General features: G+C 38.1%; 3 protein-coding genes and 1 long non-coding RNA gene across 4 annotated transcripts; 2 read left to right on the top strand and 2 right to left on the bottom strand.

Annotated features, from left to right (window-relative positions):
• Positions 1-379: 379 nt before the first annotated feature.
• On the bottom strand, positions 380-6,066 carry cdkn2c (cyclin-dependent kinase inhibitor 2C (p18, inhibits CDK4)). The gene is made up of 2 exons (XM_053236544.1): positions 4,413-6,066; positions 380-2,235 (listed from the first exon to the last, which is right to left on the bottom strand). Exons 1-2 carry the CDS (start codon positions 4,542-4,544, stop codon positions 1,861-1,863), a joined length of 507 nt encoding a protein of 168 aa, XP_053092519.1. The 5' UTR covers positions 4,545-6,066; the 3' UTR covers positions 380-1,860.
• Positions 6,067-10,291: 4,225 nt separating this feature from the next.
• Positions 10,292-83,201, top strand: faf1 (Fas (TNFRSF6) associated factor 1). Its single transcript, XM_026914895.3, has 19 exons — positions 10,292-10,654; positions 11,753-11,821; positions 20,043-20,089; positions 25,381-25,616; positions 29,446-29,537; positions 29,799-29,890; positions 42,091-42,196; positions 48,251-48,337; positions 53,268-53,363; positions 56,408-56,531; positions 56,632-56,695; positions 57,819-57,900; positions 61,738-61,892; positions 64,847-64,983; positions 66,310-66,398; positions 70,328-70,408; positions 70,501-70,578; positions 74,184-74,399; positions 81,202-83,201. The coding sequence occupies exons 1-19, from the start codon at positions 10,598-10,600 to the stop codon at positions 81,283-81,285; spliced, it is 1,992 nt and encodes a 663-aa protein (XP_026770696.1). The 5' UTR covers positions 10,292-10,597; the 3' UTR covers positions 81,286-83,201.
• Positions 83,202-87,650: 4,449 nt separating this feature from the next.
• LOC117597850 (uncharacterized) lies at positions 87,651-92,291 on the bottom strand. Its single transcript, XR_004578615.2, has 3 exons — positions 92,149-92,291; positions 89,454-89,550; positions 87,651-88,407 (listed from the first exon to the last, which is right to left on the bottom strand). It is a non-coding gene; the product is annotated as an uncharacterized LOC117597850 (long non-coding RNA).
• dmrta2 (DMRT-like family A2) lies at positions 92,246-95,396 on the top strand. The gene is made up of 2 exons (XM_026924698.3): positions 92,246-93,533; positions 93,742-95,396. The coding sequence occupies exons 1-2, from the start codon at positions 93,083-93,085 to the stop codon at positions 94,587-94,589; spliced, it is 1,299 nt and encodes a 432-aa protein (XP_026780499.1). The 5' UTR covers positions 92,246-93,082; the 3' UTR covers positions 94,590-95,396.
• The last annotated feature ends 26,500 nt before the right edge of the window (positions 95,397-121,896 follow it).

Here is a 121,896-nt window from a genome sequence, read left to right as displayed (position 1 = left end):
CATAACATGACACATCACAGAAAAATCCAGAACATGATATTGAACTTTCCTGGATAAATAAATAACCCTGTTTCTGAGTTCTTATCGTAGACCATAAGCCGTGTGAAGCCAGGTAAGATGTAGCACACATAACCTATACCAAATCATCACCAACTTCAAGATGGATATTCATGATACTATAAATAATCACACCAATACACGTTTAAAACGACCGTTTTATTTCTTCATATAATTAAATGATACAACAATTAGTGACGTTCAAGTAGGCTTAATCCAATTTAATATATGGCATTTTGACTAATACTATGTTGGGAATCAGATGAGTTAAATAAGACAAACTGAAATACACTGAGTCTAAACACAAGCTAAGCCAGGGATGCTGTTTTTTTCCTTTTTTTTTTGGAAATCGTGTATCGACTGTCTTTGGTTTCTTCTGAGAAAATACAATGTCTTGTTTTGCAACAGCAACAACAACAACAAAAAAACACATTCGTTCACAGTTACAGTTTTACAAGTATCAAAAAAATGCATTATTTATCTACAAGCAAAAGTGCAATTTATTAGACAAACGGAAGCAAATAAAAAAGGACGAGGAATCAAAGCGCTGGCACTGGAGACATGCTTCTGGCCTTCAGAGACCTATAGTGCAATCATTTCAGTAAACCAGGGCAGAGAAAGATCTCGAAGCAGGAATGAGTTCTGATCTTTGATACATCAGGATTTTTTCGCTCATCAGATGGGCTACACTCACTGAAAAGCAATCACACTCACTGGAAGAAAATTCACAACTGGCTTGAAAATGTTCAAATTTGGCAGGTAATTGGACATATATGGGCAAGTGATTATGCATTATATATAGTGCACACCACATGAAGCCATTATTATTATTGTTATTATTATTATTATTATTATTATTATTATTGTTATATCATACTCTGTACACTCTCAGAAATCAAGGTACTAGACTACTTTTTCTGTGTAGTGGTACCATCAAGGGGAAATGGTAAAGGATTGAAGCCTACATTTAGTAGGAGGCTATGTATATTTTACTTATAGAAACCTTTAAAAAATAATTTAAGATGCATAAGAACTACTACTCTAGGCTTATGCGGTCAGAAAAAAGGCTACTAAACTGCACCTTTCCTCATGGTTGGGGTGATACTCTCAAATGTACACCTTTTGTATGTATCTTTGACCTAGAAACGTGCATATAATTAAAATTTTACTCTAAAAACTAATTTCAGTCCATTTTTATTTACCTTAAATCATTTTAAAGATACTGTATTCACGTGTCCAGGTCAAAAGATTAAAAATATATTAAATGCACCCTTAATGGTACCATGCCAGTGACAAAGAAATGTACAGTTTAATGTTATTTTATTGTAAAAGCTAATCAAAAGTACACTACATGAACTTTCTGGGGTAAAATAGGGTATAGAACATGCACCCATGATGGTACCAACCACCGACAAGGAAAAGTACTGTTTGGAACCTTTATTTCTTAGAGGAGTAGTGAGTGTAGTCTAATGACATGTGACACCTTAATAAAAAAAAAAAAAAAAAAATTCCAATTTGAATACCCTTAAAAAATCAAACCAATTGAAACACTGATGAAAGATTATCATATGTAACGGGACACTAACAGAAAGCAGCCTAGGCCTGTAAAAACGTTTGGCCTTCAAAACGTGTGTGCTTCAAAATAGCCTTCGTTCCAGCTCTTTCCTCGCAGCTTCACTGCCCAGATTTCACAATATAAAAAAGAGGTAGTTAGCTGAATATTTCTCGAATACTACCAAAACGCCCATTCAGCATGTTTTTCTACACTACCTCTGTCACAGCACAAAGCGGGCGCTCCTCTACCTACTCTGGTTGTGAAGGCACATGCCGGTAGTTCTCTAGCCAGCGTGCCGTATCGTCTCTGTGATGTTGTGATGCCAGCTGCAGGGGCGTGAGACCCGCATGGTTGGGCAGAAGCGGATGTGCGGTGTGCGGGGCCAGGAGCTCCACTGCGCCCTGATGTCCCTCGCGCGCCGCCAGATGCAGCGGCAGATTCCCAGCGTCGTCCTGGAGACTGGCGTCTGCTCCATACCTCAGCAGCACCTGCAGCGTGTCTGCGTGGCCCTCGCGCGCCGCGTCGTGCATCACCGTCAGTCCTCCGCTGGGGTCGGGCACGTTTGGATCAGCGCCCGCGCGCAGCAGGGCTTCCGCTACAGAGGGACAGCCGAGCTTCACCACCTTTAATAAAAGCACACATATTACAGCACCAGCACGCTTATGACGCACTGCGGTTATATCAGTATAAACGAAATTATACATAAACCGGGTGTCATGCACGAACCTCCTATATTCACACTGTCAGAAAAAACCCACTAAACTGCACTTTCCTGGTCACTGGGGCGGTACCGCTCTAGAGTACATCTTTTGAAGCCTCCGCAGGTTCTATATGGTCACGTGAATGTAGTGTACCTTTAAAAATATTTAAAATACATAACTGCACCTTAAGGACCATTGTTGTACATTTAATTAGCTTTTAGAGTAATAAATTAAAGGTACACCTCATGCACATTTACACACTAATGGTACAAAAAATGCACCACCAGAGTAAGGGCACCACTCCACTGACAAGCAAATGTACAGTTTAGTACCTTTTTTTTTCTTTTTCTTTTTTTTTCTTCAGAGAATACAGAAACAAAATTTTGCTCGGCTTGTGTGCAACATTTCTGTCTCAAACATATTATTGACCTTAGTGACATAAACAAATTATCTATTTTTTGCACGTGTTTTTATTTGCAAAAGAATGATGCCGGTTAAAAAAAATCTCAAAATGCAAATTTTTTCACTTATCAAAACGAATATGCATTTATACGTTTATTTTATATGAATAACAATAGGCTATTATTTGTAAACACGACATAACGGCCTATATGTGACCATGACATGCAGGTTGCAACCGACTTCATGAGGAAATAAGTAGGTGTGCTTTTAAAGTCTATTCTTAAAATCTCATGGTCCTGACTTGTTAAAAAAAAAAAAAGAAGAAAGGATTAGGTCACTTGTTACCAACGAAATATGTAGGCCTTTCTGGATATACTGGTAGGCCTATCCTAATTTATCTTAACCTTATTAAATTAGCTTGCACAGATTGTGGGGATTTTCCGGTAAAATCAATTTTAATTAAAGGCTTTGCAAGCTTTGGTTAAAAACATTTCACTTATACATTGCAATAATTAAAAAGCACCATTACAGTTATTCTTCATTGGGCTATTTTTAAAGGCTAAACAAAAAATCTCATTTGTGCTGTAAGAAAGCTGATCTTGTTTTTCCTGAGTGCTCAGAAATGTTCTCAATTAAAAAAAAAAAGTAGGCTATATGCTTGAGAAATGTGCAAAAACAAACTATATAACCTGACCAATAAATAATCAACTTATAATCCAGTGTAGGCTATTAGCCTACATCTCATACAGGCTGTTAGCAGTGTTAGCTTAGCCTACACAAGCTGCATATTCGTTGACTCGACATGCGAAATTCCCCTAAATATATGTACCTACACATCTAGTCATTTTGAAGCTGAAACAATATATTTGTATAAATACAGTATATAAATATGAGTAAGCAGCAACTGTATTTCATATTGACCAGTGCTTATCAGCAGAATATGGGGTGTCGGGCATGTTCGACCTTTTTTATTCACTTTTATAGTAATAATACATGGAAATGAATATCCTATATTAACTTTTACAAGAATTTTTTTTTTTTTTGAGCAGGCAATCATAAAATCAAGGACTGTAGTATTGGGGGTTATATTGAGAGTTTTTTGTACATCATTTTAATGTAGGCCGCAAGCAAACTAAGCAAAAAAATAATCAATTATATCCAAACCACTGACATAATCATATTTTATCATTCTATTTTATAGTTTTCATGGGTGGAAAACACTATTTTTAATCTTTGAGGCTAAATCTGAAACATACGGCCTTGAACTCATATTTCTGCAGTTTAGCAGTCCTTACTTGCCTTAAATCACAGGAGAAATTTCATGTGTAATATTTTCACTGCAAAATATACATTGCATTAGCCTATATGTTAATATTTAGCAATGTTTTGCAGCTTTTAGAACTGAAATAAAACGTGACAAGTAAATATCTGGTCATAACAAAAGCTATAGCCAAATAATGTAGGAGGCTACTGAGTGCTCGTGGTGATTTGTGATTAATATGCAGTTTTAACACATGACTGTTTATTCAGTTAAAGTAGTAAAGCTTCGAGCAAATTCACAATGGTGCTTAAATAACAGTTAACAGGATACTAAACGTTTGACAGCCTAGATCAAATAAAAAAAAGGAAGAAAGAAACGTAAGATGGAAGCATTCGAGGTTGAAAGTGAGTGTAAATAGTTTGGGATGGTCTCCAACCTGCAGTGCTGTCCTGCCGAATTTGTTCTTCGCATTCACGTTAATGTTGCTCTCCAGTATCTCCTCAGTTTCTCTCAAGTCTCCTCTCGCAGCAGCAGTGGACAACCTGTTTACATCTGGGGCTTCGGCCATGATCTTCCCAAGATGTTGAGCGAGTGAAGAAAAAAAAAAACAAAGATATATAACAGATTCAATTAAAACCCTGTGATGTTGCTTTTGAAGACCAATGCTGGTTGTAACGCAAATCAACACGGATCTGTAGTAAATAGTCTCTTCTTCCAGCCCCCCACAAAAAAATGGTGCTATGCCAAGGTCCGCCCACCTCAGCTTTAATATCGTCCCACTGTAGCGATCGCTCTCAGCGCGGAAAAACAGGGATATCACGCCATCTCTATCCGAGGAGGAGGCTTTTAGTCACCACCGGCCGAAAACGTGCTGTACAATCACACACGAGCCAACTTCAGCATGACGATTTCTCCCTCCTGCCTCCTTGTTGTCTCTGCTTCACGCGCTGTACCCGGGCAGCAGCCTGGCTCGTGCTAGGACAACCCGTGCTGTTCTTGCATCCACTTAATGATCTCCGAAGAAAAAAAACAAAAAACAAAAAAATACTGGAAACCCTCTAGAAAACAGATCGCTCCAGATGAAACCCGAATGACATGACGCAGCAGCAGATTAAGTATTGGCGCCCCTCAGGCAGCGCTGAGAGATCTAAAGCTTATCTGCAGGTCACAAATACACTTCAAATAGTCCTGATATGCAGGTGCACGCTGTTAAAAAAAATCCCCTGCCATCCAATTGCTGTCATCTAGAGTTCACAGGAGCCTCTCGATACCTCCAATCGCACGTCTGAAAACGGATGAAAGAACAAATGAGGCTACGAGCGCCGCCGAGCTGCAGCCGTCCAATGACTTTTAGAAGGGACGTGCTTGAGAGTTGCGTGCAGCTTCCCGCCCATTTCAAACTGAGCCGCAGTCGGTTGAGTGTCGTTAAGCAGCCGCGCGCTCGCTTACGTCTACACTGGCTGAGTTTTCACCCCTACAGTCGAGCAGGTAAGCTGTCCCGAGCTAATAAATTACACAGATGACGAGTTTGCTGGGAGTGAGTCCGGTTCTGTGTCACTGCGATAGCGACTCATGCTGTGAGGACGCAATGCTCGCTGGCTCGCGCTGATCTCGCTACGTTACGCAGCCTGGAGAATAGCGCAATGCTGTCCCGTGCAGAGTCATCTGAAAGATCCCACTGTGTCGACCACCTGAATGAGCTGAAGCATCATGTAAGCTCCTCCATCCGCGGACCGTCGTAACATTTTCCTGATGTGGCTAATTCGAAAAGCTGCTTTATATGCAGCTGACGTTGAGAGAGAAAGAGAGAGAGAGAGACAGACAGACAGAGAGAGAGAGAGAGAGTCAGCTCCTGTTGTTTGACATCACTCATTTTTTGAAATAAAGGACTGAAACTTCCGCCCACTTTGACTAACAGACTCAGGGAGAGGCGGGACTCAGAGCTGTGCTAACGTCAAGGAGACGTTGAGATGCACTTCACTGTTGCCTTTCAAAGTCTCAGGAAGATAAAGTGTCAAACATAATTCACACGAAGCTCATTTACGCCCGAGAAGCAGCAAATCATTCATCCATTGTGATGTGGGCAAAATGTCGATTTGCTTTTAAAACAGCGGGGCTTTTGAAACCAACTATTACATTTACATAGTAGGCTAGTGTCATGGTTAAATATGTAGCCTAATAAACAGAGCACCATACTACACCACAATAAAGCTATTCTAGTATATTTAATCACAGAGAGCACCATACTACACCAGAGTAAAACTATTCTAGTATACTTAATCACAGAGTACCATACTACACCACAATAAAGCTATTCTAGTATATTTAAATACAGAGTACCATAGTACACCAGAATAAAGCTATTCTAGTATACTTAATAACAGAGAGTACCATACTACACCACAATAAAGCTATTCTAGTATATTTAAATATACAACAAGCAGAGTACCATACTACACCACAGTAAAACTATTCTAGTATACTTAAATACAGAGTACCATACTACACCAGAGTAAAGCTATTCTAATATACTTAAATACAGAGTACCATACTAGACCAGAGTAAAACTATTCTAGTATATTTAAATATAGAGTACCATACTACACCAGAGTAAAGCTATTCTAATATACTTAAATACAGAGTACCATACTACACCAGAATAAAGCTATTCTAGTATACTTAATAACAGAGAGTACCATACTACACCACAATAAAGCTATTCTAGTATATTTAAATATACAGCAAGCAGAGTACCATACTACACCACAGTAAAACTATTCTAGTATACTTAAATACAGAGTACCATACTACACCAGAGTAAAACTATTCTAGTATACTTAAATACAGAGTACCATACTACACCAGAGTAAAGCTATTCTAGTATATTTAAATACAGAGTACCATATTACACCAGAGTAAAACTATTCTAGCATATTTAGATATATAACAAGCAGAGTACCATACTACACCAGAGTAAATCTATTCTAGTATACTTAAATACAGAGTACCATACTACACCAGAGTAAAGCTATTCTAGTATACTTAAATACAGAGTACCATACTACACCAGAGTAAAGCTATTCTAGTATATTTAAATACAGAGTACCATACTACACCACAATAAAGCTATTATAGTATATTTAAATATAGAGTACCATATTACACCACAATAAAGCTGTTCTAGCTTATTTAAATATATAACAAGCAGAGTACCATACTACACCAGAGTAAATCTATTCTAGTATACTTAAATACAGAGTACCATATTACACCAGAGTAAATCTATTCTAGTATATTTAAATATACAACAAGCAGAGTACCATACTACACAACAGTAAAACTATTCTAGTTTATTTAAACAGAGTACCATACTACACCACAATAAAGCTATTCTAGCATATTTAAATATATAACAAGCAGAGTACCATACTACACCAGAGTAAAACTATTCTAGTAAACTTAAATACAGAGTACCATACTACACCACAATAAAGCTGTTCTAGCTTATTTAAATATATAACAAGCAGAGTACCATACTACACCAGAGTAAAGCTATTCTAGTATATTTAAATACAGAGTACCATACTACACCAGAGTAAATCTATTCTAGTATATTTAAATACAGAGTACCATACTACACCAGAGTAAAACTATTCTAGTATACTTAAATACAGAGTACCATACTACACCAGAATAAAGCTGTTCTAACTTATTTAAATATATAACAAGCAGAGCACCATACTACACCAGAGTAAAGCTATTCTAGTATATTTAAATACAGAGTACCATACTACACCACAATAAAGCTGTTCTAGCTTATTTAAATATATAACAAGCAGAGTACCATACTACACCAGAGTAAATCTATTCTAGTATATTTAAATATATAGTGCCATACTAGACCAGAGTAAAACTATGCTAGTATATTTAAATACAGAGTACCATACTACACCAGAGTAAATCTATTCTAGTATATTTAAATATAGAGTACCATACTACACCAGAGTAAAGCTATTCTAGCATATTTAGATATATAACAAGCAGAGCACCATACTACACCAGAATAAAGCTATTCTAGTATACTTAAATACAGAGTGCCATACTACACCAGAATAAAGCTGTTCTAGCTTATTTAAATATACAACAAGCAGAGTACCATACTACACCACAGTAAAACTATTCTAGTATATTTAAATATATAACAAGCAGAGTACCATACTACACCAGAATAAAGCTATTCTACTATATTTAAACAGAGTACCATACTACACCAGTGTAAAACTATTCTAGTATACTTAAATACAGAGTACAATACTAGAGTAAGACGATTCTAGTATATTTAAATAAAGAGTACCATACTACACACGAGTAAATCTATTCTACTATATTTAAACAAACTATATATTTAAACAAACTATAAAACTATTCTAGTATATTTAAATATATAACAAGCAGAGTACCATACTACATCAGTGTAAAGCTCTTATAGTATACTTAAATATGTAATAAGCAGAGTAACATACTGAATTAGAGTAAAGCTAACTTTAGTATATTTAGATATTTAATAAGTAGACTACCATACTACACCAGAGTAAAACTACTATAGTGTAATAAGCAGAGTAACATACTGCGCTAGAGTAAAAGTATTGTAGTATAATAAAATATTTAATAAGCAGACTACCATACTACACCAGAGTAAAACGACTGTTGTATACTTAAATGTGTAATAAGCAGAGTACACCAGTACTACTGTATTGTAGTATCATAGTTAAATGAGTAACGAACACAGTTCCCATAGTGGAATATAGAAAAACCAATGCAGAATCATAGTTAATTATGTAATAAATGTTTGGTAGTTGCATTTATTACATAGAATGTTTAACTATGGTACTACATTGTATACTGCATTGTAGTAAACGGTTGATAGTACCATGGTCATATAAGTAATAAACATAGTGCACCAGGGTAAATCTATTGTAGTACCATGGTTATATATATAATAAATTCACAGTAGCTGCATTTATTACATATTTAACTATGATAGTACATTGTACATTGCCCTGTAGTAAACTGTAGATATTAATCATGTATATTTTACTGTAGATATTAATCATGGTCATATAAGTAATAAACATAGTTAGCATATTCACCAGAGTAAAACTATTGTAATGTCTATCATGGTTAATTATATATAGCAAATGTAATTACCATAATGCACTGTAGTAAAATAAAGGTAGTATTTTAGTAACATATATTATTAACATAGTTAAATGTGTAATGAACTTTTACCACCACACTTTTACACCACAGTAAAATCATGGTAGTATTACAGTAAATATGTAAAATGATATATACATACGCAACAATGACAGTAATGTGTATATTGCAGTGTAGTAAAGCATGCTTAAGTAAATATTAAACACAGTTATCATTACGCACCAGAATAACTCTATTGTAGTATCACGTAATAAATAGATACGTAATAAATGTAGTTACCATAATGCACTGTAGTAAAACCATGGTATTGTTTTGGATTAAAATATACTAACAATCACTTCACTTGCACTTCAGGAAACCCATGATAGTATTATAATTAAACATGGAATAAACATAGTTAACACAATGCACAATAAAACTATATTAGCTACTATTGAGTTTAAATTTAATATCCATTTGTATGAAGTGCCATAAAATGATGATAAGGTCATGGGTAACATAATGTACCATAGTAAAACCATAGTGAATTTTTCTAAGGGCTGGAAGGATGATCATTCTAGCTGTATAGCCATACAGCTGGATGGTTCATGACCACTGCAGTCTCATAGATCTTTAGGCTGAAGTCTGTTCAAAATGTCATGGACTTTGGGAATATTACACATGTAACCTACAGTGGAGTCTATACAGTTAATAGCAGGATATATGTAAATGAAAACACAGTGTTCCTGAACATGAGATTATTTATCACACCCTTATTTAAAAAGCAATGCTAGATTAACAAAATTATTGAGGAATTTATTACCAAAGTAATTCCATAAAATGTATAATTACAGTACATGGCTTGGTAACAGACAGGTTAAGGCCTACCTTAATAAAACTGATTGACCTGTCTTAAAACATGCAAGTACAGCAAACAAATATGCAATGTGCATGTTATAAATGAATATATTCCGACGTGGACCACTTATTATCACCATGTGCAGGAAATAGGAATAATCATATTAAGAGTCGAGGACGTTCTGCATTTATATGTGATCTCTGGGTTAATCGAACATCTCTGTCTTGGGCCTTAGTTCATTTTACGACAGTTCTTCGCGACTGCCGTATGTTGTTTCCGTTGCCTGGATTAAAAAGTGACTGTAACAGAAAATCTGTTAAAAACTACAGTGGGTCCTAAAGTGCGGGTTTTGCTCCCGAGTTCTCTGTTGTACTAAACTCAGTCTTAGGGTCATATGTGGTTTGAAATTTAAAGCCGATATTTTTTTTTTGCAGTCCCTGTTCACCCTTTGCGTCTCAGACCGTGTGTGTGTGTGTGCTAAAGGGACCAAAGAAGTGAGCGAGCAGAGCTGAGCACAGCTGTAGCGGCACTATAGAACAGCTAGCTAGCGTTAGCCAGTCACTGCAATGGCCTCCGACAGTGGTAGCAACATGGACAGAGAGATGATTCTGGCTGACTTTCAGGTAGGTTTTCTCTCCTAACTGGAAACGTTCATTAAGCTTGGTTGCTGACTTTGAGCAAGAAGTTTATCATACCTTAAACGTTGGGATAGTCAGCTAACACTGACAGTAACGGTGTGAGGAGACCAGACAGACAGCTAACTAGGTGCTATGTCACTGACAGTTCATTTGTTAGCAGCTATCAAGCTAACGTCTCCTGACATACCGTCTATAGGCTTTCATTTAGCGTTCGAAACGCTGTCACTCATAAAACTACGAGATATCTTCACCACATCACACACCAAGCCAAGTGCTAATTCGGACAGTCACAGACTTAAGAGTACTGACTTGCAGAAAGCTCTGTACCTAGCGCTGATAGCTAACTGCTTCATTGTTGGTCTTTTGACAGCAACCGGCGAACCTACTAGCGCTACTCAGCCCTTTTAGTTTGCAGTAAAGATTTTCTGCAGCTTTAAGGAGAATAAAATGCTACCATTACCACATGGTTTTCAGTCAGTCTGTGGAGAGGGTCTAGTAAATTAGAGAAGAGAGCGTAACTACTGCTAGCTCTGTAGCTATGACTGGACATTTTAGCTAGCATAGCTATAACACTACTTCTAGATAAGACAGCTATGTTTTCTCGTCCAGAGCTGTTCTTTGAACAGGTCAGTTATGATGAATTTGCTTTCTGGATGGCATAATAGTTATTTAATAATCTCCCTGACAAGTTGAGAGTGTGTGTAGGAGGCTAAAATAAATGGGCATGTTGTTATATTTGGACAAGGTTTCAGTGTATTGAAAACGCCACAGCCGGTCACGTGACCACATGAAAACAACTGGTGTAAAGGCTGAAAAAGGCAGGATGCAGGTTTTCATATCTCAGCTAACTTTAACTACACGGTTCTATATAAAGGATCAGTTATAACTGCGTATTGCTCATATAACGTACTTAGATTTAATTAAATGATTTATTTAGAAGTTGGACATAAGCAGTTTAGGGTTGTATATTGCAATTCCCAAATGTAGATCATTTATTACCTGCTAGAAAGTGTGCTAAGAGTGATCAGATCTCATACTGACCTCTGCTGTACTTTTGGAAGTCACATCTGCTTGTTGTTTCAGGCGTGCACTGGGATCGACAATATTGCAGAGGCAATCACTCTCCTAGAACTGAACAACTGGGACTTGGTGGTAAGTGTCACCCAAACTAACTGTAATACATTAGGATGTAAAGCTGCAGGTGTGGCCAGGTCAACATACATAATAATTTCAGCGAGAGTTTCCTGCTAAGAGGATGTGTGATCACAGGCCCTGTTCATGTTTGGTACAACATCCGTCTTGGGTGATTGGATCACATGCGGACAGTCCAGCTGTGAACAGGCTCAAATGCATCTTGTTATCTGATTACTCGCACACGTGTAGAGGTGGCCAGGGATGCATGTGGTTGCACTGCACTTGTGTGAATGGCAATGCGACTTATGCATCTGCAACAACATCAAGAGATCATCTAGTGATCATTGTTGCTAGGTTTGTGGTATTCATACAGAATAGATTTTCCTTTGCCCAGCCATGCTGTCGATACACGTAACAGATTGATTTCTGGACATTTTGGATCCATTCTATTAATTAAATTTCAATCGTTTAAATGTGTATACCAGCCACACACAGTCTCCTCGCATATGCCTGCTTCTTCTTATTGTTCTCAACATACGCTATGCACATTACTATAGATATAGGCTATTTGCTGAGGTTGTCTACACATTTCCACAGCTGTTCTTTAGTTATAGCAATATTTAGCACTTTGGTGAAATAACTAGCCTATTTAAGAAAATCCTGTGTTGTTCTTACTTCTTCATTAAGAAAAACAAATAATCGGATGTCACTTTTAATATTATTTTGCAGTGATGGTTCTGATAGGCTTTAACAGGTATAGAGTTTGGAAGAGACGGATATTGAGTTTGGTGGTACATTTTTACCCGATGGCTTTAACACTGATAAAGGAAAGATTATACAGTTAGATACACTAGATGTCCAAAAGTTTGTGGACACCTGACAGTCACACCCATATGTGGTTCTTCCCCAAACTGTTGCCACAAAGTTGTAAGCACACAATTGTATAGAATGTCTTTGTATGCTGTAATATTACAATTTCCCTTCATTGGAACTAAGAGGCCCAAACCTGTTCCGGCATGACAATGCCCCTGTGCACAAAGCGAGGACCATGAAGACATGGTTTGTCAAGGTTGGAGTGGAAGAACTCGAATGGCCTGCACAGAGCTCTGACCTCAACCCCACTGAACACGTTTAGGATAAACTGGAATGCTGGCTGCACCCCAGGCCTCCTCACCTGACATCAGTGCCTGACCTGACTAATGCTCTTGTGGCTGAATGAACACAAATCCCCACAGCCACTCTCCAAAATCTAGTGGAAAGCCTTCCTAGAAAAGTGGAGGTTATTATAACAGCAAAGGGGACTAAATCTGGAATGGGATGTTCAACAAGCACATACGTTTGTGATGGTCAGGCGTCCACATACTTTTGGCCATATAGTGTAGTATTTGCTATACCAAAGCCATCAAGGGCTTAATGATCAGATAATATGCAAATAAATCTCCATACATGAGCTTGAATCTGCTGTTAGTTGGATATGTTCTAGAAACACAAACACAGGAACATTATTAATGTGTATTTGGTAATATATTTGACTTTATAGCTGTGTGCACTGTGGTCAGGTTCAGTAGAGCTGCACTGTGAGGGACAGATTATTATTTTTTTTTTTGTAAATCCTTGAACTCTGAAATCAAAATCCTAATCCTTAAACTCTAACCCATGCTTTGAATATTTTATCGACTAAACTGAGCGCCCGCTGATTTAATTAGGAGCCAACTAATTATAAACACATCATTTGAGTTTTTGTTTGGTTTTGGCTAGAAGTTTTTGAGTCAGGTTCATGACAGCAGATTTGGCAGCCCAGTCAAAAAGCGATCATGAATGATTTGTAGAGATGCACTGGAAGCACGTTATAATACCAGGTGTGAACGGTTGTTCGTCTCGGCTGTTCACTCGTGATTGGAACACTCGAGAAGGATGTTAAGACCAGGTCTGAACAAGGCCACAGCACAACAAAGCCTCAGTGTTCACTGTGTTGAGATGACTATCTCATGGATCTATTGTGTGTTAGAGCACAGAAAGTTCTAGCACAGTTTTTCACATCCACTGGTGATAACGTATGCAAAAGCACAGCTCCATGTTTTATAGCAGATATAAACAATTTGGTTATATTATACCACCATTGCTAGTTTTGGAATATTTTTATTTGTATGTATTCTTTCAAATTAAATAAGTGGACACATACACACATGCGCACACACACACTACTATTCACTGCTATGCACAATTTGTCCCCCCTCCCAAAAAGAGCCCAGGGGGCCACCATAGAAGCCACCCGCGCCTGACATTATTTAGGTCCTGGGCCATTCCTAGCACAGCAGTGATAGTGACAGGACATGGCAATGTGTGTGCCGCCGGAGTGAGGCACAACAGTGTTGTTTTTACATTAGTCATTAGTCATTAGTCACCGCTTGGTTGAAAAACCAACCCAAAATATCAAACCAGCAATATTATGTTACTATAGGCTACAGGACAGTTAACACACATTAGGCGTGGAATAACGATGCTATAACCTCTAATAGTACACCTACAAGGTAGGAGTATCCATTAAAGTTATCAGTAAGAAGACAATGTTGTTGTAATGCTTCTGTGTTTGATACACTCATTCCACAGCAACACCCACATTAACATGTCACTGTCTTTGCTGTGCGGAAAACGATGCACCACCCAAATTATAAGCACCAATGATAAAGATTATAGCAGATTTTTTCATAAATATGAGATTTATCATATTTATCTTACAGTACATAAATCTTTTTTTTCTTTTCTTTTCAGACGACAGTGTAAATAGTCTTATAGTATATAGCTGTCATATTAGATCTATTGTTCAGTGTCTCTGATTTTCACAGCTGCTGGGTTAGTGCATATTTATTTCTAGTCATGTGAGCTGTCTATGCTTAAAGTCAGTAAAATCTGGTCTGTAGTGGCCTACGGTCAGTAAATGTGTACCTAATTGCCATATATACATATATATGGCACTAAAATTTCCAGATACAGGCAATTACCTAAAATCATGTCATCATATTCCTATTGCTACTAAAATATTTTCAATTGGATTTGTGGATTTGTCTGTTTTTGGTCCAAGAATACATGAGCATACACACATTACATTGCAGCAGTAGTACTGCTTCGGTAGTCCTCTGTGAATGATTCTAGTGCTATTTTACCTTTCTAAAATTGAGCAATAAATAAATAGCAATAATAAATAGCATCAAATATCTAGCTTTGACTGTTTTGGTTTTCTGTTTGGTTGATGTAGTCATTTTGGTTGGTCTAGGCCAGGGGTATACTAAACTAAAATATGGTTATCTTTTAATGCTTAACCCATAATGGTTAGTTTGTGGCTTCATGTTACCACTTATGACCAACAACATGGACTTTGAACAGATGAATTGCATGTATTTTGAACTTGATGCATTGAGAATAAAAGAGAATACTTTTAAAATCTTTAAAAAAAAATTTTTTTTTAAACAAGCCCTGTCATCAGTTCTCTAATCAGACCAGTGAGGGTAAGTAAAATTAAGAAACTATCAATACTGTCTCTGAAAACTCCCTTTTCAGGGTTCTAGGAATGTAGCTAGTTTCTGGTGCAATGAACTGCTTTTAGCTAAATAATTTACATATGCATGTGATTGGACAAGCCTCAAAACAGGATTTGCTACAGAAGCCACGCAGATTCATGTTTAGAAAACTGGAGTTGCTGAACTATGGCCATTTTTTTTTTTTTACATGCATTTATTAGCGCTCCTACACTATTTTTGAGTGCTTGGTTCAGTTGGCCGAAATGCCAACAATGGCCATTACAGCAAATTATACACACAAATATATTTTTTTGCTGTAGAACATAAGCCTATGTATCATTGGCGATGTTAAAAAAAAAAAAAAAAAAAAAAAACATTGTATCTTTAGCTTTTGTATCCAGATGCAGACTTGGCAAAACATACAGCAAACTGATTACTTTGATTATAATATATCTAAAAATCAGCTTGTGATTGTGTAGTTATCTACACAATGCTTTTATATTGTAGATATGCTTTTTGTCAGAAATGTCACTGATAACAATGTGCAGTGTGTCATATTGTGACTGATGTTGACTGATGTGAAGTGCTACAGTATTGAATATCTACTCTGGTACCAAGTGACTCAGCAGCCTGCACTCAACCTGAAACGCTACTACTACTGCTTGTTCCACCCAACCTATATTTACGTGCACTGTTAGAGAAGATCTAAAGAGTCAGCTTTCAGGAGAGACAAAAAAAAATGGTGGCTTTCCCCCACAAAATAGCTGTTCTCGTAATCTGGGGTGGCGTTTCACTATTTTTAGCAACAAGCTGCCAGTATTTTTGGCAGCTGTTCAAACAGCCATGGCTGTGCCCTTGCAGTGGTTAGTTGCACCTGTAAATGTGATGACTTCCTGTGTATGGAGCTGGAAGCTTGACGGAACATACAAAAGAGACCCTGTATACAGGAATAGGACAAGTAGTGCAAAATTTCAGCCAGGAAAACACATATATGGACATGTGTTACCTGAGCAAATACTTTGTTACAAAATTTTTTTTGGGATATTTAAGATGCCTGAATTGTGAGGATGTGTTTAAAAATGGGCTGATATCAGTGAGAGCAGAACCGTCTGCTGTTTATCAGCAGAACATTAGTTTGATGGATGTCTGCTGTGCACAGGAAGAATTATTTTAAGAAAAAACAATTATTAAAAAAAGAGAGCATTCATTTATTAGACAATTGCACATTGTCATCAGATCTGTGTTCCTGATATTGAGTCACTTCTAATGTTATTATGAAAATAAATTAAATGATACTAATTGTTGTCTTTTATTTAGAAAAGTTGAAATGCTAAAGTCTGGATATAAAAAAAGTAGTCAAACACTATTACTGAATTTCCCCTACAGGGGATCAATAAAGGTACACCTTATCTTATCTTACTTGACCAGTGTTAGTTACGTCAAGTTAGTGACAACTTTTCCATCTGAAAAGATCCATCACATTATTGTTGCTATTGTTTCTACGTTTCTTTTTGGTAAGTGCAGTTAATCAGCTAATCAGCCTTTGCTACCTTCAACCAAATAGTCTTAGCTAGTGAGTAAACATTTCTAGCTGGAACTGAAACTTTTAATGAGCTAACTACTCAGCCAGTGTACCCACACATTTTATTCATATGTGAAGGTTATCAGCATTTTGAGCTAGTAGCTACTGCAGGGTAGCGGCAATGCATTAGATTATTTAACTGACTAAAGTACTATTAAGACGGGATACGTTTTACTGACGTATGTCTGTTAAGTAATGTTCCTGGAGGACATCTGTAGTAATTGTGATAAGTAATCTCTGTATAAATGAAACAGATGGGAGTGTCTTCACAGTGAACATATGCGTAAACATTTGAACACAAACTTCTCCTCTTGACCTTTATTATAAGCACTTGTTGTAGGGCTTGTGGCCACACAAGTTGTGCTTGATCATTAGTAGGTCATATGCCCATAGGCCTGGAAAAAATGACAATATAATATCGATATCATGATAAATTATTTCAGTGTGCACTTCTGACATATTGTGATATCTTTTGTGTGACTTATTTAAAACATAAAAATTTTACAAACTGATTGGAAGCAGGCAGATATTATGCTAACATTTTGTAATTAATATTTAAAATTATTTTTTAAAATAAAAATATATTTTTAAACATAAAATTAAATATTTTTTGTAATACTGCTGTTTTGCTAGGAGTTTGTGACCTGTGTAGTGTATTGTGAAATATATATATCATTTATTGTAGAAATATCCTCGAGAATCATGAGTTTTTTGTTGTTTTTTTTCGCATGTCCATAATTATGGCATTTTTATGTTTTTATTTATTTTATTTTATTTTATTTCATTTTTTTTTTTTTTTTTTTTTTTTTTTTTACATGACCATAACAAGTATGTTGGCTGCACCTGTGCTAGGAACTCAACAACTTACTGAAAAGCTCTGGAAGTCCTTTTAAATGTTCTCTATATTTTATTGTTCTGCTTTTTAAACTCAGGATCTGTTTTCTTCTGAAGAAAAACATCAGATATGACAGGATCTTTACTAACATTTCAGACAGGATAGCTAGTGTGAAACCATGTCAGAGCAAATTAAGTTACGAGTTAATCACCTAACTCATATCAGTCAGATGTTTTGATGAAGTCTTTGGCTCCTTTTCCTTTGAAAGTGGAATGAATGACTGTGCCATTATTACTTATCTTAAAGGTGTAGTCAGGTTTATAGTGCGTCATAATGCATGTTAGGAGGGGGTTTGTTTGTGGAATGTGGCTTTGAGTTACATCTGTCTAGAAGAAGTCTCAGACTTCCTGATGTGGGTTTAGTCAGATTTAAGTTTATTTCAAATGCATCTTGTGCAAAAGTTTACAAACATTACTATTTTTGGGATAATCCTTTTCAGGATAAGATTCTGATACTTCAGACACATGAAATATCCAAGTATAAACGTGTTTACAGACTGAATGTAATGCAGATTATGTAATCTGATTACAAAAATCAAGCACTGTAAATTAGTGTATGATGCATTTGAAAATACAAGTAATCATATGACTGTTATGTTTCTGACACACATGATTACATTTTTAATGTTAATGAATCGTAGTCTATTCATTTATAATTTAGTGAGTGTGACCGTGGTAGCTTTGACAGCAGCTGAGATAACATAAGGTTTTCTGTTATTCATATTTCTGTTTTCTTTTATTCTTTAGCCTCTCTGTGACATTGTGAGCCTTTATAATTCCAATTAGGAAGTCTTTTATTGCCATAGATCAAATAAATGTGATAATAGCAGAGGTTAGAACAGCATAGCGAAAAAAGCTGAGATTGCACAGATGCATAACAGTTCTTTGAAGGAAGATACAGACGATGGACAGATTAAAGGAAAAGGAAACAAGGCCACCATGAGCTGTCAGAACAACTTGCAACAACCTTGTATTGATTTGCAGTGATCCTTTCCCTTTAAGGGGACAAGTGGACTCAAACTGTGACAGAAAATTGCCCCCTACAGCATAACAGAGTCACCGTTTTTTCCTTTAATTTGTCATCCATCTGTATATGCAAGATAATGAGTGAATTTTTATTACTGCAGGTTCTTTTTTTATATATATATATATAATAAAAGGACTAGTCAATGAAGTGTTCTTCTTTCTTATAAGAATAAATACCACAATTAGATAAGAAATAGTGCAGAATCAGAAAACACCTTTTATGTGATCTAAGAGGTTACATTACTGAGTACATAGAATCTAGATTATCATTGCCATTAAATTTCCTCTAATCTGTACTTGACTAGAGGCCCACACGTACACACACGCCCACAGACACACACTTGCAGAAGTCCATCACGGTGCATTCCGTCTCAGATAGGGAAGGAAGTGTGCGGCCCACGTCTCTGCATTCTGCTCATATTTAATCTGCATGCTGAATGAACGTTTGACAGAATATCTGCTTTTTGGTGTTTATTAATTCAGTCACTTATAATGTATACCAACCTTCTTTGTTTGTGGCCATACACACAAATTCATTGTGTTATAAGTTGTTGTTTAATTGTAAATTGATAAACTGAATGCCTGATTTATTGGTTTTTCCACTTTTTTGTTGTATTAAAAAAGTATTAAAACTGTAATAATGAATTATTTAGCTTTTAATATTTTGTTCTGTCATGATGTGTAACAGTTAAAGACTGGCCTTCATTAACAGTTTTTAATAATTTTTAAGTTTACATCAACCCTCAGAGAAATCTGGGACTTTGAAGAATCACTGGGGATTAGTCAGAATACTTACAGAACACAGGAAGTGCTCTACATGAGTGGTATCAGTATTTCGATGGCCATTATTACGATAACGAATAACAAAAATATAGTGTGCATCCACGGTCAACAGTAAAGCTCACTTCATCATGGCAAGGAAGTTTTTTTTTTTTTGCTTAATTGACTCAAATAACCGACATCCTCTGTATGTGAGAAGAGCAGAGGCACTTTATACTGTTACCCCCGAAATTAAAGTTGCCAGTGAATTTGGCTTCATGGTGTTTAATGACAGTATTTTAGTTCCTGTGGATTTATAAGCGCAAATGTTTCCCATTAAAATCCTGTAGGCATTTTGGTTATTAACTGACGTTTTATTTATATGCTTATGTCTGTAAATGTGCTGAAATTGTTGTTAAACATCTTTTTGCTGTTTTTCTTTCTCTTTTTTTTTTTACAGGCAGCCATTAACGGTGTGATACCACAAGAAAATGGCATCTTGCAAAGGTACCTGTGACAAACATTATTTTGCAGACTTCAATCCTGAAGCAATTTTTTTTTTTTTTTTAATGCACAGTACTGGTATGATCTCAATACACAGGGAGAGTAAGAGAATAGAGTGTAAAGCCTGTTTATGAAGGCAGTGTATGAGCATCTATGTGCAAGAAGTAACACAACATTTAATTTAATACGACCAGATGGGGTGACTCACCATCAAAATAGGTGGTTACTATTTGCATGCATGAGAAATGAAATTGTCCTTCTCTTAAAAATGGCAGCAGTTATTATTTTTTTTCTTTACTCTTACTGTAATAATGTCCAGCTGTGGGCTTTGATTGAAAGTTAAGGAGTCACTTCATGGTGTTCTCTAATCGGTGTACACACTGTATGTTTCTCTAGTGACTGGAGTAGACTCTCTGTGCTGTTATCTTGAAAGATGATCTAAAGCTGGAGTGCCGTTAGAACTCCACATTAGTCTCTTTGTTGGGTCCTTGAACGCATGAATCACGTGTAGGAGTACACGAGCACAGCAGATATATTAAGTAAGTGGATAAACGTCTAGGCAATAGGGTAGAGAAAATATAAAAGTGAGAGTATGGAGAGGAGAGGAAATATAAGTGTTAGCCCTGAGCCGCTGAACTGGTCGCCACTTTCCCTTTCGGAAGTCTGCTGTTGATTAATTGCCCACATCTTCAACATGACAGCACCAAAATAAAGGGAAATCTACACGCTAGATTTGCTGTGGGCGTTTATGTGATGGTTAGTTGATAATCTTGTTAATGGTGGGGAACGAACAACAAAGTGGCAAGCCTTTTATCGGACTTTGACCTGATGTATTCAGCTGAGGGCTTGATGGAACAGGTCACACTGTACTGCACCGGTATGCCTTGAATATGTCATATATATAAGCATATAACTCATAGTTGCATTTAAATATTTGCTCTCTACTGCTTCCTCCTTTTTTATGTTGACTGTTTGGGTTAAACCACAAGTTTTTCAGGCCCTTGTTAGTGGAAACGTTAAGCTTGGCTCTGTCAGTTGCTCGACAAGATGATTGTATACTCCTCCATGTGCTCTGAAAGGTTACGTGAGCACCCACATTGGCACGGTCATGAACAACATAACCACTGACAAATGAAATTAGAAATGCAACAAACTCTTTCTCAGCCGTTTCGACAGTTTGTTTTGCATTTCTTATGAGGCTGAATGAGCATTCCTCTACAGTTTTGTTTTAGAAGAGAAATGGACAACGGCAGTAACAAACAGGAATTGAAACTATCGGCGACAAAAGCAGCCTGTGTGAGGGCCTTGTGTCCTCAGTCCGTGTCTCTCTCCAACGGCCAGTGCTCATGAATGCAGCCGAGTCTTAAGAACAGATATATTCAAGCACTACACACTCTGTCTGACGGTTTAATTTGTGTGTCTTGTGTGTTTGTGTCTCTGTGTGTCTGTGTGTGTGTGTGTGTGTGTGTGTGTGTGTTTGTGTGTGTGTGTGTGAGCGTGCGCAAAGGCTCTGGGCACGGGAACATGTTTTTTCTTTAAGGCCCATAATTATGAATGGAGTCTGGCAGCACGACGTCCAGCCATCTCCTTTAGTTGGAGGCTGGCACAGTGCTGCAGGCTGGAGGGTGGCATGGCTCGCTGAAGTGACCCCATTGAGGAGCATGCTGCCAGCTGGCTCCAGAGTCTGAGCTCTGAGGCCTACGCTTCCCATTGCCAAACATTGGGTGGGTGGAGGCTGCCATCTAGGTGTACACAATGGAACAACCGTTTCTGGATTCTTTTTCTTTTTTTTAAAAAAAAAAAAGGGAGCAAAAAGTTTAAATAGAATCTTTGATAAGCCAAGAGTGGGCAGTTGAGCAGAGGGCAGTTGGAGATCGTTTACACATCACAAAGCTGTTTATTGATAGGAGAAAACGCACTTCTGGGTATGGGGTTGACATTTATACTCTTGTGGTTTTTATTGAATGATGAGTCTGAATGATTGTTCTACATTAATGTGGATGAAGCACTAACTAAATATTCCTAAAGATCATGAAAAATGGGATCTGTACTGTAATCATTGTCATAAAATTTATGTGGTTTGCTTTTTTTTTTTTATATTTACAGTTAATATTATATAGCTAATTATATAAATATCATATAGCTTATTTATAGGAGAATAGCTTATGTATGTTTCTGCTCTGAGATGGATCTCACATAGAACATAATGGAGTCTTTATCTAATCTATGATTCAGTTTCCTTGTATATTGAAAAAAAGGTGTCTGTTTTGTTGTATTCTGGTTCTGCTTTTCTAGTTCTGATTTGAAGGCATGAGTATCATTATTAAAATTACAGCAGAAATCTCATGCTTACCTCATTGTTACCTTAGAGTTATTGCAGTGAGCATTATAATAGCACTTGGATCCATTTTTAATAAATAAATGGGATTTCTGTGCACTAAAGGGAGCTATGGGGCAATTATCCCCATTTCAGATTGAACACCTTGGCACTTGAGCAAGTATGTGTTCAGTGTTAGTGCACAAGTGTGTTCAAGCTAAAATGTGGATAATTTGTGTAATAAGCCAAAGCACAGTGTGCTTGATGTAGGTCTGGGCAGTATGTTGATGTCAGTAATACCATAGGTTAAGAATTACACTCATCGCCCTCTTTGCTCTGAGAAAAACATCAGTTCTTCACGGCATGGCTTCTACAATGTGTTGGAAATATTCTTTTGAGATCGTGGTCCTTGTTGACATGATTGTATCACATAATTGCTGCAGACTGGTCAGCTGCACATTCATGCTGTGAATCTCCTGTTCTACCACATTCCAAAGGTGCCATGTTCATGGAACCAGTTTGAGCTGACTTGTGCTTTTGGAAATGGCGCATTATAAAGCTGGAATTTGCCATTATAAGATGTGTCAATTCTGGCCATAAAGGGATGCAGTCAACAACATTGCTGGGCATTCAAACAATGCTTAATTTGTATTAACGGGCCCCATATGTGTCAAGAAAACATTCCCCACACCATTACACCACCACCAGCAGCTTAAACTGTTGACATGTGGCAGGATGGGTCCATGGATTAATTCTTTTGGTGCCAAATTCTGACCCTACCATCTGCATGTCACAGCAGAAATGGAGATTCATCTGACCAGGTGATGTTTTCCAATCTTCAACTTCCAGTTTGGGTGAGTCTGTGCCTACTGCAGCCTCAGATTCTGTTCTTGGCTAAAAGAAGTGGAACCTGATGTGGTCTTCTGCTGTTGTAGCCTATCTGCCCAAGGTTCAAAATGTTGTTCGTTCTGAGATGCTTTTCTGCTCAGCACAGTTGTGAAGAGTTTTTTTTTTGAGTTACTGTAGCCTTCCTGCCAGCTCAAACCAGTCTGGCTGTTCCCCTCTGAACTCTATCCTCATTTCTGCCCTCAGGACTGCTCCTAACTGGATGTTTTTAGTTTTTCCACACCGTTCTGTGTAAACTCTAGAGATTGTTGTGTGTGTGTGAAAATCCCAGGAGATCAGCAGTTTCTAAAATATTCAAACCAGCCTGTTTGTCACCAGCAAACATGCCACAGTCACTGAGATCAAAATTTCCTCAGTCTGATGTTTGATGTGTACATTAACTGAAACTCTTGACCTGTATCTGTATGATATTATGCATTGTGCTGCTGCCACATGATTGGCTGATTGGTGTACAGGTGAATGTGTCTATGAATTTAGCTCCATTATTATTCACTGTAACAAATAACTAATTGTATATAGAATTAATGATTACGAAAAAGGCAAATTTTTATAAACTAATGCCACAGAAGCTTTAACTATTTATGTTAATGTGGGAAAAGTGCCATTAATGGAATTTCTGTTTAAAAAAAGTGAATACATTTAATGATAAAATTGTTAGGGAGAATATGAGCAAGCTAATATCAAGCTTTGCATGAAATTGTTTATGCTATTATAATACAGCTGTTAAATGAACTGTTTGCGCTGTCTTTTCAGTGTGATTGCTACAGTATAATAAATCATGCACTCTGATCTGATTTTGAAATATCCATCAAACTGTAGTAATATAATCTGATGTGCAGAATGTGCCTCAGTTGTTTAAAAAAATTCACGAGCACTTGCACTCTTATTACACACTTGGCTTTGCTGGCCATGGTGTGTAAATGCTGATGTGCACTTGGCCAAGTGTGGGGGAAATGGGATAGTGCGTTGGGCTTCCTCTCTCTCTCAGACTGTTTAATAGCTGATAAATGTGGGCGTTTTGCAGCCACCAGCAGCTGAGTTAGGAAATGATGGAAAATATGAAAATATCGATAAAGTTACACTTAGACTCCACTCGGATATTACCTAATTTATTATTGTGTTGGTGGAAGTACGTTACAAAAAATTTAATGACGGTTATTAATTTAGTGGAAAGCACTGTTGTTGTGGGTTTATATTTTTGTGCCCTGGCTGCCCCAGGACCCTAACGTCTTTAACCTTTGGTATTATAATAAGGTGGAATAAATCCATGCTTTGTGCACGGCTCCTGGCACCCTGCTCCTTTTCTCAGTGCGATATGTGCTGACCCTAGAAGAGAAGAGAAGAGCTTTTGTCCTACCCGCTGCCACAGAAAAGACATTATTTACTGCTACAGGGGGATGGGGGCTTGGGGGAATTCTACCATCAGCCACCGAGAGAGCAAGAGAGAGGCAGAAAAAGCTGTTTTGTGTCTCCAGACACAAGCAGTATGAATAGAAAGGAGTTAAAAAAAAAAAAAAAGCAGAGAAAGAGATTTCCTCTATGCTAGACAATTGAGCTTCTGTTGAGCCCAGCACATATTATCCCTGCAGTAAAGGTTGTTTACATTGACTTTGGATACTGTTTGGATAGTTGCGCCACAGCCATTGTGAAGTTGGGGACAGAGGCAGCTTGGTTTTCTCCTGTCTCGTACTGTTCGAATAACTCTTCACTCATTTTTGATCGGCCGTTAGTGACATTTCTGCCTAACAATAAACAAATAAGATGAACACCCAGAAGAGTCTTTTGTTTTTTTGCTGTATTTTGTAGATTTAGAGAAATATTTGTATTAGGAAAAGCAAATACAGTTGATGCATTCAAACATATATATATTTTCCTAGTCTACACTATTAAGTGTGCTTCTTAGCTGTTTAACTGACAATTACCTGAATGAGCAGGTGTACAGGTGTTCCTAATAAAATAGTCATTGAGTCTAGAAGGATATAGTAGATTTATAGGCTGTATTTTTTTTAATGTCTCTATTTATGAACGTCTTCCTCGGTGAAGTAATAGGCGTGAATTGTGTTTTCTGCAGCAATTTCAGCAGTGAGGGCTCTCAGACGAGCCCGTTAGGAGCTGACAGCCAGCCAGCAGCAACAGAACCGCCAGCCACATCATCACCATCCTCACCGCCGTCATCCTCTTCTTCTGCCTTCTGCCCTGTCCTGCCCTCCCGGCAAATTGTGGAGCGGCAGCCACGCATGCTCAACTTCCGCGTAGAGTACCGCACACGCTCGGTAGATGTGGTAGTAGAGGATACTAGCACAGTGGGTGAGTATGGGAATGTGCACACTCATACACACACACAAAAAATGATGCCTTTAGATAGGGATGGATATATATATATATATATATATATATATATATATATATATATATATATATATATATATATATATATGTATATACACATACCCACACACTTTGGGAATTGACAGGCAGAATAAGTGTTAAAAATATAGTCTACTTGACCTCATTTGCTCAACTTCAACTCATTGGGAAAAAAAGTCAAAAAGCAGTAATGGTATGTGAGGGTAAATTACTGTCATTCCAGAATGTGATTGGATGATGATTTAAAAATAATGGCCTCTTGTGTATTGTATATTTAATATAATATAACACAAAATATTTTTTTTGAAGTGTATATCTGTATTTCTGCAGAGCTCCTGGCATTGAGCTTTATTCAAATTATACTTTTGTAAACAGCATCTGTACACCTTTTGATATGACCCATTTTCTTTATTCTAAGAATTGTTTTATAAATTCTAAGAATTTTTTTCCATCTCTTATTTCTATCTCATAATATAATATCATAGCCCACGTTTTGTTTTTGCACCCTGTAATACTTTCATGTTTCTATCAAGAGCTTCCTGCACTTACAATGAATTTTACTTCTCAGAAATCACACAAATACAATGTGGTTTTTCTGAGTAGTCTCAGCTCTAGGGTCCTAATGATCCTAGAATATGATTCCGCCTTTGAAATATATATCTAGAGGGCCTGCAACAAACATTTCAGTAACTGAATAATTTACTGATTATAATATTGATTACTGGTAACTTGAATAATATTAATGCTCATCCTGTTACTGGTTATGAAGTAAAAACAGAGGCTGGTGAGGGAATGGTTGTTTATTGGAACTAAGTTCTTTCACGACCATTCCACAAAATTAACTGTGACTAAACTAAAAGAAACTGATACACTGACACACTGGGACGTGCTTTTATAGGAATTTTGAGGTGGTAAAGCCTTATGGCAGGTTATATTGAGAGGTATGTAGGTACATTTAAATTGCTGAGGGAGTGTTAGATGGACTGTTTTTGTACTAATAAAGTGACACTAGATGCAAAATGGTTGAATTATTTAGTATTAGCTATTGTTTAACCTACTTATCAACCAGGCTGATATGTGATTTGTTTTGGTCTATTCAGACAGAAAAAGTCATAATCTTGCAGTGTTACATTAGCATTCCCTGCCTATAAGCAACCACACACATTTAAATCCACTGCTTATTGATTCATTCATGTTTTCCACTTTATCTGGCACACCTAAAGTTTTCATGTGGGTTTCACATATGCAAATTCTCTCAGAACAGTGATATAAGGCACAGAGGAATTTGGCTTATGTGACTTATTTGGCAAGAAGGGCATAGAGGCATGTATTGTGAAAATTCTTAGTGATGCATCTTGTTTGTGTGTGTTTGTATTTCTTGGAATTGGAGCAGCTTCAACAGGGTCCAGTCATTCTGCTGCTGACTTGAGTCAGAGAGCTGCGATAATGCCTGCTGAGCTGCCATTTCTGTTTGTTTAGGTAGATCTATTTAAAAGAAAAAAAATCAAAATCTTTGAATTTATTTATTCAACTGTACGTGTGTTGTACAAGTTCAACAGTGTTAATCAAAATAATGTGTGCTTGGTATTAATGACCTTTGTGCATTAAATTTTTGATCACTCCTTTTGGTGTACAATATGTTCACTAAACTGCAAGGTGTTAAAGGAAGACCCCACACTGAAATATGTTAAATAAGTTTGTATTGAAATATATGAGATGTGCTTAGCAATTCTGGTTCAATATTTGTTGTTTTTTGTTGTATTTTATTTATTTGTGTGAGAACTTTCTGGTTGTGTGTCACTCTGTTGTCACAGGGACACTGATAGTGCAGTTACAGTGGCCTTTAATAGGAGAAGAATTTTTTTTTTATCCATCTTTATCTCAGACATAAGGGATAATGGTCAGGTTTTGCGGATAGTTCCTAAAAACAAAAGAGAAAGGGCTCCAAATTCCAATGCAGCTATACAACGCAGTTGTACCACAGACTTGGACAGTTAGTAATCTACGAAATGACAAACATGCTTTGAAGAAGTGAGAGATCTGATCCTAAAGGACTGAATCGCTGCTGCATTGCTCTCTTTAGGTGGATAGGAAGGTGGTAAAAAGTGGAATTAAATCATATGATGCGGGAAAAAAACATGGACAGCTCCATGTTTGTCTTTTGTTAGCAACTAGTTGTGATAAGTGATGTATGTTTTCCTCAAAAATCAGCAAACTCAAAGGCGATTGCTTTAAGACTACATAGGAAGCCCCTAAAATTTCATTAAAATACAGTGTTTACATGTTTATCGAAATGTCTATATTATTCATCAGTCTTGTTAAAATTCAATGTTTTAGTGAATCAAATGATCAGATGTCTTACTGCAGTATTGCACTGTTCACTCTCTTAACTCAAACGGTTTTCCGCAAACAGCACAGCCTGCGTGAAACTCTCCTTTGAATCCCCTGACATAGGGCTAATACACAGTTATTGAAGCCTGTGTGTTTATTGGTGTTTGTTACATGTTCGTGTAAACAGTCTTTTAATGGGATGAAAGATTATTGCTTATTGGACATCAGGCTTTTAACGTGTCATTTTGAGTTCCTCCCGGACCCACGGCTTCACTGGGAGTGAATGGGAGTGTATGGGAGTGTGTGTGGGTACATTTTGCACAGATTGGTAAAGGTCTCAAAGGGGCGGAACCTCTTAACCACCTGCCAATCAGTAAATCGGGAATGAGCATGACTTAACATCGCAAACTTAAACATGTCTGCGTCAGCTGGAATCACTTGGATCCTGTTTGTAAATATTGTAAATAAGCTGTTAGTATTAAAGTTATATTTGATTATTTGCATTCATTTCTGAAATTTGTTGTTAATAAGTCTAGCTAAGTCTAGCATGAAATGGGAGACACTGTTAATGTTGACCTGATTTTAGAAAAATCTTTTGATGCTCTTATGTAAGAGGAGAGACTGAAAATTAAACAATAGGACAGCCAAGAATTTAATTGAAAAGTAAGGAAGGAAAAAAAAGGTAATTTTAGCTGTCTTGGTGCAGTTTTCAACAGCCACTACTGAGTGAAATGTATAGTCAGTGTTTTAGATGTAACAAGTTAATATGTCTGTATGTTGACTGATCTAAAGCAAATATTTTCATAAGCAGCCTGACACATTTGAAGGCAAGGAGTGCTACTTTGATTACTTCTGATGCTGTGTGCAGCCATGTTGATTTAACGTCACTCCATAAAAACTGGGAAGGAGCTCCTAGTTGAGAAGACTACCTCAATTTGTTGAGTAGGCATTTCAAGTTGCGGGGGCGTTTTCTTTGTTTTTTCCTGACCGGAGGTTGGGAATTAGAAGTTTTGCCCTCGAGTTGAATGCAGCATAATTCCCACTGAAACCGTGGGAAGTCAAACAGCACTAGGGGTAATGTAGTAAACTGTTACTAAACTGAAAATAGAAAGACTTGTCAATAACAGAAGTTGAAACCAAGAAAGTCAACTCAGTATTTAATCATAAAGTAAATCTTTTTCACAATTGATGATCACATATTGATTATAAATAAAGTTGAACTGTGTAGAACCTGGAAAATAACCATATTATAACTGTTATATTGTGATTATATTGGTAATACAATTACAGCTATAGTACTTTGGCTGTCTTTATATATGTCAACTATCCCCTTGTAGTCAGTTTTTATTCACACCTTGTATTAAACTGGTATGTGAAGGTTGACTCTGCCCCCTTCTGGTTAACAGATCTTCTTAACACGTATTTCCTCTTTTTGCAGGAGATGTCAAAATGTTTTTGGAGACAGAGCTTCAGGTTCCTGTGTCTAAAATGCAGTTAAAAGGCTGGAAGAATGCAGATGTATCTGACAGTGTGAGTTTTTTTTTTTTAAAGAAAATCTTAAGTCATGAATTGTGTTCACAACCCTTTATAAACATTACAAACCTGTTTTTCAGACAAAGATTAAGGCCATTGATTCAGCTGAGCTAAAGCCTTATTTTAATACCGATTTATTTAATGCCTAACATGCTTTACTGCCCCACTCTTTACTCTTTAAAACAATGTTTCAGTTTCCCTGTGGTTACTCTCCTGTATGTTCGAGTGTGTGTTTAGGTTTACTTTTTGCCCTTTTAGACGGTACTGAGGAGTTTACACCTGCCCAAGAACAACAGCCTGTATGTATTGACCCCAGACATCGCTCCGTCTGCCAGCAGCAGCCAGAGCAGGTATGTATATGTGTGACTGGGTCTTTATCATAGTTAGGTCCCAGCCACAAGGGAAACAGTGCGAATTGTTTAGAGATACCACTAGGGCTCCAAACCACAGTTCTCCTGCTGTCTCAGGGATGGGCCAAAATGGGGAGGAAGTTTTTAAAGTTCCTGATATTACAGCATGTGGCATAAAGTTTAGAAAAACTGAGCAGCTTACTAGAACTAGGCTTGGCGCGATTATGAAATTTTGTAATATAATGAAATATAAACATAGCAGTAGTGTAACACTGCACATAATCACCCCATTTATCTGCCTAAACATGTAAGTAAATTAACAGCATAATAACTTTAATATAAAAACATTTTGCTGAAATGAATAAATGGCCTACTGGAAAATAACCCATTCAAAAAGATTATTTATGTGAGAAAATAATGTACTTTTTGTTATTATTGTACTGCATCTAGCCAAATACAGCCCCAGTTTTAGCAAAAGTATGTATGTCTGTTACATGACAACATATCACAAATATATCCCAGATTAAAGCCAGTATGGTGTAATTACAGTATGGTGGAGTAACTAATACATTAAGAAAATAATTGAGAATGAGTGTTGTAATCACAGTGAATCTAGATTTTGTTTAAAAAAAAAACAAAAAAAAAAAAACTTGATGTTCTATATATCTATAGCTATCATTTCTGTATCAGTAAGTTTATTTTCTTTATTACAGCAGGAGGATAATATGTAGTATGTTTTGGCTGTGTACCCTACAGACACAAGAATCTTTCTGTGAATACTGAATCATGTACTGTGTGTACATGATTCATTGTGTTTGTTTGATAAAACTTCCTTGAAGAAATGGAGTGAAGTAAAAGTGTATTGTTGCTTTTAGCACTGTTGCTAAGCATTTACTAATTTTACTTGCCGTAACAAAATTTACGCCAAAATCTACAGCTTTTCTAGATCAGGATTTTTCTTGTTTGGATTTATCTTTTGGATCATAGATTTGTTTAGACTATGTGTAGATAGACACAGTGTACATAAATGCTGCCACGTCTTTCCGGAACGGTTTGCCAGTGGACTTCGTGACCCACTCCCTGGCAGCACCATATCTATTTACATAAATCATCTGGGTGTGTAGAGAGGGTGTTACTACCTAAAGCTTTTAAACATCGTGTCTTAAAACAAACACAAAAAAGGAGACATCAGTTCTCCTTAGGTCTTTGCTATAATAGCAGTCTCCTTATTAATGGAAAATGAAAAAAAAAAATCTGTTGATCTAGTTGTACTGATGAAAAAATCTATCTATGATCTATTGATGTGATCTATTGTGTCCAAGTTAATCAGAAAAGTCTTTTAAAATTGAATGACAAATCTATAGAGCACAATGTGCTACCTGTACGAAATGGGATATTCTGCATCAATACAATTTATATAGACAGATTACACAATGCTTGCCAAGTATCCTATTGCTTTACTTTGATAATCCTGTGGTATTTGGAGAGATAGCCCTCCTTTTTACAGTTTGACAGAAAAATATTATGAACTGATTTCATGTGATTCATTTATTCTTTAATAAACTGTAGTTTATGGGTCAGACCCAGCAAAGTATTTCAGTGTATGCTAGTCGAAAGTGGTAACATGAAGCACCACTGTGAAAGCAGTTCAATGAACTAGTCATTAATGATTCCGCATTAAAGGATAACTGTCAACGCCTTTCAGTCATGTTAGCTGCTTATCCTGTCTTTTGAAAGCAGGGAATTTTATGTAGTTGAAGCTTCACTAATTTTATTTGAATACCCCTGCTGTAGTTCATTAGAAAGTGTCAAGTTACTGGTGTGCTTTTATAGTCAAGGGATGTTGAATGACACCTTATGTAACACTAGATGGCACTGCATGCTCAGTTTAAAGGAACTGAACACTTCTAGGCAGTAATTTATCTTCTTGTCCCCTAATGCTGGTTTTTGTGTTTAGTGAAATGTAGCACACATGAGCCGAAGTCATGTTGGTTTTGGAAGAGAAGAGAAAATTGGCTGGAAATACTGCAGAAATGATCAGTCACATAGTGTGTGCTGTACTGACACATCCTGCAAAATCTCTGTCCATGTGCATGCAAGAGACAGTCAGTGTTGCATCAGTGAATACTTCTGTGATTCTTTCCGCAGTAGGACACAGAACAGAACCAGCACTTATTCTGAATCACATTTGTTTTTAACTAAACTGTCTGGGACAAAAGCCAAAGAAAAATTGCTCTGTCACAACTGTCAGCTATGTAGATATTTCTTGGAATTTGTGATCATTAGACTGTCCCTTATCCAAACAAGGACACGCAGAGACATTAATGCAAAGCAACACTGTTATCATATACACACACACACACACACACACACACACACACACACACACTTTTTAGCAAAATGTAACTTTATTTACAAAGCGCACAATGCATGATTGCCATTTCTTTGTAAACACACAGAGTCGTCTCTCCCACTCGTGATGAACTCGTGTTAACACATCTGGTGTTGTGCATGTATTATGCATTGCACGTTCATCAAAACTTTGCGACAACTTCCCAATCAAGCCATAAGAATGACTTCAATACGTTTTTCTTTTGTCAAAGGCATTCTTAAAGGCTATCTATCTATCTATCTATCTATATAAATATATATATATATATATATATATATATATATATATATATATATATATAAAACAAGTTTATGTTTATGAAGTTTATGAAACGAAGTATGAAAAATTTTGGAAGACAGTTTGCTAAAAAGTGTTAATTTTCCCTATGTTTGGGACACACACACACACACACACACACACACACACACATACATCTATATATCTATCTATATCTATCTATCTATCTATCTATCTATCTATCTATCTATATCTCTCTCTCTCTCTCTCTCATATATACATATATATATATATATATATATATATATATATATATATATATATATATATATATATATACACTCACACAAGTTGATTCTTAGAAATATTTACGTGAATTTCAGAGTTTCTTAGTATTTGATATGTCCCCTTTTTGCATTAATGACAGTGTGTGCTCAAGCTAGCATGGACAAGTTTGTGTAAAACCTGATTCCTGTTAGATCAAATCCATCGGTATGTCGTCTGAACACGTGCTTCGGTGGAGGTGTTAAGGCTCATGGAAAATCTGACCTTTTGTACAAAGGACTTAACATGGTCAATATCATTTATATCATAAATTTGCTTAAATTTAAATAGTGACCCAGAAATTGTGCAACATCTTGAATATTGAGTAGTCATGATGTTGCACATTTCCTTTTTTTATTTAGAATTTTCGAAAGTCTAAAATGTTTAGAAACTTGTTTCTTTCCAGTTTTAAATGGAAAAAAAAACAACAACCAGATTTTCAATTTGGTCTCAGACTTTTGGACCACTATGTATACACTGTTATATCTCCATATCCTAACTGAAGAATGGATTCTGGCTTTAATATTGGTTGAGTTGTATATTAGAATATAAACAAGCATACATACATTATATCCTGCTGGTTCATATCAGGTTTCTCCATTACATTGATGCGCGCATTCAAAAGTTACTTGTGTGTTAATAGCGTCTCCTTGTGGAGAGTATTACGCTTGCTAAATGTGATTAAAAAACAAGTTTATGTGGGGATTTCAAAACTAACAAAATAAAAAGAATCTGACAAAAGTGGCTTCCTAATGTAGGACTGTTGAAAATCAATTTTTGATGTGCTTCAATCTGTACAGGAATGCAACGGTGTAGTATATAAACAAGTCTATTTATAATAATATGTACTTGTTATATACTTGTGTAAACCAGAAATCTGCCAAAGATTTCAGTACAAATTGTGACAAAGTAGTTTTATAAATGTTTAAAGTTACATAAATAAAAAATATAAATAAATAAAAGATTGGTATCACTGGCAAATTGCTGTGGGATAATAGGAATAAACCATGACAGGGCATGCTGTTATAAGAATATAAACATCAACATACAGTGTGATGCAGAGTGGATTGTTTTATTTCTATATCATCATATCCAAAAGTGTATATTCCTGTTATACCAGAGCAATTTAATTGCAATTTTTAAAAGTTTATTAAAGAAGACATATCTTTTTTTAACAGTTAGTTACATTTAAAGTTGTGGAACATCTATTTACATATAGTTACATTTAAAACTGTGGAATGTCTGCAAAACAAGTTCCTGTTATTACTTAGAGACAAAAAAGGTGGCTTGTTAGTGAGAAACTTAAATGAACAGCTTTACCGTTGAGTGTTGCGCTGACACTGGAGCCTCCTCTATAAATGTTAAATAAACAGTTCCTTACAGAAAGCTCCACTTTATCAATGTTTAAACGTTTTTCTTTGTTAAATAAAATCAGTTTGTTATAAGGCTTAGATTACGTGGAAAGTCTCTGTGAATTAGCTGTTACTATAGAAACGGTGACACATTAGAAATAGCGTATTAATATAAACCTGTGATTTGACTTACAATCAACACTATTGTAAGAGCTGCTGTTGTAGAAAATTAATCACTACTTTCTGTCCAATCAATATCAAGACTTCAACAGCACAGTGGTGTACTATACTATATTATATATTATACTTAAATGTTTTATATTTATGTTTATATCTAATACACAACCCTTATTAAACATTTATCCAAATTTCAAGTTCGACTGATGTAACATATTCAATTCTTAATAATATATTTTGTTTAGAAGTAAACCATCTATCTATCATGCATATGTCAGCTAAAGCAGATCTGCAATTGTTATTCTATAGTAAGGTCAGTCTTGGTTTCTGATAAATCACAGGTGTTCATATGGCCTAATGAATCTTTTCCAAAGATTGCTTAGTATTTATGGATTTGAAAATCTTAATGTTATTTATCACAGTTATTATTTGTTGGAAACTTGTTCACAGTCATTAAACGCTATATTTGCAAACTGAAAATAGCGAGTAGTGTCATTAACCCTCCAGCCGCTTAAAGGAGCATGAGCAGTGGTGTGAGAAGGACATCAGATTTGTGTGTGTGTATTATGTGTATGCGTGTGTCTGTTTAATTATCTGTGTTGATTAGAGCTGCTGTTAGTCCCAGCGGGAGACGCCAGCGATGTAGCGACATGTGGCTGTGTGTAAACTGGCGTCTCTGTCGACTTGTGTGGACACTGTACTCCGACGTGTGAACAGACACGAGAGGAAAGTTAATAATGCGCTCTAACATAATGTTTTGATAATCATGCTCTGTTCAGAGCATGTCAACGAGTCACATTTACATATTCTCCCTCTTTTGTCAGGTGTTAAACATTTGATTAGATCCTGATGCTGTTGTAACTTGAACTGTCAGGATCAGAATTTTGTGTTGCTGTACTATAATTGTAGTCTTTATTGGTGGTTGACTGTTAGTTGGTTGTTAAATCTAGACATTTAGACATTTAGATTTACACATGGGAATGTATTTGAATAATCACCAACTTTACTTAATTTACCGTAATTAAGTAAAGCCTGACCTCATCGTGCCTCAACATATGCTTTTTAGAAACTTGGAATTATATAGTAGAAAAGTGGTTGTTGCATGGAATGTTAGTTATATGTTATCCATAAAATGTTATTAGTCTCAGACTGCAGTGACTTAATCCTTAGAGGTCTATACCTATTTTTTCCCATTTTCAATACCTAGGTTTAATAGTCAGTAAAAATTTCAAATAGATATGTGGTGTCATATCTTTTTTAAGCACAGTTAAGTTGATTACGCATACAGACATGTTGCTGAATGACTCGACTTATGATTAGTATAGGGTCTGAATAATAAAGCGGATGATTGGTCAAAAGGTATTGATTTTACAGCTTTTGGACTGCTACTTATTTAATGACTAACTTATGCTTTGAAAATCTAACAGCGAATAAACAAAAATTCTCAGAGTACTTGTTTATAGTCTTAACAAAATAACAAAACAAAAAAAATTATTGTTAAACTGTGAAGCTATGAGTACATTTGCAGCTGCATTTTTTTCCCTGTTAAGCCACCGATCACTGGCAAGAAGAAATTGGAAGTAATCCTCTATGCCAAATAACTCTATGTAATACAGCTTTTGTTCCTGGTAGTAAGTGTTATTTTCTATTTGATTATGCCTCAGAAGTACAGAAAATGGCTACTAATCCCCTCAGATTTTGCTTTTGTGACCAGGACGTTGGTATGTTGAAATGTACCTATTTTCAATGAGAAACTGGGCGAACATAAAGTCAGAAAAAAAACAACATATGAATCAAAATTAAAACGTATTTATACTAAAATTATACAGAAATGACCACAAAAGATTTAGAATTGAGTAGTTTTTTATTTTTTAGATTTACGATATATATATTGTGTGTGTGTGTGTGTGTGTGTATGTATATATGTGTGTATATATATATATATATATATATATATATATATATATATATATATATATATATATAAAATTATATTGTAAGTCACCCATTATGTTCTTGTTATATTGTCCTTGACAGTATATTTTGAAATTTACCTGTTTTTTTTTCTGACTTTATGTGAATGAAAAGATGCAAATTCGTCCATTTTCTCAATGAAAATAGGTAAATTTCAAAATACCAAGGTCCTGGTCAGAAAAGAAAAGTTTGAGGGCCATTTTCTATCCTTTTGCAGTATAAGCAATTAGGAAATAACACTCAGTACCCAGGAACAAAAAAAATTGGTGCATTGGTAAATTTTTATTCTGATGTGGAGCGGGTGCCATCAAAACATTTTAAGGGTTAAACAGTGCAATCATTTTCCATAGGTATGGCCTGTTAAAATAAAGTGTGTTCAGTGTTAGTACTGTTAAATGTTATTAGTTTAAGGTTTTAATGCTTCCTGTTCCAAGATTTTGGACACTGTGCATTGGACATTGGACACTGTGTCTCATTTTGAAAATCTGACTAGTTGTTTTGCTTGAAACCCCCCAGTTAGCCAGAGCACTGGTTATCTTTTAGAGTGTTTTATTCTTGGCCAGCTGTTGGGGAACATAATCCTCATATCCTTCAGTAATCTCACTTTAAATGGCACACTTTCCAGTGACCACAACCTTGTAGATCTCCAGCCTCAGCGCTTCATTATCTCCTAGACGCTATTTTTGTAGAGTCAGTGTGGGATCTCGGATATATGGAGAGAACGTGTGTGTGTGTGTGTGTGTGTGTGTGCGCGCGCATGGGAGTTGGATGTGTAAGTGGCCCTGTTGTTACCAATAAGCGTGTTGCCTTGCGGGGCAATGAGGAGAGGACCTCCAGCCGAGTGAGCAGGCAAGCTGTTAGCTGCCATTATAAATAACTGTCACGCCCGGATAGAGAGACTGCGAGATGTTCCTCTGGAGCTGTGAAAGAGCTTTGCGCCTGCTGCTGCACCGGACCAGCACCTGCAGCTGTGGGCACTAACCGGTTATGACCAGAGCGTCTATGATGCGTCATGGGTGTTATGATGTGCTGGGCTGTAATGTTCCTGCGGCTGCAGTATTAATCATATATTTATTGCTGTCAAGATATCGGATTAATAATGGCACTGCAGCACCCGAGTGTGTGCAGGAGCGTGCATGTGTGATCTGCCAAACACACTAGTGTTAGCTGTAAGTCTGAAAAATGATCAGTGCTGTAGAGACAGATGCAGTAACCATGACAAGGAGCAACAATGTAGCTGAGGAGAACAGTGGAGGCGTGTATTTTGGTAGTAATTTATTTTAAACAAGGTGACTTCTCAGTCCTAAGTTTTGTGTAAATGTGTAGAAAAGTTCTGGCTCTATTACATTTACTTAAGAAACTTTTTGAATAAATTATTCTTGTAAGAATAGATTAAACAGTGTGTACGTTTTACTCAGAAATGTGTTTATACCAAGTTACAATTTGCTCTTTTCTATGGTTTAAACCCAAATGGCCTTCTGTTAGTTGTGCAGTGCACTATACACCATTCTGTTATACCCTTTGTAGGGAGCACAAACATTCCTGCATAATAAAATTGAGCTGAAGATAGCATCTTAGGTCTAGTGTTTTGCAAACATAACCAGATATATTTTTTTGTTATACCAGATATATTTTTTTTGTTATACCAGACTTTTTTTAATATTCATTAAAACTAAAAAAAGTTTTAAACAACTTTCTTGCATATCACATTTTTTTGTGTGTAAATACCACAAAAAGGAGATCTAGGTTGTGGTTTGGGCTATCTTTCAAAAATGTACCAATCAATTTCATATCAGAAGAATATTTACCTTTTACCATGTTTTAGCTAGTTATAATTGGGAAAGGATGACTACCAAAGACTAAGCTGCTTGCTCCTACAAGGAAATTATTAAGTGAAATCTGTTTTATCAGCACAACCTGAAAGTAATTAGTATATATTTTTTATATTTCTCTAACTTCTTTATCTAATGCCCTAGCATACATTTGAGCTACTACATTGGTGTCTAGTGCCATAAAACGCTCGAAGAATACTGAGAATAGTCAATACTGCTACATTGAGAGTAGCACTGTGTGTCCTAAAGATTTGTATGAACACACATCATTCCTTTCTCCTCTTCCTGGGTGTCTGGCCATGGGCAGCAGATGGCGCAGCTGGAGCTTAAACCCAAAACCTGTTTGTTGACTGCCTTTCTTCACTACCTGGCAGTGTTTCGGATAATACCTTGTAGACAAGAGTCCATTGAAAAGTCACATCCTTAAAAAGTGTTGATGAGTTTGAATATGTTTACTAATATGAAATTCTGGCATGCGCAGCATTAAATGTTTCGTGTCAGTTGCATCCTCAGAAGGTGAAAGCATGCGAATTAGCCGTTACTCTTTCAGCTTGTTTAGAGTTCATCATCACGAGCGGCGCCTCGCTGTTATAATTGGGTGCAGGCTGTGAAAATGGGACATTACTTAACAAATAAAAGCCACTGTAGGCAATTACCGCAAAGCACATCTCGGTTCGCCGTCACCAAACAGATTAATCAAACATATCCGCGCATCTCTGAGCCTGCTCATTTCTCTCCTCTGTTTGAATGCAAATAAAGTGCCGTCTGTGAGACTTTCAGGAGAGACTCTGTCCAAGGTAGTTACAGAAATCCAGTGAAGAGCCAAGCATAATGAACACACCCGCCCATGCTAACATGCACCTCCCTTTCTCATATCAAAAAATGGAGCATTATCCAAAGCGTTAATCTCCAGCATAAATAATCGAGCCTGCTGAATAATTTAAAGCAAATCATCTATTTCTGTTGCTTCCAGATGATGTGTGTGTCTAAGGTTATTTTAATTTGAACTCCAGATTTTTCAAATACAAATGGGTCTTTGAACATTTGGTATTTATCTCAGTTTTTAAACTCTGATCTCTGCTGAGATACGGAGGCCTGGAGCAATCTGGTGGACTGGCACAAAATAAACTGTTTAACAACAGTTAGTATGTGGACTTGTTTTATTACAACAAGGGAAGCAATATCATTTAGGAGTTAACTTGATATGAAATAAGATGCAATATATGATTGTAATTGTTACCAGAGTCCGAGTGTGTTTTGTGTGTGTTAGTTAAAGAAGGGAAATGAGAGACGTAGGCTTTATGAAGGCTATTCCTTTGTGGTACTCTAGGCACTTAATCTGTAAATAAAATCTGTTAAGACTGCTCCTCATTTACACAGAGGTTTGTTTTCTGTCTATAACAGCCAGTGACATTTTATTTCCGGCGTGGTCTATGAGGAGCTTCGCCTGTGGCAGTAAGGGCTAAGAGTGTGTCGTGCGGTGGTGGGGGGTTTCAGGACCAGGTGCTGATGGGAGCTCTGAGGGCTGAACTTTGTTAAGCTTGAACAGATTAACCTGCTGCTTGAGCTTTTGGGAGGAGACAACTTAACATATTGTCCTCTATAACTAATTATACCATGGCCATGGAAAATAGTTCTGACAGACTGACAGGTATCTGTTGTTTTCTTATATTAGGACACCTGTAATATAGATTCATGGCTCATATATTACCTACAAAACAGACTGCAATACTGCAATTCATTACCACCCCCACAAAAAAAACTTGGAATTTTCATACACAGCAGTCTCTGGAGTTTACACTGAATAGTACGATAAACAAAAAACATCTAAAGAATATGATCGGCAGTTCTGCAGGCAGAAACACCTTGTTGATGAGAGAGGTTAGAGGTGAATGGCCAGACTGGTTTGCTTCAGATTCTTGTTCTTGGCTTTGCACACTTTTTCCCATATATTGTAGTGTTATAGCCTGAAACTGAAATGGACTTAATTGGTTTTATATTTAATACATAATATAAATATATATCACTTAATAGTAAAATATGAAATAAGAAACTTAAAAGTTGTAATTGCATAAATATTCACCCTAATTTCTGTGAAACACTTAATTTGGTTCTTTTGAAAAGAGACATGGTTATAGAATCAAACTGTTAGCTTGCTGATGAAAAATTACATATCATTACCATATTTGGATAGTAGTTTATGGCCCGGAGTGTACTGCCTTATTTTAGTGGAATAACAGACACAAGCTCTTTTTTTTTTTTTTTTTTTTTTTTTGGAATCTTTTCATTTGCAATTATGGTCCACAAGACGATTTTAATTTAGAACACAGATACTTATTGAATTAGAACCTTTCTACATGTAATATGTAGCATGTTGGAATGTTGGAATTAGGATAATGGCCATAACTGTTGAGGCAAAGCCTATATGTTTAAAAATTGCTATTTCTAATCCTCACCGACCATTTGTTGTTTCTATATAGGTCAGGCTTCTGAAAAATGGTTAAGCTGGCTACCACAAGATCTAAAAGCTGAACATATTACAAGGACCCAGATATGATATTAAATTACTTTTAAAATTGGAAATAGAAAAAAAATCTGGGTAAATACTACTGCTCAGTTTGAGCTGGGATTGCTTACTTTCTCTCTAAAATAGTTAACATGGAAAAAGCAGTATTAAATGTAGGACTGGGATGCTTCATAGCCTTCAACTTTAGATTAAATATATTTCAAATATCAACTTGACTGGAGGAATGTTTTTAAATGTAGGTATCTGTTAGATTACTTTTATTATATGCTAAATTATTTTAATATATTTTTTCACATGTGGTGCTTATGAATTTACAATAATGATTAATTTTACTATAATTGAATTATAATTATAATTAATTTACATATAATTAAATTAACTTTTTTTTTTTTTTTTTTGCTGAAGTTCCAAATTCAGATTATTTTTCTTTCTTTTATTTTGTTCAGTTATGATTTTAGGGTTTATCAGCCATTAAACCCTTTACACTTTATCATTACATACCAAATACCGATTGAAAAGCCACTTATAATTCTCCACCCAGGTATTATTATGTTTTTGACCTTTGTCTGAAAAAGCTCGGGCTTGGCTCTTGCTCTACAGCCTGTGCATCATCACATATGCATTTGCTCCTCCAAATGTGCCAATTTCCAATCTTCTCTGTTAGCTACAACAAACATTACATTTACATATTGATTCCACAGTTTTAGTCAATGTAAATATGCTGTCATTACAGTAAATGTGAGCCTCTGTTAACATAAGCGTGTCCAAAGCTCCTCAGATTAAGGCAGTGGTTGCATAATTAATGTGCATGCCACACATTAATTCCTGACTCTCCTCTTGCTTGCCGCTTGCGTTTGAACCATGATTAGCTGGCCACCACGTCTCTAAGATGTTGATTCATATTCATGTGCAGAAGCAGGGCGTTTGCTCCAAATACTACTTGACCTCCACTCTTTGTGATTAGACAAGCGTCCCGCTCTCCTGCCGCCTCTGTTGGAGCTTACTAGCTGTCCCTCATGAATCTATGACTCACTTTCTGGCCCTCTGGCACTTTGTGAGGTGTTTAGGCCGCTTAACTCAGATCAGTATAATGGTGCAGCACTCCAGATGGCCCTGATGATGGAGGTGTGTTGGGGCATAGCATTGCCCCTAGCTCTTTACCCCCCTGCTGAGCTGTGGCTGACGGGCAGCAGGTATCTGTGGTTGTAGTGGTGAGGTTGCAAGAGCTGCAGGGTACCTGGGGCGTGTCTGAGCACACAGGCTCTTGGGAAATGGAGGGAAGCTCTCCTCGCGGCAGGGAGAAGAAGTATGCGAGCCCTGACTCGTCCCTCTGCTTGACTCTAACTCACTTTCACTTTTTTCTCTTGTTCCCCTCTGCTGTGCAGCGTCCAGCAGGAGTCATTAAATCAAAACTACCTGCTGATCGTCAGCCACCGGGAAGCGCAGAGAGAGTACAGCCTCAATTTCCCTGGCAGCAGAACCATCCAGGAGGTGAGAGAACAACACACACCTCTGTGATCTCCACATCTCTTTCACACTGGATCTTGCTTTTGTGTGTGTGTTTATACATACATACATACATTTACACACACACACACACACAGGACCTCCATATCCACGGGGATAGGTTCCAAGCTCCCCAGCAGATGCCTGAAACGGTAAACAGTAGCAACCACTATATACTGTACATATGGTAAAGTTTAATTTATAATTTAGGCACAATAAGACATTAACAACAATAACTAATAATAAAATAGAACAATTGCAATAATAAAAGTTATGTGAATGTGGTCTCTCTCTCACTCTAAAATGTATATTGTACTGTACTCACCCTTCTTCTTCGTTCTTCTTCACTTAAAGGAAGCACTTTATGACTTCTCTTTGGCACATCCAATTTGCCAGCATCACTACTCTTACACTTTGGGACCATTATTAAGCAAAATAAAGGTTACTTGAACACTTGAAGCACTGAGATGTCGTGAGAGTTGATCTGATAACCCGAGATGGTTACTAAGTGACTAATGGGTGGGTAGAGTATACAGCGTGGATACGCTGGACAGAGGGATGATTAACGTCCCGGGTGGGACCGCATGAGATTTCATCACGTTACTCGGAACGGTGCACAATTTAAATTAAATTTTTTTTAATTACATTTTTTTCAGACCACGCTCAACCACGTTTAAGTGAAAGCGCAATAACTAAAACAACTGATATGGGGGTTTTAGTGTGTGTGTGTGTGTGTGTGTGTGTGTGTGTGTGTGTATATGTGTATATATATGTTATAAAATACGTATAAAATGTATATAAAATATGCTACTATAAAATACATACAAAATATGCATCTCTAGCTTGCTTTCAGTTCATGTGTAATATGTTTGCACACAGACAAAGTCTTAAATAAATTGTTTTTAACAATAATAACACATTTACTCCAAATTTTGAGTGGGAACTCTCCCCATTTCCCCATAAAACCCTAAAAGTCACTACATGATTCTAGTTTGGCTTGGCAGTTCTGAACAGTATGTCTGTGTGCCATGTGGATAAGACTGAGCAGATTCTCTCCTGGTCAGCTTTTTCTCTCCAGTCTGTCCACACAGCCACGGTCTGCCTAAATGGTCCAAAGCTGTTTGATCACAGGACAAATTGGCCTATAGGGGAGACATTTGGGGGGAATGTGTTTGTGGAGTACGGCTGCAAGGGAGATGCTTAATTTCTCGATGTGAAATTAAACAGTGGATTTGGAAGCAGATGAAATATTCATCAATATGTTGGAGGACTCCAGTTCTGTGTTTGCCTTTCACTCATCACTGTGGCTGCTATTGCCAGAGCTGCTACTTAGAGGAGGAGGTGGATTCGCACCATAAAACCCCCATTCCCAATGGCTAATCAACTCCCTTCCCTCTCGCATTGGACCTGTATGGACAACAGTCTTTCATAGTTTTCATTTAACAGACTGCAGTGAAGTATTTAAAGTTGGTGTGTGAGGAGCACAAAACCCGACGGCCTCCATTCCAAATACACAACCCCACCCTCGGCTCCCTCACATTCTCCCCAGCCTGCCCCAGTAACCTGCATGCCGCGCTTAGCCAGTGCCTCCATTAATTATTCACAGCAGGTAGCACGCTCTACGTCAAGTGTAACAAGCTCCCCACTGATTGACCGGCCTGCTTTAGCCCCCTCCTGTGCAGGGGGAGTCACGTTGGGCCTACACACTGCCGCCAGAAAGAAACACACATTTGTGATGTTCATTTGTTTTCTTAAACTTCATTTGAGACGAGTTTGGTGTTTGTTTTTATGTTGAATTGGAAGAAGATATTGATAATATGGTGGAAGTTTTTGGCTGCAAAGTCCAATAATGCATTTGTAGATTAAGAAATGTCAGATATACGTTTACTAATACGCACAGAATTTTGAAAGAAGTAACTGAAATTAAAAGAGATGTAGGCAGCATTGCTTAAACTCATCCAAGACGTCTTGTTTAATACTGTAATAATTTAATTCATATATTAAATGACTTTAATATTTGCATGAAGTATGAAATAATTAAGCAAGACACTACAGATGACACTGTGGGTCAATACATATTCAACATCTCTTGCCCTTACTTGCTGTGTTGTTTCGTTCCATTATAAGGTTTAAAACAAACTCTATACTCATAGCATCGCTTGCTCGCCTTGATGGTGCTGGTCACCATTACAGTAATCAGACTATTTGACAGGTTTGTAATGGTGCTAATTGAAGAGATTAAAGTGTGAGCGGCGAGCGCTCCCCTTCCCCCAGCAGATGGTTTTGATGAGCACCCACTGTGAACCTTAAGTGTTGCTGCCGAGATTACAACAACTGGGGAGGGCAGCCTGCCGCGAAAGGAGGTCCAGGCCTTGCTGGACAAAGCTGAATCAAATGGACTGCTCCAGCCTTGTGCAGTAGTCCTCAGGCTTTCCAGCTTGAAACCGCTTGAAAGAAGTATAAGGACTGGGGGGTGTTGGGGTAGGAGAGAACACATATGTACAGAACTTGCTTGTGATAGTGAAGCCTTTTGGTGTGTAACTACAATCATGAATTGTGTTCACATTATGAAAGTGTATACTGCATTGTGATAGTGGTTAGGCTTTTAGGAACATTGTTCCACTCTTGATGGTAATTAGTAAAGGGTTTGAAATTTTGTTTGTATTTTAATAAAAATAGGATAACGCAAAAAATGTGGGAAAAGAAAAAAGAAAAGCTTAGCAGGGCGTCATAATATTCCTCTTAAACATTTTGTTGATGTTAAAAAGTTACTCTTGAGAGAAGGATTTTTTTATAGTCACTGTCCATAAAGACCTGTGTGAAAAAGCAACAAAACAGCAACACAGAGCTCTCTGAATCCTAGCTTTGCCCTCATGCCTATTCACCACCACGCAGCTACATATGGAGGCTACCATGAGACATCTTTTCTCTCTCTGTTGGTCTTTTGTTTTTTTGCTGAAGACCAGCCGATGCTTTTCTATTTGTGCATATCAATAGCAGGAGAGAGAGTCTCAGAGTGTCCTCTTGTTTGTCTTTGCCAAAGGCTCTTGCTTTGCCTTGTGGCTCCCAGGGAACGCATCCTTTCCCTGCCTCCATTCGTCCCCGGGCCCCTCTCTCTCTCCCTCTGATTGGCATTCCCAAACCCTAAGTGCCGGCCCGAGCTAAGCCTCAGAGCAAATGTTTGCCAGAAAAGTGGTGGCGAGAATAGGGCCGGCCGATCGGGCTTCACAGTCCGTGACCAGACGAGCTGTCCCAGGGATTTCTCCGTCACTGCTGTTTTTTTTTCCTCCCGCAGCTGGAGAGACAAGCTGAGAGGAAGAAAAGAAAGATGGAGAGTAAAAGAGTGTGAATAAAAGGCATCTGGTGGTGAAGAGCTTGTGACTGTTTAACGGCAACCTTTTCTTCTCTTTGATTCCTCTCCAGCCAGGGATTACCAGTACTTGGCATTTAGAGAGATTGGATCATTAATGTGTGTGTGTGTGTGTGTGTGTGTGTGTGTGTGTGTGTGTGTGTGTGTGTGCTTGGATGCACTTATTTGCCAGTGAGTGGAAAATGTACACTAGTTTAGATATTTATAAAAATTTTTTTTTTAAGATTTCCAATTTGTATTATTAGACTTCCAATAATGCAATATGGTCCTAGTAGAAGACAATCATAACATGCTTTATCGCCTCAGGTTCTGTATTCTTCTATATGGATATATGGATGTGCAATAGGACATTGAGTATGCATGTTTAATTTTTATGCCACACACACTTGCTGCACCACTGAAATAAAGAAAAGCGAAGAAACCAGTAATGTCCAATAAGATATATGAAATAGTGTAGTTTTGGTTCCGTCAGTTAGGGGGCAGTAAAAGACAAGAGGCTATGGCATTTAAATGTGTTTATTTTCATACACAGCATTATTATCGAACATTTATACACATCTGAAAGATAGTTTCAAAATTTCTTGATTGAATACACAGTGTATATTGGTTAATTATCTGCTATGGTGCAGAATTTTTTTCTGGATTTTTAAAAATGGTACTATATAAATGTGAATATGTACAATACAAATCCCTGGTGTTGCGTACAGTGTGAAGAGGGAATTACTTGATGGCAGCTGAAATGTCTTTATCTAGGAGATCACACAGTATTTATGAGATAATGTCAGCCTTTTTCATTTTTTTTTTTTACCCATTTCTCCCTCCCAATGCATGGCAGTTTTTCCCCCATTGCTGAAGAGTGTATTTTGACATTTAAAATGAAATGTCACTGCAACTAGAATTTAATAGGTCTGGCTCTTCTCTGCTATGCTTTAATCAAACCTCATTGTGGCCTGCAGAAAAATGCTTTAGGACATGATACAAATGTCAGCTGCTCAGAATATCTCATTCAGATATCTCTTTAATTTAAGAATCAGTGGTAAATAAATATCGTAGATTTGCTTGTTTATCTTTCCTTGTATATATAGAGAAGAGAGAGTGGAAAGAGATTTTCCCATTTAGTTTTGTAATGTGTGTTTTTATATCAAAAGCTCCTGTCTAGTAAAAGAGGTGAAATTCCTTGCTCATGAATAGCTAATGACTGCTGTTTGTGAATATACCAGCAGCAATGGGCAAATGGCTTTCACTTTCAATTTAATTCACACAGCCCTTGAAAAATTCCTCTCAGTCGGCCAATATGCCATCAAATCTCTTCCACACATGAAAGTATTTTGATTTAGCTTTTTCAGTATGTTTCTGCAATCTGATACACCTGCATCCATGTTAAAACCCTAAATCAAACACTAATAAACAGCTTTTATTTGGATCTTTATCGTGATAGGACAGCCTGTGCTAGAGGAAGTAGAGGCAATATTGACAGTGGGTAGTGCTCATAAAGAGAGGTCTAGGGAAGTGAGCACTGAAATGGCAGAGCCCCATAGAGGATTCGTGTTCTTGAACAGCTAAATTCCTCTCAGCCAGGACCTCTGCTTTGGCATTAGTTTCTTCTTTCTCCTGGGCTGAGATGCCCTCTAACCCCAAACGCTTCATTACAGCCGAGCGCGGGTGTTCACTGCTGCCTGCCGGTCAGGCCTGGGCAGCCAAATCCCTGTAGCCCTCTGGTCAAACACAGATATTACACTCTGTAATAACACTGGCCAACCTGGCTGACCTCTGCTCACTTCATAAAGCATTGCTCACAGCCCAGTGTGTGGGCTGCTGGTTGTTTAAGTGTCTGTAGTGGGCCAGGCATTAACTTGAGATGCTGCACTCAATTTTAGAACTTCTTGTGTATGTAAATGACCAAAGCTCTCATGACTCGTGCCTTTGGGCGTACACACTATACATTCTGAATTAGCATAAAAGGCAGTCTACCTTCTCTTTGCTATGGTGAAACCTATATTTTTATCTCTTTTAGCAAAGAGATATTGCTTTAATGCACTACTAAAACATTTTCCACGCAGTCTCACCCCAGATTCCAGTTCATATACATTGTTTTTCCAGCCATGATATGACGATCATAGTTTTCTGCCTCCATTGACACAAGTATGTGTCCTGGCTGAGGTTCCATGTCCACTCTGTGTGCCTGCATTGGGATTTGGTCATGTGCAACATGGGATTTTCAGCACAATGGCCAGTTTGCTCTGCTTCTACAGTGGGTTCTCTGGGGGAATGCAGTCAAATCTGCACTAGTCCAGATCCAAGCGACACACGCTTTGATCACCTTTGCCCGCTGCTCATCAGACTGGCATTGGGTTTTAAACCAACAGTGGCATTTGGGGCGAGAGCAGATGCGAACTGTTTAAAAGCACGCAATGTTATTAAGTGCAGATACACTCCAAAGAGCAATACTGTCCATTTTAGATTGGGTTTTGGGCATCAGATATTTAGCAAGGTATCCACGGAATGCTGGTCTCCCATTTCATCCCTCACTTTTCAAACCGTGCCTCCCTGTGAGATGCGACCTACTTTTTGCTGCTTATGCAGTTCTTTGCCTAGAAACGTGGGCAATCCATGCAAAATATGTTGGTTAACCATTTTTCACATGATGTGGTTGTGCTTACTGTTCTCAGGTTAAGAGGAACATCTCTGATTTGACAAACATCCCAGTACGACATCAGCAGTGGGATGGCTGGCCTGCTTCAGCCTTAGATGACTCGGTAAGACTTTTTTTCTTCTAATCCTGTGATTAGTCCATGTCAACTTTGTGAGCATAACTACCATCAAAACACATTGTTTGAATTTATTTTATTTGCATACTAATAAAAAAATGTCTAAAATAAAAAGAAATTTACTTTGTCTTTTTAACTATCTGTTTTGCTTTGGGCATCTTCCGATAGGAGACTAATTAAGATGTCACAGATCTTCTTCCCTCTTGTCCTCTGCTTGTGGACTTTTAAGCTCATGTAGTAGAGTGTCACTGACCTTTCCCACCCCGGGCATTGCTCCTTGCCTTTCAATTTCACACAATCCCACTGATCAGAAGATGCCTTAACACTAAATTCAGAGAAACCAGGACAATCAGCCATATAACACCATGGGAACATTTTTCTCATTAATTGTGCCAATTGGCATTATGCACTTTACCAGTTACGTTTAGAGAACACCCTTAATATGTAACAGTAAAATAAACTGTAAAAAATAAATAAATAGTTTTTAACCATATAGCAAAACTTATTTCATTAACTTTTTAGTTTTTAGTTTCAAAGGAAATGCACAGAGTTTTTTCCTGAATAGTTTGTTTGAGGTCCGCTTCTTCCAACCACCCTAAATTTGACATCTATGTATCTGTGTGAGCTTTCTGAAAACAGTGTAGCTAAACAGAACGCACCCTTCTATGTGAAGCTGTTGAGGTTTCATTCTGAATTTTGCTTTGTTTGCATTCAAATAATGATAATGAATGAATGTTTTTTTTTTTTTTTTCTTTTCTTTTTTTTTTTTTTTTTTTTTTAACATGTCCTTTCTTTTGGCTAATATACATTACTTGTTTAATTTTTTTTGTGTGTATTGAGTATTAAGTGTGTGTGAAGTGGTCATCTAGTAGCAAAAAGCACAGCAGAAATGAGGTCATTTAGTATACACCCTCTTACCACAGAAGCTGCCCACTTCAACCTGGCCACTTCAGGGGCTGAAGTGTGCTCAGTCAAGGCCTGAAGCCACAAGCTTGGCTTGAGTGAAGAGGCCTGCCACTCATGAATACTCTTTAGGCCACATTAAACCGTTAATGCCGGCTCTGTTTGGTAAAAGGTTATGTGAGGCAGGCTCATGCTTGGCCACATCTCTGGTTCACCTTGCACCACGGTGACTAGGAGAAGATATTAAAAACATTGGCCCTTAATAATGGCCAAGGCTCATATTGAAATAACCGGACATGTATTAAAGCGAAAAGCTCCTCTGTGGCAGACAGGCTGTTTCTGTGCATATCTCATTAACCCAGTCTCATCTCCCAGGATTTGTACCAATACACAGCACAGCCACGGCTTAGAATTACATTTACTAGAAGCCTGAATCAATGGCTGCTTGCTTGCATTGTTTTCTAGCTTTCTTTATTCTCACTGATAGATAAATTGGAGGAAAAAATTGTATTGATAGTCAGTTTATTAGTCAGAGATTTCCCTCCTCAAATTTATTCATCAAATGATTTCTTTATGATTATATCTAGTTAAACCTAGTTATTTTCTAGTTGTTTTATTATGACTTTGTATCTAGATAAACATAGTTAAAATTAAATATTTTTCTTAAATAAGTTTTGCTGGGAGTATGAGAACTCTGCACTCACATCATTTAGTATCTGTTTATCTTCTCAACAAATATTTACTTGCTAGAAGAAGGCTTGATTGAACTCATTTGGTCTGTTTATTCAATTACATTATTAATTTTGAGCTGCAGTTGATACTTAGAAAAATAGAATAGAATGAAAAGATAGATTAGAAGAACATATTTTAAAGATGACAAAAAAAAAAAAAATCCATTTCACATGGTAATATATGATATGGGCCATTTCTTCCTCTAGGAATCCAGTCCATTAGCTTATTGGCATTAAACATTAATTCTTGAATTGTTTGAAATGTATCAGCAGATGCTTATTTTAACATATGTAGTAGGAGAATGATATTACAAACATTTTTGTTGGCAGTGCCCTGTTACCTGTGGCGTTGATTCAACTGTCCAGTATGTTCATGCAGAAAGATAACTTGTTACTGCCGCTCTGTTTGAGCTGAGAAAAACATAGTATATCATGTGTTTACTTTCGATCCAGCATTATTGAACATTGAGTCATATTGATTATTGCTCTTCTTAAGATAAAATATTCCCAAACAAGAAGTGATTTTGAAGTAACAAAAGAAAAGGTTTGTGGGTTAAGCTGTTGTTTTTACTTTTAACCTTTTCCAGAGGACTACCAATGAGGAACACTTTTTAACAGACTGCTAGCTTTCATTTTCAAGTCAAAGTGTAACGTGATCCAGGGTTATGTCTCTGTCTGAGCTCACACCGCAGCTCACTTCTGTCTTCCCTGCTGCTCACTTCTGACCGACAGCCTTATGAAACACCTGAGGGAATGATTGACAGCCTCTGGTACATCCTTATTAGAGTACTTTCCACCATAATTGCTGACATTTATCCAGTGTTTCATGGTGTTTGCTAATGTATTACTGCGGCTGCTCTCCGAGGGGTTATATGCCTCTCTCCTTTTATGGGATCTTCACCTTGTGGACTCGAGTAGGAGGCTTATTGGGCCTGTTGGTTGCCTTAGCGACAGGGCTCAGCGCTAAGCTGCCCAGAGCCCTGAGTTGAGATTGCTGTCTGCAGGGTGATAGACACTTCCTCATACACGTTCTCGCCACTATACCCACCGCTTCTGACTTTTTTGCCTGTGCCATGTGACTTTGAACAGGCTATACATGTCCTTTTGCATGTTGTGGTGGTGTTTGAGGCCAAGCTTCAAGCTGGAGTTTTCTGATCTCCCCCAGCTGCTTTGCCTTTCAGCCCATATTACAGTTCTTGTTGCCTAATAGGCAATGATTATTGGCTTCTGTTGAGCTGACTGAAAGCTCCCAGTCGTGATGCAGGGCTTAATGTAGTTTGAGTAGTTTGACTTAATGTAGTTTTGACACAGCCAAATCAAAGACAGCCACTTCCACAACTGGCAACCTGCAAGGCCCCAACAGGTGTTTCGGGTGGGGTGTCACTATTCTTTCTTTTTTTCTTTCTTTCTTTCTTTCTTTTCTTCCATCTCCCTTCTCCCTCTCTCTCTTTTCGCTGTCCACAGTCTGTTGTGGCCTTCCTTTGAAAGAACACGGGTGAGGTGTTGGTGGGGCTCAAGATCAGACAAGTGCAGCTGTCCACAGCAATTATCTCATCCTTACTGCCAGATAGAGAGACTCAAAGAGAAGAATGGAAAAGTAAAAAAAAGTAAAAGAATTAGGTAGTTTGCAAGGTTTGTTTGGAGAGAGGGAGAGAAATCTTCTTCTGCATGCACCCCAGTGCATGAGCTTTTGATGCAAGTGGTAATTAAGAGAATCCAAAGGGAGGAGAGTTCATTGTGTGCTGCTGGAGCGGGGGTTCAGGAAAAGAGGTGGGAGGGTGACCTCTCTCTGTAGCCTGCGGCTCCTGAGCACACAACAAGCCAGCAGTGCTTGTCTCACAGCATCTCAAGAGGAAGAATGGACCACTAAGTATGGAACAGGGTGCTACTTCATATGTTCTGTCTCCAATATACTCGGCTCCTTTTGCCCTTTCTTTCAATCCCTATTGTGTGGTGAAGTGATGAAACTTGATTTAAACTCTTATGAAGGTAGGAGGGGAAGCCTGCTTTTGAGAAGCCAGAGCCAGTGTTCTTGTGTTTTTGATTACTTAGGGAGGAGAGTAATTATCGAGCAGTCATCCATTTGAAGCAGAACTGCAAAGTCCTGTTCAATTTAATATGGCCACAGCAACACGCCCCTGTAACTGTTTTACTCAAGTGTAATCACTTCTTAGTGCATCTTCCAGTTATACACTGAGTTATTCACAATGACAATCCTGAAAAAAAGACAGAGCATTTGTTAGGATGTTGGATACCTTTTGCTCAAAACAGAAGTAAATCACAATGTAGGTTTCATATATTTCCAGTTCAAACCGAGCAATTAATTTGCTGTTGCTGTAATTATCTTACGATTCTGCAGCACCCAGCTGGCCCATGTTAGCTGAAGCACTTTACAAAAGGACTGATTACAACCCCATGCTGTCTGCTGTCCATCCCTTCTTTTCTCATTTGCACCATTGGATCTGACCTCTCCCTGTGGGAATCAGTCAGCCTATCAGCTAGCTTTTGACTAGTTAAACCCATAAGCATGAATTGGGGAGAGTTTTTTCTCTTTTATGTAGGTTGATGGACGTTTTCTGTACAGGTAGATCATTAGTTGACAGCCCGATGGCAGAGCTGATTTCAGAATCAATATAATTAATTAGGCTTGCTCTGTAGTTATGATACACAGACACATAAGTGTTGAGAAAGCTGACGCGAGTCCCGAAAACGAGCAGGTGAGTGTCGCTAAAGCCGATAAACCATAATGGCAGGTAAGTGTTGATAAAGCTGATGTGAGCCGAGAGAATGAAGCGTTCTGTTTCGCAGTGTTGGGGAGGTGTGAGGGGCAGACAGGTCTTAATGAGTCCCTGTAGTGCGCAGGCCTGCTGACATTTCCACTGCAGATGGGGAGTTAATGAGACAACCAGACTTCCACCCCACCCCTCCATCTTCTAACTGCAGGCAGATCAGCTGATAGAAATATTGCTCTTTAAATCATCAGAGATATAACTCCTGTTCACCTCCATGGAGAACAATGATAAAGTGAAAGTTTCTATTTCAAGCAATTCAATCAAAACCAAGCCTGTGAACAAATACTTAAGTAACATTCACTTAAAGGGTATGGTTTTGGTTACATGACCCTGGACACCTGTTGTCAGCGCCTTGTCATCTAACATATTGATTGGTTACCCCCAGTGTTTCCAGTCTCTAAGCCCAAGGCTTGTGCTTGGGCTTTGATTGCTTATGCATGCGTCTTGGTGTTGCTGTGTAGCTAATGACTATGATGTTGTTTTTGTGTGTAGATGACGTTGGCCTCCTCTGGGATCAGCTACCCGTGTCATCGGCTGAGTGTGTGCAGGAGATCATCTCCAGCCACTACTCTGGAACCAACTGAGGAGGTGTGATGCAAAAACACTCACTCAGCGACACCTTTGATTTAATTTTGGTTTTACTTTTATTTTTTTATCAATTTCTGGTCAAATTTTATCAATCTCTTTACACCTTCGGTTTTTGGTAGTCCTAGTTTATATCTGGCCATTTGATCAGGTGCACAATATACTATATAATTAGTTCCAGAATTAATGGTACTCTTGGTAAATTTTTTTAAAAGCAAAACCATGTGTCCCAATTAATGCTTTTACATTTATGGCATTTGGCAGACGCTCTTATCCAGAGCGACTTAGAGAAGTGCTTTGAAGTCTCTATCAATAAACACCTCCTGATACTGGTTCACTAGGTCACAGACTAAGAAAACCATCAGCCTAAAAACTTACGTCAGGAGACTGGGATGGCCATGTCAAATTCTAGATTCTGTGGGCATGGAACCATTTTTGTGTGGACATATGTTTTGGATCATTATCCTTCTGGGAATCCAATCATGACAAATTGGTACTTATAATCGTCTGCTTCTCAGGGTAGTTCACTTTTCTAGGTTTACAATTACAGACTGTAGTCCATCTGTTGCTATTGGCCTTCCTCTACCCTCCTCCTTCACTGCTGGCCAGGTGGTGGACCATTCTCAGCACAGCAATAACTCCAACATGGTAGTGGCATGATAATGTGTGTGGTGCTGGTACGAATGTGTTAAGTACAGCATCATTTTTGGCATTTTCCAACACTTCTTGTGGTGCATTTATTTTGATTGTGCTTTAGCCCTTCATCATTGGTCAGTTTCTGACCACAGAACTGCCTGACTAGATATTTTTAGTCAGTGGACTGGCAACCCAGCAGTGATGATGAGGTGTTTATACTGTTGCACCTGATACAGTCCTACCATTGCAATACCCAATACCATGTCAGTGTCACTGCTGTGCTGACAATTGACCACCAAATAATATCTATTTAGCTGTGGTCCAATTGTGGTCTCTTTCCACTAATGGACAGGGTAGAGCAGAGCTTCCAAATATACCTATGTGATATATGTATCTGATAAAAGAGACAAAAATGTAGGTATGCCAACTGCCAACCGAATGTATGTTTTGTACTACAATACAGTAGCCATTACAGAATCAGCTCATAGCATAACAGTTTATTATATCTTTTCTTATCTTTACTCCAGCACTACTTAAGCATCCTAACTGGTCAAAATCTTTTAGAAAGTGTTCTTTAGAACAATGCTAATAGTGGTTGAGATTTTCCTTTATACTGTTAGCAGAAGACAACATTGGCTTGCATAGTAGCAACATCTAACACCATGGCTTTACATTTATTTATATGGCAAGACAATAGCCACTTAATACTTGAGGTGCTTGTAACATCTGACTGCATTTGTGTTTTGATGACAACATGCTAATTAGCAGCTTTGTTTTCTATGAGTTTTACATTCTTTGTATTATATTTTATATTAAGTGGGGATAAGTTTCACATTAACATTGACTTAAACTTATGGTGTTTGGGTCTCTGGTTGCTAAGTAACAGACATGACGATTGGTCTACTAATTAACTTGAGATAATATACAGTACTGTGCAAAAGTCTTAAGCACTCTATTTTTTTTTTAGTACAAACTTTGTTATAGATCTTTATTTTATGACTTCTACATTATAGAGTCAGTACAAAAAACATTTTAGAATTCCAAACATTAGTTTTCCAGCACAAAATTAAATGTTACAGAAAAATATTTGTATGTCAGTAAAGAAAGCAGCATATTACAGAAGAGACACTTTTCAGACAAAAAAAAACAAAACGATGAAGGTGGCTGGGTTTTGCATGTAAAAGAACTGTGGCTGGTTCTGCAAGATGCTCAGTAAAACTTACCAGCTAATTTCCTTATAAAACTGCACAAATTGTACCTGAGACTACAATTTTTGTAAAGCAAAGTGCTGTCACACCAAATATTCACTTTGTTTCATTTACTGCTCTTTATAGTATTTTTTTAATGTAGAAACATTTAATTTCCTTATTTCTGAAGGCATCTTTGCTCTACAGCATTTCTATCCATTGGCCTAAGACTTTTGCACAGTACTGTAGTTTAAAATAAGATATTATTTCTAAATTAACTTCTGTGAAAAGTCGCTTAACAGGTTGTAACTTATGACTACAGATGTCCATGTGTGGTAAAATACACCATTCCTGTGAGTTAAAAAATTCCTTCTTGTCTCACATAACAGTTTATAACATAATATTTAGTTTTTTTACTCTTATATTTAATAGTATGCTGGAGTAAAAATACTCACAGACTTTTGGAAAATGGAAAATTGTGAGAAAAGCCCCATTAGCTTTCATCATGAATCCAGCTGAATTAATTACTTTGTAGCTGTAATGTCTGACACTGGTATTGGAAGGTACCTGATACATAAAGTTTGAAATTAGTATAAAGGGAAAGACTACCAGCAGATACTGTGACTGCAGTCAGTCCACTCTAAAGTAAGTACCTATTCTCCATCTAGTTTTATTTTTAGAATTATTCACTTGTTCCAAAATATTCCTTCAGGAAAACACAGGTATTGCCCCTACCAGCTGTGTATTGTTTTTTTGCACATTTACCACACTGCGTTCATTACCAGATGTGCGCCTTGGTAAGAAAACGGATATTAGAACGTCTAAATTAATCTGTGGCAAGGGGCCTCCCACAATTATTTAGGCCTGTACACAACTTGTCCTGATTTAGTAAAGGGTGGACCAAGACTGCCTCACAATGCTGATCGTGGGAACACAAGTGTGTTTACTGCGTGTATGGGCGGCATAACATACATGATGTAGTCACAGTTGAGTTGCTCTGTGTTCACACTACAATCCCCAAGAGTTTCTAAAGCTTGTGGCTTTTTTTTTTCCACTGTGGGCATTGGATGTCAATGGAATACAAGTATAGCTTGTTTTTTTTTTAATCCAGTGTTTTAAAAATAGATTAGAGCATACATGATACAACAGCAAAAATTAGTCTTAGGAATGCAAATAGAAACCGATTTAATGCTGTCAATGAACAGATGACTGTTTACGTTACAGTGCACAGATGTTCACATGGTCAGCGACAGTGAAGGAGACGACTTTGAGGACGCTCCTGAATTTGGAGTAGACGAGTCTGAAATCTTTGGCATGGGAAGCTCGAGTTGTCGAAAGTCACCAATGAGTAAATTATAATTCCCAGTTCCTCTCTTTGATTGACATCAGTGCTGATGGCTTAATGTATCTCAGGATAAGATGAATTGTCCTTTTTTCTGTTTTCTCAGTGCCAGAGAACAGTGAAAATGAGGGTGATGCTTTACTGCACTTTACCTCCGAGTTCTCATCAAGGTGAGTCTGCAGAACAAGTCAGCATTCAACACTTTTACTGTAGGTTGTTTGGAAATTATCTTAAATACAGGACATACGCTACATTATTTAGAGGCAATTCTATTGTTAAATACTTAAATGTGAATCATTATATGTTTGATCTAGTGTGATGGCAGTATACCATTATTAGAAAATATGAGGCAGTTTAAATTTATAACGTTATGCTATACTGATGTACAGAAATGTTGGAAAATGTTTGAAAAGCCTATTACTTATTGAATAAGAAACATAACAAGCAAAAAAAGGCTATTCTTATTTTCCTAATTTTGATAATCTACTTTTTATCATCTAGATTTAGATCTTCTGATGGGTAAAATATGCCCATATATGAAATATAAAATTCTCTGTAATGCAGTCTTGTAATTGAATGTTCTATTTAAGCACGTGAAGAAAAGATGTGATGTCTAGATTAAGAATATGATATTCAGAAAATCATGATATTTGGTTGAGTTTGAATTCTGTGAATTATTCGCATTCACATTTCAACTATGTGGATGTCCAAAAACAGACACATTAGAATTAGACTGCTGGAAAAAATGAAAACAAATATTTTTTAATGTTTTAATATTTGTAGAAACATGCAGTTAATTATATTTGATGTACTCTTGTACAAATTATAATAAAATGACTATGAATTTGGAGATATTATATGAAGCTATATATTCAAATTTAGGAATGTAGTCTGTAGTTTTAGATTAGATCTACCTTTGTATTATTATTATTATTATTATTATTATTATTTATTAAATGTACTGTTTTTTATTCCACATCATTCGCTGTGCAGAAAAGCTGCCATCTTGTATAACAATTCAGTCCCTGATTGAGACTTGTGTCTTGAATAAAAATGATTAATTGGCAGCAAGTCATATTGTCTAAAGAGCAGGAACATTGGATTACTTTGTGTATTAAAATTATTATATACAAATGGCTTTTGAGAAAGATTTATCAAATTAATAAGCTCATGAATTTGACACATTTCTGTCACGAGGCAGTGTTTGTCTTGTTATTGTTGAACGTTACATTCACTAACCATTTTTAGTCTGAAAGCTCATGGGTCTCACCTGTGTGTGTCTGTGTGTGTTAGATATGGAGAATGCCATCCAGTCTTCTTCATTGGTTCCTTGGAGGCAGCATCTCAAGAGGCCTTTTACGGCAAAGCCAGAGATGTGAGTACATCATGATAGCTTCAGTATGTAGTTGAGAAATTGAGTAAGAGGTAGCATCCAGTCTGTTCAAATTGGGTTCATTTTTTTGGCAGTGAAGTGGTGTTTAACTTAAATAAATGGGGATATATATACAAAAGTAATCATGGGTAACAGAGTGGTTGTGATACTGACTTGCACTTCAGCAAAAACCTTTACTTTATTTTTCTGCTGAATGACAGAAGGTTCAGTTTTCATTTCAGTACTGCAGCTCATGCTCTTCTATAACAACATTTAGCTGAAAAATAAATGCAGGTTCTAGTATTCTAGAGTTCTAGTAATGTGGCATGTAATGTAATGTGGCTCCTATCAAGCAATGGTCGGAGTTTGTTTAAAAAAAAAAAAAAAAAAAGAGACTGACTCACATGCTGTGTTTCACAAACTTTAGTGAAAAAAAATAAAATCTTTTTAAGTCCCTACACCTCACACATATGGAGTTTTCTAACCTTTCAAGGTGTATAAACATCGCTGATGGTTTGATTGACAGTGCATCCCTCTCGTTGCTGTAATTCCCCATTAAAACTTGCCTGTTTCCCTTTTGAACAGATGAAGCTTTATTTATAGCGGCTCAGTGCTGCTTCTCTGGCCGCGGTCTCAAAAGGAGGCTTGTATCAACTGACAGCTTGTGTGGATTACAGTTTTATTAGACAGGGAGGAAGCAGCAAGATGTTAGGGGGGTTTCGGAGCACAAGGGGGAGGCTAGACTGGCTCTTTGCCCGCTCCCCAGCTGAACTCCTGCAGTGCCCTCAATATGGCCGCTGCTTTCTCTGAGGAAACTGTACACAGTGTCAGTGAAAATAAACCCGACATGAAAAAATAGTGTTCTGACCCTTTATATCATTTTCCATTTCACATCTATCTCTTTTCGTCTGTTCTTTTTTTTTTTGCCTTTTTTTGCCTGTCAGTCTTCCGTCCTTATATTTCTTCTCTCTCATTCCTCTCTAGTCTTTTGCTTTCCCTCGACAACTAGTAATAACTTTCACCCCAGTCCCCCGATAAAAGACCATGTCCTCCTCCGATTGCTCATTAAACGGATATATTGTGCGTGTGGGTGTCCTTGTCATGATCTCAAAGGCTGGCGAAGATAATCACTAAGTAAAACACTACATTTGATGAAGTGTTTCTGAAGAGGCAGAGATGCTCCCAATCCGACCTTAATGAAAATGCTGAGGGCCCTTGAGTTCAGCCCTGGGGATCAGCAGTAAGACTCCCCTATCAGGCCACCCATCAGCAAGCAGGCTTCTTCCCAAATCCCCTTAACGTCCAGCTAATCACAGTAACCCCACTCTCGCTTACACAAAGACGCGCATCAAAATTCATTGCTCCTCCAGCGCCTCAGTTATACATGAGACACGATTTTGCATTCACAGAGCTATAAGGGCAGATGAAAGAAAAAGAAATTCCTCTGGATGGGTTTTCAATCTTGTTTGACGGCTGTGTTAATAACAGTGGAACTTATTATCAGCGTCTTTGCCCTTTTTTTATATGCTTGAGGTGTATATCTGCATCTATAGTGACCAAACCTCCATGCTTAGATAATAGCTGATCACTGTTATTTTCCTGCACTGCTCCAAGTGGCATCTGTTAAAGTGATCGATCAGGACGTGTGTATTTGCTGGGCTGAGGTTATGTGATGGCAGTAATACGAAATCCTCGATTTCCACTGTTTGCTTTTCTGCAGGCTGCAGGGGCCGATCATTTTCCCCCAGTGTCTTTCTCCCTCTGCACTGTGCTGACTAATTAAAAATGTCGTCAACTCAACTCTGTGTGCAGTGCATTAAAATAGATATCTGTCAAAGGAAACAGATTTGTGTATGAGTAGATGTGCAGGTGTCTGAAAATGAGTCTTTAGTGTCAATTTTCCCTTTATTAATTCTAGTGCTAAATTTATACTCTGCCTTTGGGTGTTATTCCAACACTGACACTAAAGCCTTGTGCTAAAATGACAATAAAACAGGTTTTAAAGGATTGTCTATGCTATTTAGTGTACATTTGAATGCAGAATGCCTTTGCATGTAAACACTTACTTTTTTTTTTTTTTGCTGTAAATTAGCTGGCTCAGTTGGTGTGTCTGGCCTGAGTGCCGTTACGGGAGAATTCACTCTCATGTTGCAGATAATAATAAGCTGTGTTCGAGGTGCAGAGTCTCCTGGCAGTGAGTTTTTGTTTTAGGTTTAATCCTTGGAGCAGCCTAACTGCCGCTGGCAGTTTTAGAGTGCCCGCCATTAAGGAGCCTTGGGAAGTGAACACTATCGGACGGCAGCTGTGTGTGAAAATGAGTGCTCGTCCGCTCACAAGGCAGATCGGTTTACTTCCTCTTTTCCTCTCCTCCCTTTTTCCTTCCCTCTTCCCTCCTTTATCTCATTCGTCCCCTCTACCTGCGCCATCATGAGCAGGTGCGGGGAAGTCAGGATTTGGACGAGAGCTTTTGGGTCAGTTTCTAGCCTTGCACAGACCTAGTAATTTTCACAGAGCCCTGATTTCTGCAGGTTAAGAAAAGCCCCACAAAAGATGAGCTTGGAGAGTGCGGCACAACAATGTGATGAAAGTGGTGAGGAGGAGCCGGTCCTAATAGAGGGGTGTGAAATGTAGGGAGCTAGCTAAAGACTGTTATTAGAGAGAATACCTTTTCTCACTCCTCTCAGGAAATCTTAGAAGCCTCAATAGGTCAAAACGTCTTCACAGCTCGAGGCAAGCACATTCTCTCACACTCTGTACGTACTTCTTTTTGGTTTGGAAGAAAACGTTGGAGGCAACAAGTGTGAGAGAAGAGGCTCTGTGTATGTGTGTGTGTGTGTGTGTGTACATATATATATATATATATATATATATATATATATGTGTGTGTGTATGTGCATACATGTAATATATATATATATATATATATATTGTGTGTGTGTAAAACTTTGTCTGTCCAGACTGCTTTTGCTTGTCTGCCCAGCATGAGTGTTTAATCTTTTCAGGGTGATGAATTGAAGAAGTGAAAGAGGCCCGAGTTCTCTCCCACTAGGAGCCATGCTGCTTATTCTAAAGCACTAATCGCTGTGCAAACACAGCAGCACTCTCTAGCCCTCACTCCATACACACCACTGTATACCCCAACTTTCTCTTCTCCTTTCACTCTCCCTCATGTCTCGGCTAGACCTGCTTTCCACACCGCGCTGCTCGGAAATCCCTCAGCGGTGACTGAGAGAAAACGTCAGGGGGTCAGTGAGAGAAAACCGTCCAATGTTTTGTAATTTGGCGGTTTTTATTCCCCTGCATCGTCCTGGGAAACCTTTCATGTTTGAGACGGTGTTTGTTTTTTAATTAGTTGCTCAGTCTGTCGCATGATGGTGTAAACATGTGCGGATTCCAGTGTCCGTCAATATTGTGTGCAGCACTCTCCGCTAACCTGCGCCGCAGAGGAAGGGCATTGGCATTTGATGCAAAACAAATAAAGTGATTTGTTCGCTTTTTGTTTTGTCGCCGGCACCTTTGAAGAAAGTTTTATTTACCTCGTGTTGATTTGATTTGGTTTGGGTATTAGCTTGACTCTTGATTTGGCCTCCGTGGGTGCTGGGGGTTATGTGTCTGCATATGGATGCTAGTGCGACGTGTTCAGAGCAATGCTGTTTAAAACCTTCCTACAATAAGCGGAACGCTGAGCTGGGCTTAGAGAAAGCAATGTCTTCATAGGCCCATTGAGACTTTGGCTTTCATTGGTTGGCACTCTCTGTAGGGGCTATAGTGAAATGAAAGTCCTTCACCTTGACTGTTATAAATGAGAAATATTTATTGTTCTGTTTTTCTGTTCCTCAGAGAAAGCTGCTGGCCATCTACCTCCACAACGATGACAGTGTTCTCAGCAATGTCTTCTGCTCCCAAATGATGTGTGCAGAGTCCATAGTGTCATATCTGAGCCAGAATTTCATCACATGGGCCTGGGACGTGACTAAAGAAGCTAACAAAGCCAGGTAACACATGCACTGACACTCTCATTCTTCCTCAGGGGCGATGACCCATTCAAAAATTGAGATCGGAAGCATTTTCACACCTAAAATGGATGATCTCTTAATGAGAGATGTTACCCTTCCCCCATCCTCTCGCCTCTCTCCCTTCTTATTCGGTTCTTTGACAAAAGCAGTTGTGTTTACTCTCTGAGGCCCCAACAGGGCAATCTGCACTAATCTGCCCCGGTAAAGGGTCAGTTATACTCCTGGGTCTCATTCAGTGCACTGCTGTGAATCTCCTCATTGTGGCAAAGGTGGAGGAGGGTGACATGGTTTGGTATCTTGAATGATTGGATTTTTTTTTTGTTCTTTTTTTGGCGCACATTTGAAATTGTAACTGGAATTGTAGTGTGGCTCATTATTTTAGCAGAATAAATCCATTTTGTAATTGTGACTGTGTTTACAGTGTACAGTCAGTACCCAGGTTGCATTATGCAACTGTATCATTAAATTTTTGGAAATCATCACCATGATCAACCAGTCATTAGCACTACAGAGCTTGTTTGGGAGAAGTGGCTGGATCTGATAGGTTACAATAAAAAAACCTGACAGGCCTCTTATTATCTTTCTCAAAAATATTCAGATGGAGAGTGTGTATGTGGTAAATACGAACGGCAAAAAAATAAACAAAGAGCTTTGCAAATAATGGTTTGCGGCTATGGGAAGGGAATGTTAACACAGAAGAAAAATGATCTATATTCATTAGTGTGCAGCATGCATTTCAGACCAGTGGACTGTAAGAGAGATCTGAAAGAATTAATCCAAAAAAAAAACAAATGCACCAGCACTTTCTTCTAGCTTGTCACCCATGGAAATAGTTCTGTAGATGAAGCGTTTTATTTTTAAATATATCTTGCTACAAATAGCTTCAATTAATTTCAGGTAATTGGATCAGCAGAGAAGACCTGTTTATTACTATGTGGCTGAGTCTAATGAGTTGGCACCTAACTACTTAAAAAAAAAAAAAAAAAAAAACATTTGTCTTTACGGTGTGTCTTTAAATTGTAGATTAAATGTCTAACAGCTAGCTACTGGCAGTACTACCTTTTAGTAGGATTTGCATTTTAATTTTGGAATTTTTCTCTCCTGTGACGAAGGAGAAGGAAGGTGATAGAGGTAAAGGGAGGGAGGGCCTGGTCAGGCAGCAGATGGAGTCTTGATTGGCCCCAGCAGGCTTTGCTGCGGGGCAGGCCCAAGCTTTTCCTTCCACTAGGCTTCACCCCAAAGGCCTCCTCCCGGAGCGGGTTGTCTCCAAAAGGCAGCAAGTGACCCTTCTCCTGCAGGAGCTCCTTCAACGGGGCCCCTACCTTCATTCCTCCCGCTCTCCCCTAGTGCTTTTTGCCCCAGCTGAGCCTTTCTACCGCAGATTAAAGGCGGACAACATCTGGGCCTATTCATGAAGGGAACGGTGACACACACTCACACACGACTGTGTGTTTTTGTGTGCACACACAAAGTCATGTCTTGAGACACACACTTGCACATTCTCACGCTCCTGAGTTGAGTCTAACTGAGTGATGATTGGCAGTGTTCTCAGTTGCTGGCGATTTGGTGATTTGTGTGTGTGTGTGTGTGTGTGTGTGTGTGTGTGTGTGTGTGTGTGTGTGTGTCTGTACACAAGAAGTAGTCTGAGGCTCAGTGTTTCATCTTTGTAAGAGTGGCTGCTGTGCTTCTCTACCTGCCTCTTTTAACACACAGATTAATTATGCATAAATCTGCTGAGTATATGCCTGTGTAATTAACACTCCTGAGACAGAATGCTTGTTATGATATATTAGTAAGTTGTTTTTATATTTGTATCACTTATATATTTTTGAACAGTTGATTTATTTCATTAGTAGGTTTTTCATAATGTAATTGGGCTCTCCCTGCCATGCAATAGTACAGAAAAGTGTTCGTGGCATGGTTGTCACTCAAATATGAAACTGAGAAATGAGAATATGAGAAAGAGAGCAAAGATGTCATTTCCATTAGGAAGTCATGCGTGATGAGACATTTAAAATGCCAGGTGTTGCCAGTGCTGAAAAAAAAAAAAAAAAAAGAACCACCCTGAGGAGCTATGAAAACTCTTTACGTTTTCACATATTTCTTACACTGTCATGAAAATGAAAAAGTCTGCAGTGGATGGCGTGCCAGAAAATATTGCAAGTGTATTTGTATGATGGCTTGTTTTTTTTTAGGTGTGTGAAAACAACAAATCGTACAGAGAAAAACTGTATCTAATGTATACATACCTGTTTGAGTTCCACTAGTTCACAGAAATGATACTCCACATTTCGCAAAGAAAATGGTAGATTAAATGCTTATTTATGATACTTTTTCACTATTACTGACAGACACTATCTGGCTTTTTTGCACTTTTTAATTCCCTTTCAGTGCCATGCTGAATAATTTCATCCGACTTTCTATTCATTCCCGTAATAAAGTACTCTTTGCTTGTTCTCTCACTCACTCCCCGACCCCTCGTACTTCTCTGTTCCATCAGTCTATTTTACCAGCTTGTTATTAAGGCTGCACTTATTAAAGGAAGAAGAGAGAATCTAATCTATATTTGCATTCAGTCTATAGCAATTCATTAATATTATGACATTTACTGTGAGCTCTGCGAGCCTGCACGCTACCCTTTTCCTTCAGTGAAATGTTAATTTAAAGTTCTGTCTTTGTAATGGAATAAGAAATCCTCCTTGGCCTATCAAATTCAACAAGGCAGGAGTGGAATACTAATTTGGCTCTGTGGTATATTTAGAGTGAGAGAGATGTCACTCAAGAGAAAAGCCAGAATAGTTTTATTTAATACAATGAGCCCTCTTCTTGAGAGGTGTGATTTTATGTGGTTCTATTGCTATATAGCTGCTTGTCTTTACTCTACCTATCCAAGAGTATATCCATCTCTGTTCTTATCTCACTTTCCCTTACAGACTACTCACTATGTGCACGCGGCATTTTGGAAGTGTCGTTGCACAGACCATTAGGACGTACAAAATTGACCAGTTCCCCCTGCTACTGATAGTCATGGGCAAAAGGACATCAAATGAAGTTTTAAACGTTATTCAAGGTAACTATGCACTGTGGATAATGCAGAAAGGTTTCTCATGCAAGCGAAGCATTTTCTATATTTTTCCACATGACATAAAACAGGGTTGCTTAAAAGTAAATTAGTGCTTTTCCACGAAAGCAGTGCAGTACAGTAACAAATCCCTGATCACACATTATGCCATTATTTTTAATTACCAATTAAAAATTATTTTTCACGAATGGGGACTAGGCGAAATGACTAGTATATAAATATATCATGATACCTGACATTTCTATGCTACACAATATGTATCAATATAGGTATAAGAAAAGGTTTCCTAACAAACTACCAGCAAAACAGTAGTGCTGGATTTAAAAAAAAAAAACAGTGAAGCGTCATTATACTTGTACTTAATGTCTGCACAAATATATTATTTAACACTGAAAAAGGGGGAAAATATGCAAATGAACATTTTAAAATTATTTAAATGATTCGAATAAGCTGCTTCCAGTCAAACTTTGTCATTAAAAACATTTAAAAAGATATCATGATATAGAAGATATCTCAGAAAAGTTTACTGTGACATTTTATCACAGTCTTGATATTATATCGTCATATACTCACCGTCCACTTTAATAGCAATACCTGCACACCTGCTAATTCATGCAATTATCCAATCAGTAAATCATGTAGCAGCAGAGCAATGCATAACATGATGCATATACATCTCTAGAGCTTCAGCTAATGTTCACGTCAAACTTCAGAGTGTGGAAAAATGTGATCTCAGTGGATTTGACTGTGGCGTGGTTGTCACAGGCAGAACAGACAGAGTGGTTTGAGCTGATAGGATTGCTACAGTAACTCTTATATACAGCACTCTTTACAACCGTGGTGAGCAGAAAAGCATCTCAGAATGCACAACAAATTTAACCTTGAGGAGGTTGACCTACAACAGCTGAGGCCCAGAACGGTTTCCACTCCTGTCAGCCATGAAAAGGAATCCGAGGCTGTAGTGGGCCCAGGCTTACCAAAACTAGACAGTCGTAAGTTGGAATAAGACCAGGAAACATTTTCAAATCTTCAAATGTCCTGTTTGATGTGAACATTAGCTGAAGCACTTGACCTGTATCTGCATGATTGTATCTGTTGCACTGCTGCTGCGTGATTGGCTTAGTGGATAATTGTGTGAATGTGCAGGGGTACAGGTATTCCTAGCTTATTAGGGTTAGCGTTAGGATCACCTTTCTACTTAATAGTACAGTATAGAAATATTCAGTTGTAATATTTTATAACATTCTTTTTCTGAAGTAGGTCTGTTTGGTTAACTGTGTTAACTCACTTAAATGTGTGTGTGTCTCTTTACAGGTAACACTACAGTGGATGACCTGATGATGAGACTGATGGGAGCAATGGAGATCTTCACAGCCCAGCAACAGGAGGACATCCGAGATGAGGTGAGAGACACAGCAGCAATCATGGCCTTCCTGAGGTTTCCTACTAATGATTGATTATAAGAATGTTCTAAATTATCTGAACATATTGTATATATAAAGTTAGTGTATCTAAGGGACAGAAGGCAGATACTTCTATTTGTTCTGCACTTGCATACAAGTGTATAGTAGAAGAAAGCTTTATAGGCAAGTTGGAACAAAGAGCAACCGTTTTGAAGAATTTGAATTGTCCCAGTCATACAGAGGGAAAGAATACAAGCTCTGAAAACGTGTGTGTGTGTGTGTGTGTGTGTGTGTGTGTGTGTGTTTTATCTGAGTATTAAGAAGCACAATGCATTAGCTACTTCGGTATCATGTGGAGGTCTGTAGTGATAACAAAGTGAACAGGATGTCATTTCTATATGTGTTTACTGCATATGGTCAACGCTTGTTTTAAATCAATGGGCACTGTGCAAACAAACTCGCACAAAAAAGATAAGACTGCATGTGTGGGATGTCCATTCAAAAAAACTGTGTTACGGGCTTTTAAAGGACTGGTTTTACCTTTTGTGTCTGTTGCACATGAGAGGAGTACTACAAAGAGAAACTGACCTTTCCCTCTACATGTCATATTAATTACTAGAATTGAGCTTTCAAAACTAAATTTTGCTGTCATCTGAGATGCGTCTTGGACAGTATCACTAAAAAACTAAGTCACTGTTAAACTTATTTTCCAGCAGTTGGAAACGCAGCGTGGGTTGAAAACTTCTTGTTCATTTAAGTGCTTCCACCCACAAGCACACAGGTGTTTTCATTCAGTCTACATACCATGCGGTTGACTGGAGCAGTCTGTGGTTTACTGGGAAATATTCAGATAACAAGCATGGGTTAGTCATGCCCTCTGGCTGTTTGGCTGATTTGATTTGTGTTGACATCTTTCTGTCTTAAACACCTCAACAGTGGTTGAGTTCTCAGACACTCATTAAATAGGAAAAGTAGCAGAAGCCATGTTTGCTTTGTGGCTCTCATTCTGTACAACTGAAATTTAGGAGTGTTACGGTTTGAAATTTTCATGGTATGATAACCTACGCAGTTTTACAGTATCACAATATTAATCCACCATTTAAAAAACACACAAGCCAGTGGTGAAAGTTAAAGGAAATATTCTCAGTCACTCACTCACTTTCAGTAACTGCATCTCTGGCTCAGGGTTTCGGTGGATATGGTACCCATCCCAGGAACACTCGGCAGAAGGCGAGAATACACTCTGGATGGGACGCCAGTCCATCACAGGGCAAAGGAAATGTTACGAAATGATTTATTACAACTGTCTTTAAAAAAGACGTGAAAACTCTTTCAGGATGTTTACCAAAATATATTTTTGAGAATAACATTTCCATAAAATCTCTTACATTTCAGTATTTATCACGTTGTCATTATAAGATGAAATAGGAAATGTCTATGGGCAAATCCAGTGTGCACATTCTGGAAAGTGGAAATGCATTTTAAAGGGTATTTTGAAAATCCACTGTAATCGTCTGACCATACACCATGATTAACCGTATTGTGATTGCATTTGGTTTTGCACTTGTAGTTTTTCTTCATTTCACTATATGCTTTACATTTTGTTTGGAGGTCTTTCTTGATGTTGCAGATCCAGGAGACATTGTCATAGGTTTGAATTAAACACTAGTTGAAATGCTTAGATTGGGTTAACTAAGTTGCAATGTTCAGTACATTGTAAAAAATCACTGTAAAAAATAATATCACACCATAAATTAGGTGCTTTAAATTTAATGAATAACATAAATAACTAAAAAGCCATTAACACCAATGCCAATGAAAGCTCCCATTGGCTGCCCTGCTGTCAGGCTAACTTTCCTCAGAGTGCAGTTAGATTTTGACACACATTGATACATGGATGGTTTGTGATGGAAACACGCAGCTCCACTTGCCCAGGCTATGCACAGTCTCTCTGGGTGTAATTAATGGCTTCAGTTGGCTGGGAAGGGAATGTGAAGTGATAGAGAGGGTGCTGGAGTGTTATCTGTGTAATGGAGCAGAGGTAATTACCGCAATAGTCCTCCAGCACATCCTATAGCTGCCATATTCAGTCCAGCATCAGCTGGGAGTTGAACTCTGAAGTGCACTGGGTGTGAACTGATGACATTTGCAGTCTGACAGTTTTGCTTGGGACTAAGAGCTCTTCATGCTGGAAGAGTTGAAGTACAGCTTTTACCAGTATGTAAAATTAATAAAAGTCATAGAACATTGATATATACATATTAGAAATTGTAAAATGTAATTACTGATATAAGACAGCTATTTTTATGGGTGTATGTGAATAACGGGTGTTTAGCTGACTCAGGATGTCTAGCTTACGTCTAGCCTATATATACACACACACCTACACACACACAGCCTTGAGCACACAGGGCCAACTAACATAACCAGACAGCATCCTCTTACCTGCCAAAATCACAACTGCATTCCTGCGTTTAAATGTGTGTGAATATGACTGAGGCATGCCCATGTCTGTGTGATTTAAAGCGGTAACATATATTTTGAAGCGATGTAGTTAAACATTAAAACCAGTACAGTGCAATGGGCAGCTAAAGAATTGTTTTCTCAGTCTGAAGAGAAAGTGAAACCTCTACGTCAGGTAAAATGGAAGCACATGAACAATCATGACAGGCAAAAGACTTCACAAGCAATGTTCTAGTGGTGTGAGTGTATGTTGTGTCTTTTAAGGGAAGTTGAAGGATGACGACTTGGAAATTAAGAGAAGGAGGTGTGAACAGGTAGTTTGTTTGATGTGCTGATGGGTAGGACCTGGAGCAGAATGACACAAACACACAAGTACATGGTATGCTACAGCATAATGGTCAATCATGAGAACTCTGAAATTGAAAAAAGGTGTGAACAGGTAGTTTGTTTGACGTGTTGTGGAGTTGGACCTGAAACAGAATGACGCACACACAAATTTGACAGTACGTTACAACAGAGCTTATTATGAGATCCAAAGGGCACATACCCATTCCACTTGTTGCCACTGTAGTCTGTGTGAGAGCATTTGATCTGGGAATTTTCCACTAGTTTTGCATCATAGGTTTTGACACGTGATTGGAAGGGAAAGTTATATATTGAGTCTCCATTTTACAGAACACTGGACCTTGCAGTTTTTTTTTTTTTAACTTAGACTGTTAATGGCACTAGGGGCATTTTTTTTTAAAAAAAGTGATGATTATTTAATTTTACTGGCTTATTATAAAGCTCCTTTAACATGTCATATCTAATTCATGACGTGATCCCCTGCCCTTTCGAATTGACCAAGGAAGAAAATGACCCACACATGCCATGGTCCTCACATGCCATTCAGTGAAACTTCAGGATGTATTGGCCCTGCCTCTGATCACCCAGCATGCTCCCATCCTCCTCCTCCATCCTCTGTAGCCACACTCTTTCACATATCACCACAAGGTCGGGCCTGACGAACCAACCTGCCAGCTTTTCATGAGCCCAGAAACAATGGCAGGGGCTTGACCGCATGAAGGCAACAGTAGAGTTTCCACTTCTTTACAACTCAGCAGGCCAACGCACAGCTGGGTGGCCCTTAACAAACAGGAATCTTTCCAAAAGACACACGCACACAATAGAATAAAAGGGCCCTCTAGTGTATGTCATGGAACCCATATGATACTCTTTCAGTCTTCCTCAGTTTTTCAGTTTGTCACTCAGATGTTTTCTCTATTGTGAGCAATACAACCGCACAATGCTGCTTCGTACATCAAAGGGTCCCATTGATTGCTGTCTTGTACCTCGGTTATAATTTATGGCTTGGATGTGTTCTGCCATCAGGAATGGTTTTGTTTGTGAGATGTTGACATAAACAATTATGAGTTCCTGTAATTTGTCTAGTTTGTTGAAATAACAGGCCCACTTTCTCCCCACAGGATGAGCGTGAAGCTAGAGAAATGGTGAAGCGAGAGCAGGACGAAGCATATCGCTTGTCATTAGAGGCTGATCGCAAAAAGGTTTGTGAATGCAGTTGTAAAGCTAATTTTATCCGAATGTGTTTATACGATGGTGTACGTTATATGAATCTGTAAATTCTACCTTTTCACAGAGAGAAGCACAGGAGCGAGAAGAGGCAGAACAAGTACGTCAAGAACGAATCAGGAAAGAGCAGGAAGAGGAACGGGAGGTGAGGACTGGCGTTACAGTTTGACAGTTACCGTCCTTAGATAAAGCTTAGCTCTAGATTATATTTCTATGCAGTAAGATAGGCTGTGCAGTACCCATTAAGCATGGTTTAATCGTGGATTCGAACAAAGAATGATTTGAGAAACTTTAAAGGTTCTTTCAACAGGATTGAGTATTGAGGATTAGAGTACTTTTCTGAGGACCAGGAGCTGTTGGGGAGGAATTCACTTCTGTTAGCGGTATTAATTGTGAATTGTGCCAAGTTCACTATCTAGGTTCAAGCTGACAGAATACAAGAGGGTGGCTAATTAAAAAGCCTGCTTCTCTTTGAAGTGGCTGAATGAAGAAATGCTATTATAAAGACTGTAAAGAATGTATAAACTGTACTAAGGTTGAGAGATTAATTTCTGACCGTTGTTGTCACACCCTTCTCCATTGGGTCCAGCAAGATGCCAGTCCAGATGCACATGTCTAGCACTGCAGAAGAAATAGCATGCCACACAGGTTTAATTTTAGCTTGTTCAGGACTAAGGGTAAGGGAATGTCTATGTGTAGATAACTGATTTAGTACAGTTTAGATAAAGATACATGATTCAGAATTCTTAAAAATTTCTTGTCATTATTTAAATGTCAGATTCCTTATGTGAAATTTAATGAAACATGGAAAGAAAAGTTAGATTAGAAAAAAGTAGGGTTTTTGGCCACCACAAGCTGCCAGAGCGACTTGAGTGCTCCTTGGCATAGATTCTCTGGAACCGTACTGGAGGAATGAACACCATTCTTCCAAAATGTATTCCCTCTCCGGTGACTCTAATGGCCCTAGCATATGATTTATGATATTTTCACCCACATCAAATCATTTGGTGAACCCTCGTGTCCTGTGGATGGTGGCATTGTCATCCTAGAAGAGAGCACTCTCCATCAGGATAGAAATGTTTCATCACAGAATAAAGGTGATCAGTGAGAATTACTTTGTAATTATGTGCATTGCCCCTTATCTCTAAAGCAGTGTCAAATTAAATGTTTTCCAAATATGTTTTCTGGAGAAAGAAGAACTTGCACAGGCTTATGTTTTCTAAGAATGTACATTAGTCTCCCATCTCTCTTATCTTCACGCTCCATAAACTTTACTTTTTTCAACATGTTCACACGTCTCTACATTAAATGATACACTGCGAGATTTAGAGTCACAGACTCGCACTAAAGTTCAATACCCAATGTTAATGATCCATTTACAGAATTCCTCGGTGTGACATGCATACTGCGCTATTTGCTCAAGTAGATTATGTATGATGGGAGCATGCCAACCTGGTGACACATTTTTGGCAAATGTAATGTAAAATATTTCTACAGAGGCTGGATATGACAGCATATTCTCAACATGTATAAATGTATATGATTCTCTGGTTGTTTACTTTTAAAGACTGTAGCACTGAAAAGTACATATTAAAGCTGGGACTAAAAGGGATTTTCAGGCAATCGCTTGTGGCCGGAAAAGCGGCTCTTATAGACCAAGAAAGCCACCATTCTACTGTTTGTGGCACACACAAATGTTATTGTCCCTTTAGTGAATTGAAATGCACAACACACAGGTTCATATTAAATCCCTGCTGCACAATGGCAGCACAACACAACACTCACACACACACAAAGCAGACTTGAGTTTAAAGGGAAAGCTGATAACCCAGACTTCCTGGCCCTCCCCATGGCCTGCTTATTGTCTGTTTACTCAGTAATATAAAGCGTGTTGTCCGCCGATGTGAACCTGCTATATGAGATGATTTGTCACATTAGTTAAACAGGCTTTCACAAAGACTTATAATTAGCTTAGTCCAGTTCAGTCTCCCTTTTTCTTTTACATTCAGTGCTCCCTCTATTGCCATGGTGTATTCAACCCCTTGTAAGCAACAGTGTATTTTCAGATATATGATACCTCACAATGGCTTGCATTAGCTTGATTTAGGCCCTTTTTCGATTAAGCTTTTAATGTATAAAGCATGTAGACAAAGATGGTACTGGAGTAATTGTGGCAGGTCATTTTTCGTTTGTGTGTATATGTGTGCATGCGCTTTAATGAGAAAGAGGCTTTTTAAGGCTGCTCACCTGCTGTCTGTAATGAACCCTAAGGGACTCACTACAGTGCACACCACAGAGGAAACACACACGCGCGCACACACAGATAAAATCATCTGCACCCAGCACCTGCACTAGTTATTTATTCTCTTCCAGTTTTGTGAAATATTGCGTTGTCACGCATATATGACATCAGTTTCATGCCTTTTAATGTGAATCCCTAGACTGTGAAATGGGTGAAATCTCATGTATTCTTTCTCTGTTCTTCACCGTTCTGGGCCTCGTTCATGTGACATAATATTGCTTGTGAGCTCAGACATGCTCCAAGGCTACTCGTGTGTACATTTAACTTGCATCAATCCAAATGGAAATAAACCAGCCGTGCTAGAATCTGTTTCTCTGCTGCTCAGGTTATCTGTGGTGCCAGGGATAAAGATGGAAGATATTAAAGGGAGTCTGCGTAGCGTGTAGTGGGCAGCAGCTGCTTATAGGCACTGTGTTTTTGTGTGTGTGTGCATTCTGGCTACGCGAATGCTTCATTTTTCTGACATTGTGCATGAATAAACAAAAGCAGCATGATGCTCTCCACCTGGAGTCTCTCCAAACTTGCCGGCACACACTCATACACACACAAACGCACACTCGCACACAGCGGCCCCCTCGCTGCATATGTGCAGTGACAATGGATTCAGGCAAACAGTGTAGGGCTAGAGAGAGGGGAAATGCTGTCTGTGATTCGGACTCTTTTGTGTCCGATGCGGATGAAAGAAGGAAAAAGAAGAGGGGAGTGGTGATGTCGTTATTCTGCCTTATGTCAGGTGCTACACAAACACACAGATACACTCTGTTTGTTTTGTGCATTGAAAGAGATGCTCCGAAGCGCTCTTTGTGTGCAAGGTTGGGTGGACACCACACACACACACACACACACACACACACACACACACACACATGCAGAGGGTTAGGTCCAGGGAGGGATGCTGCTCGTCCCCCAAAGAGCCCTTACCACGCGGGCCGCTACCTGAGGGAGCAGGGCCGGCACGCGCACAACACAAAGCCTGCAGCTGCTAATGAGCTACTGTTGTACACTTTGATGAAATATAATTGCATTACGGTGGGTAAATAAAGGCGGCACATGTTGTCACAGCATATGCTACCCAGTGTCACAACAGGAACAACAAGCTGGAGGTGAAAATCCCCAGGGAGCAGAAGGTCCTGCTCTGAGCCACAGGAGACCCAACTACACTCCTCCTCCATTCTCTCTATCTCTCTCACTATAATTTTTCCTCTCATCTTTACCCGTCTGTTTAGTGTTTTCATTTTCTACAAATCTGCTTTCTGACTTAACTTGCCCCTTTCATATTGAATATATTGCTGATGCTTGTGCTGTAAATAGCCGTGTTTAAATCGTAATGTATTTAAGACAACAGACTCACCATTGAGAGTGTATTTTAGATTATATTTTTTGGTAATTTTGCCACAATATTTGAGTATATAGTAACTGAGATTTGCTGTCTTAATGCCTCTCTCCAGGCCATCCGTCTTTCACTGGAGCAAACCTTACCGCCGGAGCCCAAGGAGGAAGCAGGAGAACCAATCAGTAAACTGCGTATCCGAACGCCCAGTGGAGAATTCCTGGAGAGGCGTTTCCTGGGCAGTTGCAAGCTCCAAGTCCTTTTCGACTTTGTGGCTTCTAAAGGCTATCCATCAGATGAGTTCAAACTGCTCACCACTTTCCCCCGTAGAAACGTGAGTCTGCATACACCAACCCACACCATCGCTCTCCAGCCATAAGTCCTCCTTCGCCCTTAACGAAAGTAATATCCTCGATGGTGATAAAGGTCTATTTTTTATGCTAAATCACTTTTAATTCTTGTCCACCTGTGGGGCAGTAATTAAAGTACAGACACTAGATTGTCTGTGTGTGTTTGTGTGTGTGTGTGGGTCATTGTGTGTGAGTGTTACAGCTCAGCAGGAAAAATAGAGTGTATAATTGGCTAGTTAATTCCACCATGTGGCTAGAGTTTGTTGCTCGACTTTAATCCCTCAGTGTTTGTGCGTGCGCGCTCGGGCTTGTGTTTCTCTACTATAGGACTCTACAAATACTCACACACCTGCACATTAATTAAAATCTGTGCGTCACTAATTAGTATTTTTCATGTTTTTTTTTTTAAACATCTATCCACAAGTGCATGCATAATTTTCCGAATATTAATTAGGATCTTTGATGCAGGAAAGCACACTGGCTACTTAGGATACAGTCAGCACATTTCTCCTGTGTGAGAGGGTTTTTCTACCGCACAGTCATTAGAGAGCTGGGTGTGCTTGCTCTGCGGCAGGTAGATAACAAGCACTGCCCTTAACGACCTGACTAATTAACAGCATGGAAACAGAAATGGGCTTTCCATTAATCAGGAGAAGTGTGCAGGCCTGCCCAGACAGCATGCCATCCGAGCCCATGGGGACCTGGAGGACGGTCTCCGCAAAAAAAAAAAAAAAATACACATGCATACATGGAAAGAAAAAAAAAAGCACAAGTAAACACTCTCATTAGGCACATGTGTAATCATATAGCAAAATATTAACACACTTAACAAATATTTACATAAATATACGTATACCATGAGCAAATATGTATATAAAAAAGCTAAACCACCACTTCATGCATCACATGACCTTTTTGTTTAGGAACCAGAGGAGAGCTGTGTGTGGTGAAAAGTGTATCCAGCGTTGGAGTGAGTTTACAGAGTTGAGCGCGGAAAGACTGGCAGTGTTTTCCGCTGTGAACACAGTGCCCAAGTTTAATCCTCCTCCTCTCTCTCCTTCTCTCTAGTTCTCCTTGCTGTAATTAAAATCATCTCTTCCACAGACTCCCCATCCTTCCCTCAGGATTAGAGCTTGCAGCACTATTGCATTTGTAATTCAGCACAAATGTTTAAACTTCATCTCGCCCTCTTTCTCTTTCTCGGCTCCACACCCAGAAACCAAGCTAATTGCCAGCAATAAGTGAGTGAACAAACAGAGATGGGGTCTGTGAGGTGGGGGAAGAACCTAGTAGCCGAACGCTGTTGTTTCTCTATCCGTCCTTGCTGCATTGGAGCTCGTCCTTTGTCAGGTTCTGTTTGTTCTCTCCTTCTCTTTGAGCACCTGCCTTCGTTGGGGGAGAGCTAGAGGAGGGATTAGCACTAGCTTGTGCATTCTCCATCTATTCATATGCTCTTTAATGCAATGCCAGAGTTCCATAGGCCGTCACACCCTATTCATACTGTCCTCAATACCATGGCACAGCAATCTAGGCTGATGTTGGGAATCATTATAAGTTCTCAGTTCTGGAAGTTTTTGACGTCCATGAAGACTTCTGTAATGGCTTTTAAAAGGGTCTTCTCAGACTCATTTTGTCTTTAGCAGCTATGGTCACTGTCTGAAAGTGAAGCCATCCCAGCACGATTCAATGTGTGTTTTAAGTTTGGCGTCTCTGATGTTGGCGTGCGGTTGTGTTTGTGTGTTTAGATTGGCCCTTCGCCTGTGATGTGTAGAGCCTCTCTCGAAGCCGTGCTAAAGGCTAGCCAGGAGGCAGGGCTGTGCACTCTGCCAGGGAACAACTTCTCTTGCCTGTGACCCCCGCTTTAGCCGTGCACCAACTTCAGCTAACGCTAACACCCTTGCTACCCTCCTGCAGCCCGATAATGATCCCCCACTGCTTTCCTAATTGGCCAAATAAACACTTCACAACACGGTGCTAAGTCAGACCTGGCTATTGGATTTTAATTAATGGTGAAGGGCCCTAAATGGCTTCATTACAAACACGTTGTTTCAGCTGCACGTTTTGCCCCATTTCGAAGCCAATTTATTGCCCATGCGCTGTTTATTTTCCCCTGACTCCTTGCAGTGTATGGGCCAATTCTTTTGATTCAGACTAATGAACTGCAATATTTATCTGACTGCCTTTTGAAGTGGTGATGCCGAGCTAAACAAAGCCAGAATTACATCACTGAGAGCTCAGCTGCTGAGTTCATTGTTAATTTAGTTTAAATGTTTTGTGCACTTCAACTGTGCCATTCTAATTTAGTTTGTTTTTTGCTCAGTCTGCCTTGTGTAGGTTTGCTCTGTAGACTCGTCTTCATAACATCCACCTGCTTTATTGTGAAAGAGCCGTATTGTGATTTTAATTAGTTTGTTCCATGGTAATCCTTAAACATTCTTTTACTGAAATTAATTTTGCCACTTTGGCAGCTGCGGATGATGGTAGTAAATCCTGTTTCTGCCGCATGTAAGCTACGTCACAGCCGGAAAATAAAAATGTATTGTTTGACTTTCTCCATAAAACAAATATTCACACTCATTTATTCTTTGATGTTTTTTTTTAACACCGGTGTTTAGATTCTAGATACAGCCTTCATTAAACCTCTTTTTCACAGCCTACACAGTGAAATTAGCAGGACTGAATTAGCTCCAGCAGGGCTGAACCTAATTAAACTCTGTCGATGTAAATTGAACTCTGTAGGACACAGTATATGTGCACTTTAACCCAATCTTATTCTGCTGGCATACCTGGCATAGGTCAAATTCTCTTAGTCTTTCTTTTTTATTTCTCTCTTTATTTCTTCCTGTTTCTCTCAGCCTCTTGGGTCACCAGGGTGGCTGTCTGTCTTGTTTTTGTTGGCCTGTGTGGGGCCGTTCAGGATGAGTTTGTTAAAGGTTTAGGCGGATTACCTGCCATCAACATCATCAGAGCCTAAAGAAAACAGCCAGCAGCCATGCAAGACTCTCCTCACTCACAGAGCCACTTCTTTCCTTTTAATAACCCTTCACAGGATTAGAGAGATGAATCAGCCCATCCTGAAATGAGCTCAATTCATATGTTTACTCTGTGTGTTTGTGTGTGTCATGTGTGTGTGACCCTACTATGATCATTGTTACCTAGAATAGCCTAATATAATTGGTGAAGGGCAAGCAGAAGGTTCTGGAGAAACAAACAAGTGATGAGAGGAGAGGAGCGAGGGAGAAGAAGAGAGCGAGACACGTAGAGGGGAGGAAAGCAACAGCTTTGTTTGTTGACAGATGCTTCTGCTCTTATGGTCTGTTAATTGGATACCAATGTAAACAATCACCCATGGCATCTGTCTCCTGCCATAGAGTGACACCTTGTTTCTCTCTTTTTTCCCCCCTCTCTTAAAGAGAACAGTCATCAAAACGCACAGCCACACCTGTGCCACCCTGTACCCTCATTTGCTTCTACCTGATGCTGGGGTGTTATAGCAGCATTTCAGGTTCATTTACATAGGCAGTATTTGTGAAGTGGTACACAGGAGGAGGGAGAGTAAGTGTGGAGTGGTGTTTTTTTTTGCAGTGCCATCTTGCCCGTCTATCTCTTCTCCCTCGTATATCCTTCTCTCTCTCTCCCCCTTTGCCAGCGTGTGCTGGTGTTGTCTCACCCTTCTCCTGCTGTCGAGTGCCACCTCCTCCCTGTGTCGCACTGCACCCTCAGGTCATGCTCAGGAACAAAGGGCAGCTATCACACACTCAGATGACTTTTGGGGCAACACAGCAAATGTGCTGTTATTGGTGTACCTTCACTTACGTCCCCTGAGAGACGCAAGCTGCTGGGGAGCCTCTCTGATCTTCCCGACATCCATCAGTGCTGTGCAGAACAGCAGCTCTGTCAGAGGGCTTGCAACCCTGTCCTAATGAGACACCTTGATATGAACACGAATGACTCTTTTTATTGCTGTTCACAAAACAGTCAGAGGACTAAGGAGTCTGTGTGTGTGGAGTTGTATATAATGGACCAAAATTTTGATGTATGTCCCTGTACTGAGAAGACATTGTGGCAGTCAGCAAACTTTTATGTAAAATACTTATTTTAATAGAATGCTGTCATGCAATACCTTGTAAGAGTGTATAGCCGGAGAGGCAAGAAATGTTTCATTTATCTTTCACTATGGGGGAATTCCTATAAAACCATCAAGGTTTCCCCTTCAGAAAATGCTTCAATTAATACATAAAGAACTAGTTAAAGCATGAAGCACAATTACTTTTTACTATATTGCTTCAGTGTTGAAGAGTGGCATAAAAATAAATCAGTTTTTACTGGGTAGGACCGTGCTTTGCTCGCAGATCAGGTTTGATTCTTCATAGCATGGATTCCAGAAGGTGTTGGAAACATTTCTTTGAGATTGTGGTCCATGTTGATGTGATTGTATCACATAATTTGTCAAACAAGATTTGTCAGCTGCACATTCATTTCCCGTTCTACCGCATCCCAAAGCTCTATTGCATTCATGTCTGGTGACTGGGATGGCCGTTGAAGTACACTGAATTCATTGTCATTTTCATGAAGCCAGTTTGAAGTGCTTTGTGACAGGGCACGTTATCATGCTGGACATAACCATTAAAAGATGAGTAAATTGTAGCCACATACGGGTGTACAACAATACTCAGATAGGCTGTGGCAATCAAACAATGTTTGATCGGTCTTAAGCAGCCCAGTGTGTGCCGAGAAGACATTCTTCACATCACTACACTACCACCACCATGGATCCATGCTTTTAACTCCAACTTTTGATTGTGCCATCTGCATGTCGCCGCTCAAATCGAGATTTATCAGACCAGGCGACATTTTCCTGTCTTCAGCTTCCAGTTTTGGAGAGCCTGTGCTCACTGTAGCCGCAGATTCCTGTTCTTGGCTGACAGGAGCAGAACACAATGTTGTAGCCCGTCTGCTTTTCTGCTCACCCTGGTTGTAAAGAGTGGTTATTTGAGTTGCCATAGCCTTCCTGTCAGCTCAAACCATTCTGGCTATTCTCTTTTGATCTCTCTCATCAACAAGGCATTTCCACACACCAAACTGAAGCTCACTGGATGGTTTTTGTTTTATTTTAAACATTTATTAAAGGAGTTCAGCAGCTGCCCATAGACTTCTATTATAACCCTTTGTTCATAGCTGCAATGATGTGACAAAACACCCAGAATTGACTCATTTTTTAACTAGAACTGGCGACGTGGGTGAATTGCACAACATGAACATGTTGAGCAGCGTTTAATTTTATGCAAATAAGTAGTGAAGCAATGTTGTGACCGTGTGAGAGTGAGGGAACAGCAGTATGCTTGTTTTTATCCTCCCACCTGTTTTTTTTGTTTCAGTTATTTGTTCCTAGTTGCAGCTCCTGAACCAACCAGTGATATTTGCTGTACTGCAACAGGCATAAAGTGATTGATGAACCAGCTAGAGTGGCAGTGTCACAAAGATGGTATAGATTGTCATGAGCAAACATATTTGGCATTAATAGACAGTGATGCCCTGCACAGATTTTTTTTTTTTACTTGTAGCAATAGTACATTTCGGATTTGTGGTCAGAGTGGGCAAGACCTTTCATTTTTAGCAGGATTTTGCATGTGTTATGGCTAGCTACAGTAATTTGTAGCTATGGTGAAACATAGCTGCAAGTGTCAACACTGGGTGAACAGGTTTTCTATTCTTCACTCAGTACAGGAAAACATTGAAATTCTTGCCCTTAATAAACAGACATACAGTTGCAGATTCAGCTGAAAAAGACTGAAGTATTCCTTTAAAGTGTCGGGTTAAATTCAGCATAGAAGTCTGTGGTGTGACGTTGCCCTGTATTAGTAATGTAGTAAACTGTTGAGGTCAGGTGAGCAGAAAGTGTTTCATATGCTTCATGGTTTCCGTGATGGTTCTGCCGTGATACTTTATGACTCTGAACTGTAATACTGAAAGTACAGTTCAGTCTTAGGGCTTGCACGGCTTCCCGCTCACTGCACATTCTTGTCACTCTGAGGCCGCTGTGTTAATTACTAGTGGGGGGTAAGACTAGGAGGTCTGGTGAGCTTGGAGTAGAGGTCTTAATCAGGCTGCAGTTAATGCCCTGTGATGAGATGTCAGTGACCGCACAGTTTGGGACACACAGGTGTGAACACATGCCCTATGTAACTGGAGAACCTCCCGCTATTAGCTCACTACAATCAACTCACGACTCTCTCTCTCACTCTCTCTCTCTTTTTCACTCTCTCTTTCAGATCTGGTTCTGAGAAATCATTATGTTCCTTCAGACTCTTTTGCCCTGTGATCATGGCACCCCACCATAGTGTTGCTGTCATGTAGGTTAGCATGGGCTAAACCATTATAGGTCCACCACATGGTCTCCCCAATCTGGCCGTGTGTTTGTTTTGGATTGGTTTATGTGTAATAACAAACAGGGTCTATCTCAGAGGGAAACGGGACACTCGGTGCTCACGGTGATGTGATCAGATTACTGCATCTCTGGTTCATGGTTTCAGAGACGCAGACCCCACACAGTGCACACCATAGCCCACACACAGCAGGCAATCACCTACACATACATTAGACATTTAAGAGGGAGGTAGTCCTTACTAAAGTAAGAAGTTGACCATGGCACAATTAATGGATATTCACTTTATTTGTGCATACTTGACATTTCACAATACTGTTGAAGGACTGTCTTTTCATTGTTTTTTTTTTTATTTATTTTTTTATTGCAATAGTTTATGTGTTTTCTCTCTTTCTCACCAGATAACTCAGTTAGACCCGGCATGGACATTGTTGGAAGCCAAACTCTTCCCTCAAGAGACCCTCTTTCTGGAGGCCAAAGAGTAGGACTGACAGCACTTGGACAAATCACACAAACAATGAAGAACTTTAGCATGGTGTCCACAGAGAACAGCCACACGCAAACACACTCACAGTACGTCGTACATGAATAATGAGTGTTTATGATTCACACTGAAGCTTTCACAAGCACAGAGATACTGACACTCACTCACACACAGAACTGTCATGTTTTTCTCCACCCACTGAAAAGGTAACAAAAAAAAGAAAAAAAAAAAAAAAAAACAGTCGTGGAGACTCAGAGCGGCATCACAGGTGAGGAAGATCCACTATGGCTGCTTTTTAGACCTGATTTGTGCAAGCAAACAAATAAGTAAATAAATAAATACCCAAACATGGTGGTATGTGACAAGCAAAGAGATATTTCGCGAAGAACTTTGGACTATTTCTTTTTTTCCCCACTCCATTGGTTCCCTTGCTCTTTGGCCAAGCCCTATGGAGTGCCAGCTATCTGCATCCCCTCTTTACTGATGATCAGAAATGGCTTTGTTCCATTTCCTTAAAAAAAAAAAAATCATGGTCAGTTTTCTCCCTTCCCTTTTTAAGTTTGATGCTGTATTAGTTTTAGTTGGATACATTATAAAGTGTACATATGAACATGTGTCAATTTCATGGTGCTTATTTTTTTTTATGGCACTGTGGGATTTGGTAACAATAAAAGAGTGTAGAGATCGCTATTAATTTGGATTTCAGAAATGCAGAAAAAAGGTTGTTTCCTTAGAATCAAATTAACAAGGTATGCACTGAGGGGCCATCTGTGGCTGAACTTGTGCAAAGAATTAGGGACGTTTATTGTGCCTTAGCTTATAGTCATTTGTGTAACTTGATTCCAATCATAAGTTATGCAGTGACCTTTGGATCTAATAGTGTCACTTGGGAAATGAGCAAAGTGAAATCTTTGAAGTTCAGTTGTTGTATTTTGAACAGGCATGTGATCTGCTAGCAGGAAATAATACATTTCTATTTGCAGTGACCTCTATCTTCACAGGTGCAAGTTTTCTGGTTCATCAAGTCTCGGCAACAATATTTTTCTTTTGGAAAAATAAGTCAGTTTTTTTAAAGCTGGTGAAAAAAAGAGTTATTAGGTTCTCATATAAAGCAGAACCTGGAATGGAGGCTTTGTTTTATTTATGACCTGTAATTGCAGTGACTGCACTGATCTGTCATTGGGAGTAACTAAAATGAGTTCTGCTTATATATATTTTTTGCAATAATGCTGGAGGGTTTAGACAGATATGCCCATATGAAAGTCAAACAAATGGTTGGATAAAATTGATTCATTGTCTTGTTTTTCAGCTGTGTTTTTCCAGACTTCTGTCTATTATCTGCCACAAAGGCTAATTTTCCCTGTTCAGCTCTGAGATTAAAAGCTTACTGCACCATCTGCAGCGCCGTTCATCGCACAACCAAATAGAAGAAGTTTGAGTGAGAGAAATGAAGTGCGAGTCCTCAGCCAGTCTCAACGACCTTGTGTGGAGCTTAGAGAGGTTGGGGAAACATGTTTGGGCATTCTGCACATTAGCTTGTGTGTGGTGATGCTTCTATTCAGCATGCAACACACGTTTCAGTAAATGTTCTAAAATGTATCCTGCGTGCTCCTTCTTACACAGCGGAGCTATTTTACAAGAAATGTTTCATACAGAGAGGGCCATAATTATTGACACTCTTGATAAAGATGAACAAAAATGGTGTGTAAGAATAAGCTACACTTCACAATATGAGGAAAACGCATATATTGTAATGTATTTATTGTAAAACAATTGTTTTGTGTACCAGTGTGATTTTTTTTAATGGGTTCAGTTTCAATGTTATTTTACAACCTTTCAGCCAAAGTCCTAGTGGCATTTAGGCAATCAAGGTACTTAGTTTATTTGTAACTGTCAATAAAGGCTTTCTTCAGGCAACTAACGTCTGTTCAAGTGGATGTGATGATGTAGCCCTGTTGAAACTTGTGAACACCAATATGTGACCAGATATACATTCTCTAACTCTTTCCTGTGGATTGTTAAAATCAGATCCCTCACCAGGTAAGGCAACATGCTCCTGGGCTCGTGTTTGGTAATGTAACCAGCAATTCAACAATCATTTTTTTTATGTCTTTCCACAGTGGTGATGCATAAAAAATATTTGGGATCAAACACATTTTTAGACCCCATTGAAACCTGAACTCAGGAACTGCTACAAAGCTTTTTCTTGAAATGCATTTGAATTTTATTCCAAATCTGATTCTTTTTTCGTTTTATTTTTTATTCTTGTTTTTGAGAAGAGCATTTCTCTCATAGAGATTTTTTTTCATTAAAGACAGAATTTATCATCTATGCACTTTATTTTAAATATCTTATTTGTTCATCTTCATCAAGGGTGCCAGTACTTTTGCATGACTTGAAGTTTTCAAAGAGGAAAATACACAAAATGTAACTAAGTGTAATGTGTGGCAAAATGCTTTACTGATTAGTATAGAGCAACTGAGACCAATAATTGGGTCATAACCTAAACACTTTAGTTAGATTTAGTCTTTTTTTTTTTAATCAGGAGTTTCTCAATGGCCATTTTGCAGTATCTTCATTTAGAAGAACTTTCTTCTTCCTGACCTCTTTCTCATTCCAAAGCTGCCTCCACACCGTTCTTAGTTTTCATGCAAAGAATTTCAACGTTTGTTCACTGAATCAGGCTTCTACCTTATACCTTTTACCTCATGTCTCAATCCTTTCTACATTCCTCACTCACTCACATGACTCAGAACCAGTGTTACATTTCTCAATATTTGTTATAACAGGTGAGCAAGACAAACTCAAAGTTACATTGTGTTTAAGATGATAAATGGTCTCTGAATTTGAAGTGAATATATTAGACCATGTATTCTCTCAGTATTTGAGGCCTAAATCTCACCAAGACGGGCTGAAAAGAGATCTTGACACTAGACCCTTCTGAAGCTCTTTAAGATAAAAAGCTTGAGGACCATTCCTAATAAGCATTTCTCAATACTGAAAAATGGTTATTGAGTTTTTCAGCATGCATTGTGATTTTTGCCTGCTCAAATATGCTGGAAATAACAAAAGCTAAGCTTTAACTCAGCTTTGTCCTGCTTTTGCTTGGTTAGTCCTGTGTGCTGGTTCACAGGGAGTCCGAGTCTGTGTCCGAGTATCATGTCTGCGTGCAGAGCGAAAGGCGTTGGCATGTAAGCCACACGGCTTGTCAAGATGAAGTTTCACTGATGCTTACTGGTGCAGAAATGACAGGTAACTCCTTTAACCTGAGGCACTAATGCTGATTGTGCAGCTCCTGTGATGTGTGATATTACTGTTTCAATCACTGAGTGTTTCACTAATGTGCGCAGACGTGGGCTTTGTACAGACACAACTAGCCTTAATGGGTTGGTCGGAAGTACTGATAATGGGATAGAGTGATGATGTTACTTTCAACTTGATCCAACTTGTCTTTTTATTCGCAGCAGGAAGGAGGGAGGGAGGGAGGATGTGTTTTGAGAAAAAAGTGAAAAGAGACCAGAGATTTCCACACCTCTAATAATAAGCTTGGTGTTTAAAAGTCACAATCTACTTTTTAATGATGTGTTAAAAACCATTAAAGCAGAATTAAACATAAAATTGTTCAAATACTTTAATGATGTTAAATCCCATATCACAGACCTAAACCTTCAACTGAGCATATATGATCACTATGACTGACTAAAACAATATGCAGACATTTTCAATATGGTTTCAGTTTTCACTTATTGCCTTGACTAATGTGATCTTATTAGAAGCAAGGAGTTTATCACAAAAAACATGTTTATTATTTATTAATTGCAGTTGTATAAAACAATAATTTAGACCACTTTTTGAAAAGCCAAACAACTTCAATTGAGACAGTTTGCTAATAAAAACTTCTGCAAATGCATCTTGCGCCTCTCCTATTTATCATTTAAAGCTAAGACAGAGCTATCAGCCAACTGACAATGAGATGAGCAACCTGCTCTAATTTCACATTTTAGCAATCACTATCAAGTAAAACTTATTTACACATTGTGAACTATTTGCCTTAACCACAATGGCAGAACAAGAAGCCCCTTCAAGCTGTGGAGAAGCAGTGTTTGAACTCTCGTGACCTTTAATCTTCTTTTCCATATTATACGTGATCAGCAGTCAAACTCTTCGACATCTCAATCAGCACCAAAGAATAGGCGTCTGTCAATCATATGTAGGCCCCGCCCACTACCTGGACCATGCGGTTTTGTCGCACACTACAGCTTGCTTCAGCACGGACTGAGCGCTGCTAACTCTCGGGTGGCGGTGCGATGCTCCGACGACAAAGGGGAAGCGTTCAATAATGTTTAACCAGTCTTTAAGGGTCAAGAATGCTGGCCCTCGGTGGGAGAACACAATTCCTCACGCAGGCGCTCTCCCCCCTTTGAAGCGGCTTCCTGATCCCACAGCATCGCGCCTTTCACATCCACGCAGGCCGCCACGCTAAAATCCCAGACTAAACTAACCTGGAGGGTCACTCAAAGTTTACTTTCTCAGACGTGCTGGCTCTCAAAGACCCTCAAAGACCCTCAAAGAAACTGAATCTGTGCGGCTTAAACAGCCGAGCACAAAGCAGTTCATTTCTCTGCGACTTTCTCTGTCGCGCTGTGCCGTCAAAAAAGCTTTATCATCATTATTATTATTATTATTATTATTATTATTATTATTATTATTATTATTAAAGATTTAAATATTCTGTATAGTCACAATTAGATCGGACAACTTTGCTGGACGTGGGCTGATGCTATATATATATATATATATATGTAGCGTCTAACCTCTCTCATATATATATATATATATATATATATATATATATATATATATATATATAATTACTAGTTCTTAAGCATCTAACCTCTCTCTCTCTCTCTCTCTCGCTCATATATATATATACTGTATATATATACAGTAGCGTCTATATATATGTATAGTATATATATATGTAGCGTCTAACCTCTCTCTCTCTCTCTCTCTATATATATATATATATATATATACTGTATATATATATGAGCGAGAGAGAGAGAGAGAGAGAGAGAGAGAGGTTAGATGCTTAAGAACTAGTAATTATTAACGTTATTTAATACAAATGAACCAAATCTCAGTATGTACCCTATGGGTCGTTCTTTCTGATCTTTTAAGCAAATGTTTTAGGCTTCAGGTTTGTTTGTTTGTTTTGTTTCACTTTGCCCTATCCGATTTTTTGGTGCCTCAGGGCAACGCCATGCAGGTATGAAAAACACATCATTTTTAATATTATGTTGTAACTGAATACATCGAAAAGCTTTACTTTAATAATAATAATAATAATAATAATAATAATAATAATAATAATAATAATAATTATTATTATTATTATTATTATTATTATTATTTAATTATTAATAATAATAATTGCATAAAAAGACGATGATGTGTATCATCAGATGGTTCACCTCCTTAAAACACAAAAGTAAACATCATTCCGTGTCTGTGAATAATAAAATATGCAGAGAAGCGATCACATTTAACAACTGGTGTCATCCAAATGCAAACTGAATCACAAGCTAATGCCACAGTTAAACAGAAGGTTCTTCCGTGCAGTAGAGTTTCCGTATTCTGTGGCTACTGCTTGATTTAGTAAAGTGAAACCTATGAACATCACTGCAGTCATTACATCTGCCAAGTGACCATTACTGTATAATGTTATATAGAGAAATACACACTTTTCCTTCATCTTTAAAACAATATATTACTAAAACATATCAAATATATTTTAGACACATTCCTGCATTATTTAATAATAATGTTTAAATAATAATCATTATTAATTAATTTAAATGTTTAAACTACTAATAGTTAACTTACCCATGGTGCACATGCAGCAGTCCTCTTCCTGAAAAATCCCTTCCCCCAAATCACACATCCTTTTACACATTCAACCTTACTGAATAAATCTGTAATATGTGATCAACCAAACTCGTTTTAAAAATAACAAAATGCAAAAAAATATATATATATTTTTAAACTGGTGCCTCACACATGATGTGCTGCCTCAGGGGAACGGTGAATGAGATTAAGCAGTCTACCTAACCCTGTCCTGCATACTGAATTTCACATTATGTGCTGTGAGGTGTTAACACACAGATATTTAGACCTACAGTGGAAAATTTCACATCATTCCACGTTTATTAGGCAACGTTTTCATAATACTTTATGTCCATATTGCAATCTATAGAAATAACTTAAATAACTTAAATGAATAAATGAATTTTCTCAGAAAATGCAAAATGCAATTATTAGCCTATTAGCCAATTATTTTGAGCTAAAACAGACGTTCACAGATTATTGCATTTTGCTTAAAACTAGCAAGTATGGAAGCAATGGGATTAGTTTTAAAGTATCAATAAATATTTTATACTTGTCCATTTGCCAACACAAATTCTTAAAATATTTTCCTCTTGTGTATTATCCTATAAAAACATCCTAATTAATAACAGACTTATTAATTTTCTTAATAACAGTCTCTTATATTTCCTATACTAACTCCTAATTTAGCACATCTGATTCAGTAAGTCAGCCAGCCAGACCGATATCTCTTGAAATAAAATGTCAGAGTTTTATAAAAAAAATTTAAAAAAAAGAATCTAGTAACATTTTCTTCTTATGAGTCCACATGAAACTCATGAAGAGTTATTTATTAATTAAGAGATATTAATTAAATACTGGGGATTTTCCTGTGTGTTAAAATGTGCTCAGATGCTCCTTTCAAAAAGTTCCAGATTTTTATTTTAAACTGTCTAAATCTATAACCTGATACAAGCACGAAAACTGAACAATACTGAAATCAATGAAAAACGAATATCTTAGTGTGAACCTAATATACTAATTATAGGTTATTATTATTATTATTATTATTATTATTATTTTATTATTATTATTATGCTCTTTGGATAATTTCACTTGCAGTTTGTGTTTTTACCTTTTGATGACGTTTGTCTTTAGATAATTTACTAAACATTTGGGGGGAAATAATAGCTGTTGAAACTTTAGTTCTTGCAGTTTCTTGCAGTTCCCTTTCCCAATCTCATCTCAGGAGAAAATTCTGCGGAAGGAAAGGGGAAAAAAATCAAGCTGTGGTATTCGGATTATGGCGGCGTGGATAAAGCATTAAATGGGGCTAAAGAGGTTTGAATGGACGCAGTGGCGTGCGAACTGAAGCAGAGTAATTATTGCTTCATAATTGTGTTCTTTTCCTTTTTTTGAGCGAATCGCGCAGAGGAGCCCCACTCGGAGCGGTTGTGACATTTAGGAGGCCAGTCTTTGTGCTGAACACTTCAAGTTTAAAAAACAAGGGCAATTGAGTCGGCAGAGCTCAAAGCCGCAGCCATTGTGCAGGAACACATTGAGTTTGGATTTGAGGACAATGGTGTTTCTCAAATTTCTAGCAAAAACCTATACTCCATCTGTGATCTCAATGAGCGTTCTTTCACCGGGCTCCTTCTTTTCTGTTCGCTTGCTTTGTGAAGGGAGGCAGATGTGGAGGACTGGACAGTTTTAATTGGCTGGTACCTGAAACGCGCGCACGCAGGCGCGCAGCTTTCTTGCTGCTAATTTAGTAAGTTTTCAAAATGAGCGCACTTAATACTATGTCAGATAGCATGCCAGTGTAGGATAACGCAAGGATCTATAACTGTACAGAGCACTGAAATGTACAATAGTGCGTCTAAGCTGGTCAGTAGGTGTTTGAAGTAAAGCTTTTAGACCAGGCTGTTTACATCACACACACCCGATTATTATCATGTAAATAATAAAAAAAACATTCATTGCGAAGAGCAAATTATCTCTTCATTTATTGAATGTATTTGTAAAACTTTGAATAAAATCAGGGAAAAGAGAACTTGCACGCTCTTTAACTTCTTAGCCATTGGAAAGGGGTATTTTGTGCAGTTTTAATGTGCTGTGCCTCGAGGGGGATGCCTGAGCTCGGGTGAGAGGCCTGCGCGGAGCGGCAGCTTTTTTCTTGTGAACAAGAGGTTAACAACCTAATGAGGACTTGGTGATGAGATGAAGCGTGTAAATGCGCACCGGTTTTTCGTGTACCCCCTGGATCTGCTACTCTAACCTCTGCTGCGCTTCGCACACTCTCACCGGTTCAGCAGGAGTTCCCGGGAGGCAGTGCAGCTCCAGGCGCGCTCGGGCCGGCCAGCGGCGGTGAGAAAGGTCGCCACAAAAGCTCGCCGGGGTACTAGAGGAACAGAGACATGCTGTTACATATGTTGGGTCAAGCATCCCTTTTGTTCCGCTTTCAAAAAGGTGTAAAACTCAGTCATCTGTGGAGTTTCTAAAGGGGATGAAAGGCCTGTATGGGTTTTTGATGCACAGGTCTGATGAACTGTTTGAAAGAATGTTGAATTTCTTAAGTGCTCACAGTCACTTTTAATTGCCCCGGGGGCATTTAATTGGAATTCAAAGCTACCCATTCAGTTAAGAGTTTTGAAGTTGGCCGTGTAACTTGGACTCTTATATACACATACACATACACATACACACACCCTCTAAGAAAATGTAGAAGTCTTAAGGGTTCTTTGGTTGTCCCTGTGGGGGAACTCTTACAGGTTCTCTGTAGAACCCTACAACAGTGTTTCCTCATCTGAGCTTTGCTGGAAGCTAAAAACCCTTAATTATCCAAATAAGCTTTTCTTTCTACGCTCACATTTTGTAGATTTTGATTAAGTGAAGGTTGTTAAAAATTATATATTTACGTTTATAAGACTGTACATTTCATTAGCCTAAAATGGCAATAAATCAATCAATCTATCTATCAATAAATAAATAAATAAATATCCATCCTCGTACGCTTTGTATATTTATTCGGTACAATAGAGTCACAATCTGGAAGGGAACTGTAGTGGTGTTCTAACTGAATACAATAAAAAAAATGTAAAATGTAAAAATGTTATATAACTACATGCATCAATAAAAATGTAGCCTATAATTTTTTTATAGTCATGTTAACCTCTGTTCTATGAGAATGTTCCATTTTCCTAACCTTTAGAAATAAATAAATAAATAAATAAATAAATAAGCAAGCTTGTTGTTTAGATAGGTGTTTGTAAACAGATCTGCCCTCAGTTTGCCAGTGAGGCAGACTCAGTTTAACAGTCAGCACCTACGTGTGGTTTTTGTAATGAGCGCTTCTTCGGATGGCTATTTTCAGCCTTGCGAGAGAGCTGCCGAGATAATTACTTTGAATGTCAAAAAGATTTAGTTTAATATCGTCTCTATTAGTGGTGCTGGTTCAGTAATTAAAGGTGTGGATGAGAGTGGCGGTGGGACAGATGGCATTTGCTTACTGTGATTCCGTATGTAAACACAGAGAAGCGAGTGGAGGCGCAGAGGAGCGCAGAAACTGAGGAGCACTGAGCAGATCAGCTCAGGCTTTAAAAACTTACACAAGCGGACAAGATGCTGTGAAACGCCTAATAAATGCAGTCCACAACAATTCTCTCTGTACTCCTGGAAATAAAAATTAAAAGGCCTTACCTCCAAGCAAAACAGGATTAGGGGGAAATTATCTGGTGATGTTTGTGAAACTGAGCATTGCTAAGTGTGATTGTTTTCCTTTCTGCATCATCAGTGTGTTAAAGGGAGCAGTGCTGCACATCACATGCTTTAAACACCCAGAAGCACACACTGCTCGGCTTCCACACACTGATTACTGCAGGACCTTTCACACTGCACGCTAATTAAAATGTCTCGAGTCCAAAAATATATATGACTTAAACTTACTTTAATAACGCTTGTATAATTTTATTCTATACATAGCTATTTTATTCTATACTTTATACTTAGCTCTATTACTGCCTAGTTCTAATGTTGCTTAGTTCTAATGTTGCTTAGTTCGCCCCAAAACATTTATTTTCCAGTTTTTTACGCAACACACACACAGTTTGTAAATATCCAACAGTCTCTTAGGCGGTAAAGTTCTAGTAGGCTACGTATATATTCATTTCAATACCTGAATTTAAACCATAATTTAAAAATGAACCTTTCCTTATATATATTATTCAGGTGAATTTACACTTGACGAAAATGGTATCACATTGTAGATATTTTATCATATATGGTCGCCTTAGGTGATAATTTAACCTGATCTTTAATTTCTCGATTAAAAAAAAAAAAAAGCTGACAGTAACAATTGTTCCTAAATTCTGTTAATCTCCATTTGTAATTTATAAATTAATCTACAATGTATTCCATATTAAAATTTGTTTTAAAAAAAAAATTATATTTATTGTAACAGGGAATAATAATAATAGTAGTAGTAGTAGTAGTAGTAATAATAATAATTATAATAATAATAATAATAATAATAATAATAATAATAATAATAATAATAATAATAATACGCTTAACACGAATATTTGTCATAATAAACCACAAATTGCGCGTATGATATCACTGTCATGTCAGTATTTCCCCACATAAAAAACATCGAATAACCGAAGATAAAAGCCGCAGGCGCAGTCAGACTATTTAAATAACCCAGTGATACTGAATTAAAAAAAAATTATATCTATATTTAAAATATACATATAACATCTTTAAAAATAGTATGGTTTGTTGTAGCGGCAAATATAATTTGCTCTAGTTAAAAATACTTCAGAGAAATCTTAAAATAAAATTGGGCAAACTGTAAGTGCAACTTCATATGGTTTAATTTTACTCTGAAAATAGTAATGTTGTTATTGGAATAACTCAGCTAGCAAAACATACTGAATTAAACCGAATATGAGATAGCAAATTCAAACTTAAAAAAAAAAAAAAAAGACTGACAACTTACCTTATTCTCTGCCTCTGACGTCATTAGCTGCCGGGTCTTCGAGTAATTCTTTTTTTTTTTTTTTTTTTTTTTTTTTTTAATCGTCTTTGTTTAATGGGAATTTAAAAAAAATCGTTTGCGGTTTCTGGTCAAAACTCTTAAAATTATTAATTATAATTAGACTCAGTTTCTATTAAAAAAACACTAGTGGACGAAAAGTTATAAATTGTGATATTTATTGATATATACATGCAGCTAAATAAAAAATGTCTGACTGGCTTTTCTGCCCTGTTTATTGCTATTGGCATTTCTGTCATAAAAGTTTTATATCTTTGCTCTGCGTGATGCTTGGTATTTGAGAAAAGGACGCAGGTGGACACAGTTGAAAAACAGACAAGCCAATCAGATTGCTCCGTCCTCCTTTAGCCAATGACAGGCGCCACATTGTTGTCAAATTTGTCTAATGAAAACGTAGGAGAGCAACAATAGAGAGAGAGGGGGATCTGTATCCACTGCGATCTCTCGAGGAAGTTAGTGTCTCAGGCTGGAGCAGGGAGAACGAGCTCAGCTCACATTTCCTCAAGCCGCTCGCCTCGTTAATCATCGATCCTTCGCTCTGTTTCTTTAGCTGGAAACTTTTGTTTGGGAAACTTAATAACTTAATAACTCTGGACAATTCTCTACACGCTCAAAGGCACAAAAGCAGTCTTAACTTTTAACTAATGGACTGATTGCGACAAAAAAATATATATGTATATATAGAATTACTGAAACGCTTTGGCGACGTGTTTTAAAAAATTCTGATCACAAATTTTTTAAAAATCCACCGTTAATTTCACAGTTCTGTCGGATGCGTGCAATTTCTTTTCCTTGAGACTTTATCGAATTGAAGAAATCGGTTGCTGGTGTTTAACGTCGACGATCAATCGCTAGTCCATCGGGGGCAGATCAGATCATGGATCTTCGTCCGGAGCTTCCTGGCGCTCAGGCGGGCACACAGGTTCACCCCGGAGCCGCTGCAGCCGCCTCCATCCCCGTGTCCATGGCCAGCAGTCTGCTGAGAGGCCCGCCGCTGCTGCTGCGCCCTACAGAGAAATATCCCCGCACTCCCAAGTGCGCCCGCTGCCGCAATCACGGCGTTGTGTCGGCGCTTAAAGGACACAAACGCTACTGTCGCTGGAAGGACTGCATGTGCGCAAAGTGCACCCTCATAGCCGAGAGGCAGCGGGTGATGGCGGCGCAAGTGGCGCTCCGCAGACAGCAGGCGCAGGAAGAAAACGAAGCCCGAGAGCTTCAGCTCCTCTACGGCACAGCAGAGGGGCTCGCGCTGGCCGCAGCCAACGGCATCATCCCGCCCCGGCAGAACTACGAAGTGTTTGGCCAAGTTAGCAACGACACCAGCTCTGGTGAGTAAAACTGCATCTTATCTTAATCAACTTACTTAATACTTATTTAATAATACATCATTATCCTTAACTTTTATTATGAAGATAGTTTTATGGTTGATCAATATTTTTTTTTTTGCAACAAAGACAAAAGGGGCCTCTAATTTTTGCAAAATGCCAATCTAATCAGTGTTTATTTTCCCCCTTTTCCTTATTTTTCCTCTTCCAGAATCTAACATGCAGAAGTTTGAATTATTCCCCAAGACTCCACTGTCAGGATCTGTGACCCCACAGCCTACAGCTGGAAAGTCTGTATCTGCTGACACTGAATCAGTACCTGGGATCTCATCCCCAGACGTACACCATGGCTCTGGGTCCGAAAACGGCGACGGAGAATCATACATCAGCTCTCCAGCTCCCAAACCCATGAAAGACGGCGAGGAGACACCACCATCAATAAGTCCACTTGGCTCAGACTCAGACACAGACAAAGATGAACAAGAGCCATCGCCCTCCTCTACTTCGTCTCGCCACATGAATGCTATTGACATCCTGACCAGAGTGTTCCCCACGCACAAACGCAGTGTCCTGGAGCTCGTCCTCCAGGGATGTGGGAAAGATGTTGTCCAGGCCATCGAGCAAATCCTCAACAACAGCGGACAAGCCAAACCTCCAGAGGAAACCTGGTCAGCAGAGAGGGTACTCCAGAGCGCCCAGCAGCCCTTGTCCTCTGCTCCAAGGCCTGTCTTACCTGGAACCATGACGCTCAGCAACCGGTCAGCCTTCTCTCCACTGCAGCCCAATGGTCCACACTTCGGCGCTGACCCCAGCACGTACCCTCTTGGCACGCCTCTGGGCCTGAACCCACTACGCCTGGCCTACTCGGCACATGGCCGAGGGCTCACCTTCATGACCCCATACTCCACAACAGGCCTGATGCCCACTCTGGGATTTAGGCCACCAATGGACTATGCTTTCAGTGACCTGATCAGAGACAGGACTCTCCTACATAAGGACCAGAGCTACACAAATGGACTTTATGGTCCCCTGGTTAACAACACTCCAGAAAAACAGTGAGGCTATTTCACTGAGGAAAAACAGGATTGAAAAAAGGTGAAAAGGCTAATGTCCATTAGCCCAAGTGTTCTGTGTCTAAAAAAAAAAAAAAAGACTTAAACCCCTTCTATACTTATCCTAATGACAGTCTCTGTACATAAAGATTTCTGATTTACTCACCTGACAGAATTATTCAGCTGGCATAAAGTGACACAGATCTAGTGCTGGGGTTTATGTTGACGTTTGTGCTGATAATGGTTACCAAAAAGCTCTAATTTAAACTGATCTCGCTTGCGGGTCCTGGCTCAAACTAATCACATGGAGTTCAATTTAAAGAGTAACCAGTATTTTCATGTAAATTGCGTATTTTCAATTCTTTACATATCTGTTACAGTTCTATTAGATTATTTACTGAACGGATCGAGTCTCCGTGCGATAATGGTGCAATTAAAAGAGTAATGTTCTCTTCTCACTGTAAAAGAGAGACTATACTAATATTATTATACGGTCTTCAAACGTCATTATTTTAGCTGACACTCTGTAAAATTGTGCCATGTTAAATGACCAAGACATGAACAGTTCTGTTAAGATTATTGTTACAGATCTTGACTAAAGTAGATTCTCTGACTCTCTTTGTGCTGTTGATATGTTGTGCTCCCACAAAAGAATATGTTACATTCTGAAACAATATCAACTTCAACGTCATTTGCGCAGAAAACCGTGAAAAAAAAACATGTTCGTGGTGAATGAAATCTTGCTTCATTGTTACTGCTGTACATTTATCTGTGAATTTTGATAGAAATAAATGTTATTTTATACTTAGATTCTGAACTTGTGTTTTTATTTACATATCCAACCATTATGATGACATTATCTAAATTTAAATACAGCCTCCACAACAGCAAATTATTATTATTATTATTATTATTATTATTATTATTATTATTATTATTATTATTATGCATAACTAATATGGTGCATAATTATTACTATATTAGCGTAAATCCGAGCACAATAAAGAATACATTTTAAAAATAATATTTTTTAAAATATATTTAAAAAATATATATTTTTAATACTTTAATATATTTAAGAATATAGCCTGTTCATAAAATAAAATGTTTGTAATTTCATCAGGTAGGAGGTTATTATTTTTTTTATGTTTTGTACATTCTGTAATAGTTAGTGTAATTTCTTTTATTGGCCAGTGGTGATTGGATAGTGGTTCTGCTGAAGGTGGAGATAATGGAATATTATGGAAACGGAATCCCGGTCAGTGTCCTCATTCCACAGCACTAGTGTTTACTCTCACACTTTAATCATCAGGCTGAAGGACAGTGTGCCTTTATTTCAGCGCACTTTATTAAGCGCAAGTGAAGCAGTAAAAAGGTAGGCCTACTGTGTTCAGTTTACATTAGACAGATTTGATTTGTTCCCCCACCTTTTTTCCTTTTTTATTTATTTATTTATTTATTTATTTATTTATTTATTTATTTATTTATGTCAGGATATGTTTAACAATAGAGTGTTACAAACGAAAAAAGTCTGAGACATAAATAAAATCTTATTATGCAGCTCAGAACCTGATCCAGTCAGCAAAAGTTTTTTTAAATTTTATTTTAATTTAAATTTTTTTTTAAGGATATTGAAAGTGAGGTTAGTCCAATAGTTCTGAAATTATGGGGAAAAAATTCGATAGAACACTTTAATAATGGATAATATGAAACTTTATTAATTTATGGTCAATTTGACAAAGACCTACAAACACGCCAGGAACAGAAACCAAGCTGTTTTCTTGTTAATTGTCTGAGTGACGCACAAAACAGCTTCAAAAAATGAACACGACAAAATGCAATCTTGCTGTATAGATCTAACAGATATTATTAATCCTTTAATATAGATGATGAACTTCAGGTTTCAACCAATACAAATGCAAATCTAACATGTATATAGTCATATTTTCAGTTAGAAATTAATCTTAGGAGAGAATTTACTGTTTAAATCCCATTTAATACCACAATTATAAACAATAATATATAAAGAGTCTAAAGATTGGTCATGGACTCCTTTAAAGAAAAGAGAAAACATCGACATCACTCTTTAGCATCTAAAGCACTAATAATTATTGTGTTTATTGTGTATGAAACTTGATTAATTTTGTTTAACATACACACAATTAGTACTACATTACAATTCATTACTTGCTTATCTGGACACACACACACACACACACACACACACGCAAGTGAACACTGTCGCAAAAGGCTTGTTTTCCTTCCTGGACGAAAAATAGTGGCTCCCCAAGGTAAATTACAATACTTTTCAAATAAACTCATTTACTTTTTCCTCTAATGATTAAATTAGAGAAACCTTGCTAATTATATAGCACAATACTTCTGGCAAATAAACCTAGCTGAATACTTTGGTCAGACATGAGCTGAGTGTGGCTGCATGGCGTTTGCATGTCCTGTAGGTTTTCTTTGACAGTACTGCCACCTTGTGGTGAAAGATAGCTATTACTCACACCTAAAATATCGTATTTGCTGACCGTACACGCGCACTCAGTGGCTGTACTGATATATTTTCCCAAGCACGCAGCATCAATTCATTGAGGACATCACAAAAAAACAAAAACAAAAACAAACAAATAAATCCCAGAAAAATCCCTCGATTTGCCATTGTTCAACCATGAATTCTGCTCTTTACCAGGAAATATTGGTCGGACTCTGCCTCAGGTAATTACTGTTCCTCTAAAGAAAAACACCTTTAGGATCATTTCTCTCAAACTGGCAAACAGCAACTCTCCAGATGCAATGAAAAGTTGGTCAAGTAGCTTTACAAAATCTGTTCATGGATGTTGTTTTACTTAAGATAGGTTAGTAAACTGCTGGTATACTTACATCAGACTACTTATAAGCACAGTCTGAGAGTATTTTGCATTTACCTCTCATCTGGTGCTTGTTTGAGGTGTTTTTTTTTTCCTTTTCCCTCTACATTTTGGGTGGTTTTTTCTTTTCTCTCTACATTTCAGGCCAGGCTCACCATTCTGCTCTCTCACTTCAACTCCTCTACTGTTTTTTTTTTTTTTTTTTTTTTTAAATGTGTGAGTTAAATGAAACCCAGATTTTTTATTTTGCATTGGAAATAGGTGTCACAAGTGTATCATTTTCCTACATAATCTCCATTTTGTTCAATGCAAGTGTTCCAGCACTACATGAGTGTCCGGATTCCTCTAAAACTTCTCTAAAAAAATATGTTGCACTTTTAAGGTTTTCATTTGACTCAGCCTAGTACTATCACAAGCAAGCAGAAATTTTCACATTTTATTTTCACATTTTTAAAAAATAGAAAAGGTGAAAAGAGGTGACTGACTTTCTTTCCATGGTGTATGTGCCTTGCTCTTTCTTTGTCCTCGTGCAATGCTACTTTCAACAGTGACAGGTCAGTAATGAAGGAGTGAAACTTTTTTCTAATCACTATGGATAGCACAGGTGCTCTACTCATCAGACTCTTGCATTTGCTTTGATTACCTTTTCATTTTCTCATCTGCCCAAAACAACACAACTGTAGCTTCCTAGCTAAAGATATTGTAAAGTAATAATGTTAGCTAAGGCCTAAGGCATAGTATAATGTTAGAAAAGACCAAAAAAAAAAAAAAAAACTTGTTAGAAAAGCCCAATGTATTAATTTCAGGAAGTACCTGTCCTGATGTTTCTGATTAGTTTATTTGTAGGCATCTACATAACTCTTGCTGCCAAAGTTCTTCTAGATCCTTGTGCTAACAGAAATAAATACAAATGAGTGTGGCCTTTGCATTATATTTAGCCAAAGACTTCATAGAGAGGAAGACTTTTTAAGTCACCATAACCAAATCCATGTAAGCTTCATAGAAACATTCACCAATAACCAAATCCATGTAAGCTTCATAGAAACATTCACCAATAACCAAATCCATGTAAGCTTCATAGAAACATTCAGCAATGAGCAAAAATGTTGGAAAGATTTGTGCTATATGCTTCAGTTTCAGTTCACACTAAGCAATTACAAATCGAGGGATAGTTTGTGGCTAGTTTACTGCTGTAATGCTGCTTTTGCCAGCTATCACACTTCAGAATGATAGGAATTTAATTGAATTGGAGAAAAACTTGCAGAACATTTTAAGTGGGCTGAGATGAATAATGGGGGCTGAAATAGGGGCCTAGACTCACCTGTGGTGTCTGGTAACTTTGTTCTTAAGATATGCTAAATAATCTGAAATAATATTGAAATACTAATTTTAAAATGTACACTCATGGAGCACTTTATTAGGAACACTTTACTAATACTGGGTAGGGCCTCCCTTTGCTCTCAAAACAGCCTCACTTCTTCATGGCATGGATGCCACAAAATGTAGGAAACATTCCTTTGAGGTTCTTGTCCATGTTGACGTGATTGCATCACGCAATTCCTGCAGATTTTTCAGGTGCACATTCTTCTCCTGTTCTACCACATCCCATAGCTCTATTAAATTCAGGTCTGGTGACTGGGAAGGCCATTCATTGTCATGTTCATGAAAACAGTTTGAGATGACTCTTGCTTTCTGACTTTTGCAAAGTGTGTCAAGAAAACATTCCCCACACCAAGGTAGGTTGGGTCCATGGATTCATGCTGGCACTAAATTCTGGCCCTAACATCTGTGTGCCTCAGCAGAAATCGAAAATCATCAGACCAGGCTACGTCTTCAACTGTCCAGTTTTGATGAGTCTGTGCCCACTGCAGCCTCAGCTTTCTGTTCTTGGCTGACAGAAGTGGAACCCGACATGGTCTTCTGCTGCTGTAGCCCATCTGCCTCAAGGTTTGATGCAAGGTTTGTAGCCTGGTCTGATGAATTTCGATTTCTGCTGAGGCACACAGACGTGCATTCTGACATGCTTTTCTACTCAACACAATTGTACAGAATTGGTCTCTGATTATCTGAGTTACTGTAGCCTTTCTGTCAGCTCAAACCAGTCTGGCCATTCTCCATTGACCTCTCTCATCAACAAGATGTTTCTGTCTGCAGCTCCCGCTCAGTGGATGTTTTTTCTTTATTGCACCATTCTGAGTAAACTCTAGAGACCATTGTGCAGGAAAATCCCAGGAGATTAGCAGTTATAGAAATACTCAAACCAGCCTGTCTGGCACCAATAATCATGCCACGGTCAATTTGGATCACTTTTTTCCAAATTCTGCCCACATCTCCATGATTTTATGCATCTATCCTGACCCCCCAACCCTTTCTGCCTACAGAATAGTTTTGATCTTTTTATGAAACCTTTCTACAAACTTAAACCTAACTATAAATACTCGGTTGAAAGGAAATTCTGTCAAAATAAGCTGGCTGTTAGTAGCAGCACCACCTGCTGGGCTACCTGTATACTTAACAAAACTAAGCAGCAAAAGTAAAATCTGTAATGTGTATAAATCTGTAAATGCATTTAGTTTTAACTGCTTAGTAATGTGTGTGTGTGTGAATATGCAGCTCATGGATCATGAAAAGATTTTGTTTATTTTAGCCTCTGGGCTTTTGGACTTCTGGATCTCCTTGGAAGACTCACGCATATGAGATCATGAATAGACTAAATGCCATTATGTTAAAATCATTTATAGTCATTTAGGGGAGAGGACCAAAGGGGGAACCCAAACCTAAAAGCTGTACATTGTACCTGATCTCCATGAGCTATTGAACATCTCAACACAAATGAGCATGTGGTATCAGACTTTACCAATAGAGAAATGCCCGTGTCCTTTCAGTCATGACTGCTTCCCAACTTTTGCGCATTTTGTAATTCGAGATGGACCGGTGCAATGTTTCAAATCAGTGAATCTTTACACCACTTCGTTTGAACCCTGTTAATTTGGTGGTAATGAATCGTATATAAGATCATATAAAACCATGATCAGACTTTTTAAATAAATTAAGAGCTGACTGCTACTTTTTAGCTGATGAAACACAGACAGATCTAGCTCTAAGCAAATCCTCTATGGCCCATGCTCACCTGTTCATATTAATTTTGTGAAGTCTAGAAAAGGAGAAAAAGTGTTCTTTGATTTGTCCCTCTTGGGAAACCCATAAAAGTGTTATGTAGAACCTTAAAACTCACTGTCTCCTTATGACAAAGAGTTCCAAGTAGAACCCATTTAGGAAGTTGAGTGTCCTTAGACATCCAATTAACCATTGAGGAATCCTTTACCCAAAGAGTGTACATAATGAACCATAACATTGAACATATGAACCATAACATTGCGTGTCCCCCGTGCATCAGTGAGCCTTGGTCGCCCATGACCCTGTTGCTGGTTCACCAATTGTCCTTCCTTGGACCAGTTTTGGTAGATACTAACCACTGCATACTGGAAACACCCCACAAGACCTGCCATTTTGGAGATGCTCTGACCCAATCGTCTAGCCATCATAATTTAGCCCATGTCAAAGTTGCTCAGATCCTTACTCTCGCCCATTTTTCCTGCTTTCAATACATCATCTTCAAGAACCAACTGTTCACTTGCTGCCTAATATATCCTACCCTTTGACAGGTGCCATTGTAATGAGATAATCAAGGTTCACTTCACCTGTCATTGGTTTTAATGTTATGGTTGATTGGATTGGTGTATATGGCCAAAAGTATGTGGACACCTGACCATCACACCCATATGTGGGTTTTCCCCAAACTTTTGCCACAAAACTGCAAGCGCACAATTGTCTAGAATGTCTTTGTGTGCTGTAGCATTACAGTTTCCCTTCACTGTAGCTAAGTCGCTTAGTCCAAACCTGTTCCAGCATGACAGTGCCTCTGTGCACAAAGCGAGGTCCATAAAGACATGGTGTGCCAAGGTTGATGTGGAAGAACTTGAGTGGCCTGCACAGAGTCCTGACATCAACCCCATTGAACACCTTTGGGATGAACTGGAATACTGACTGTGCGCCAGGCCTGCTCAGCTGACATCAGCGCACAAGCTCACTAATGCTTTTGTAGCTGAATGAGCAAATCCCCAAATCTAGTGGAAAGCCTAGTGTCACTCCAGAAGAGTGCAGACTGTTTAAGCAGCAAATGAGGGGAACAATGCCATATTAATGCCCATAGTTTTGGAATGGGCTGTTCAACAAGCACATATGGGTGTCATGGTCATGTGTCCAAATACGTTTGGCCATATACTGTACTTGCTATGGCATAAGGTTTGGCTGTTCTAGGTTTAAGTGTTTCATTTTAAACTACACATTCACTCACGATTGAGCTAACATTTTACTGTTTTGATAATTATTGCTTGCTACTTGTTACTTGCTATTTACACACCAGTTCCTTCTGTACTATTTCTAATGTGCCTATTTCTAAGTGGTACAGGCCTTGCACATACTATATGCCAGTACTGATAAATGAGTAAATGTAGTACTGTGCTCAGTGAGGAGCAAGGTGTTGGTGAGGTGCTGTGAGAGGGGAACCCAAATGACCTTTGGTTTATGGCTCCCAAGATGCTACAGCTAGCCTTGGTCATAGGACCTTGTAAGTGTAAACAGTAACAGCTTACAAAATGCTCTGAAGAGCCAAGGCAAGTAGCTTGGCTAGCTATGACCATTACAATGTAGCTAATAAACATGGACTAAACTAATTTTAAACTAGCTCTGTAACATTAGCTTACTTGCTCAATTAATCCACTTGATCTAAGTCTATACTCAGCATTACTCTCACTACGCTTGGAGCTTGGAGACTATAGCAATCAAAATAAAAAAGGCAACACACAGTACACCAGAGCACTAGCTTGTTACATTGCATATAACCACATTTTTTTTCTGTTTTTGTTCTGCATATCATACATGACCAAACAACATGCATATTTCAATTCTGTCTCATTATTAAATTGTGATTGAGAATAATGAATATGGCATTAATTTCCTGTCAAATCCTGTATGTGATTTTAGGAATGAGGTTTTAATTTCTCATTTAACATAATGATATGCACAGAACATACAAGAAAGTTATAATGGAGAAAACTATGAAGGACACGTAGTTTTCCAAAATGTTCCAAGAATGTCTTAATAAAGTCCTTACATTACAACTTCAAAGTTAAATTGGTACAATGTTCATGCTATATTTACAAATCACAAGCTAGGAAACATTGGTTGACTTTGACATTGCTTCTACAATTACAAATCAGTGGTTATCCTGCCAAAACACATAACACAAGCAGTTTGAATGAAACCTCATGTGAAAGAAAGAAATTATACTGAATAGTAATAATGAATAATACTTCAACAAAACAAAACAAAAAAATATTAAAAAATTTCTTTCTTTTGAAAATGAGCATCATTATTTAGACAGTATTTGGCTTCCCACTTGTTGCTTCCAGACTAAAAGAGTGTTTTTTAAAACTTGTATGTAAAATTTATATTTTCATTTCGATATATTGTCATTTTGTTTTTATTTGTTAGTTTTGGTGGTCACACGTAAAGTGGCTCCGCTCTGTGTTCCTATCTGCAAGACAACAAAACTCCTCTGCATTTCCTAGCATCATCTGCTATGCAATAGGGAAAATTATTTTTATCCACTGTATGTACCCACTGCATCCTATTGTATGCATCATGCTGCTTACCACTACCTGTATACTGTTTATCTCAACTAACTGCATAACACTTATTTATTTAATTTAACTCAATTGCCATTTGCATTACTGGTATGCATCATATTGTTTACCTCTACCTGTACACTGTTAATTTATTGCACCATAATCTTGTTACCTCATTTTAACTTACTTGCTATTTGCACTACTGGTTGGATACTAACTGCATTTCATTGTCTCTGTACCTTTACTCTGACAGTGACAATAAAGTTGAACCTAACCTAACCTAAATTACAGGTGATGCTGCATATTCAGTAGTAGTTCATGGAATGAACAGAAATAAGTAAGACAGTTGTATACACAGATACACATGGACTAAACAATATATGAAAAGTGATGTGGCAAGCAAAGTTTAGCCTAAAATTGTGCTTGTTTTAGCATATACAAATACAAATACTTTCAATTCGTTGTCAATCACTTTGCCATCTGAAAAGAAGGAATCAGTCCATCATCACTCTGCAGACTATGTTGGATGATTTGAAATCAGTCAGTGGGGAAAATACAACAATAAAGCTCTCCATAGAACTTTTATTTTCTTCTCAGCTAAGTTCTTACCTAAGTTGGACCTCAAATGTCACACTAGAGGCACAATAACTGTTGCATTTCAGTTTTCAGTTATTCATGACAGATGATATTTCACAAGCTTTGAAATACACAGTTAGAATTTCTTTGTCTCATAACATATGGATTTGGCATTGTATGTCTGGGTGGGAGGGATGGCATACTCTCTTTCCCCTGTCAATCAGAATGACCAATCATGGGTGTCTGTTAGCTCATGTATGTGGAAGAGAGTAGACAGCACTTTCCTCCGAATGTGTTCTGCTGACCTGTGACAGCAGTAGCAGCAGTTCGAAAAGATGTGGCTAACTTCAAGTGTCTTGGAGGAAGCACCTGGAGGAGCCTTCACTCAACTCAGTTGGTAGCCGTCGTATGATGGGGAGAGCTGGCTGGTTTTAGGGAATTGGCAAGTACTATACCATTCATTAAAAAATGAACTTATTAACACATTTATTGTAAAATAAAATTACAGTTCTCAATTTTGAATCATAACATCCACATGACTAAATTTGTATAAAAAATAAGGTTTGGGGTGTGGTTTGTCTTCTTACCTTTTCCTATATGACCTTCATTTATATTAAATCCAACAAAATCCAGCTACATCATGCTTTCTCATTCCAATTGGTTGAATTTCTCATAGAATCATCTTTGTTTGTTTGTAATTATTAATTTGTAATTAAAAGTGTTCTGTGGTATTAATGTGCTGCTTAACTCTAACTACATACAACATAAATTAGATTAGCTATTCAAGCATGATAAAAGAAGGCACGGTGTTGTGTCTATTAAATCTTGCATTTGGATATTTGTTTGTTCTGTGAAGTTGTGCTGAAGTGGATATAGGATTCAGGTGTTAAATTTGTCTGTGAATAGGGTTCCATACAGATACACTGAGTCACAAACACTGACAGAGTCCTGGTGTCCTAGTGCTACGTGATGGATGAAACTGTTGGTAATTGAAATAGTTGTGACAGTTCTTGGTCTCCTCATCCAAGCCCAGTGAGGTGCTTGACAGTTCTGTCTGCCTACTACAAAAAATGTGGAGGCAGACTTCATACGCTTATACACAGAGGCTGTCATTCTCAGATCAGCACTGCTGTTACTTTATGTAGTAGTGCAAAGATCAGCTACACTTTTCTACATTGAGCAAGAAAGGAAATTAATAATTAATTTAATAAAAAATGCAATAATTGCTTTTTCTCCCAGATGTAAAACAAATACATGGTCTTAAAGGATATACTTTTAACAGAACTGCTTGGGCTAAATGTGTTGTTTGATTCAGGAGACTGTATAATCAACCTCTGGGAGCCAGAGTGGGTTTGGTGCACATTTTGTGCGCCATTTGTGTGTAGACTTTAAATGTAAAGCTGACATTTTGTACATTAACTTCACAGTTATTGTTTCATTTTGAATACAATGTGCTGGAGTATATAACACAACTAAAATTGTGTCGCTGTGCAATTACTGCCTGCACCATATACCATCAGAAGCAAGTGTCTAGGCCTTGTGGCTTTTCTAAATTAAACTGTAATCCAAGTATACACTATTGAGTTCTGTGCATGGAGAGCTGTAGTGCCTTCCTAATGAAATCCAGTGTTGCTGTGCAGGATTGCAATGAATACAGTAATGAATAAATAACAGTGTTGCCCTTACTGACTGCAATAGGGTAAGGCCAGCTGTAAGCTAGAAGAAAAAAGAATAAGAATAAAAAGAATAAGTATCTGCTAGTGTATGAATGGCAATATGAGGCTTGCTCAAAATTTTAAAATATATTTTACAGCACAGTCTGCCATGATACAAGCACTGGCTATGCATGCAACATTGTCTTGATGTGGTGGTTTAACCTTATACCCAGTTAGAGTAGCCTATAACATACTGTTTTCATTTTTAATTCAAAGGATGCATTTTGCTCGTAGAATAGATTAGACCAGGAGCTCAAGGCAGGTCATGTTGAATGGAATCAAACCCTTATGTAATTCTGTTCACATAAATCTTAATTCCTATAAGTCTAAAGAGCTCTCTGAATAGAAGAGTTTGATTAGCTGTTGCTATTGCTTAATCCTGGACAGAGTATGCAGCTAATGTGTAAACAATCTTTTTGATATCCTTCTCAGTACTTAAAGCTGCAGGATGTAAAATTTTGGAATTTCGCCATCTCTGGTTAAAAAAAAAAATGCTATTATATCTGGGTTACCAAATGTAAAATTTTAATACTTTCTTCTGACTTTTTTTTGGACATTTGAGGCCATTCTGATAGAAAGTGATTCATTTCCCATAACAGTTTTAAGTTTCAGCATAAATTTAAATATACACTCACCATCCACTTTATTACAAACACCTGTACACCTGCACATTCATGCAGTTATCTAATCAGCCAATCATGTGGCAGCAGCACAATGAGAAAATCATGCAGATACAGGTCAATGTTCACATCAAACATCAGAATGAAGAAAAACTGGGATCTCTGTGATTTCAAACGTGGCATGGTTGTTGGTGCCAGATGGGCTGGTTTGAGTATTTCAGAAACTGCTCATCTCCTGAGAATTTCACACACAACAATCTCTAAAGTTTAAACAGAATGTTGGGAAAAAAATTCCTGTGAGCAGAGGGTCTGCAGGCTGAAACACCTTGTTGATAAGAGAGATCAGAGGAGAATGCCCAGACTGGTTTGAGCTGACAGTCTAGTTTAGGTGATGATAGCCTCAGATTCCTGTTCTTGGCTGACATGAGTGGAACTCAATATGGTCTTCTGCTTTTGTAGCCCATCCACCTCATGGTTTGATTTTTTGTGCTTGCTGAGATGCTTCTCTGCTCACCATGGTTGTAAAGAGTGATTATATGAGTTACTATATCCTTCCTGGCAGCTCAAACCAGTCTTGCCATTTTCCTCTGACCTCTCTTATCAATAAGGCTTTTCCACCTACAGAACTGTCGCTCTCTCTCTATGTTTTTTGTTTTTTGCACCATTCTGTATAAACTCTAGAGACTGTGTGTGAAATTCCCAGGAGATCAGCAGTTTCTGAAATACACAGACCAGCCCATCTGGTACCAACATCCATGCCACAATCAAAGTCACAGAGATCACACTTTTTCTTCATTTTGAAGTTGATGTGAACATTAACTGAAGCTCTTGACCTGTATCTGCATGATTTATTTTTTAAATTGCCCTGCTGCCACATTACTGGCTGATTAGATTAATGTACAGGTCTACAGGTGTTCCTAATAAAGTGAACAGTGAGTGTAACTCTAAATATTATATGTAAATATTAAATGTAAATGTTAAATATAATGTAAATGTTATATACACTATTTATACCACAGTTAGTTCTGGTCCACTAATTTGATTGGACGAGCAGCATTTCACTAGTGTTATATTTACTATAAGAACACTGGGACGTTTCACCCTTTGTACCACTCCGCTTGTCCGTGTTCGCCATGTAAACTTCCAATTCTGTCAAGAGTCCCACTGAGTCTCACGTTTCCACAGTTAGCGACATCATCAGCAGACATGGCAAATAGTACAATTTTCATGGATATAATGTCTGACTTAAAATATGAAAGCTCATCAGATGAAGATGAAAAACAAGTAGGGATCTTTAAATCATTGTGAGCTAGCTAGCCAGCTAGCTGACGGGCTATCAGTGAGTGTGACTTCTTCAGGATCTATTTCCATTTGCAGAGCAAAAACAATCAAATTATTTGGCCATATTGTGTCTGAAATGTCAGATATTCGATATAACATTATGAGTGTGATATAAAAGCAATATCACACTCATAATCAAGCTGTTATCACATTCTTATCGTACTCTTGCTCATGTAATATTACTTCAATGGGCAAAACGTTTGTGGACACCTGACCATTATAATAACCTCCATTCTTCTGAGAAGGCTTTCCACTAGATTTTGGAGTGTGGCTGTGGGGATTTGTGCTCATTCAAACATAAGTGAGGTCAGGCGAGGAGGACAGGGCCACAGTGGCGATCCAGTTCATCCCAAAGGTGTTGAGTGGGGTTGAGGTCAGGGCTCTGTGTAGACCACTTGAGTTCTTCCACTCTAAACTTAGCAAATCATGTCTTCATGGTCCTCGTTTTGTGCACAGGGGCATTGCCATGCTGGAACACATTTGGATCCCTCATATCCAGCGAAGGGAATTTGTAATGCTGCAACAAACAAAGACATTCTATACATGTGAGCTTACAACTTTGTGACAACAGTTTAGGGAAGGCCCACATATGGGTATGATGGTCAGATGTCTACAAACATGTGGCCATATAATGTATAAATGTAAATATTACATATAAATGTAACTTAAATATAAATGTTCAATGTCAAAGTTAAAAGTGTCATTCATATGCTAATTGCCCCACCCTCTCAGAGTTTTGTGTCACTGGGAAGAGACAGTGCCTGACAATGTTGCCAACAGTTTGCATTTATATTTAACATTTACATTAATATTTAACATTAACATTTAATATTTACATTTAACATTTAGATGTATATTTATAATTTACATTGAAACATACATTATTTTACATTATTCACTATCCAAATGTATCAAATATTTAGTTTAAATAAAAAGTCAGAAAAGATTATTAAACATTTTTTCAGTTGTTGGCCCATAGTTAACATTTCCTTGAGAAGAACATTTCATAATTTGGGTTGTGCTGCATTCTTCTCCACCATACAGATTCATCTGAAAGCTGTGAGAGGCAGGTTATAGACATTTACTGAGAATTCAGGGTGTCCCAACCCACTTTCTGTGCATTACCTAAATAGTATAGACATCAGTACTGACATACCACTTAGTAGATTTTTATTTGATGACTTCTACATTATTGATTCAGTACAAAAACATTTTAGATTTCCAAACATTAGTTTTCCAGCACAAAATTAAATGTTACAGAAAAATGTTTGTATTTCAGTAAAGAAAGCAGCATATTACATAAGAGACACTTTTCAGACAAAAAAACATAATGAAGCCTGCTGGGTTTCGCTGCAAAAATAAGAAGCAAGTGTGACAGTCAAAGTCTCCAGAAGAACTGTGGCTGGTTCTGCAAGATGCTCAGTAAAACGTACAGCTAATCTCCTTATAAAACTACACAAATTGTACCTGAGACTACTATTTTATTTTTAAGCGAATGATCATCACACCAAATATCGACTTGGTTTCATTTATTACTGTTTACTGCTCTTTATAGTTTTTTTAAGGAGAAACATTTAATTTCATTATTTCTGAAGGCGTCTTTTCTCTACAGCATTTCTTTGCATGTACCTAAGACTTTTGCACAGTACTGTATGTGATTGTCAGAATGACTGAGTCCCATGTGAAAAAGCAACACTTCTCTCATGCAGAGGCTGATTAAATCCTTATAAGATATTTGGCTCAATGATAGTGTAAGTGGACAGTTTTATAGTTTTATCTTTTATAGTTTCAAGCCATACCAGAAATTTGGCAGCTGCTCCTTGGCTATACTTCTGTCAAGAGCTTTAACAAAATTTACTGCCAATTTGAACATGACAGCTTTGACTGAATTACTGTGAGTTACTATTACAGGATTGTCAGGGAGACTCACTACAGCTCAGGAATCATATACACGGTATCTTTAAAAAAAAAAAGAGAGCGAGAGAGAACACCAAGTTACTCTGAACTCAACTACTGCCCATAAGCAAATATTTGTTCATTTCTCAGTACAGGGAATCGTGTTGAAACGATTATATGTGGGAATTCCCCATTTCTTAGAATATTCCTTAACCTTTTGAGAACATTGTCTTCACAAATGGTTTTTATTGATTTGAAGCAGGAAGAATAATATATTGCCAAATGCACTTCTGTTATGAGTTTTGACTGAGTAATTCAAAAATATTGATCACATTTAATGTGTGTTGATGCAACTGAGAGAAACTGTAAAAAATGCATTGATTAGAAAAAGAGCTGTGATACTGGCTGTGGTTGCAGGTCAGTCATTAAACACTGGATGGCAGTCTTGTTACATGTGAGCAGTCTGTAGACTCAGTGTCCACTGCAGAGCTGCACTCATGCTGGTTGAGGAGCTTTGAGACAAGGTCAAACCCAAACTCGTGTTCAGCTAACATACCTGCGGTTCACTGCTTTATGGACTTTGATCAAGCGTTCAGATTGCCAGAAGCTTCTCCTTGTTGTTGATGTCAGTACTCTCAGAGTCTTATACTCAGTTCGTTTAGACTTTCTTTGAAATGTTACATAATTCAGCTTAGAACTTACGGATACAATCATTCACTTTAAGTTTGTTAGTCTGGAACCAGCGTAGGCACAAATATTGTTGTCACAGACAGAGCATTGATTGATTTTCCTTCTGTCTTTTTTTTTTTTTTTTCAAAAATGAAACATGATACTTTTGTAGTTTCATGTCCCTGTCATGAATGTTTATGTTCTGGTATGTTCTCCAAATACAGTTAATTAAACTACAAATTTACCATACATGCATACTTTGACATAAATGACAAATCATAAGGCACATCTCTATACAGTGGACTTATTACTCCCTGTAGAGCTGTGACCTACGCCTGAGTCTCAGCCCTTAATGTCTATTTGTCACCCTGACAGCACTGCAGCACTGATTGGTGTATCTGGTACAGCAGGACTTGTATGTGTTTCGGGGAAAGGTTAGACAAGTGTCAGAGGACGCGACCAGACAAAAGTGTCAGAGCAGTGACACTCTGGCCCATGAGATGAAGGTTAATCATAATGTTAGAGCAAGTCAACACAAATGAATGCAGAGCAGCAGCCCCACCTTCTGGTTGGAGATTGATAGCACACTGTCAATGTCTTCAGGCTACACTGTAGGCTGATGCTAGAACACAGTTAAACAAATCATCGCTTTGCTTGATGGCAATTAGCATGTGCGCATTTCACATTAAGCCTACTGGTAACGATCACGAAAAGCACTGTGTCTCTCCCCCTATGCGTCTGTGTGATAAATGCAAATCTGTTTCTCTCAGCGTAGAGAAAAGAAGTTAGAGTTATCAACTGTGGGCGTTCCTGGAGAAAGCTCTTCTGGAACGAAAGGCGCTGAAGTGCGCGAATCTTTTTAAGAGGCGAAAGCAGAAAGTAATTTTTGCAAGCTGTTTCGTGCCGTTATCTGGCTGTGGGTTTTTGCCTGTTTTCCTCCGGCAGAGCTGTAATGAATAATTAGTGTAGGGGGGAGATAAATAGCCACAGGCCTTGCTGGTGCTGAGGAAATCCATTTAGGTTATTACTCCTTACATAAAACCCATTTTCACTCTAAGAGCTGCCTTTACTGTCCACGCTGAATAACAAACAGATAACACACAAACAAACAAAAAGAATACAATTACTTTTCACCCTCCTTGATGGAGAATAGTGGAGAAGTGGTCCGTGTCCCCAGGGACAGGGTGGCCATGCGCAGGCCTGAGGCTTTGCAGTTCCCACTGGGAGCAGGGCTTAAGCTCTCAGCTGAGTTTTGTCAGTGTCTATTACCATCGTTTCTGCTAGGAGTTGAGAGAAGCTGCATAGAGAGGGTGTGTGAATGGCCTTGGTGAGAGGAGATCAGAGAGTAGGAGAACAGAGGTCAGCACCATGAGTCTTTTTATAGGAACACCTTGACAAATACTGATTGAAGGATGTAATTTGATAGATTGGTTTAAGGGAGTAATTCAGTGCAGCCCCCGGGAAAGTGTTTGTTGAATCTCTCTCTCTCTTATTCGCTTTCAGACTGTTTTTTTGGCTATACAGTGTATCATCCCTGATCATTGCTCAGAATTATGTCTCCTGTAGGTCCAGTAGGGTCGGCATTGCATCAGGTGTCCGCATGCCTGTATGCCTTCAGCTGATGATTTCACCCACACTACATGGCCTGCTTAATAGAAGCCATCTGTAAAGCAACAAAACAATTCTCATTTCTCATCTTGGTCTTATGGCTGATATACAATACAGTCATGTCCTGATGTACGGTGCAAATATATGTCGCTGCACTTCATTCATATAAATTTTTGATTGAACTGCTATATTCAAGGAAGCAGTGACTGGTTGGTATATTGAATGGAAGGGCTAAAACAAATTTTACTACCCATCAGTAACTTGCAGGTGCTATTATGAAACTAGGGTTGAGCCTTATAGCACAGAGTGTCATCTTATAGAGTGTCATCAAATCGCAAGCACAATAAACAGAAAAGCCATGCTTGCCGTTAGCCAGCTCTTTCATTCATACTAAGCAATACAACACCCATTGCTGTATATGCCTTTTCAGTCATGACAGGTTATGGATGTGACAGCGATGTGTGCTAAAATACATTAGCCCCAATGGATGCTCAATCTACAGTCAACAATAGGATACTTGAATCTACTGTCAGCGCTAGAAAGAAATCAGCCCCTTATGTGGGTCTTTTTCTTACAATTGCTGGCTGTGTTGTGTGTGTGGTTCTGATGAAAATATATCCACGACAAGCCATTTGTTAACAACAGCAAAAAAAGATGATGTGAAAGGCAAAAGAATGTGACCTTATTTTTATTTATTTTTTTCCATGAAAGAGAGGGAGAGCCTTAGCCCCTCTAGCCCATTTATACCAGCCAGCCCTGCAATGCAGTGACAAATTTACAAACTACTATCTGATAAAAATCAATAGACGTACATGGGTTAGAATATTAAACTGTACTGCACTGCTATTTGTTCAAAATAAAAATGGTTTTTAGTCTTGTCCTCAGAGAACCAGTGGTGGAATTTTAATTCTTTGGTCTTGTAGACTGTCAGAAGTAGGAGGGCAGAGATCCATCTTTTTGTCTCCCACTCAGTCTTACATGAATGAATCACGGTCTCATAGTCAGACTCTTCACAAGTCCTGTCTGCTTCTCCCTGTCACTTCTCAGCGTGGGGGCTTTTGGAGCTGCTTACATTGTCACTGAGTTTTTGCATAAACATAAACACAGTACAGATAAGAATGCCAAAATAACCAGACAATTAATAGAAATCAGGGTGATTCACAGTGAAACATACTAACATTTTTTTTCATGTGAGTGTTGGCTGGAACCAGATTCAGTCACATGCAAGAGTAGTTTTATACCTTAGCACCTAAAGCACTGTGCAAAATTTGAAGCTACTTCATTGCTATGTTTCATCATATTTTTGCAGGATTTATATGCCTACTTTACTGAAGTAGTTTTTTTAAGCCTTGTGAATCCAGACCCCATCTAAATGTCATAAAATCAGCATTGGGTTGGATAAGGAGGGCTGTAGGCATGAGCAACGCGTCTGCTTGGCGTTTTGGGATTAAATGGGCGACATGCTGTGACTATGCTGCATGAGGTTATTAATTCACTTCAAGAGTGAGACCACTGTCAACTGTGTGGGTGCCGATAAGGAGACCTGTGTGTGTGTGTGTGTGTGTGTGTGTGTGTGTGCATGAATGCTTGCTCAAAGGAATGAAGGTCCTAACAGTGAGATACACCAGAATGTAGTGTGTCCTTACATCTCTTCCTGACATCCTCATTCATCTGTGCTCTTTCTCTATCACACTATACATAGCACTATGTCCTCCCAGTTTACACAGAGAGAGGTAGGAAACACGAGCCTTCAGCCCTCCTTCTCCCAAAAGCATTGCAGCATGAACATCACTGTTAAATGGTAGAGCAAGCATCACATTGAGCACTCTCTCTTCTAGTTAAGATGATCTTAAACTTACGATGCTTTTGGGAAAATCAGGTGAGAAGCTACAGAAAGGACTGCTGTAAGTTCTTTTTTTTGGGGGCTGGGATGCCATCTCTCCAACTATCACACATGCACATGAACACTGTCCAACATCCATCTCCATACTAGAGGTGTAACACAATGCCACTATCTGTATCTGTATCTGTGTCTGTATGTGTTTAGTACTCCAAATAACCGTATCTTCATCTGCATTCATATTCAGATTTAAACCAGAAGTGGGCACAGCTTAAGCCATAAAGTTTTTTTTTTTTTAATTTATAATTTTGGCAGCATGCGCTGGGTTTTCTGGCTCTGACAGAGCTAAAGATGTGCATGGGACTGTTCTGTTTAATCCTGCTCAAACACGTCATTATTTTTGTTTGTACCAGCCAGTGATATTTTCCATGAAATTTAGTTTATTTCCCAAAATATGAACAAACTAGTAGGCTGACCAGGCAGTTACTAAGGATGAATTAAGGAACAATGTGAATGCAGTGTGTAGTGCTGCACATTCATGAGGTCTTTGTTTGTCCCACAAGCTTCATATCTGACTGCGCTCTTGCACCCACATGAAAGTAAAAACAATCTCTCTTATGCAACATTTTTGGGGGATCCCTGTCCCAATGAACACCTCTAGTCTTAACCAGATTCTCTGTAAACCTTTCTGTATGTATATCTGTTTAGAACATATCTATTCATTCTGAATAATATATTCATATTCGGTTACATCCCTCCTCCATACAATAAGTAGTGTGGACAATTTCATACCTCTTTCAGAATTAACCTTTTCTTTCCACACTGCATGTGAGAAACAGAGAAACAGGAGGGGCATGACTGACAGAAGTAGGTCTGTCAAACACTGCATCCTCCCTGCCTATAGCCCACTCTCTGTCTTTCCCTCACTCTTTTTCACACATACACACAAACACCCCCCTCCCATGCACCCCCCTCCCCACCGCTCTCTTGTGTTAAATTATAGCATGGCTTGTGAATGTGAGTGAAAGTCATCAAATGAAGATTAAAGACAGCCCTGTTTCACTGACAGCTTCGTCTCCAGGCTTGTCCCTGTGCCTCTGGGGAACAGAGACAATTACATTTAGAATGGGATTCGTTCAAAGCGTTCAACAACTCATTAATTGCATATTGCAAACAGTACATTTCAGCGGAACGCACTGATGAGTAACAGCAAGAAGCTTTGAAAAAACGAAAAAAATGAAGCGCATGCCATTGTGTTACATGCATGAATTCATAATTTGAATATAAATCTGATGATTGAAAGTGGAACTTTACTCAACTAGGCCTTTTTCACTGCACCTGCTCTGTGAGGGGATTAAATTAAGATTAATATCAATGGTTCTGTCAATAGGTGATCCAAAATACATTAAATTAACAGGATTTTATAGAGTAGTCAGAAAAGAAAAATGCCGGATTTGAAATAGGAAAAAACGTTTGGCTATTGAAACAAAAATTTGTATTTTGATTTTTTTCTACCTTGAAATCATAGCAAATAAAATAGAAATGTTTGAAATGTTTTATCTTAGGATGGTGATATCCTTTCCACCTAAAAGTCTACAATGCTGTATATGGGGCTTGCTACATAGCATACTTAGTGCACTGACATGGCATATGTTACCTTGCTGTTTTTTTAGCAGCCAGTACTGGGTCTGCTATGACTCACTGGGCTCCCAAGCTGTGCACAGAACAAGCGAGAGACAGCGAGAAAGAGAGTGGGAGAGTTGGAGAGAAAGAAAAAAGAGCTAAAAAGCGGGTGGGAGTTGGATGGCAGTGGCTTTTGGAGTGGGTGCTTTTCCAAAGTTGTTAAGGGCATTAATATTTCAAGAGCCCTTTGTTTTCCTTGGGGGGCCTCTTTTTAGTAGCAGCCAATTAGCTGTGAAGGAATCGTGAAGGCCAGGGCTTCTCTTACTCATTGGTGGTAAATTAGCAGCTGTGTAGCTTGAAAGCTGTGCATGTGTGGACACTTTTTGAGATGTCTATGGTTGTATGACCAGAGCCAACAGGGAATATATAAATTTTCACAACGTTATATTAAAAGTAGAAAACAGAGCAGATGAAAAGGAAGGCATTTGAATGTTGGACACTCCACTGTCTATCTTCTAGCCAGTAGTAGCCTTTGTAGATGTGATAACACATCCCGTATGCTTGTATAGCTGTGTGTTTGCATAAGCAAGAGCAGTGAGAAAGCGCAGTGCTGGGATGCTGTTTTCTCCAAGTAAATTAATTAACAGCACATCACTCTGCTGAAGCAATGGTTGTGGTTGAATGCTTCACTTCTTCAGGAAAGAACACACTGATTTTGTTTCCCCTGGTGGCACAGCGGAGAAAAAATGGCTCTCTGAGGAAACCATTCTGAAGTCCCACCAGCAGACCATTCAACACAGGCTTAGTGCCAGAACCACAGAGTTTTGTGTTTGTTGCAATACAGACATATTTTTGTTGGAACAAATCAAGTTACAAACTATGCATTTTATCAAATTATACTACAGTGCAGTTAAATTCTCAAATCTGATTGGTGTTCATTGTGCTTGTATAACCACTCGGCTCAGAGAGTAGTTCCGGTTGTAACATGAACTATAAGTTTATGTGCTCATTCTAATACGTTTTTGTTTCTGTAGTAACAACCCATACACAGGAACTTGTATGGAGGATGCTCCACATAATCTAAGACTACTAATAAACAGATTTTAACAGATGTTAGATGTTAGACATTTATTTAACATTTATGGAAGGAGTCTTGGCTGTCAGCACTTTATAATGGTCACTGTGCTATTTGAAGTTACCCAGCATAGGAAAATCTTCAGGAAAGAGGAGTTTACGCTTTCCAGTTTCTCTGTAACATGACAAGCTGCATTTTTGGGATAGACAGAGAAAATGAGATGTAGGTGAGGGAACATCTGTTTACTGTTACTATAATGTAATTAATAACAGGACCTAACTTCTCATGCAGACCTTCCACAGCATTAAATCTAACTATAAACCATTTTATTTAAATAGGGAAAATCATGATCATGTGGTTAAATAGTGGTATTACACTGTTATTACATTGTAGTTACAAATGTTAATGCTAGGTGTTAGCATATTACTTCAGGGTTCACATCATTAACGTTTTGGTTTAATTTATATCAATTTAATACTATCATAGTTATGTTCCTATGGAAATAATAGCTGCCCAAAACAGACACTGTTCTTTTTCAGACTTTCTCTTACTAATACTTGAACAGTTTTCTGGAGAGCCAGAGTGAGTAAAAAATGGCATTGAAAACATGAAGTGTGTCAGAGACAGAGAAATAAAGATAGAAAGATGGAGAGATAAAAAGAGAGGAGATTAGAGGAGCATTGGCCCGTGTTGACCTTAATGGCCTCCCCCGTATCTGACTAGCAATTACAGCCCTCCAAATTATGATCCATCCAGACAGAGAGGAGCATACTGGCCAATGGAGATGGATGGACTGAGTGCAGAGGAGCCCACTGCAGATTGATTATTGATTTGCTGGACAATGATGAATCGGGATTTAGAGTGGAGTATGGGGGCAGAAAGTGAAAGAGCGAGAGTAGGTGGGAGATGGAGTTGGGCTTAAAGGAATGTGTTAAGGCTGGGGTAAAGTGATAGATGGGGGGTTTTAGAGCAAAGTGCACATAGAAAGTTTTGGTTTTAGATTGTTGTCGAAATCTAAGAAAGATGGTATGGTCAGATGCTGAGACATGACTGGTATACATCTAATCTTGTGGATGGATTTGTACGATTCTTAAGAAAAATTAGCTAAAAGTAAACACCTTGAAATAAATTGGCGCTAGAGAGTCTTCTGGGGTTAGTCTTTAAAAAATAATATTTGTACAGATTAGTTGCCATCTCCTGGTTAACACAAATGACCAGATAGCCATCCATTATATTTAAGCACCAAGTTTTGGTTTTGGGCTTTTTGGTAGTTCTTCATGTCAAATCGACAAGAAATGTAAAGCTGACTCTGTAAACTTTGAGAATAGTCTTAATATTTCATTATACTATGTGGCATTAATTACACTGTTAGTTGGTTGGCTAGCTTTATAAATGATTCATACAGGTTTTTCTTCTACAAGCACATTTTGTCACTGGTAAGCCCAATCTTTTCCTTGTAAAACTCGTTTCATGAGATTTGTGAAAACCCTAATTTATCAAGTGAGGAACAAAAGAAGAAGAATGTAGGAAAATAGGAAGTTGTAGGAAAATAATTAAAAACTGGGTGGTGTGAAACAGCCCAACATGCTTTTTTCTTCATAGACCACAGTAACATGTTAACAATTACATGATTTATTTTTATCAATAATTAACAGGTTAGTCCCTTCTATCACATGCATCGAGGCATCTATAAACACTCAATTCCACACTATCATTCCCCTCTCTATTTTTACTTTCTCTTGAAGACTTTCCCTGTTCTGGAAAACTTAAAGGAACATCATTATATTTGACTGTTACAAAGCACTGACACTGGAGTCTCCTTCCTTAAATATTAAATAAACATTCTCCTTATGGAAATGATTGTAACCTTTGCTTTGTTAAATACATTTTTTTTCAATCTTGCAGTCAGTACCACTTATCAGAGTTTTTATACTGTAAGTGTTATAGATAGATAGATAGATAGATAGATCACTTTATTCATCCCAGAGGGAAATTCACATATTACAGCAGCACAGAGCATTAGAACGTATAATAAAAGTAATTTCACATTATAAATAAAATAAAATAAGAATATATAAAAGGGAACAAGCTTTTTTCACAGATGTTAAACAACATTAAACGTAACACCCAATTGATAAAACGTATGATTTGTCATTCTTTAATAATTAAAAAAAGTTAGGTGTGGTATAAGAGGAATAAAACACTTTGAGATGTGCTATTATGGGAAAATAGTCAACTTCAGGGAGATGACAGCACTCTACTTAGTGTCACAGATTATTTTTTGTAACAGCTCACCTAGTCATGTTTTGTTACTTGCATATAAATCAAAATTCTAATGACTGTAAAATTCCTTTGTCTTGCTGTTGTGGATGGTCTTACATGGACACTCTAATGACTGGTACTTCCCAAAAACTCTTTGCACCTCATACGAACTGTTATTTTAATCATAAAGTCTGTCTGGTGCAATAAGAATAATGATAATTCACAATAAAGCTCAGAAGGGACATCTTTTCAACACACTTAGTACTGTTTGCCTTTTCTCTTTACAACTGTTCCAAATGTTCTGAGATGCTTCTGCTGTGCAGTGAGAACAACATGCTGTTCATCATGCAACATGTTGTTATGTATGTGATCACATATCAATCACTATGTCCATGTAATATAGACATTTTTTGTAAACAGCTAAAGATGACAAGAATAAATAGCATTCTTGAAGGAAGCATTATACAAGGTTTTTTTTTTTGTATCTCTATTGTATGTCTTATTTGTTGCTGGGAAAAGGCTTCCCTTCAGCAGCTCTCAGGCCTGCACAGGCTGGTGTGTATGTGTGTATGGACTTATTGTCAGCTCTTTGATGTTCCGTGTGTGTGAGGAGATTTATTCTGCACATTCTCTTGTCTCTATCTTTCATTTTGAGCTTCCTGCAAGAGAAAATGGAATACCACAGTGTCTAAAGCAGTGCTTTATATGAGGAGTGTGTCTGTGATGAATAGGCTTCAGAGTGACTCAGTGTGAATGTGTGTGCATGATGGCGTTAATTCATATTTTTTACCAGTTCAAGTTTAAAAGGTCAAAATGAAGCAGTGCTGAAAATAGCCAAACAGACTGACAGGAAGTAGTGCAGTACACAGGAAAAAATGTTTGAGAATCAGAAATGCACAATTAACAGTTCATAAGAAAAAAGATTAGGAATGGACTTCTTTCACAGTCTTAAACCAACACAAACTTCTTTTTTTGGTCAACTATTTATAATATATAATAATATAATGCAAACTACACCTGTATTAAAAGACAGAATTTGACAATAATAAATTAGAAACTGACTTGAAAGCAAATATGTTGTTGAAAAATTAGGCTATTTAGATAAATGATTTTCTATGAGAACAGCATACTGAACATCTCCTCCACTTTACACTAATCACTGGCAAAAGACTGATGAGGGCTAAATTAATGCCCGTAATGAAACCATTAGCGTAATTAGAACTGTGGTAATCAGTCCCTGTTTTGACCTATTTTTCTTCATCTCATAAATAGTGGAATACACCTTAGTGCTGCAAACAAGTGTACCTAAATCAGTCACAGCCTCTTCTGTCCTCTGAACACACACACACACATACACACACATGATCAGTCCTGATCTCACAGATAGATAGATAGATAGATAGATAGATAGATAGATAGCACTTTATTGATTCCTAAGGGAAATTGTTTTGTCATAGCAGCAGACAGTTACAGACATAACACATGACATTACAGACACCAAATACTATCTACTAACAAGACACACTTATCTATAAATTAATATTTATAAATTCACATATATCTGAACAAGTGAGGGTGATGTGATTTGATTTTGTTCTATTTCATGAATGAATGAAGTTGTTAATAAAGGTGCAAATGCTATCCACACTTCTAACCCTAACTTTATCCTTTGCAACGAATCAAGCTGTTTCTGAGACCATGCTAAGACATGGTTTTAATAACTGGTTTCCTACTTTGTCTCAGATTTTGTGACTTTAATTAATCCTAAATGAACAGGCTTTTCTTGAGTAGATGCCTCAGGCCAGGAGTTCTTATGTTTTTTTAAAGGAAAAATATTATGTTTACAACAAATTTGTCAGATGTTGTGGTGTTGTGGCATTTCACGTCATACAGCTCCCTACTGGAATGGATATCCTGCATGAGAAAGGACTTAACTTCAAAGTCTGAACCCTGGATAACTAACATATCTCTGTTTTGGGTCCACAGTTAATTCTGATCTCAAAATGTTTTGGTATTTATTTCTCACTGCACTGTGTATATGGCCCAATAGCTGATTTGAGCAGGTTTTCTCTTTTATCTCTCTAAAAACATGTAATGCTGTTTCCTCTACTTAGAGCACTTAGAGGAGGTGACCTACAGACCACCACATACATGGTGCAAAATGCTGCTACAGTGGAACATTAAAACATAAATTCCCCACCACTCTAAATCCACTCAGCAAGTGGGCAAGGTCGAACAAAACCAATTGCATCTAGAGAAGGCGAGAGAGAGAGAGAGAGAGAGAGAGAGGATAAATTGATGTGAGCTAGTTTTAGATTTGAGTCCTAGACAGTGACCTTACTGTGAACTAGGGGTGTGGTTTCTTTGATTGACAAGAAGGCAACGTACATCATAGTGCTTGTTTATCCAACACTATAATGAGACTGCAACAAAAATCAGTCCTTATAAATGTATTTATTTTAGGATTGCAGGTTGTGGAAGGAGGTTTATTGGTATAAACTGAAAGAGATTTTCAGATATAATTTATACTGCGTTAGAGAAAAAGTACAGTACAATAGCAACTGATATATTTTTGTATTAAAACATAGTTTGTTGCAAAACCTCTATGGCCACTGGGTTAGAGAGTGTGGTGTTCTGACTTCTTTATAGTGGGGTTTTTATTTCATTTTGATTGTTTTCCAAGTAGATTTTGTTTTGTTTTCCTAAATGTTGTGTGCTTTGTTTTTCTTTTTTTTCCCTAAATGTGGAAGAAATATGCTTTCAGCACTGGGTGTCAAAAACAGCAATACATAAAACAATGACTCAGTTGCTATTGCTTGCTTATTAGTTGGTATTTTCTACCAAATGGCAAGCAATCTACCAGAGAGTATCTTTAAAGGGCTGACCTGTCTTTAATCACATCACGGCATCCAGCGGTTGAGAACACAAAAACAGTTTGACGAATGGATTTGTGACAACAGAAAGTAAATAGTATACTAGTACTAGGGTTCCTCTAGGTTTATTTAAGGGTAGTTAAGGATTTTGTAGCTTTTACAAAGGGTTTCCCCAGACGGTTATAGATTCATTGTTTATATCTAAGATTGTAAATATAAATTGCAGGTAATTATAATAAATTGGAATCATAGCACAGGTCTGAATATGGATAATGTGTGCTGTATACTGATATTTCAACTTGAGTAGAGCCAACTGGCAATACAGCCTTGAGTGCATAGCTGTGTATGATATTGTGTAGGTTTAGTTGGTTATAAGATATAGTTTAGTTAGTATCTAAATAAACTCAACTAATTAAACTCAAATAACCATGGTGAATTATGTGGCCTTCAAGGATTAGTCTGTCTGTGCATGAATGATTGTCTGCTGTATATGTAGATTCAAAATATGAGCATAGTACAGAAATCCTTCATCAGCTGGGCAAGCAAAGTGTTTCTGAGGCTGCAGGAGGCGAAACCAGTGGATGTATGAAGTGGTTGATGATCTAACAGCTGTTGTCAAAACACGACATTAGTTCCATGGGGGTCCAAAGTGT

The sequence above is a fragment of the Pangasianodon hypophthalmus genome, chromosome 8 (assembly GCF_027358585.1).
Source record: "Pangasianodon hypophthalmus isolate fPanHyp1 chromosome 8, fPanHyp1.pri, whole genome shotgun sequence".
In the NCBI taxonomy this organism is placed as follows: Eukaryota; Metazoa; Chordata; class Actinopteri; order Siluriformes; family Pangasiidae; genus Pangasianodon; species Pangasianodon hypophthalmus.
Note: the sequence above shows the minus strand (reverse complement) of the source record. Positions and strands in the feature narration are given on the sequence as shown.

Coding starts and splice junctions, on each gene's coding strand:
- faf1 (XM_026914895.3), top strand. CDS start 10,598: ATGGCCTCCGACAGTGGTAGCAACATGGACAGAGAGATGATTCTGGCT. Junction 11,822..20,042: donor TGAACAACTGGGACTTGGTG/GTAAGTGTCACC, acceptor TTTTTTTTACAG/GCAGCCATTAACGGTGTGAT. Junction 56,532..56,631: donor TTGTCGAAAGTCACCAATGA/GTAAATTATAAT, acceptor CTGTTTTCTCAG/TGCCAGAGAACAGTGAAAAT.
- dmrta2 (XM_026924698.3), top strand. CDS start 93,083: ATGGATCTTCGTCCGGAGCTTCCTGGCGCTCAGGCGGGCACACAGGTT. Junction 93,534..93,741: donor TAGCAACGACACCAGCTCTG/GTGAGTAAAACT, acceptor TTCCTCTTCCAG/AATCTAACATGCAGAAGTTT.
- cdkn2c (XM_053236544.1), bottom strand. CDS start 4,544: ATGGCCGAAGCCCCAGATGTAAACAGGTTGTCCACTGCTGCTGCGAGA. Junction 2,236..4,412: donor TCGGCAGGACAGCACTGCAG/GTTGGAGACCAT, acceptor CTTTTATTAAAG/GTGGTGAAGCTCGGCTGTCC.